This window comes from Carcharodon carcharias, chromosome 15 (assembly GCF_017639515.1).
Source record: "Carcharodon carcharias isolate sCarCar2 chromosome 15, sCarCar2.pri, whole genome shotgun sequence".
Taxonomy (NCBI): Eukaryota; Metazoa; Chordata; class Chondrichthyes; order Lamniformes; family Lamnidae; genus Carcharodon; species Carcharodon carcharias.
In genome coordinates this window covers 109553837-109675321 of record NC_054481.1, presented here as the reverse complement: position 1 = coordinate 109675321, position 121485 = coordinate 109553837, and the positions used below count along the sequence as shown (strand labels likewise).

The window sequence follows — 121485 nt, the reverse complement described above, 5'->3', positions numbered from 1 at the left end:
CATGATGCAAATCTCCATCATCTCACCAGTGTACCTGGCATGCATATTGACAGTGTGATAACTTTAATTAATGACATGTTCTGTTCCCCCTTTTAGGTTCGCCAGCAGGCATTCGGTCTCCGGACCCTGAAGGGCACCCCTGACGCCGGAGGATCATCATGCTCCCCACATACCTGCATCACATCCATTCTCTGAACCAGGCTCCAGGTCAGATACCAGCACCTTGGGGGGCATTAGATCGGCAGCTAATACTCGATGCACATTGGTGAGGGCACTTCACACTTACGAGGTGCAAGCAGAGGTAGAGAGTGCCCAGGGCGCCGGCATTCGGAGGACTGCTGATGACCAGGACGATGCTCAGTTGAAGGCTAATGGGCCTGTGGAGTCATCCCATTAGGCAGCAGATGCTGGATGTCCAGGGGGGTGTGCAGGAGGATCTGACGGAGATCCATGAGAGTATGCATGCCATGGTCTCTGTTTTGGAGGAGTCCCTGCGGAGCATGAGCACTGTGTTGACCTCATGGCTGAGTGCAATGCCTCCTCCATGGGGAGACTGGTGACTCTCATGGAGAGGCTGTTCTAGGAACAGAATCAGGGATTCCTGGGGTTGTGCTCAGATCTGCAAGCCCACACACAGGCACTGACCTTAGCTGGTCAGTGTCTCTGTGTGAGATGAATGGGGCACCCAGTATCCCAGCTAGGTGCCCATCCATCAATGGTGAGCAGGGAGGTTGACAGCGACCTCAGGTTGGTGCACGAGCTGCTTACCGTCTCTGTGGGCTCCTGTCAGGGCGCTCTGGATGATGGCAAAAACTCCTCCTGCCTTCTGCCAGTGACCGTGTCGTCTGATGAGGAAGGATGTAAATGCAATGGAGGTGGTTCAAAGGAGGTTTACTAGATTGATACCTGGAATGAGTGGGTTGTCTTATGAGGAAAAGTTGGACAGACTGGGTTTGTTTCCACTGGAGTTTAGAAGAGTGAGGGATGATCTAATTGAAGTATACAAGATCCTGAACGGCCTTGACAAGGTGGACGTCGAAATGATGTTTCCTCTTCTGGGTGAGTCCAGAACTCAGGAGCACTGTTTTAATATTAGGGGTCACCCCTTTAGGGCAGGGACGAGGAGAAAATTTTTCCCTCAGAGGGTTGCGTGACTTTGGAATTCTCTGCCTCAGAAGTCGGTAGAGGCGGGGTCATTGAATATTTTTAAAGCAGAGGTAGATAGATTCTTGTTAGGCAAGGGAATCAAAGGTTATCGCGGTTGGATGGGAATGTGGAAATCGAAACACCAGAAGATCAGCCATGACCGTATTGAATGGCAGAGCAGGCTTGAGGGGCCGAATGGTCTACTCCTGTTCATATCTCTTATGTTCTAATGTTCCTATGTGGCTAGAATTAATAAATGAATCCATGTGTTTGCACAATCCCTTATGAGTGATTGATGCCTTTATATCATTATAAAAACACGACAGCATTGAGCACGAAAACATAAAGATTATGTTAAATTTGGACAAAGCATTGGTCAGATGTGTAATAGAATATGACAACTAGTATTGTGTTCCTTTGGGATGGATGCCAAGACCACGAGGAAGGTGATAAAAGAAGTAAGCCTGCATTTGAAATACTGGACATCATGGCATGCAATTGCTAATTATTTGGCCACAATTGAAATAAATGCCACTGGCAACTAGACAGAGCCAAGAAAATCTTGAAATTAAAATAAACAAGTGTGTGCAGTGTTTAGTGACATATTCTCCAAATTCCACAGTGGTATGGTGAAACTACAAGACCATCAAGAAGGCAACTAAATACCAACAAAAGCGATTGTAGTTTTGCAAGTTTAACACCAGCTTGCTGTGGATGGATGATACTCTTCTAACACTGACAGTGTGTTGTAGACTGACAGCAAATGCACCTCTTGCTGTTGAAGATTGCAAAATACAAAGGACCTTCTCTCCATGATCCAACCTTTCGTTAAATGGGATATTGAGCAAAAGGGAAAAAAAGTTAGTAGAGGTGGGAACTATTGTTGGGTGTTGATTACAGCTCGGAAGGTCTGAAGAAGTCTTTGTAGTCATACAAAGGTTAACTCTCCTTTGTTGACTCTTACAATTATTTACAAATATACCATGAAGGATTCAAGCTAGAAGCTTTCTCCATGCTTGCTGGTACATGTAGCTCGTCCAACACTCAACTGACTCTGGGTGCAGGTCATGCGCTGTCTTACATCACTATGTGGGCGGTACTGTACTCAGTCCCACATTAACCCTATATGTGTCAGACCCTTATACTACACCACCCCAAGTCTTTATCCAATGTATTTTAAGTGATTATAGTTTACCTTATGTCTTACATTGTTATTACTGTCATACAGTTACACTGTCTTTACTACATTATCACTACCCCAATTCCCCGCTTCAAGTCCTTGAATTCAAAGGTTCAGGCAGTTTGGATGCATTAACCCTTCCACATCTTGTTTGCACTACTGTTAGAGGAGTGGTAAGCTCTGTCACTAGGTTTGGAGGTTGTTCTGGCATCTGGGTATGCTTTTGATTCTTTTCCATTCTTTTGTATTAAACTGCAGTTGGATGGTTAGGCTGTTGTGCTGTTCGGTGGTTGCTACCCTAACTCAATTTTTGTGGGGTGGGTGAACATTGTGCTCATCTACATGTTATTTCTTTTGCATCTCCCATCGTTGTGTGGATTGTCGTGATGTCTGCTGTGGCAGAGGATGAGCATTCCTGTGACTAGAATGGGATTTAGTGGTACGCTCGCCTGTGTTTTGCTGTCGGCAATGGATGGCTGCTACCAGGTTCCAGCATCTTTTGTGGCTTTGGCATGCTGGCTGGGAGTGGCAGCTTATGTTTGGTGGTCGCAGTGTTGACCTGCTGTACTGTTGTCAGAGCCAGAGTTGAAGCTCATCGGACTGCTGGTCGCTCTCTTTTACATCCTCCACTGGAGGCGTTGTTATTACCTCCTGGCTGGCTGGCTGGCTGGCTGGCTGGTCTGACCATTGTAGGTTTTCCAGCACTTGTAACAAGAATGGACAAACCTGCTCTGCAAAGAGAGAAGACAGTTCAGAGCTTAAGTTTCAGTTAGGATACTCTTTTTAGTTTGAGTCTGCATGATTAATGGCAGTGGTTGTCTTGATATCTTCTCCCATTTTGAGGAGATCCAGGGCTACACAGGTATCTCTGCGCAAGAGAGAGAGGCTGGTTACAGATGATGTACATCAGCTCGAAGATTTGTTTGCCGCTATACCTTAGTGGTTCCAGAATCATGCCTATATCCGGAAGTCACATTCCCCCGGGCCCATAGAGTGGTGTGTCTGTTGTTTGAAGCCAGAGGTCTTTTAGCCATGCCTCTTTGTCTGACAGGACTGTTATGCTGGCTCGTGTGTCTAATTTAAAATTTGTTAAGTGGCCATTGACTGAAATATCCGCATTCCAAAATGAGAAACCAAGATCTTTGAAATCACCCAAGAAGCATGGCTGTGTGTTTTCTGGGCTTGCAGCCTCCACCTCGTGGATGATCTTTGGACCTTCTGTGCATTTCAGAGTTTTCTGCCTTGCACAGATTGCCATAGTGTCCAATCCTTTTGAACTGAAATTGCAGGACATTGATCTCACCTATGGGAGTGCTTTGCTCCACAGTTTTGGCATGGTCACTCTGCTGGTCAGTTCAGCTATTGCTTTCCCCGGCCTGGAGTGTCCCTGTGTCTTTGTTGCTTAACTAGCTGAACTGTGCGTTGGTCTCTGCACCACAGTTTATTTTTTTCCCCTTAAAATGGTCCTGTGCTACTCACAGAGTTCTGACTGTCTAGCTATCTGGATTGTCTTTTCCAGGGTTAGGTCTTCCTTTGCCCAAAGGAAGTCAGAGAGTGCATCATCCTCTACTCCTACCACTATTTTGTCACTGATAAATTCTGATTTTAAATCTCCATACTTGCAACCTTCTGCCATCCTGTACAGATCATTGATGAAGGAATCAACAGGTTCTCATGGCTGTTGGACTCTCTTATTGAATTAGCTCTGTTGAGTATTTTATTGTGTCATAGATTAAAATAAATGTCAAATGATTTTAGAACCTCTTCCAATTTTGCAGATAATTCATTAATTCCTTGTCTTGCAATAGTGTCGTCCACAATCGGGCCTAAAGTGTGTTCACCTGCTCTTCTGACTTTTTGTTTAAAGTTGAAGGGATGATGTATCTTAAGAATTCTTTCCTCAAAGTCCCCAGTTTTGTGATTGATGTGGGCCTTGGATTAGACCAAATTGACTTGGAAGTGTGGAATTCTAATCCAAGTGTAAAATGTTAAAAATGTATCTTCTGCTTTAAGAGCTGCCTGAATTTCAAGATGCCATCACCATTCACTCGGAGACAAAGGGATTTCCCGCACTTGCTGCTGTTGGTGCGTTCTGCAACAATGGCAATTGCACTCAGCTCGAAAGAATTTTGCAACAATGGCTGACTGGAATGGCTGCCTGCAGAGTTCTCTTGCTCTTGTTTTACTTTAAAGTTGTGAATTTGTTGAATCCTGGCTTTTGCTTTCTCTCAGCTAAGTTTAGAAGTTGCAATTCTCCCAGATTATTTAATTTTTTTGTTTCAGAGCAAGCTAGGAGATTGGGTTTTAGTGACAGGTTTTTTTCAAACTGCACTTCTAATTCTGAATTATTTAAAGATTTCTCAGGACTTGCTGTACCCTGGAGTTTTAAAAGGTTTAGCTCACCCTGCTGACTCTGCATTCTGGGATTTGAAGCTGGACTTCCAAAGGAGATGCAATGGTGTCTTCTGCTGCAGTAATAAATTTTAAATCTTTGCCTTCAGCTTCCAGACCTTTCTTTGGAGCTCTTTCTTGGTGACTTTTCCTCTGAGCCTGTGCTTCTGAAGCTTCTTTTCAAGTCAGAATGCTTTGCTGAATTTTTTTCTCAGTCTTTCAGCATTTTAGTTTTTCTCTGTACTTTCTGTGAGGTTTTGGGATTTTCCACAAACTGCTGCCATGTTGTAGGGTGTTGGTTACAATTCGGTAGGTCTGAAGAAGTCTTCGTAATCATACATAGGTTAACTGTCAGTCTTTATTAACTCTTAGAATTATTTACAAATATACAGTGAAGGGTACAAGCTAGAAGCTGTCTCCATGTTTGCTGGTACACGTGGCTCTGTCCAACCCCCGACTGACCCTAGGCGCGGGCCATATGCTCTCTTACATCACTGTGTGGCTGGTACTGTACTCAGTCTCACATTAAAGCTATATGTGCCTGACCCTTATGCTACAGGAGTGACGCTTGGTAGCTGTGTTATTACATGGCTGTTTAGTGTTTATGCCAATTAAGATGTCATTACATGACTTCAACTGCCCTTCCCCCAGACTCCTGCCATTGGTCACCCAATATGCCAATCACACAGTTTCGCCTTCCCAAGGCTTTTCATTGTGTCCTGGTTTTGACTTTTGTAAATCTTGTCACCCTACTAGTATGTTATTGTCTTGAAGCTATTAATATATATTATTGGAAAATATTTTTCTTTTAAAATAGAGGTTTAGTCTGTGGGCGTGTCTTAATTGGATTAAAGCCAGCTAGTCTGGGTGCTTTGATGCGTACTAGTTTTGATATGTAAGAGAGATAGCGTGCATTTGCATTATTTGAATAGAGCACTCAAGAAAGTGGGTTGAAAACTACCATCTAGCTAGCAGATACCAAGCAATATCTTTATATTACTAATAAAATTGGTACTATGAAAGGAGTTTTATTGTTAAAAGGTGGAGTTCAAAGAGGGTGGTGTTACAATGAGAATTTACATTCAATGAGCGGTGCTAGGTATAACTTCAGCAGTTCCGGGTGTGCGGGGCAGAGGCAATGTAAGATCAAAGCCTGTAAACCTATCACTGTGTCTGCAAGGAACCAAAGTGAAAGGAACCTCATTTTGACTTCGTAAGGTGAAAATGCTTTGCCTGATGTCTGGTTAAGTCTATGGGTTGCTGTTGCCTTAATGGAGATTAGTTTGGGAATTTGTTAAAAGTTATGATAGTAGTAATTTGTAGCCATGTATATGTATATATTTTAACCTGCATAAATTAATATAATATTTAATGTAAAGCCCCAAGAACTGGTGGTCTGGTTCCTGAATTTAGAGTCACATCTCAAACATAACACTTAATATTATAGGTTATGACAGTTGGTTAAAATTTCCCTCTGCAATTTTTAAATAACTCAGCTGTACCAACTGCAATTGTCAGAAAAGTTATGTAATATGTATGTACTTTTCCTGATGACAGACGTCAGAATAACTGGCCAGGAGCTCCCTTTTTTCTTTCCCTCTTTTCTTGAATAATGGTATTATATTTGCTACTTTCCAATCTACTAAGACCATTTTTAATAAGGTTCTGCATAGGGGACTGATAACAAGGTAAGAGCCCATGGGATCTAAGGCAATTTGGCAAAATGGATCCAGAATTGGCTAAGTGGCAGGAAGCAGAGGGTGATGGTTGAGGGGTATTTTTGTGACTGGATGCCGATGTCCATTGGGGTTCCACAGGGATCAGTGTTGGGTCCCTTGCTGTTTGTGGTATATATAAACAGTTTAGACTTGAATGTAGGAGGGTTGATCAGTAAGTTCATGGATGACACGAAAATTGGTGGAGTGGTAAATACTGAGGAGGATAGCCTTAGATTACAGGGGGATATAGACAGGCTGGTCAGATGGGCTGATCAGTGGCAAATGGAATTTAATCAGATAAGTGTGAGGTGATGCACTTGGGCAGGAAAAACAAGGTATGGTTGATGAATGGTAGGACACTGGGAAGTACCAAGGATCAGAGGGACCTTGGTATGCATGTCCAACGGTCCCTTAAGGTAGCCAGACAAGTAGATAAGGTGGTTAAGAAGGCATATGGGATACTTGCGTTTATTAGCCGAGTCATGGAATATAAGAGCAGGGAGGTTATGCTGGAACTGTATAAAAAGCTGGTTAGGCCACAGCTAGAATATTGCGTGCAGTTCTGGAATCCGCATTATAGGAAGGATGTGATTGCACTAGAGAGAATGCAGAGGAGATTTACCAGGATGTTGCCTGGGCTGGAGAGTTTTAGTTATGAGGAGAGTTTGGATAGACTGGGGTTATTTTCCCTGGAGCAGAGGAGATTGAAGGGGGACATGATTGAGGTGTATGAAATTATGAGGGGCATGGATGGGGTAGACAGGAAGGAATTTTTCCCCTTGGTGAAGGGATCAATAACCAGGGGGCATAGATTTAAGGGGCAAGAGATTTAGAGGGGATGTGAAGAATTTTTTCACCCGGAGGGTGATGGGAATCTGGAACTCACTGCCTGAAAGGGTGGCAGAGGCAGCAACCCTCATAACATTTAAGAAGTATTTGTATGCGCACTTGTGATGCCATGGCATATAAGGCTATGGGCCTAGTGCTGGAAAATGGGATTAGAATAGTTAGGTACTTGTTTGACCAGTGCAGACTCGATGGGCCGAAGGGCCTTTTTCTGTGCTGCAGACCTCTATGACTAAATTTGGAAGATTGCAACCTGTATGCCCACACTTCTGCAACTTATTTTAGAACCCTACGATGTTACCTGTCAGGTTCAGAGAATTTGTCGGTTTTTAATCCCATTAATTCCTCCAGTATTTTTTCCTTTACTCATATTACTTACCTTAAATTCCTCACTCTCATTAGACACTTAGCTCCTCACTGTCTCTGGGGTAATTTTATGTCCTCTACTGTAAAGACAGACAGTTTAAAGTCTCTGCCATTTCCTCATTCCTCTTATTTCTCCTCTAAGGGACCAACATTTACTTTCACTATTCTCTTTTTTACATACTTGTAAAAGCCCTTATAATCTGTTTTCATATTTCTGGATAGTTTACTTTCATATTCTACTATCTTCATCAAGTTTTGGATCATCCTTTGCTGGTATCCAAAATCTTTCAATTTTCAGGCTTACTACTCTTCTATGCAACATTATAAGACTCTTTTAATTTAATTTAATTTAATTTTACTTAGCACAGATGGATCTTTTTTTTCCTGTGGAGTTTTTATTTCTCAATGGAATATAGCTTCTTATCTGGTTCATTCCATGATGCATTGTTCTAGGAAACTGTCTCCCTTGAAGATTTGGGAAACATAATTTTCAGAGAAGATGAAGCTCCCTGAGTAATGTCCAAGTTTGCTTGTGATTAAGAAAGATGTCAATTATCTGAACTGCCCAGTTAGAATGACTTAGATGAGCTCAAAGCTGAACGGTGAGACAATTGAAAGGTGGAGGCAAACCATTGCTGCATCCTTCAACAAACAGCTGAACATTGAATTTTAAATTGCAATGAAATAAATCAAGTTGCCCATTTTCAAAAATGCCTTTCCAAACTACAGCCAGTGATCACAAACTGCACTAATTCCTTGAGCAGCACAATGTGATGTAGCAGCTCCTCCTACACATTGATCATACAGCAGTCTTTCCTGACTTGAGACCTTCCTGTCACTAGTCCACATTGCCGAGGCCTGCACAATCCATTGATGACCCTAACACATGAACTGAAGTTGGGTTACTCTGCACTGTCGGTCACTACAATTGACAGTAACCAATGATAAGACTTGTACAAAGCATGGTACCAACAAAAAACACAAAAAATGTTTAATCTTTTTTTTTATTTTGACACTATATGAATCAAAAGACAAGGGACTCCACATGCTCTCGAATCTTACTTTACATCCATTTTCCCTCCCTACGTCTTCTATCGAGAACCTTCTATCTCTGACCAAGCTTTATGGGATCTCTTTAAACTGCTGAGTGCCCAATGTGCAAATTTCAGCTATCTGTTGTGGCCACACAGCCCTGCCCTCCATCAGTGCTGGCTTATCAAAAAAATGTGCCTACGTTTGTCAGCCACATCCCAAATCTGGGCTGGGACGCTATACTTTGTGAATGCTAACTAAAACACAGTAGGTAATGAAAAATAAACTTTAAGACACAGCAGCACTGAAAACTGGCCATAGGAGTTGGGAAGGGTCTTTAGCACTACTGACCCTCAGAGACTTTACAATGTTCCTACAAATTCCAAGAGTAGCCTTGGCCTGTCACCATCTCCCCACCGAATCCACTCCTACTCCCCTAAACATATCAGTTTTCTGGCAGGACCACGATTCTCCCAGCACTTCCCAACACCCATTTACTGCAGTTCCAGCACAGCTAATACTATTCACTCAGGCTCTGGGCAGAATCTTCTGTTCGGAGTGCGGGGTCGGGCCCCACATGCTGTCACGTAAAATGATGGTGGTGACGTTGGGCATGTGTCCCGACGTCATTCTGATCTTCCATTCGGTGGGCGCGCTCCAGAATTGGCTGCACACCTGCCAAACTGTCAAAGGCCTGTTAAGGCCATTAATCAAACAATTAACCCAATCGAGAAAGCTGACCGTCCAACCTTAGGGTTGGTGGGAAGGCGAAGAGCCCAGGCGGCCTTCGCATTTTTCATGAAACCTCATCCACGGTGAGATGAGGTTTCATGAAGGATTTATTAATGAAATAAAAGTTTTAATCAAAATTCTTAAACATGTCCCAGTTTATGTGACACTGTCACATGAGGGGACATGTCTGAATAATTTTTTTTCTTACAACTTTACAACTGCACTTAATCTCCCTGAGGCACGGATCTGCCTCAGGGACATTTCTGCGCACGAAAGGGCGCAGGCCCCGACTCTCCCTCCTCCCCCCACCCGCACAGGTAGAGCTAAGGCTACTGGGTGCGTGTCACACTGGGCAGGCCTTAATTGGTCCACCCATGTAAAATGGTGGCGGTAATCGGCTCTGTGCTCACCCACGCCCACTCCCAGCTGGCCCGCCCGACGGGGAGAAAATTCTCCCCCATGGGTTTATTGCATGAATATTGGAGTTGTAATATTGTAAGCACAGCAGAGATGGTGTTTGCATTTCTTTGGTACATGTGGAGTCTAACTCTATTTTTGACATTTTAATACCTTCTCTGAGAAAAAGTATTGGCTTTTATGATGGGAAATGTTGGGAACAAAACACCAAAAGGAGCAGTGACAATTAGTGAGTCTCCAACTGCAATTAATGTCACATTGGCTAGAGATCCTCTGGCAAAAACAAAGTGAAATGTGTGGCAGGATATGTGAAATGTTCAATATATTCTCAAACTGCGTTAATGCTAGTGATAGTTCGCAGGTTTGTTCTACAAATGGTGAATACCAAAAGCTTCTAGTGAGAGGACAGCTAGCAGAGGTCATAGAGACAGGAGCAGCCACTCAGTCAATTCCTTGTCTTTTCTCCACATCCCTTCTAACCTTCATTTCCCAAGAGACTCTCTCCCTTTTAGACCCTATGCATCAGTGGTTCCAAGGAGCAGTGTTACTGCATTCTCACACTCCTTGAAGAGGTATTTCCTCAATTCCATGATTACTGGCTTAGTTCAAATTCTAAAATCCCTACAACCAATCAATAGCAGGGTGAGTATGATTTGCATCCAGGTCCCCATTCTATCCCTTCCTATAAAGCTCAATATTGAACCTTGTTGTTTGTTTTCCCATCTTTTCCTTACCGCCTCTCCAAAGGACATTGACATTTCAAAGTAGTTCTGTTCCACAGGTGAGAGTGTCGGCAAATAGTTAAACCATCACAGATGAACTCAGCTTGTCCAAAACTACAGTCCATTAATGTACAAATTCAATGGGACTACCTTGACACGGGGCACATAGCCAATTGCTGTAACTTCTCTGTCACCCTGGCTACGATGGGTTGGCAGCACAGATTTGGGACTGAAACCTGGGACTTGGACAGAGCTGGAGTTTGATTTATCCTTGAAATTACTGCATTCAGCCAATTCAAACTAAAATTGAATGGGTAAACAGGTATGTCCAGCATCAAAGGGTCTGAATATTATGGAATGGGGTAGCCCTGTATTTCTGGAATCTGCAGATTACATGTGGTCTGGTTATTATGGGGTGGGGTAGCCTTGTATCTCTAAAATCTGTTGATTACATATGGTCTGGTTTAATGAAGGGTTGGGTCAGTGCTTTATCTCTAGAACCTACAGGTTACATATATTTTGTTTGGGATTTGGTTATTTTCGCACTAACTTCACAACTGACAACCACACCTGGTGTATCTATCTCTTTGTACTAAGCACTTGAAGAATTCTATGAACCATTATATACAGAGCAGGAACATGGGCCTTGCTGCAATATTCTGAGGAAGATAGGATCGCAGTATGTCACAGCTTCCACTGCATGCATTCAAATGATAAGCACTTTAGTTAAGGGTCCACAAAAGAGACGGCAATGTATCGCGTGCCGCTGGTGGTTGGAAGACCCTCGTGGTAATGGGTCAGTCGCCCCGGGTGCATGAGGGCCCAGCCCTTCCGAGGAGCCTGGATGGAGCAGTTATACCTGATGAACCTGCATCCTCCTCCCTGCAAGAGACAGAATAATCTTCATTATAACAGTGATGGCTGATAAGTCAGAATAATGGCTAAATGTGCAATGACCCAATCACAATGCGACTTAGAGCCCTTCTATTTAAAGCACACTGTTTGTAGACAAGATACAGAAACATCATGAGAAATCTACCAGTGTTTACTCCTGTTATTATACAGTCAGTGCTGGGACACACACACACACACACAATCCTGTTATGCACATAGTCAGTGCTGGGACACACACATACACATGCACACAGTACTGATGTACACATAGTCAGTGGTGGGACACACACACATGCACACACACACAGTCCTGTTATACACATAGTCAGTGCTGGAACACACAAACACACACACACACACACAGTCCTGTTATACACATAGTCAGTGTTGGAACACAGTCATTGCTGGGACACACACACAGTCCTGTTATATACACATAGCACTAACAGCTAACTCCACACAGACCTGAAAGAAAACTGGACCCTTTCCAGTCACTGTGCCTAGGCTAATGACTAGATAAAATCTCAGCTATCTTAGGAGGCTGGGGAAATGCATTTTTATTCACAGAATAAAAGATGGAGAGGTAATATTTAACATCCAACATGAACAGAGATTTGACTGTAAAAATGGCTCTGATATTACATCCTCTCCACAAGGCACAGAGGACAGAAGGACACAGGGTGGTTGGGGTGTAGCAGGGAGTAGGGAGTTGGGGCCTGGGAGGCCGTGGTGCAGGGATTGAGTTGTTTCCAATAATGCTGCCTCTCACCAGAGACACCACACTGAATCCACACCAAGAGTCACTAAAGGTGAATCAGTTGATGTCAATGAAAGCAAGTGTTCACTTGGTACCAGGACTGTCTGATGTGCGGCTATTGACTCCATTTCCCACCCACCTGTGGTGAAGACAAACTGTGGTAGGATCAAACAGACTCAAAGAGTGTGGATCCTGCTCTGTAACCACCCCTAACACAACAACCCTCAATTGTTAAACTCAAATTATTCCCTCCTCTTCACACCTGAGACATTGGAACCATTGAAAGCCATAAATTAATAATTCTCCTTTAGAAGTCACTTTCATTGAAAAAAGTCCTGATAAATATAACATCTGACCTGCTTTAAACTGGTAGAGCTATCCTAAATCTCCGAATTCCTTGTATTTCTGGTTTGCAAATTGTAAAGTGAAACTCAGGTGTTTTGCTCTTACAAATTTTTGGATCCTCTGTCTCAATCTTCATTTCCTGGTTTGTGGGGTTGGGGTGGGAGGGGTGGTGGTGGAGGTTTGGTGTAGGGGGCTGCTCCTAATATCTATCCACAATAATTCCTTCAGTGAGGGTGGTGGGATAAACAGATAGCCAAGTCCAGACAGAGACACAGACTGGCAGACAGACACTGATTGACAGACAACCCCAGACACAGAGACAGGCTGACACAGACATCGAGACAGGGTGAGGTGTTTTGCAATCTTATATGAAAAGCATAAGTTGGATCCTTAATAATCCAGAATTAAACAGCAATAATAAATATTAGAATGAAAATCAGGAATAAGTATGTAATTTGCTTTATTGCTTAGGATCCAGCTCTTCTTGGCAGGAACCATGTTGTCTTGGGAGGCCTGACTTCAGTCCATCTGGACCCTCACTGTGAATGGTGAATGAGGAAACCACAGGAGTGAGTGAAAAGTGCAGAGTTAGGACAAGGAGCTTTTTGTTTTGAGACTAATTGGGAAATCTCACAACTAAATCAAACATTGCAGGCAAATAAGTTGCAGACATTGGGACCAGTAACACTGCTTGTGCACAGCACAGGGGAACATCCTGGGATCAGCTTAATTTGACACCAAAAATCAAAACTGGTAGCAGGAGTTCTGATTCAAACTGTCCTGCCAGAGTGTGTGAGAATCTCACAAGCCTTATTTTCAATAAGATTTCATAATTTAAGATGTAAATATAGTAATATTGTAAATATAAAAATCCAACTGTGAAAATCCAGCAACATTCTGTTATCAGCAACATAGTGAAACTAACGAATTATTGGAAGAAATCCCATAGCTGAGTCTTGACACATCCTTACCTTCCTAATAATATTAAAGACCACCATTAGTTGAACTATCCAACCTCAGTCTGGACTGACTGTTAATTATTAGAATGACCATGCACCCAGAGTCTGAAACATTCCACAGCTCAAACATACCTTTAGAAACATGCAAGACCAAAACAAAGAGGAAGAATTGATTTACCAAACTCTGAGGACTTTGCGGGGGGACCACTCAGTAAATGTCAGTGTAAATATCAGAGCCATGCGTTGGTGGAACAGCCCATGAAACCCACTCTGTCCTTCAGTACAGCGTGAGCCAGACAGGCCTGTCCCAAAGCAACAGATACACAACTTACCTGGTAGTCAACTCCAACCTTGTTCAGTGCAATGTTTACAGTAAAAGTAGAAGCATCATGATGTGGCATTAAAGATGGCTGTTCATCAGGTTTATACCTAACTACAAAGGCCAGGTCAAAGAGAGCCTGCAAGAAAGAAGAGGGGTGTGAAGCAATATCATGCAGCATCCATTACAGAGCAGACCCTGAGTAGTGAGTGCCAAACCCCAGCTTACAAAGTCCTGCATCCCCAGGCATTGACTTCACCTAGACCTCAAGCTACCTCCATTGTCAAATGACAACCTAGGCCTTGTACTTTTTCTGCATATATCCAGGCTTCAGGCACCTCCTTCATCGCAGGCAAATCCTCCTGCTGTACTCCAGCAAGACTGAATCAGTTTTACCTCATAATCAACTCCTGCCCTGTTTAGAGCTACGTTAACAGTGAAGGTTGAGGCATCATGGTGGGGTTCGAGCGAGGGCTGCTCCTCAGGCTTGTATCTCACTACAAAGTTCAGAAACGAGTACGCCTGGGAGGCAGAAGTTTAACATGGAAGAAATAAAACCAGCATTAGTAACCATGGTGTTAACAGTCATCAATTGTTACAGTTTATAATCATTTTATTACAGGCTTTTAGAGTCTTTTAAACGTTCATTTTAATCCCTATTGGTTTGTATTGCTGAATCACTGGTTTATTAATGTAATGTATTTATTAATGTGGAAATGGAATGGTTTGGAAAATAGTTTTTCTTCTCTGTTACTTTTACAGTTTCTTTCTTCCCCCCCATCTTTTGTGCTCAGTTCCACAGATACTGCCGCCTCTGCTACCACTTCCAAGGGGCAAAATGTCATACTTGATCCAACTCTAGAGAATGTTGTCAGCTTGTTCAATGGTAGTAGCATCAGAGCAGAGTGTGATCCTGACCTTAGATGCTTCACACACACACCTTCCACCAGAGTGGGTGCGGGGGGTGGGAGGTGGCTGGACGGACCATGGGCATAGGTAAGGGTGGATTCCCAGTTACTATCTGGATGACTGCGTAGCCCTGAAGAATAATCCCCTGATACGCCTTGAGAAAAGCTGGGAGAAAAATCACAGGGACATTAAAAAAAAAGTATTTTTTCCCCAAATATCTCTGAATTTTTTTTTCATTAGTTATAAAGAAACTGGACATAGCAAAAGGCTGTGTGACCATTTGAGGCAGTCGGAGTCAGGGAGTCAGTGTGATGAAACCTCCAGGAATATGTCTGACCAGCGTTGGCAACTTCGATCCTGGAAAGGTGTGGAAATTAGGAACACGAGCCGGCCATTCAGTCCATCGAGCCTGCTCCGCCATTCAATGAGATCATGGCTCATTATCTACCTCAATGCCACTTTACCGTGCTATCTCCATTTCCATTGTTGCCATTATTCTCCAGAAATCTATCGATTTCTGTCTTGAACATGCTCAATGATTGAGTCTCCACAGCCCTCTGGAGTAGAGAATTCTAAAAGTTCTCACCCTCTGAGTGAAGAAATTCCTCCTCATTTCAGTCTTAAATGGCCTACCCGTTATTCCAAGATTATGTCCCCTGGTTCCAGATCCATCAGCCAGGGGGAACTTCCTGTCTCCATCCACACTGTCACACTCTGTAACAATTTTGTAAGTTTCAATGGGATCACCTCTCATTCTGCGAAACCCTAGAGAATACAGGCCCAGTTTCCTCAATCTCTCCTCATAAGACAATCCCACCATCCCAGGGATTAGTCTGGTGAACCTCCATCACACTCTCTCTATGGCAAACATATCCTTTCTTAGATAAGAGACCAAAACTATACACAATACTCCAGTTGTGGTCTCACCAAGGCTCTATACAATTGCAGCAAGACATCTTTAATTCTATACTCAAAACCCTTTGCAGTGAAGGCCAACATACTATTTGCCTTTCGTATTGATTGTTGCACCTGCATGCTAGCCTTTAGTGACTCATGAACAAGGATATCCAGGTCCCTTTGGACACCCACACTTGCCAATTTCTCATCATTTAAGAAATGCTCTGCCTTTCAGTTTTTTCTATTAAAGTGGATAACTTCACACCTATTCACATATTCTATCTGCCATGTTCTTGCCCATTCACTTAGCCTGTCCAAGTCCACTTGAAGCCTCCTTGCATCCTCCTCACAACTTACACTCCCACCTAGTTTTGTGTGTCATCAGCAAATTTGGAAATATTACAATTGGTCCACATATCGAAATCATTTATATAGATTGTGAACAGCTGTGGAGCATGCACTGATCCTTGTGGTACCCCACCAGTAACAGCCTGCCATCCTGAGAATGGCCTGTTTATTCTTACTCTCTGCTTTCTATCTATTAACCAATTCTCAATCCATGCTAGTATATTACCCCCAATCCCATGTGCTCTATTTTTGTTTACTAACCCCCTGTGAGGGACCTTATCAAAAGCATTCTGAAAATCCAAATACACTACATCACTGGCTCTCCTTTATCCATGCTACAAGTAACATTCCAAAAAACTCCAACAGATTTGTCAAACATGAGTTCCCTTTCATAAATCCATGTTGATTCTGCCCAATTTTACCATTATTTTCTAAGTGTCCAGCTATCACATCCTTTATAATAGATTCTAATATTTTCCCTACTACAAACTAATAGGTCTGTAGTTCCCCAGTCTCTTTCTCCCTCTCTTCTTAAATAGTGGGGTTACATTTGCTACTTTCCAGTCTACAGGGACCTCTCCAGAATCTATAGAATTTTGAAAGGTAACCACCAATGCATCCACTATCTCCATAGCCACCTCCTTCAACACTCTGGGATGAAGCTCATCTGGTCAAGGAGATTTAGCAACCTCAATCCAGTTAAATTTTCAAGTACCACCTCTTTATTAATATTAATTTCTTTCAGTGCCTCAGTTTCACAAGTCCCTTGGTCGCCTAGTATTTCTGGGAGATTTTCTGTACCTTCTTCCGTGAAGACAGACACAAAGTATTTGATTAGTTCCTCCGCCATTTCCTTGTTCTCCATTATAAATTCTCCTGTCTCCTCCTCTAATGGACCCACATTTGTCCTAGATAATCTTTTCCTTTTCACATACCTAAAGAAGCTTTTACAGTCTCCCTTTATGTTTCTCACTAGTTTGCATTCATATTCTCTTTTCCCTTTCTTTATCAGTTTCTGGGTAATTCTTTGCTAGCTTCTAAAGTGCTCCCAATCCTCAGGTTTACCACTTTTTTCCTGGCATCCCTATTAGCCAATTCCTTTGACCTAAAGCAATCCTTAACTTCTTTTGTTAGCCGGGTTGATTCATCTTTCCCATTGGGTGTTTCTGCCTTAGAGGAATGTATACCTGCTGCAGACCACGTAGTACATGTGCTGCGACAAGTTTTACTTCATGCTCGAACCTCAGGTTTTAAAACTTGGGTCTCTGACCTCATACATCAATGAGTCTGTGTACTCACCACCTAATGTGGAGACAGTTAAACTGAATCATTTTCACTCTGTGCAGCTCCATTAGTTACATTATTTAAACAATCATAATTAAGGAAGAGGTTAGGAGCAGCTTTAAATAGTTTAAACCTCTGACACCTTACGTCACATCAACAATTTCCAGTTCCCTGGCCCCAACCGCTTCCTCTTCACCATGGACGTCCAATCCCTCTACACCTCCATCCCCCACCAGGATGGTCTGAGGGCCCTTAGCTTCTTCCTCGAACAGAGGCCCGAACAATCCCCATCCACCACTACTCTCCTCCGTCTGGCTGAACTTGTTCTCACGCTGAACAATTTCTCCTTCAACTCCTCTCACTTCCTCCAAATAAAAGGTGTGGCTATGGGTACCCGCATGGGCTCCAGCTCTGCCTGTCTATTTATGGGGTATGTGGAACATTCCTTGTTCCAGTCCTACTCTGGCCCCCTTCCACAACTCTTTCTCTGGTACATCGATGATTACTTCGGTGCCGCTTCATGCTCTTGTCGGGACTTGGAAAAATTTATTAATTTTGCTTCCAATCTCCACCCCTCCATCATTTTCATGTGGTCCATCTCTGACACTTCCCTTCCCTTCCTTGACCTCTCTGTCTCAATCTCTGGTGATAGACTGTCCACCAATATCCATTACAAACCCACCGACTCCCACAGCTACCTCGACTACAGCTCCTCACACCCCGCTTCCTGTAAGGACTCCATCCCATTCTCTCAGTTCCTTCGCCTCCGTCGCATCTGTTCCGATGATGCTACCTTCAAAAACAGTTCCTCTGACATGTCCTCCTTCTTCCTTAACCAAGGTTTTCCAACCACGGTCGTTGACAGGGCCCTCAACCGTGTCCGGCCCATCTCCCGTGCATCCGCCCTCACGCCTTCTCCTCCCTCCCAGAAACATGATAGGGTCCCCCTTGTCCTCACTTATCACCTCACCAGCCTCCACATTCAAAGGATCATCCTCCGCCATTTCCGCCAACTCCAGCATGATGCCACCACCAAACACATCTTCCCTTCACCCCCCCTATCGGCATTCCGTAGGGATCGCTCCCTCGGGGACACCCTGGTCCACTCCTCCATCACCCCCTACTCCTCAACCCCCTCCTATGGCACCACCCCATGCCCTTGCAAAAGATGCAACACCTGCCCCTTCACTTCCTCTCTCCTCACCGTCCAAGGGCCCAAACACTCCTTTCAAGTGAAGCAGCATTTCACTTGCATTTCCCCCAATTTAGTCTACTGCATTCGTTGCTCCCAATGTGGTCTCCTCTACATTGGAGAGACAAAACGTAAACTGGGCGACCGCTTTGCAGAACACCTGCGGTCTGTCCACAAGAATGACCCAAACCTCCCTGTCGCTTGCCATTTTAACACTCCACCCTGCTCTCTTGCCCACATGTCTGTCCTTGGCTTGCTGCATTGTTCCAGTGAAGCCCAACGCAAACTGGAGGAACAACACCTCATCTTCTGACTAGGCACTTTACAGCCTTCCGGACTGAATATTGAATTCAACAACTTTAGGTCGTGAGCTCCCTCCCCCATCCCCACCCCCTTTCTGTTTCCCCCTTCCTTTTTTTTCCAATAAATTATATAGATTTTTCTTTTCCCACCTATTTCCATTATTTTTAAATATTTTAAAATCTTTTATGCTCTCCCCACCCCCACTAGAGCTATACCTTGAGTGCCCTACCATCCATTCTTAATTAGCACATTCGTTTAGATAATATCACCAACTTTAACACCTATGTGTTCTTTTGTTCTATTGTTGTTGACATCTTTTGATGATCTGCTTCAATCACTGCTTGTTTGTCCCTACAACCACACACCCCCCCTCCACTTCTCTCTCTCTCTCTCTCTCTCTCTCTCTCTGTCTCTCCGCCCCCCCCCACACACCTTAAACCAGCTTATATTTCAACTCTTTCTTGGACTCGAACTCAAGTTCTGTTGAAGGGTCATGAGGACTCGAAACGTCAACTCTTTTCTTCTCCGCCGATGCTGCCAGACCTGCTGAGTTTTTCCAGGTAATTCTGTTTTTGTTTTGGATTTCCAGCATCTGCAGTTTTTTTGTTTTTATATTTAAATAGTTTAATCACATTTTAGTCTTTTTTACTCCAATTCATTCTTTCAGTCATTAAATCCTCAGGAATAATCAACAGGAAGTTAAACTCTGGTTTGTGTAAGACTAAACTCCCTGTAATTCATTTATTCAAAGTTACATTCACCATGTTTAAAGGGGAAGCCCCTGAAGTGCAGTCACTGAAACCACGTCACCTGCATGTCAGTGTCATCTGGCAATCAGCTTTGCAAAAGTTGGTCCAGTCTTAATTCTCAACCACACGCTGCTCATTGGAGATTTCATCCGAAAGTATATCAGTTCTCATATGCATGCTGTTGACACGCGGCTCTACCTCACGCCCACCTCTCCCAACTCCTCCAGTGTCTCTGATTTTACATATTGGGCTTGTCCAACATATTGTACTAGATGGGCAGAATTTCTCTGCAACTAAACATTGGGAAGACCAAAGTCATCATCTTCAACAACCACAAACTCCGTACCCTAACTGACTCCACATCTCCCCACCCCCAATAGCTACCATGTGAGGCTGAACCAAACTGTTTGCAACCTTAGTGTCCTATCTGGCTCTGAGCTAAATTTCTGACCCCAGCTCCAATCCATCACCAAGACTGCCCATCATCCATAACATCGCTAGTCCATTCCTCCTTCAGCTCATCTGCTAATGAAACCCTCATCCATGCCTTTGTCACCTCTAGACTTGACTATTCCAACATTCTTCTGACTGGCCTCCCACCTTCCACCCTCCATAAACTTGAGCTCATCCAAAACTCTGCTGTCTATGTCCCAACTAGAATCAAGACCCATTCACCCATCACCTCGGTGCTCGCTGATCTAGATTGAGTTCTGTTTAAGCAACACATCAATTTTAAAATTCTCATCCTCATTTTCAGATCCCTCCATTTCCTCATCCATCTCTGTCTCTCTAAGCTCTTCTGAGATTTCTGTGCTTCTCCAGTTCTGGCCTCTTGGATATCCCTGACCTTAATGGCAGAGAACCACAGACTCCAGCTCAATCTATTGATTGATATTCCTGTAACACTGCCAGTCTGCGGGTGTGATTATAAAGGGCCCCATGTTCCCACTATCACTGGATTTGAGTAGATATTAATGCTGGTGGTCATGTAATCCCAGTATTGTAGGAAGAAACAATTACTCAGTCACAGAGTGGACTGAAGCATGCAGAACTGGACAGTAGGACTGACCTTGGTGTAGTAGCCTGGGTAAATCTTTTCAGTTAAAGGTGCAATGAATTCTCTTAAAAACCTCTGCCATTCTCTCTCATATCCAATCTGATTCATGTGAATGTCAATTGTTGGCACATTTTCATATCCACCCTGAATACGTATGTCCTGGGACAGAAATGGAGAAAATATTTAGAATATTTAGGAGCTGTGCTTGGATACACAGTAGTAACACCTGACCTTTGATCCCAGATGCACTTACCCGATTACCTCCAGTTGACCATTGTCCAAAATGTTCCATCTCCTCAACAATCTCATCACAGGCTCGTTCAGTGAAAATAGGGAACCAGTAAACGTCTGGACAAGGCTGTAAAACAACACCAACATAATGTAAATATATGGTCTGGAATCTGCACCATGCAGCTGGTTACCTGTCAATCAGCCTGTTTACCTGTTGAACAGCCATCTCCTGCATTATTGACTGCTGGACCATGTTGATCAGTGTTCATACAGCTGGATTGTTTCAAATCTGTCATGTGACCATACACAGCAACTCAAGACACTATGGAATGTTATAGCTCAACGGCACTTGTAGCATTACAATAATATCAATGATCAACTTCCGTCACAGGCTGGATCAGCAAGAGCTCATAGTCCTTCTGTTGGTTCTGCAGTAGCCCATGCACTCACTCACACAGAAGGTCCTTACCTCTAAAAGTATCTTGTTTTCAATGATTGAGCTATAGTTCTCATGAATGTACTTGTCCTCCCAATCCTGCAACACATTATAAAGGAGAATGAACAGGATACCATTCCTGCCTGTGGCACTGCACCTTCCTCAGGTGTTTCACTGCCTTTACTCCATGTATCAAAATGAGTAACTGGGACCTCTGGGAACTTCAACATTGTCCTGAACAATTAGTCAGAATATTACTTTTTGTTAAGATTTCAATTGGTATTTTTAAAAGGAAAGACCTAAAACATTGCAGTAATTGTGGCACAATTATTTGAACAATAAACTGGAATATACTGCTTCTTCCTCCTTACCTCTGCACTTCAAGAGGCCATGAGTCACACCAAGGATCATTCCACACGTCAGTGTCCTGCTTTGGTCAATACTGAACCAGACTAGAACCCTGGAATAACCTTAGTCTGTTGGGTTCAGTCCCACACATCATGGTGTATTACACACAACAAATCAATTCCCATTGCCTTGTTTCAGGGTTAGAGATCTTACTCCCACCGACTAACCCCCATCCCTCTATCATTAATATACCTGTGGGTTTTCAGAGATCTGCCACAGGTCGTTATGCAAGTGATCAGTATGACAGTTTGCCACGGAGAGAATGCGTCCAAACTCATGCCTGTTGGTGATGTACATGAAGACTTCCTGCAGAGACAAAGCACAGATTAATCCTGACACTCAGGGAGACCAGAACTTCTAATCCCTGTCAAGTAGACTGGATCCATCAGCACTTCCCACCCAGAATCTCTCCATCTCTACAACAGAAATGCTCTGGAAAATCGCTCAGTCCCAGGAGAAGCAGTGCTCTCACCTGTTCCCTGATATTGTGACAGAAAGCCATGTCCGGGTCCAGGTTGCTAGCATGGTAGAGATCTTTCTCAGTCAGGACTGATTGCAGCAAAGTGCCTTGGATCAGGTACACGCTGGAGATGTATGGAACATTCCAGAGACCACTGCACAGAAATAGAGCACATTAGTCTCAGAAAACAATTTAAAATGTTGGCACATTCCACAGTTCACTGCCCTTTCTGAAAGGTACATGAGTGTTAAGTCACAACATCAGCTACTATGTGGTGCCCTCCAGCCTGCCTGGAGCTTCTTTGAACGATGGTCGTGCTGCAAGCAGTATCAATATTGTCCCACTGGGAAACTGCTCCATTGTGCCAAGTAACAGTGAAACCACCATCTGTAGGCCAGTCCTTTTTTTAAAAAAGAAGTTAATTCATGGGACATGGGCAACATTGACAAGGCCAGCATTCACTTCCCATTCCTAATTACCCATAAGAATTTGGTGGTGAGCTGCCTACTTGAACCACTACAGTCTGTGTGGTGTAAGTACGCCCACAGCGTTGTAAGGGAAGGAATTTCAGAATTTTGACCCAATGACAATGAAGACATGGCCAAGTCCAAATGTCTCCATTCACCTCTGGGACATTGATTTAAATCTAACCCAGAATCATGGGAAGAAAATCTTACTCCATCAGCCTTAATGGTTCAATGAGAGTGAGTTGGGAGTGGATCTAAATCCAGTTGTAATGGTCCAATGACGAGTGAATCCAGAGTAGATTCAATCCAGCTGTAATGATCCAAGGGGAGCGAGTCTGGAGTGGATATAAATCCAGCTAGAATGGTTCAATAGGCATGAATCTGGAGTGGATCTAAATCCAGCAGTAAGCGTCTAATGAGGAGTGAGTTTGATGTGGATTTACAGCACGGGATGCCCACAGATCTACAAGTAATCGGCAGCAAAATGACAATCTTATTCGCAATAAGCCCCAAAAAAGACTGAAGCTAGAAATATTCTATAATTGAAGTCAGTTTGATAAAGGCATGTTACTCAGACAATAGATAAAAACAAAAAACTGCGGATATTGAAAATCCAAAACAAAAACAGAATTACCTGGAAAAGCTCAGCAGGTCTGGCAGCATCGGCGGAGAAGAATAAAGTTGACGTTTTGAGTCCTCATGAACTTTCAACAGAACTGAGTAAAATTAGGAGAGGGGTGAAATATAAGCTGGTTTAAGGGGGGGGTGTGGTTGTAGGGACAAGCAAGCAGTGATAGGAGCAGATAATCAAAAGATGTCACAGACAAAAGAACAAAGAAGTGTTGAAGATGGTGATATTATCTAAGAGAATGTGCTAATTAAGAATGGATGGCAGGACACACAAGGTACAGCTCTAGAGGGGGGTTGGGGTGAAATAAGACTAACGGCATAAAAGGTATAGATTTAAGAATAATGGAAATAGGTGGGAAAAGAAAAATCTACATAAATTATTGGAAAAAATAAAAGGGAGGGGGAAGAAACAGAAAGTGGGTGGGGATGGAGGAGGGAGTTCAAGATCTAAAGTTTTTGAATTCAATATTCAGTCCGGAAGGCTGTAAAGTGCCTAGTTGGAAGATGAGATGCTGTTCCTCCAGTTTGCGTTGAGCTTCACTGGAACAATGCAGCAAGCCAAGGACAGACATATGGGCAAGACAGCAGGGTGGAATGTTAAAATGGCAAGCGACAGGGAGGTTTGGGTCATTCTTGCGGACAAACTGCAGGTGTTCTGCAAAGCGTTTGCCCAGTTTGTGTTTGGTCTCTCCAATGTAGAGGAGACCGCATTGGGAGCAACGAATACAGTAGACTAAGTTGGGGGAAATGCAAGTGAAATGCTACTTCACTTGAAAGGAGTGTTTGGGCCCTTGGACGGTGAGGAGAGAGGAAGTGAAGGGGCAGGTGTTGCATCTTTTGCGTATGCATGGGGAGGTGCCGTAGGTGGGGGTTGAGGAATAGGGGTTGATGGAGGAGTGGACCAGGGTGTCCCGGAGGGAATGATCCCTACAGAATGCTGCCGGGCGGTGAAGGGAAGATGTGTTTGGTGGTGGCATCATGCTGGAGTTGGCGGAAATGGCGGAGGATGATCCTTTGAATGTGGAGGCTGTTGGGATGATAAGTGAGGACAAGGGGGACCCTATCATGTTTCTGGGAGGGAGGAGAAGGCGTGAGGGCGCATGCGCGGGAGATGGGCCGGACACGGTTGAGGGCCCTGTCAACGACCATTGACATCTTTTGATTATCTGCTCCTATCACTGCTTGTTTGTCCCTACAACCACCCCCACCCCCGCCCAACTTCTCTCCACCTCCCCCCCCCCCCCCAATGTTAAACCAGCTTATATTTCACCCCTCTCTTAATTTTACTCAGTTCTGTTGAAGGGTCATGAGAACTCGAAACGTCAACTTTATTCTTCCCCACCGATGCTGCCAGACCTGCTGAGTTTGTCCAGGTAATTCTGTTTTTGTTTTACTCATACAGTACCCTGTGTCAAGGGTCTGTGTGGCATGATGTGATTCTAGTCCTCAACATCCTTCAACTCAATGAGATCAAAATGCACCCAAAAACAAAATTACACAAAGTAAATAGTGCCGCTATCACAAAGACATGTAGGGAGAGGAGGCACAGGGCTTTTCATTGTATTGAGGTACTTTTGTCTATTCAGCGGTTGATTGACAATGTCATAATGTGTGAGAATGTAAAGTTCTGAGCGCAAGAGGTTTGAAAAGTTAATATTCACATTCTTCGTCGCTGAACAATATCCACGTAATCCTCTGACCGGGCGTAATATCCATCAACACTGAGTGCCCCCCAGAAGTTAGACCACAGCTTCTTGTGGCGACTGATCAGAGGTGCCAGTATTGATCTACAAAGACAAAGATCATTAATGACCATCAATCATATAGTTAGGGCCATTTCTGCACATGAAACAACCTTTGCAATTCTTCAGTGATTACTATAAATATACTTCCATATCTGAAGGAATGTGACCCCCAATTTCAATTCTACTCTTAAACCAAATGTGCTGTTGCTACATCAATTCTTATTCTTTTTATTATGTTTCTCTGTAGCCCAGGTTAAAGCTACAAACACCAATCCCAGTTCTGATTCAACTTGACACAATGTCAAGATTATCCACGAGTATTTTGTAAGCTTCCAGAAGGGCACTTCCCAGTAATCCATTAGTATTATAGTCCTCTATAAGGGCACATCTCATCACCTCTCATCCATGTGGAGGATAGAAATAATTAATATCGATCACCAAGGTTGTTCACAAGACTTTGGGTTACCTCAGATCAGCCTATTCTGAGGTGTGTGAAGCTGCCTGGACCAGGTATATTTAGGAACATGGACACAGGCAGAAGGCCATTTAGCCCCTGAAGCCTATCACACCATTCAATGAGACCACAGCTACTCAGTATCCTAACACCATCTATCCACTTTAGCTCCATTTTCCTAATACCTTTGTCTAGCAAATATCTATCAATTTAAAGCTTAAAAATATTAATTGAGCGAGCATCTACTGAGAGAGAGTTCCATACTTGCACCGCCCTTTAAAGATGTGATTCCTAACTTATCTCCTAGCCTGGCTCTGACCTTAAAATTATGTCCCCTTTTCCTAGACGCCCCACCAGCAGAAAAAGCTTCTCTCCATTTACCCTTTCAATTCCTATCAAAATCCAGAAACCTTAATCATCTACCCATCTACACTCCTGGGAATACAAACCCAGCATATGTAATCTCTCCTCATAACTTAACATTTAGTGCTCCGGTTAAATTCTGGTGAATCTATGCTGTACTCTTTCCAAGGCCAACATATCATTTTCAAGATGCAGTGTCCAGAATTGCATAAAGTACTACAGATATGGTCTAATCAGGGATGTGTAGAGTTATAGACAAATGTCCTTCCTTTTATATTTTAGTCCTTTCGTAATAAAGGCTAACATTCCAATAGCTTTTTGGATTTTTTTTGTACCTGAATTTACTGAAGCTTTTCATCTTATTTTTAACTCACCTGTTCTGACTATATTTCCACATAACTTTGCTGAGGAAAAATGCTGAGGAGGCAAAGGTTTGTATCGAAAGCATCCCTTTCAGGAATCAAAAAATTGCTCTGAGAATTTAAACTGCTTTGGTAGCTTGTTTCCAGAAAATGGTTTAACACATTGTTGAATATTACAATATTGTTCTTATTCTGCAGGTTTATTTTACTTCTGACTGTTATTATGAAATAATAAATGTAATTTATATTTTTGCCTGCAATACATGGTTTCCAGTTTGGAGCTTTTCCATTAATAGGGAAGTACAGGATGCATCCCATTCATCTTTCTGGCTGTAACTTGAGGAAAGGGTCATTGTTACCGTGTGGCACACTAACAATTCACTGCATGCATGGGGCTTATAGGCTTCAGTTGGTATCCTGAGAGATATCACAGACTTGTTTAATGCCTTTCCATTCAGCAGTGGCAGTGGGGAAGGGGAGGGGCAGTCTTAGAACAGAGCAGATCTCATAGATGCAGGAGGTACATGGCATAGCAATCCAGAGGAAACATTACCCTCAAATAAATTAAGAACATTTAAATATTGAGATAAGGGAAATTCCCTTCATTCATGACACCTGGTCGAGTTGATGAATTTGCTCCTGCAGATAAGATTGTAAGATTGTATACAAGGGACCAAAAACCCATCAGCTGACAGTTTGTTTTGATATGGGTTTCCTGCTTTGAACATGATAAACTGGACTCTTGATGTTTTCACACAAGGCTGTTTTTAGTTGCATCTATGGGAAGAACTGGAACCAGATTACTCAGTCAGTCCACCTAATGTTCTTGTTTTATGTAGTTTAACACATGTCTCTCACCCATCCTTTCTAACAGAAATCAACTGGGGAAAGCAACAGATAAGGAGCTGCGTGTGAAGAGCTTGTTCTGACCTGTTCTGTTCTATGAGGAGTTTCAGGATGTCACGATTCTGCAGCACGACTTCAATATCAACACTGAAGTAATAATCACATGTCACATCTTGCCGGCACAGGTCACTGAGGTTAGACAATTACACAGAATCATATTGCGGGCTTGGCAAACAGCAATTCCAATTCACAAAATCAGCTGCACTATTAACAAGGATTTGCATTTATATAGTGCTTTTAATGTAGTAAAACATTCCATAGGCGCAAAATCAGATTAAATTGGACAGCGCACCAAAGGACAAGATATTAGGACAGGTGACAAAAGTTTAGTAAAATAAGTTGCGTTTAAGGAGCATCTTAAAGGAGGAGAGGGAAATAGAGAGACAGAGAGGTGTAGGGAGGAAATTCAAGCTTAGGGCCTTGACAGCTGAAGGGATGGACATCAATGGTAGAGCAAAGGGTGTGTGGGATGCACAAGAGGTCAGATTGAACACGTAGAGCCAGTTAAGTACCTTTTTTATTATAGTCATGTTTGTAATGTAGAAAACACTGCAGCCAATTTGCACACGTGGTTACACAAACAGCAGTCAGATAATGGCCAGCTAATCTGCTTCAATGGCATTATGTGAGGGATAAATGTTGGTACAGTACACCAGGAAAAATTCACTGTTCTTCAAAGTAGTGCTGTAAGATCTTTTATGCTCACATGAGAGGGTAGATAGGGCCTATGATGAGATTAACATCTCATCTGAAACCAGGTACCCCTGACAGTGCAGCACTCCCTCAGTACACATGAAAGTGTCAATCTGGATTATTGGGTCAAGTCTCTGGAATGGAGCTTGAATCCCCAACCTTTTGACTCAGAGGGAAGAGTGCTATCCACTGAGTAACAGCAGACATTGTGTCATGTTAGTGGATGATATGAGGCTCCATTGTAATTTCCATCCTCAGTTACTCACATCCCCATATTACGAGCATCTGCATTGGCAATCTCTTCATCGGGTCCAACTACTTTCACACTCTGATACTTGTCCCCATGTTGCTCTATGAACTTCCACACATGCTGCTCATGGTGTGTTTGCTATTAACACAGAAAGATAGGGAATGTCTAAGTATAATGCAACAAATTCAAATCAAAGAGTCACACTCCACCCTCTGTATTGAATCTCCTCCATCAGTAGTACTGTCTGATACAGGAACCATTACAGAATGTTACAGAGATAATTGAGTAAAGAAAAGGGAGATTTAGAATTTTCTCCACTTTTCAGCAAGGCAAGGGCCCAAAAAACAGTATAAATAATCAGAATATGAGATAGCAGGGCTGACAATAGCTTCTTCCCCAGCACTCACCGTGTTGTGGATGAAGATTCGGAGTTGCTTCTTTGGGAAATTCAAATTCAGTAGACGCTCAAAGAAATCCTCTATAAAGGGCGTCAGCTGCTCAATAAAGATCCCAATGAGGACGGTGGGAAACTCGCTGTCCTAAACAGGAGAAAAATAAACAAATAAATAATAAAATAATCCACCAGTTTGCACAATTATCAACAAATTGGGACACAAATCCTGAGAGTGTGCAATTCATTGCCAGATATATCTCAGAGCTGGTGTATGTGGGGACAGCTCAGAAATATATCTACTCCAGGCCACTGGGCCTTGCAGCATCAATATTATAAGGCCTGGGGCCTATGAATGCCGATATTATCAGGTTCAGGCCCAGGAGTGGCTGGTTCTGACACTGTGGAGAGGAGGAAACGCTTCCTGTCCCAGCTCATGCAGCTGCATCTGTGCAACAAACAAAGAAAAGGGACCAGAATCCCTTACCTTCTTTTCTGCCAAACTTATTGTGTCTTTTTCACAGTGTGTGCAGCCAGTTTCAAAGGTCCAAACCTTCGGAATGTAGTTCCCCAAATAGTTTAGCTGCATCTTAAAAGTAAAGAATTTGAACAGTTAGAATAAACTGATTGAAACAGACAGTATCAGTGAGAGAAAGAGGTAGAGAAACACTGTGTAAGAGTGAAAGACAGGGAGTAGAAATGGAATCATGAGAGTGAGGGGTAAGTGTGTGAATGAGTGAGAGGGAGTAGAGACAAGAATAGGTGAGAGTGAGGGGAGTAGAGGCAGAGATGTGAACAAGTGAGAGAGTGACAGCATCAGAGAAAGTAGCATGGTCAGAGTGAGTGAGCAAGAAAATAAGAGAGACAAATTGAGAATGTGACACAGTGACAGAGAAAGAAAGTGCGGAGAGGTGGCAGAAACATAGAAAGTGAATAACAGAGGGTATGACTAACAGAGAAAGTGACAGACACGGTGAAAGAGTAACAGAGGATGACAGAAAGAGTGAGATAGTAAATGTCACAGAAGGAAAGGGACATTGTGAGTGAACATGACAACAAATTGAGATATAGGCAAATTAGTGGTAACATCACATACAGAATTACATAGAAGTGGGTGCAGAAGGAGACCATTCAGCCTGTCATGCCTGTGCCATTTAGTACCATGACCCTGCTCTTTTCCCAAAGCTCTACCAAACACCTTCATAATTTTGAAGACTTCTGTCAGGTCTCCCCTTAGTTTTCTTTTCTCCAGCTAAGAGTCTCAGCTCATTCAATCTTTCCCGATCATTGCATTCCCTTAATTCTGGTAATATTTGTAAATCTTTTAGACACTTTCTGCAGTGCTTCAATGGAGTCATATGGAGTCCAGAACTGCAGTCAATATTCCAAGTGGAGTCATACCAAGTTTATACAATCTAAACATTACTCCTCTGCTTTTGTATTCCGTCCTTCCAAAAATGAACACAAGTATTTTGTTTGCATTCTTTATGGTCTCAATAATTTGTGTGATTTGTATTCCCACATCTTTGCTCCACCACTCCATTTAGTTTCTTACCTTCTATAGGATAAGAAGCTTTCTTATTCCTCCTAATAAAATGAACATTCTCACACTTTGTTATAATTGAATTGCATTTGCCATTTATTCACCAACTTTGCAAGCTTATTTACATCTATCTGCATTTTGTGTTCAGCCTTCCTAAGCTTGAGTCATAGCTCCCCCGATTTGGTATAATCAAAAAATTTTGACAATATACCTCCAATTCTCAAGTCCTAATCATTTATGTATATGGTAAACAACAGTAAGACCAGCACAGATCCCTATGTGACATTACTTCCCACATTCTGCCAATTTGAGAAACTTCCTTTATCTATCTACCAAGCCTTTGTTTCTGTTCTGTAGCCATCCTTAAATCCATTCTGCTTTCAGGCCCCTGATTCCACATGCCCTGACATGAGTCTCCATGTGACATCTTATGTGAGCTTCTGAGTATCATTATATACTACATTTACTGCATTGAGGCTGTTCTTTCAATGAGTAAATAAGATAAACATAACCTTCTGATAGAAATCCACTCCAACTATAATTTATGGAATTCTCTGAGTCTAGATGTTTTGTTATTTCATCGTTTAGAAAAGATTCCAGTATATTTTCTACCACTGAAGTTAGGCGGACTGGTATATAGTTCCTTGTATTCATTCCATTTGTTTTGAAGGTTAGGATATTATTTGCTGTTCACGGTCCTCTAGCAATATTCCATTTCAACTGAATGTTTATATGTGGATATTTGTCCCTAGCTTCTCCGAGTTTCCACTGGTGCAATCTATCTGGACCAGGCCCTTTTTCTCCTTAAATTTGTCTGGTATCACCTTTCTTTCTATCTTAACTGCTGTAATATTCTTCTTGACTTTCTGGTAGAAAACTGAAGCAAACTGTTTATCCAGTATCCTTCCCATTTCAGTTTCATCTCCTGTAATTATCTCATTCAGCCTTTGGTAGCCCAGTCCCCATCTTAAATAATAATAAAAAAGCAAAATAATGTGGATGCTGGAAATCTTTAATACAAACAGAAAACGTTGGAAATGCCCAGCAGGTCTGGTAGCATTTTTGGGGAGAGATGCAAAGTTAACATTTCAGATCAATTCAGACCTTTCATCAACCTGAATGCCAGCTTTGTCTCCATTTTAAACAGTGTGAGACAGGAGATATAAATCATTAATAGAAAGAGAGCAAACCATTTAAGAATCAATTGGATGCCACATTGTGGAATATTAGAATCTCACTAGATGGGCTGAATGGCCTTCTTGCTCTGTAATGACTTTACATCATGACCGCAGTGCCATACCTACCTTTGTGGGGCCATTTCCATGGATGATGACTGGCAGCGAATTATATGCCATGTTTCGTGCCCTTACTTGATTATCCTCAAATTTCAGAACCACTTCATCTGCCAATCAGAGAGAGACCAGCAAATGAGAGAATATCTGTACACAACTAAAACCATTTGCTATGGAAGACACTTACACTCTTAATCCATAAATTCTATTTACTTCCCTTGAAGCTAAGTCATGAAAGCCACCACCTAAAGTTTAAAACATATCAAGAAATCTACAATAAAACAAAGTTCTGAAACACTCAGAAATCAGTGATTGTCTATGGGGAGAAAACATCAGACTATTTGTCTCCAGTGTTTTCTGTATTTAGCTCTCCATACACTGAGGAGAGAGAGTATGCTCAGTGACTGTTGCAATCTCAACCTTCATTAGCAGCCAGCATATAGGCAGCCAAATTCCATTAACTGCTGTAGCCTGACCTTCAGTAACTGGCACCAGGACAGCTCTGCCCAGATTGGTAACTTGGCCAACACAATGAATTTTTCTTCTAGCATCTCAGGCAGCCACAATGACATTTACTGGTGAGAGGTCACTACCTGGGCACACTCTTGGTGACATTTACTGGCTAAGGGTCACTGTCCTATGGAACTGGTCTTGAATGTTAGGTGAGATGATAATTGTACAAACATGGGGGCTATTTTTTCACAGCTATGACCCTTTGCTTGTTTATTTGGGTTCATTGACTGGAAGCCTTCTTGTGTGACTCTTGATTGTGATTCAGCAAACCCTGAAGACACAGTGACCTGGAGCAGGATCCCAACCCTTACCTACCCAGCGCTCCATTCAAATTCTGGAATATCCGGCACCTGTGGTCCAGGGTAATATTCAAACTCGCCTGAAGAAAAAGTTGAAATATGGCAAACATGAACAGGAAGATCTCACTGCATGAATGAACATAGAGTTACTGTTATAATATTACTGACTGTAACCTTACTGCAATGTTCCACTATTACGCACTGAATTCTACATTCTTTCTGTAGTATAAGGGACTGGGTACAGTACCGCCCACACTGTGATATAAGATGGCACTTTACCCAGAGCTAGGGTCAGTGTGGTGTTGGCCAGAGACGTGTTAAAACTTAGACACAGAGATAGCTCCTTGCCTGTATCCTTTACTATATATATGTATATAGTTATAAGTAGTCAATAAATACTTGCTGTTAACATACAGAATACATTGAGATTATTTAACAGAGTAACCAACGTCATTACAACATGGTGGCAGCTGTGGATCAAAAAACTTTCAACCTCACAGGAGTACTGAAAAACTAAGAAAAAGAAAATCTTCAATGGATCCTGAACTGAAAAAAGCTCCCAATTGAAGCTACAGATGCAGAGAAAATTTGCCAGAAATAGCTCCAGACAGAAGTGCCTGGAAGCCAAAGGCAGAAGTCTAACTGTAGCAGAAGGCTCCATGGAATCTCCCTTGGAAGTTCAGCTTCAGCACGCACAGTCCATAGCCTGCAAGGGTGAGCTAAGTCATTTTAATTTCTAAACTGCAGCCAGTCCTGAGAAGTCCCTTTTACTAATTTAGCCAGAAGTGTCATTTGAATGAAACCTGGGGAGGTGGTGGCATAGTGGTATTTTCACTGGACTAGTATTCCAGAGACCCAGGGTAATGTTCTGGGGACCTGGGTTCAAATCCCACCACACCAGATGGTGAAATTTGAATTCAATAAAAAAAATCTATATGATGACCATGAAACCATTGTCAATTGTTGTAAAAAAACCCATCTGGTTCATTAATGTCCTTAAGGGAAGGAAATCAGCTGTCCTTACCTGGTCTGGCCTACATGTGACTCCAGACCCACAGCAATGTGGTTGACTCTTAAAATGCTCTTTTAACAAGGGCAATTAGGGATGGTCAATAAATGCTGGCCTAGCCAGCAATGCCCACATCCAATGAGTGAATAAAAAAAACTCAATCCCTGACTCTGAGCCTCAACATTTGTCCTCCAAGTTGAAAGGAAAAAGAGAGAAAAAAATGTAATAATTACCTTACTCAGCTTGCTACTGTCCAAATCCTAAAACAGTGAGCCAGGGGTTAATTTAAATGCCTTGTTACTCACAACACTACATTGCTGAATGAATCAAGTCGCCAAACAGCTGACCCATGCAGCCATTATTTTTTTTAAAATTCAGCCAGAGCGCATTGCCACCATTTTGCAAAGCCCGCCAAAGCTGGCAAGTGCGGAAACTCCCCTTCACCTCTGAAGTGACCAGTGATGCCATCTTGAAATCCAAGGAGGCGAAACAAGCTCCAGTGAAAAAAATGTTTAAGAAAAACGGAAGGGAGAGCAAAAATCGTCTTGAAATCGATCCCCAAAGCTCAGAGGAGCAAATTACTGGCAAACACTATTAGCTTAACTGTTTTCTTTTAAGTTAAACAGTTGATAAGCTTAAGAACAGCCTACAATCACAGCGGGAACCCGCTGAACCCAACAAAGTGTGGTAAGATCCAAGAAAAAAAACGGCAGCTGCAGAGCCATTATGAAGAATAAAAACAGTTCCTTCACAGCCATTCTCAAAAGGGTAATGACATTTAAAGCCGTAATTGTTGATAAGTAGGAAGAAGAAAAGTGGTAACCCTGCAGCCGTTCTTAAATGGGCAACAACATGTAAGGCAGTGACTGCAGGGGAAATATGAAATCACCATGGATCAAAAATCCAACTTACCACATCGGTTTGGACCAACCCCGGGCCAAATCCAACAGGATATTTGGCATTCTTGAGAAGCAACATCTCATGTTACTTGAGTACACCAGGTCCCAGAAAAAATAAAATCAGAGGAAGACCAGATTATTGCCTTTTATTCCTGGTTTGATGATATTGCTAATCATGTTGTCCTGGTGCAAGGCATTGATGAATCCATAACGAGCCTTGAAGGACTATTAACAGCCTTTGATGAATATTTTAATCTTCAAGCTGAGGGGAGTTCAGAGCTAAAAACAGGCATAAAAAATCCCCAACAAAGCGAGGAAAAGGCAAATAGCAGCATCCAAACAAACCATACAAGGGCACCAGAGAGGCACAGAACTCTCCAGAAGCTCCAGTAATATATCTTTATGGGGAACCTGAGGCTGAAGTTCTAAATGATATCCTTTTTGAAGATGTTGTCACATTTCCAGAATTGTACTGGCAACAAGTAGTGGGCAACAAGGAAAAAGCCCTGCAGCAGGCAGATCAAGAAAAAGCAGAAGTACAATCAAAGAATGTTTGTCTTAAAGCTTAGTTGGAAGAACTCAACCTGAAATACAGCCAGGCATGACAGTAAACAAGGAAGGCACTTACAGAGCTCATTGCTTTGAAAGATTCTTTGGTGAACCAATACGTGCCCCTGGAAATACACGAGGAGTTGAAAAAGATGTTGAATGCTACTTCAGAAAAGCTGCACTGGAGCTATCAGCAATGACAAAGCTATACCCTGATATGCAAAGTGGGAAGAGAAGAGCTGAAGAAGAAAGAGCAGCTAATTGTCCTTCAGGATCAGACTCAAAAGCAGTCCATTACCCTTCAGCAACATGACAGAATAAAGAATACCTTGAACAGGAGAATGGCAAAACAGCAGAGCAAACTCAATGAGACTCTGGTACAATACATGAAACCTCAAGATGAAGTACTTGAGCTTCACAATGAAAAGGAAAACCTGCTGAAGGACCTTCATATGCTATTAGGATGCCTCAGGTCCAAGTTTGTCCCTTGGGAAGATTATAAAGTGAAACAAAATGAATTTATTGCCACTCTGAAAGAACTGATGAACTAGTTTTCAGAGATGGCTCAGGAATGTACACTTTTCCAGAAGTAAGCAGAGAGGTACAAAAATGAGGCTACAGCACTGAAGGAAACAGTTGCGCATTTGGAAGGAACCTTGGAAAAACATTACATTCAAAAAGAGGTACATGAAGAATCAAGAACTAATAATGGCAAGTGATGGTAGAAGTTCTCACTAAAGAGTGTGAGGTCTTTCAAAAACAATTGGAAGAAGCGCAATTACAGAATGTGGGCTTGAAAGGTTGCACAGAGGAATTATACTCTGCCAAGAAAAAGCTGATCAGTAGAGAGAATACAACATGGGGCAGCTATGAGCTGATGTACACCATCCGTAACCAGCCTTTTTCTCTCTTGAGCAGGGGTGCCTAGGTCACCCTGGATCTCCTCCAGACAGCGGAGGATGTCGAGACTACCACTGTCATTATCCAGCCAGAACAGCGCAGTCCTGAGTACTCAAGCTCTAAAGGATTCAGAGTCGTATTTCACCATCAATCTCTCTTTTTTCTTTGCGGTGCAACTTTGTTCATTGTCATTCCAGGTTCTGGAAAGCCCCCAATGGTCAGACCAACTTATTGCCCATGAAATTACCGTCACTCCTCCGGTGGAAATGGTACCATAGAATGATCAGCAGTCTGAGAAGCCTCTACTTCCAACTACGATGATGGTACGGCTGGTTGACACAGCAACCACTGTGCACATACTACAACTTCCAGCCAGCATGCCACAACCACGAGGGATGCTGGAACCTGGTACAAGTCTCTCACCATCGACAACAAAACACAGGTGAGCATACCACTAAACCACCTTCTCACCACAGGAATGCTCTTCCTCAGCCTCAGAGGATTTTAAGATGGTCTACTCAAAGAAAGAAGAAAAAGCAGTGCCAAGGAGACGAATACCATGTTAGTCCACCCCACAAGAAATGATCGAGAATAATAGCAACCATGGATCAATGCAACAGCCAAACTAACCGGGCGTGGATCAACATTAAGCAATGGAAGAAAAGATTGAAAGCATACCCAAATGCCAGTCCAACGTCAAAGCCAACGACAAGAACCAGAACAACAGAGCCTGCCACTCTCCCGACAGAATGGCAAACAAGATATGGAAGGGTTATAAGGCCTCCAGACCACCTGAACCTCTAACTTCAAGGACTTGAAGGGAGATGGGGTAGTGAGAATGTTGTTAATGCTAATGCTGTAATAGCAATAATGTTGGAATAGCATTAAGGCTGTAACAATAAGGTAAATGCAGAAGACTTATAATAATGTAAGACTTGAAGTAAACTCATGTAACTCCATATCTTTGGGTTAAAAGCTTATGTAGTATATGGTTCTGATTTTTACAGGATTAATGTGGAACTGAGTACAGTACCACCTACATAGTGATGTAAAAAGGCACATGACCCAGAGCTAGGGTCAGTGAGGTGTTGGCCAGAGACATGTTAAGACTTAGACATGGGGATAGCTCCTTGCCTGTACCCTTTATTGTGTATAGTTACAAGTAGTTAATAAAGACTTGCTGTCTTAACATACAGAAGATTATGAAGACTTCCTTAACAGACATGTTCTGTGATCAACACCATTACAACACTTTCAGCATTTCTTCCTGTTCCTTACCCTCTTCTCCGGATCCAGGTATGTTTTTGTGTAGAAGAGTTGATCATCATCTTTGTCCTGTAGATCCCAGGGTTCCACAAGCTGGTAAACATTCGGAGCAAAGCCAATAAATCCTGAAATTTCCCAAAATATTTTTGAAGTTGCACCATTCCCTTGCACTGTAATCCTGATCCTACCTCCAGCAAATATTATAGAGGGATTGGAACAAAGTAGCACAGAGCTGCTTTAAATATGCACGGATACAACCATGTGAACACGCACTTGAAGCCAGATACAAATGAATGCAGACACACATAAAAAAAAATATATATATATATACAAATATTAAATATATATATACACAAAACATACATAAGCTCATTCAAATGTAGAAACTCGAGTATGTACACAAGTTGTTTTATGGAGGCACATTCATGGCGTTAAACACAAGCTGCTTTACATAGAGATGCAAATCAAACCTTACACCATGCTGTTACACTCAAGGGGCTGAATTTTGTATAGCACAAACACTGAAACTCACCTCCAGAATTGAGGAATCGTTTGCCTTCACGGACATGAGGGTACTGGATTTCAAGGTGGCGACTGGGCCAAATAAAGGCCTCGGCACCAAAGACCAATTTGTGTTTTGCCTGATGAAACTTCTTCAGTAATTCTTCAGGCCCTGAAGCAAATATCACATCATAGCTGCAAAACATTACAAGATTGGGCAGTGAAAGAAAGGAAGAAGTGCATTTATATAGCACCTTTCAATACTTCAGGGTGTCTCTAACTGGTTTTGAAGTGCAGTCACTGTTGTAATGGAGGAAACATGGCAACTAATTTGCACACAGCAAGTTCCCACAAACAACAATGTGATGATAAGCAGATGATTTGTTCTAGTGATGTTGGTTGAAGGATAAATATGGACCAGGACACTGTGGTGGACTTTCATGCTCTTCTTCAGAATAGTACTCTGGGATCTTTTACACACTTGGGAGGACAGAAGGATCTTATCCCATAAATATATATATAAAAACAAAAAACTGCGGATGCTGGAAATCCAAAACAAAAACAGAATTACCTGGAAAAACTCAGCAGGTCTGGCAGCATCGGTGGAGAAGAAAAGAGTTGACGTTTTGAGTTCTCATGACCCTTCAACAGAACTAGGTGAATCCAAGGAAGGGGTGAAATATAAGCTGATTTAAGCTGTGTGTGTGTGTGTGTGTGTGTGTGTGTGTGTGTGGGGGGGGGGGGGGGTGCGGTGGGTGTTGAGAAGTCGAGGGGGGTGGTGTTATTGTAGGGACAAGCAAGCAGTGATAGAAGCAGATCATCAAAAGATGTCACAGACAACAGAACAATAGAACACATAGGTGTTGAAGTTGGTGATATTATCTAAACGAATGTGCTAATTAAGAATGGATGGTAGGGCACTCAAGGTATAGCTCTAGTTGGGGTGGGGGGAGCATAAAAGATTTTAAAATATTTTAAAATAATGGAAATAGGTGGGAAAAGAAAAATCTATATAATTTATTGGAAAAAACAAAAGGAAGGGGGAAGAAACAGAAAGGGGGTGGGAATGGAGGAGGGAGTTCAAGACCTAAAGTTGTTGAATTCAATATTCAGTCCGGAAGACTGTAAAGTGCCTAGTCGGAAGATGAGGTGTTGTTCCTCCAATTTGCGTTGGGCTTCACTGGAACAATGCAGCAAGCCAAGGACAGACATGTGGGCAAGAGAGCAGGTTGGAGAGACCAAACGTAAACTGGGCGGCCGCTTTGCAGAACACCTGTGGTCTGTCTGCAAGAATGACCCAAACCTCCCTGTCGCTTGCCATTTTAACATTCCACCCTGCTCTTTTGCCCTCATGTCTGTCCTTGGCTTGCTGCATTGTTCCAGTGAAGCCCAACGCAAACTGGAGGAACAACACCTCATCTTCCGACTAGGCACTTTACAGCCTTCCGGACTGAATATTGAATTCAACAACTTTAGGTCTTGAACTCCCTCCTCCATCCCCACCCCCTTTCTGTTTCTTCCCCCTTCCTTTTGTTTTTTTCCAATAAATTATATAGATTTTTCTTTTCCCACCTATTTCCATTATTTTTAAATATTTTTAAATCTTTTATGCTCCCCCCACCCCGACTAGAGCTATACCTTGAGTGCCCTACCATCCATTCTTAATTAGCGCATTCGTCTAGATAATATCACCTTCAACACCTATGTGTTCTTTTGTTCTGTTGTCTGTGACATCTTTTGATGATCTGCTTCTATCACTGCTTGCTTGTCCCTACAACCACACCACCCCCCTCCACTTCTCTCCCCCCACCCAACTGCCCCCCCCCCCCCAACACACACACACCTTAAACCAGCTTATATTTCAACCCTTCCTTGGATTCACCTAGTTCTGTTGAAGGGTCATGAGGACTCGAAATGTCAACTCTTTTCTTCTCCGCCGATGCTGCCAGACCTGCTGAGTTTTTCCAGGTAATTCTGTTTTTGTTTTGGATCTTATCCCATGTTGGAAGAACCTTGCAACTCCACCCTGTGTTGGGAGAACCTCATAGCCCCACCCTGTACTGGGAGAACCCCACACTACCAGACTGTACCTGTCCACAAACAGGATAACCAGTTCCTTTTCGGTGGCATACGATTTCAGGGCTTGCTTGAGAATCCGTACTTTCTGGCCGCCCCCTGAGGTTTTTGTCACATCTCCACCTGTCCACTCTTCACCCAGACCCAATACCTAGAAACACAAAGAGGAACAACTTCAACAGTTATAGCCCCACCCTGTGCTGAAAGAACCCGACACTACCAGACTGTACCTGTCCAGAGCTGGGACAAGGCAAAGATTAAATTGCCTTCAAATGCCAGGCCCACGAATGACCTATCCTGCTTATTAGGAGCAGGGATTCAGTGCTGAGCAGAGGTCAGCTAAGGTATTCTGACTCTGTTTTTGTTAGGCCTTTTATATATCATCTGTCAAGGCAGTGGGGTGTCTGAGCTTTCTTTTATTTGTGATCCATGGTTGGAGGGCAGAGGATGTAAGGATTGAGTTTTGAAGTATTGTATTTTGCTCCAATAGAGATGTGGCCTGTGTTCAGCACATAAGGTGATAAATTAGCTAGTGATTCCTCAGTGTGCCTGTGGTTTCTTAATAGCCTGGCTGAGATTTCCTTATTGGCAACACACATTACTGCCCTTTAAAAGTTAAATCCCTGCTCCCAGCATTTTGCACACCCCTCAGCCAGCTGAACCTAACAGATCCTGTGTTCAGAGCCAGGGTTTATCCAACATTGATGTGATAGTCTCGAAAATATTCCTTTCCCAACCTCATATCCAAGGACATTCAATGAGAGCAAACGAGCCAATCAGAACCTTAAAAACTGAGTGAGCGGCTGGGTTGGCAACAGCCTCTTGTTGTCAAAATATTGACCATCTGATTAGAAACTTTATACAAATAACACTGTTATGCTAAAAGAAATAACACCCTAAGTTAGCCAAGCAGGTGTAAATTTGACAGAGCAACATTTTGCATTATTAACCAGCTGAGTTGACCGCTGACATCAGTTGCTTATCTGTTCTCATTGGCTGTTAGTGTTTGTTGATGAATAATTGGTTACAAATCATGTCACCTTAACTGTGTAATTGAAGAAGTTTGCAGATCTCATGAATCGCTTGAAACCGTCTGTCTCTTTTGTGGCGACAGTGAAAACCAGGAGATTTTCTGCAGAAAACAACAAAAAGGTGAGTTTGTAACAGAGGGACACCAATTCACAGCCCACACCTTCCCCACTGTAATCTACACACACTGACTGACATCCCACACCTTCCCCATTGTAATCCACAGATATCAATTCACAGCCCACACCTTCCCCACTGTAATCCAAACACCAACTCACAACCCACACCCTCCCCACAACCCACACCCTCACCTCTGTAACCCACAGACACCAGCTCACAGCCCACACCACCCACCCCCTCACCCCCCACTGTAACCCACAGACACGAATTCAGGGAGGCAGTGGCATTGTGGTATTGTCACTGGACTAGCAATCCATATACCCAGGGCAGATGGTGAAATTTAAATTCAATAAAAATCTGGAATTAAAAGTCTAATGATGACCGTGAAACCATTGCCGATTGTTACATAAACCCATCTGGTTCATTAATGCCCTCTAGGGAAGGAAATCTGCTGTCCTTACCATGTCTGGCCTACATTTGATCCAGACCCACAGCAGTGTGATTGACTCTTAACTGCCCTCTGAAATGGCCTCGCAAGCCACTCGGTTGTATCAATCCGCTACAGAAAATTGGATAAGGAATGAAACCAGATGGATCACCCAGCATCAGCCTTGGCACCAGAAATGACAATGGCAAACTCTCAGATAACCCTGCAAAATCCTCCTTATTAACATCTGGGGGCTTGTGCCAAAATTGGGAGAGCTGTTGTGTGGCACTACCACCATGCTGAATGGGATAGATTTCGAAAAGATCTATCAACTCAAGACTGGTCATCCATGAGGCACTGTGGGCCTTCAGCAGCAGCAGAACTGTACTCAACCATAATCTGTAACCTCATGGCCCGGCATATCCCCCACTCTACCATTACCACCAAGCCAGGGGATGAACTTGGGTTCAATGAAGATTGCAGGAGGGCATGCCAGGAGCAGCATCAAGCATACCTAAAAATGGGGTTTCAATCTGGCGAAGCTATAACACAGGACTACTTGCATGCCAAAACAGCATAAGCAGCAAGCGATAGACAGAGCTAAGTGATTCCACAACCAACAGATCAGATTTAAGCTCTGCAGTCCTGCCACATCCAGTCATGAATGGTGATGGACAATTAAACAACTCACCAGAGGAGGAGGCTCCACAAACATCCCCACCCTCAATGATAGGGGAGCCCAGTACGTCAGTGCAAAAAATAAAGCTGAAGCAATTGTGACAATCTTCAGCCACAAGTACCAAGTGGATGATCCAACTTGGCCTCCTCCAGAGGTCCCCAGCATAGCAGATGCCAGTCTTCAGCCAATTTGATTCGCTCCACATGATATCAAGAAATGGCTGAAGGCACTGGATACAGCAAAGGCTATGGGCCCTGACAATGATCCAGCAAAAATAATGAAGACGTGCTCCAGAACTTGCTGTGCCCCTAACCAAGCTGTTCCAGTACAGTTACAACACTGGCAATGTGGAAAATTGCCCATTTATGTCCTGTACACAAAAAGCAGGACAAATCCAACCTGGCCAATTACTGCCTCATCAGTATATTCTCGACCATTAGTAAAATGATGGAAGGAGTCATCAACAGTGCTGTCAAGTGGCACTTGCTTAGCAATTACCTGCTCACTGACCAGTTTGGGTCACTCAGGTCCTGTCCTCATTACAGCCATGGTTCAAACATGGACAAAAGAGCTAAACTCCAGAGGTGAGGTGAGAGTGACTGCCCTTGACATCAAGGCAGCATTTGACTGAGTGTGGCATCAAGGAGCCCTAGCAAAACTGGAATCAATGGAAATCAGGGGGAAAACTCTCCGCTGGTTGGAGTCAAACTTAGCACAAATGATGATGGCTGTGGTTGTTGGAGGTCAATCATCTCAACTCCAGGACATCACTGCAGGAGTTCTTCAGGGTAGTGTCCTTGGCCCAACCACCTTCACCTTCATTCCATCATAAGATCATAAGTGGGGATGTTCGCTGATGATTGCACGATGTTCAGCACCATTCCTGACTCCTCAGATGCTGAAGCAGTCCATGTCTAAATGCAGCAAGACCAGGACAATATCCAGGCTTGGGCTGACAAGTGGCAAGTAACCTTCGCACCACACAAGTGCCAGGCTAACATCATCTCCAACAGGAGAGAATCTAATCATTGGCCCTTGACATTCAATGGCATTACCATCACTGAATCCCCACTATCAACATTCTGGGGGTTACCATTGACCAGAAACTGAACTGGACTAGCCATATAAATACTGTAACTACAAGAGCAGGTCAGAAGGTCAGAATCCTGTGGCGAGCAACTCATCTTGTCTCCCCAAAGTCTGTTTACCATCTACAAGGCACAAGTTAGGAGTGTGATGGAATACTCTCGACTTGCCTCGATGAGTGCAGCTCCAACAACACTCAAGAATCTTGACACCATCCAGGACAAAGCAGCCCACTTGATTGGCACCCCATCCACAAACATTCTCTTCCTCCACCACCAACGCACAGTGGCAGCAATGTGTGCCATTTACAAGATGCACTGCAGGAACTCACCAAGGCTCTTTAGACAGCTCCTTCCAAACCCACAATTCTACCATTTAGAAGGACAAGGGCAGCAGACACATGGAAACACCACCACCTGGAAGTTCCCTTCCAAGTCACTCACCATCCTGACTTGGAAATATATCACTGTTCCTTCACTGTCACTGGGTCAAAATCCTGGAATTCTCTCCCAAACAGCACTGTGGGTGTACCTACACCACATGGACTACAGCGCTTCAAGAAGGCAGTCCACTGCTGCCTTCTCAAGGGAAATTAAGGATGGGCAATAAATGCTAGCCTAGCCAGCGACGCCCACATCCCATGAACGAATAACAAAAATAATCCACGCCCTCCCCTCTGCAACCTACAGTCATCAATTCCTAACCCATACCCCCCCACTCTAACGCACAAACACCAACTCACAACCCATACCCTCCCCATTGTAACTCACAGGAAAAGAAAACTCGCATTTCTATAGTGCCTTTCACAACCTCAAAGTATTACAAAGCAGTTGACAGCCAATTAAGTAATCTTTTGAAGTGTAGTCATTGTTATCATATAGGAAACATGGCAACCAAACTGTGCACAGCAAAGTCTCAAGCAGCATTTGATAATGACCAGGTAACCTGTTCTGATGTTGGTTGAGGGATAAATATTTGCCAGGACATTGGAGACAACTCATTTGCTTTTCTTCAAATAGTGCCATAGGATCTTTAACATCCACCTGAGAATACAGGAGCCTCAGTTTCACATCTCATCCGAAACATGGCAGCAATCCCTCAGTACTGCACAGAGGTATATCAACCTGGATTTCAAGATCCATTTGCTGGGATGGATCTTGAACCCACAATTTTCCTCCTCAGAGGTCAGGGTGCTTACCCACTGAGCTGTTGCTGAGCCCAGTGTTCCCTTAAACAGAAATTATACATGTAGAGGCTGATTTGGGAAAGATTGCAGTGCAGGACTGATGAGCAGACCTGTTGATGGAGTTTGTATTTGTTCAGACAAACAGGCGTCTCTTGTATTTACATTTTTTATGTACATTAGACTTCACATTTATACTCAGTTGGCTATGATGTTGGTTTCTGCAGGAAAAGTCTAAAAGCAATGAAGATCCCCAAACATATTCATGAGGAGAGATCGGGGCCCACGCCCAGTGACTTTCTCTGTGGTAACTTGAGGTTGTCTCCCAGTCAGACCCACTTCTCCTCAAAGTCCAGCCTAGTGTAGCATGAGCTCATATACTAGGAATCCATTCATTCAGACCCAACATTTCTCTGAGCTTGTCTTTTTTCTTGTTTCTTTATTTAATGATGCACACAGGCCATTGACATTGTAGCTGAGCTAACTTTATTGATAACACATTTTCCTAACATGAACACATATTTGCAGGTGACCCATATATAGTACAGAGTACCATATAGTAAATAATACTGGAGTCCACAACCACAATCAACTATTATCTTGACATTTCCTTTTTAAAAAAAAACTTTTATACAACTCAAGTACACAAAGTCTCACTCTGTTTTGATCAGTCTGCTTTGTCTTTTACTCATTTCTGTTTTTTTTACAATTCTTCCACTAGACATTCTGAATGGTGACAGGGGTGATTTTGAAAGACATGGGGCCTTCTCCAGCTTTGTGTCACTATCGCAGCTTGGATAGTTTTCAGGGCTCTCAGGCTTTGTCTGGTTATCTGTTGTTTCACTGGTGGATTCTGGTTTTTGACCTTCAGCTACACTTTCTGTTCAGAGCAGGGTTACGTTTCATTTCTTTTCCGCAAGAATTCCAAGTTTCTCCTGTTCTGTTATCCATTTGGAGTCTGTACTATGTAAAACCTTGGTTCACCTGTGATTCCTGTGACAACAGCAGGATTCCAGATCCCTTCATGCTGAATTCCCCACTGTCACTCCCACATTCAGATCAGGCAGAGGTTGGGCGCATTGAATAAAGTGCTATTTCTGCTTCTGCTGTCTCAGTTTGAGCAGGTCCTGCACACTGTAGCTCACTGGCTGTGGGAATGCCAGTTGGAGCACAGTTGGAAGCTTTGTTCTTAGTCTTTTCCCCATCAGGAGCTGTGCTGGAGATGATCCAATGCCCTCCAATGGAATATTCCTGAAATCCAGCAGAGCCGTCCGCCTTTGCTTTCTTGAACAGTTGTTTTAAGGTCTGTATGGTACGTTCCACCATTCCACTGGATTGTGGATATTTGGGATTTGACGTAGTGTGGCAAAACTCCCAGTCCTGTGCAAATTTGCGAAACTCAGTGCCTGAGAGTTGCAGATTGTTATCTGAGATGAGCACTTCAGGTATGCCGTGGCAAGCAAAAATTGGTTATAAATGATTGATTATAAATGATGCTCTTACCTTCATTTCTCAGTAGCACAGACTCAAAAGACTTTGAGTAATAATCTACTGCTAGTAGGTACTCAAATATGAACAGGTCCACTCCAATTTTCTGCCAGGGCCTCTCTGGAACACCGTAAGGTTGATGTGGTTTGTTTTGTTGTGACTTATTATACTTTTGGCACACTGCACACACATTCACCCGATTTGTGCTCCCATTCCAGGCCAATACATTACATCTCAAGCTCTTCTCCTGCATATTTCTATGCTGAGGTGATTTTCATGTATGCGCTGCAGCATTTCTTTTCTGAATGTTGCAGGAATTACGATCATCTCTTCCTTGAAAAGTATTCTTTCTGCTACATGAAGTTCCTCGCAAAGTTCCAGTAGTCTTGAACAGCAGAAGGGGCTCCACTCCGATGTGTGAGTCAGCCAGTTTTCACAATCTGCTGCAGTTTTCTCAGGGTGGCATCATTCTTGCTCACTTCCCTGATCCCATCTAGTTTGGTTACAACCACAGGTAAGTTCTTTTTCAACATGTGAACCTGTGCTTTCGTTTCTTTATCGTCTTCCTCCGTGATGGGTAGCTTTGCATGTGACAGAGTGTCTGTGATGTACATTTCCTTGCCCAGTTTGTATTTAACTCTGACCCAGTACTTCTGCAGACACATTAGTAATCTGTGGATTCTTTCTGGTGCACAGCTCAGGAGCTTTTTAAGTATAGCTTCCAAAGGCTTATGATCAGACTCTACCTCCACATCTGTGCAATAGACAAACTGGTGGAAGCGTTCTAGGTCAAACACAATTGCTAGCATTTCTTCCTCTATTTGGGCATACTGCTGCTGTGTTTCAGTCATCGCCTTTGAAGCGTATGCCACTGGTGCCTCATATGCAAAAGAACAGCTCCCAGACCAGTCTTTGAAGCATCCACTGAGATCTTGACCACCTGACTGACAGCGTAATACTTTAACACTGGCGCCTGGGTCAGTGTTCTCTTCAGACTGATCAAAGCTTCCTGGTGACTTTGTTCCTAGTGTCATTCCACATCATTTTGTAGAAGTTCTCTGAGACATGCTGGCAGGTCTGACATGTTTGGAATGAATTTCCAAGATAGGTCACCATTCCCAAAAACCTCTCCAAGTCTTTCTTACATTCTGGAGGTGGCATGTTCATGACTGTTTTGATTTTGCTCTGGTCTGGGTTCAGTCCCTTACTTGTTAGCACATATCCCAAGTATTTAATTTCATTAAGACATAATTTGCACTTTTCCTTCTTCAACTTAAGGTTCCTTTCTCTAGCTCTGGCCAACACCTGCCTCAGTCAGTGGTTGTGTTCTTTTTGTGAGGCTCTCAGACCAGCACATCATCGATATAGGTTTCCATACCCTCTAACCCTTCAAACAGCTGCTTCACTGTTCTGTGGAACACCTCCGGAACTGTATTAATACCAAAAGGTAAGCGTAAAAATCTGTATCGCCCATGTTGTGTGTTGAAAGTACAGAGATAGGATCTGTGTTCATCCAGCTTGACCTGCCAGAAGCCTGAACTCGCATCCAAGACTGAATAGTATTTAGCATCAGCTAGCTTACATGTGATCTCTTCTACTGTGGGCAGCTGGTAATGCTCTCTTTGTACTGCCTGGTTTAGGTCTCTAGGATCCAGACAGACTCGCAGGTTCCCATCTGAATTTTCTACAACTAGAATTGGATTAACCCACTTTGTCAGTTCTTCAATTTTCTTGATGATGTGAAGTTTCTCCAATCTGTCCAACTCTGCTTTCAGTCCAACTCTCAGCATTAATGGTATTTTCCTGGGCAGGTGTATTTTTGGTGTCAAGTTTCGTCAATCGCAATTATGTGTTCTCCTTTTAGGCAGCCAATTCCCTGGAACACATCTTTACACTTGCTCAGGATGTCATCAGTGATGACAGTCATTAGTCTCTTGATTAGCTTCAGATTTTCACCAGCTTTGATTCCAAGAATAGGTTTTGCATCAGTTTTCACCACTACGAATGGAAATGCTCGAGACTGTTTTTTGTAGTTCACTTTACGTGTGCATTTGCCTTCTACAGCAGTTTTTTCACCTGTATAAGTAGACAGCTTCATTGTTGTTTTAGTTAGCTGTTTTTCTTTGCTTATCTTACGATACAGGCTTATGGGAATGACATTTGCTTGTGCATCTGTCAAGCTTGAAATTCATCATCATGTTGGCAATTTTTAAATCAACCTTCCATTCGTCTTCTTTGGAATTTGTTGTTATTGCACCAATGAAAAGTTCAGTTTCAATGTCTGTGTTATCATCTGCAATCATGTGCACTTTCTTCGATTTATACATCTTAGCAAAATGATTTAGTTTATCATAATTCTTACAATGCCTTCCATAGGCTGGACATCTACATGGTAAATGCTCTGTTCTGTATCGGCTGCGCTTAAATGTTTTAATAACAGTTTTGTTCTTTTTAACTTCAGGCTGACTATTTGTTCTTTCCCAAGGCTGTTTCTGTTTAACTGCATCTAACTGCTTGACCGTGTGTGGCTTATCATCTTCTGTCATCTGTTTAATCTGGCATTTGGTTGTCTCTGCCGCCCTGCAGATATTTATTGCTTCCTCCAGCATGAGATCACCTTCTCTTAAAAGCCATTTTCTCAGAGAGTCATTTGCGATCCCACAAAGTATTCTATCTCAGATGAGTGATTCTGCAAGCCCTCCAAATTCACACAATTTAGTTTGTTTCCTCAGCTCATTTACTTACTAATATTGTCACTGCCTTGTGTGGACGTAATAAATATCAGTATCTTTCATACATGATGTTTTTCTTAGGACTGCAGTAGGCTTCAAATTTTGCCATTTCTTTCAAGTCATTTCATTTCTCATCACTTTCAAATGTGAATGTGTTATAGACTTCTGGGGCTTCTTCCCATGCTACGTGAAGAAAGAGAGAAGACTATACCTGAGGGTCTCTTTTATCACTGTCCGTCGCTGTGAAGTACAGCTCGAATCGCTGCTGGAACCTCCTCCTGTTTTCGGTGAGATTGCTCTCCAAACTAAGCTCTGCCGGCAGTTTCAGGACCTCCATTGTCGTGTTTTTTTTTACTTCTGACACCACATCTTGCTTTTTTTTAATGATACACACAGGCCACCGACATTGTAGCTGAGCTAATTTTATTGATAACACATTTTCCTAACATGAACACATCTGCAATGCCTGAACTCAAGACAGGCTCCAACATGTGCTATCTGACCTTCAACCCCCAGGTCAGATGACCCCAGACTTGAGTTAGTCCAGGTTGAGTGGAATGCCTGAGGTGGCAGCTGCGGTTAAGAGGGTGTGTCACACAAGGCATTGAAGTAGTCACTGACTAAAGTCACCAAGAAGCTGCTCAAGAAGTGGAGGAAATCTCGCAAGCAGACCTATTCCATTTACATATACAGGGTGCTGACCCAGCTCCACCCTTTCACCAGGATCTCCACCAAGGCCATGAGTGTTATGAATTCCTTCATTGTCAACATTTTCGAGTGCATCGCCTCCGAGGCGTCACACCTCATTCAATACAACAAACACACCATCTCGGCCAGAGAGATCCAGAGCGCTTTCTGCCTCATACTGGCAGGGGAATTGGCCAAACACGACATCTCCGAAGACACCAAAGTGGTCACCAAATACACCAGCTCTGTTTAGGTCGATCACTCTAAAGATTATATAGTAGAGAACCGTATAGTATCTAATACTGGAGCCCACAACCACAAAGAGCTATTATCATGATAAAACCTACCTCAATTCTTTTAAAATGATCAATTTGTTAAATCCAATTACTTCCAAAATCATCTATCAAGGCTGGCTCAGTGGCACTGGCTCCAGTAATGTGGCCCACTCCAGAATTCTTGCCACAGCATTTGCTGAGTAATTATTTCGATAGAAAAAGCAACCACTCTGCACGACTCTTAGCAAGATTAGCCAGCCTTGGACCATTAGAACCACAGAAGTAAACTTGGTGCAGGAATGGGAATCTGCAGGGCAACAGTCAGAGGTTGCTCAGCCTGTCATCCTAACCTCTCATCAAATGAAAATAGAGGATATTATGGAAAAATTAAAAGTCTCTCAATTAATCCAAACCCCACCCCAGCAGCCCGGTGACACTCTTTGTCCAACCTTGTTCTCAAGGTCTCCCTCCATCTCAAACAACATTCCTTCTCCAAATATACATTAAAAATTAGAACTGCTGGAAGGAGGGTGTGGTTCAGGGTTTGGGGCAAATGACCTCCTGATCTCGAGTTAATCTGCTGGTGGAGGGGAGATGTCATTTTTAAATTATATGCAGAAGCAGAGTTTTAATGAATGTTCCCCCAAATATCACATCCCGTCACAGCGTGGGAGACTTGAGTAAAATTGCACTTGTCGGGGTTCGGGTCTGGAAACATCCCACTAGCTGCAGGAACATCAGGAGTCAGAGTCTCGGCGAGTTGGAAGGAAATCGATGATGGGTATCCCGGACCTACAACCTCAGGGTAAAGACAGAAGCTGATCGCTGCTTTCTACGCTGAACACCGACCCGACTCTATTACAACTCGGTCCCTCCCATTCCACACTCTCTGCCTTTTGTAAAACTGCTCCCCCCCGCTCCCCTCCCCCAGCCCTTCCACGTCAGCATCTCCACCCATCCCCCCAAAAAATTTGTAAACCAAGCAGCAGATGTAACATAAGTTCAGTGTAGATAAACATTCCGGCGCTGAACCCTACAGATTCACCCTCACTGCCGCCGCTACCCCGCCATCGCCTTAGTTGCTGCAGACCCCAGTTTATTTTCTAACGAACCGAGACACTTCTGTCTCCATTTATTGGCTTTTTTTGCATCCCCTCCTCTGGCATTTCATCCATGTGGCCCCCAAGTCTCTCCCCTTTACCCCCTCCTCGTGGATTCTCCCATTTACCTTCCTCCCGCTCTCTCCCCTTTAACCCCACCCCCGGAGGCTTCCCTCCATCCTTCTCACCTCTCCCATCCCCCTCATTTACCTGCTTCTCCTCCCTTAACCCCTCCTCCTCCTCCACCCCTACCCTCTCCACCTCTCCCCCTACCCCCTCCACCTCTCCTCCCCTACCCCTCCTCTATCTCTCCTCCCCACTCCTCCTCCCTTACCCTCTCCTCCCCTCTCCTCCCTTACCCCTCCTCCGACACCTCCTCCTCCTCTAGTCCCCTCTCCCCTTACCCCTCTCCTCCCCTCCCCTTACCCCTCTCCGCTCTTTCCCCTTCTCCCCCTCCCTTCCCCTCTCTCCTCCCTTCCTCCTCTCCCCCTCTCCCCTCCCTTCCTCACCACCCCTTCTCCCATACCCTCTCCTCCACTACCCTCCTCCCCTACCCCCCCACCACACTCCTCTCCCCTACCCCCCCACCACACCCCTCTCCCCTACCCCCCCACCACACCCCTCTCCCCTACCCCCTCCTGTCCCCTACCCCCTTCTGTCCCCATCTCCCCTACCCTCTCCTCTACACTCTCCCTTCCTCCTCCACTCTCCCCTTCCTCTATCACCTCCTTGTCTCTCCCTTCTACTCCACACCCCCCGAGTGTCTCCTTCTATCCCTCCCCAAAGTCGTGGATTACCTTTCGGGACCGGATTTTTCCGTATTTCACTTCGACAATCAGAAAATTGGGACAATGAAATCAGCGTCAGGATCGGCAGGACCAGAAACAGCGAACAAACTCTTGGAGTGCAATCCATGGCAGCCTCCGCCCTTGCTTCTGCATTCACTCCCTCAGTCCTTTCTTCCCACTTTCCTTGTCAGAACTTAAACTGGGCCCAGAGATACAGCATCGCCTTCTATAGGACGACGCGTCACTTTAAACAGACCAGCCTCTCTTCCTAGGCTCATTCCGTTACTGCTCCCAATCACGTATACACCGTGCACAGACTGAACGGCACACTCTGCACACATGTCGGAAGAGTCCTAATCCTCCGTTTAGGCAAGTGTTGTTGCTCCCGTCACTATCCAGTAATCCCTGGATCAGAGGGAAGCAAAACCAACTAGTTTTTCTGCTCCTGGTCGTTGTCCCGTGAGCCAGGGTTCTTGCTCCTGATTGCAGTCCAATGATCCCTGGACTAAAGAGAAAGTCAGACAGACTCCCTGACCCTATTGTCCAGTGACCCTGGGTTAGAGAGAGGGGAAATCGGCCAGGCTTCCTGCTCCTGATCACTGTCTAGTGACCCCTGGGTTAGAGAGAGGAGAGAAATCGGTCAGGAATCCTGCTCCTGATCACTGCAGCCCAGTGAGCAGATGTAAACTCCCTTTAACCCAGTGGTCACTGGGCAGTGATCAGAGGCCCTGGTTTCCCCTCTAACTCAGTGGTCACTGGACAATGATCAGGAGCCCTGGCTTCCCCTCCCTCAAACCCAGTGGTCACTGGACAGTGATCAGGAACCCTGTTTGGTTTCCTCTCCCTCAAACCCAGTGGTCACTAGACACTGATGGGGAGCCCTGGTTTCCCCTCCCTCTAACCCAGTGGTCACTGGACAGTGATAAGGAGCCCTGGTTAGTTTCCCCTCTGTCTAACCCAGTGGTCACTGGACAGTGATCAGGAGCCTCGGTTTCCCCTCCCTCTAACCCAGTGGTCACTGGACAGTGATCAGGAACCCTGGTTTCCCCTCCCTCTAACCCAGTGGTCACTGGACAGTGATAAGGAGCCCTGGTTAGTTTCCCCTCTGTCTAACCCAGTGGTCACTGGACAGTGATCAGGAGCCCCGGTTTCCCCTCCCTCTAACCCAGTGGTCACTGGACAGTGATCAGGAACCCTGGTTTCCCCTCCCTGTAACCTGGTGGTCACTGGACAATGATCAGGAGCCCTGGTTTCCCTTCTCTCTAACTCAGTGGTCACTGAACAGTGATCAGGATCCCTGCTTAACTTCCTCTCTCTCTAACCCTGGAGTCATTGGAAGTGGGAAATCAGCCAGGATTTGTGGTCCTGATCACTGCCCATTGAATGAGCAGAATTGCCTTTAGAAATGTACAGTGCAAGAGTCAACACCCTCAAGAAAGACAACAGCCAAAAGAACCAGTGTCAATGTGGCTCTGATTATAAAAGCAAAATACTGCGGATGCTGGAAATCTGAAACAAAAACAAAAAATGCTGGAAAAACTCAGCAGCATCTGTGGAGAAAAAGACAGAGTTAACATTTTAAATCTGTATGACTGTTCTTCAGGGCTAAAGAGAAGTAAAATGTGGTGAAATATATACTGTTTAAGGGGGAGGTCGAACAGGTGAAGTTGGTAGGTCAGCAAGGTGGAGGCAAAGGAGAGATTGCCAAAGATGTCATATAGAAAAGGTCTAGGGGTTTTAATGGTGGTGGTACTGGCTAAAGGAGATGCTAATGGTGACATTAAGAGTAGAAAGCAGAATGCAATAATAGCCAGACCAGAATAAGCACTCTGAAAAGAACAACATGAGCAAATGACAGATGGCCCTAGTGGGGGGAGGGGATGGTGGTGGGAAAAAAGATCGAAAATAGGCTTAAAGGTGGGGATAAGACAATGAATAAAAATGGAAGTAACGTTTTAAAATAATAATAAGAATTTTAAACAAGTAGAAAAAAATGAGTATTGAAGAAAAGGGGGATAAAAAAAGGGGTGCGGATGGAGGGGAGAGTTCATGATCTGAAGTTGTTGAACTCAATGTTAAGTCTGGAAGGCTGTGAGGTACCTAATTGGAAAATGAGGTGCTGTTCTTCCAGTTTGCATTGAGCTTCACAGGAACATTGCAGCAGGCCAAGGATGGATGTGTGGGCATGAGAGCAGGATGGTGTGTTGAAATGGCAAGTGACAGGAAGGCTTGGGTCATACTTGCGGACAGACCAAAGGTGTTCCGCAGAGCTGTCACCCAATCTGCGTTTGGCTCTCCATTGTAGAGGAGACCGCATTGGGAGCAGTGAATGCAGTGAGAGCAGAAAATGCATTGAGAGAGGAAACTTTGTCTCTTTCTTTCAGGTGCTGAGGAACACAAGCTCCAACAACTCATTGATACCAACGCCCATCCAGGACCCTTCCCATCTCTCTGACCCCATCCCGTTTTATAATCCCAGCCCTTGCCATGTATTCACCATACCAGCTGACCTTCCTTTCTCTGATGCTGAATGTTCAGTGCTCAGCAAAGGACTCAGTTTCATACCCTTATGCCCTCACCTCAATGAATTCTGGGCTTGGTACGATGCTGAATGCTTCTCCCACTGCCTTTGTTTCCGTGCTCACTTCTTTGGACAGGAGTGCTCCCCCTATTCAAAGGATCCTTTCACCCCCCTCCAGTATTCTCCCTCTGCCTGGACCCCTCCCTCTGTCCTCTTACCTGCCCTTGATCTTTTCATTGAGAACTGTCAGCGTGACATCGGCCATCTCAATTTCTCTGCTCCTCTCACCCACTTTAACCAGTCTCCTTCAGAACTTGCCGCACTCCTTTCTCTCAGGTCCAACTCTGAATTTGTTACCAAACCTGCCAACAAGGCTGGGGCTGTTGTTGTCTGGCGTACTGACATCTACCTCGCAGAGGCTCAGCGGCAACTCTCAGACACTTCCTCCTACCTCACCTTGGACCATGACCTCGCCACCGAACATCAAGCCATTTTTTCCAGAACTGTCACTGACCTCATCTCCTCTGCAGATCTTCCCTCCACAGCTTCCAACCTCATAGTCTCCCAAACCCGGACAGCCTGCTTCTACCTCCTCCCCAAAATCCACAAACAGGACTGTCCTGATAGACCAAATGTGTCAGCATGTTCCTGCCCCATGGAACTCTTTTCTTCCTATCTTGACTCAGTTCTCTCTCCCCTCGTCTAGTCTCTTCCCACCTACATCTGTGATTCCTCTACATCATATCAACAATTTCCAGCTCCCTGGCCCTAAACGCCTCCTCTTCACCATGGATGTGCAATCCCTCAACACCTCCATCCCTCACCAGGATAGTCTGAGGGCTCTCTGTTTCTTCCTTGAATGGAGGCCCGAACAATCCCCATCCACCACCATTCTCCTCTGTCTGGCTGAACTTGTTCTCTCACTGAACAATTTCTCCTTAAATTTGTCTCTTCCTCCAGATAAGAGGTATGGCTACGGGTACCCACATGGGCCCCAGTTATGCCTGTCTCTTTGTGGGGTATGTGGAACATTCCTTGTTCCAGTCCTACTCAGGCCTCTACCCACAACTCTTTCTTTGGTACATCAATGACTGTTTCGGTGCCGTTTCATGCTCTCATCTGGACCTGGGAAAATTTATCAATTTTGCTTAAAATTTCCACCCCTCCATCACTTTCACATGGTCCATCTCTGATACTTCCCTTCCCTTCCTTGACGTTTCTGTTTCAATTTCTGGCAGTAGACTGTCTGCCAAATTAATTACAAGCCCACCGACTCCCACAGCTACCTTGATTGCAGCTCCTCACACCCTGCTTCCTGTAAGGATTCCATCCCATTCTCTCAGTTCCTTCGCCTCCATCGTATCCATTCTGATGATGCCACTTTCTAAAACAGTGCTTTTGACGTCTTCCTTCTTCCTTATCCGAAATTTCGCATCCATGGTGGTTGACAGGGCCCTCAACCATGTCTGACCCATCTCCCCTGCCTCTGCCCTCACACCTTCCTCTCCCTCCCAGAACTATGGTAGGGTCCCCACGTATCCTCACTTTTCAGCCCACCAGCCTCCATATTCAAAAGATCATTCGCCGCCATTTCCACCAACTCCAGCATGATCCCACCACCAAACAAAGCTTCCCTTCACCCCCCCCCCCGTCGGCATTCCATAGGGACCCTTCCCTTCGGGACACCCTAGTCCACTCCTCCATCACCCCAACACCTCAAACCCTTCCCACAACACCTTCCCATGCAATCGCAGAAGGTGCAATACTTGCTCCTTTATTTCCCCCCTCCTCACCGTCCAAGGGCCCAAACACTCCAGCACTTCACTTGCATTTCCCTCAATTTGATCTATTGCATTCACTGCTCCCAATGCGGTCTCCTCTACATTGGAGAGACCAAACGCAGATTGGTTGACCGCTTTGCGGAACACCTTTGGTCTGTCTGCAAGCAAGACCCAGATCTTCCTGTCGCTTGCCATTTCAACACACCGTCCTGCTCTCATGCCCACATGTCCGCCCTTGGCCTGCTGCAATGTTCCAGTGAAGCTCAACGCAAACTGGAGGAGCAGCACCTCATCTTCCGATTGGACACCTTACAGCCTTCCAGACTTAACATTGAGTTCAACAACTTCAAACCATGAACTCTCTTCTCCATCCTTACCCATTTTTGACCCCCTTTTCTCAACATTCATTTTTTTTTTCCACTTATTATTTTAAAAATTTATTTCCATTTTTATTCATTTGTTTTATCCCCACCTTTTAGCCTATTTTCTATCTTTTTTCCCCCATCACCATCCTCCCCCCCCACCCCCACTAGGGTCATCTGTCACTTGCTCCTTGTTCTTTCCAGAGCGCTTACCCTTGACGGCTATTATCACATTCTGCTTTCTACTCTTAATGTCACCATTAGCACCTCCTTTAGCCAGTACCACCACCATTAACATCTCTTTGATCTTTTGTTTATGACACCTTTTGCGATCTCTCCTTTGCCTCCAGCTATAGATGGCCTTCACCTGTTCCACACCCCACTCCCCCACCTTAACCAGTATCAATTTCACCACACTTTCACTTCTCTCTAGCTCTGAAGAGTCATAAGGACTCGAAACGTTAACTGCGTCTTTCTCTCCACAAGTGCCATCAAGACCTGCAGAGTTTTTCCAGCATTTTTTTTGTGTTTTGGCTCTGATTATATTCCGCTGCTGCCCCAGGGCCAAGCTCCAAAGCACCAGCGCCTCACTTCAATCCCGAAACTGGCCTCATTCCGGAGTGTCCCCCGGGGGTGTGGCCATGAGGGGGACGGGCCGTGTCCAGGAAGGGAGGGGTCAGTGCCGTGGGAGGGTTGAGGGGGGCCCTGCGCTCGGCTGTTTCCGGCTACTTCGCCGATCCGATGTGTCGCAAAGTAGGCTGGAAATATAACGACACTTCCGGGTAAATCTCACTGATGACAGTAAATCCAGCAGATGGTAGTGTCTTGTGAGGGTGACAGGGGCAGAAATAATATAAGTAAAATTAGATACAGCCTGGAATAGGACTGGATTACTGAGCCAGGTCATACTAATACTGAAAACCAGAGTTAAGAAAGGGAACGTGGATATTGGAAATACTGAGCGATGAGAAAGATTGAGAGCAGATCAAGAGAGAAATGCTGGAGAAACAGATAGAAACATTGATGGCAACAGAGATGGAGATAAATTGAAAGAAAGAGACAGGGGTAAGAGAGTGAGAGAGGGACAGATAGAGAGAGGGACAGATAGAGGGGGAGAGAGAGACAGGGACAGTAAGAGGGACAGATAGGGGGAAGAGAAAGAGAGGGGCAGACAGAGGGGGACATAGAGGGGGCAAGAGTGAGGGAGGGACAGGCAGTGGGGGTGAGAGTGAGGGAGGGACAAGCAGAAGGGACAAGAGTGAGGAGGGGACAGATAGAAGGGGTGAGAGTCAGGGAGGGAGTGACAGAAGAAGAGGGAGGAAGGGACAGACAGGAGGAGGGAGGAAGGGACAGACAAGAGGAGGGAGTGAGGGACAGACAGGAGGAGAGAGGGGGTGAAGGAGGGAGAGGGTGAGTGAAGGAGGGAAGACTGAGGGAGGGACAGACAGGAGGTGGAGCAAGACAGTGAGGGACAGAGGGAACTGAGAAGAGGGAAAGAGAGGAAAACTGAGAAAGACAGGAAGGGACAGAGATAGAGGAAGGGAGAGTCACAAACAGAAGGGGGAAGAGAGTGAGAGAGGGGTGAAGAGAGTGAGAGCAGAACAGAGAATGACAGAGAAACTGCAGGTATTGGGAAGAGGGTGATAGACCAGGACTTAAAATCACTGTGTGGGTGATGGAAAGCTTGTCATCTTGTAACTACTAGTCCAGAAAAACGATTACTTTGAATTAAACAGTTTAAAAGAGAATAAAGGGGCACTGAAAGTAAAATTATAGGGTTGCCCTTGTAAATAGTACAATTGGCATATTGTGGAGAGAGGGTACAATTAGAATTTAAGATAGAAAGGCAAAGTTTTGTTGATGTGTTTTTCTCCTGTGCTGTTGCCCTCTCCCGAGAGTTGACAGAAAGGGAAGTACTAGACAGAAACTGAGAAGCACTGCAGGATCAATTGACATTTTAATTAGAAGCTGGAAGAGAAAGAACGAAGAGAAGGAGCCAGTGCCCAGAGGATGTGGCTGCAGCAGCGTTTGAAGGGGTTACCAATGCTGCTGTCCAGCAGCTGGGCCAGGCGAATGCTGGCAGGCCTGGGTATCCTGCTCATCTTTTACTGGTACCTGGCATCAGAAGGCGGGTTCAGGCTGTTCCCTGGCTCTGAGGACCCCAGGACAGTGACAGATGGTTGTCTTCAGGTAGAGACCCAACGATGGAAGCTAGCTATAGAAAACAGCAATGGCCTAATGAGTCAGATTGGTGGAGACAGCTCAGGTCAGTTATCTGGCCCAGCTGTGGTTGGCAATGGTCATCTGGTTGTGGACGCTCTCTCCAATCAGCTTTGGGTGGCATCATCTCCTGCCTCAGGTCTCGCTGCCATTCACCTGACAGACTATGTGCCACTGGTAGCTCTGAAATCACTCAGTGTTCGTTCAGTGTCTAGAGCTGCTCTTATCCACTTCCAGGAGGGTTTGGTTCGGTTGTTCCAGTGTATACAGGTCGGATTGTCCCACAAGTCCCGGGAGTGTGTCACTCTTCGTGAAGATGTGATCGTGCATCGGAGCAGGCCCCACCTCATACTGCAGAGGATTCACATCTCCAACCCCAGTGAAAGGGCGACAGTCTTCGAAGTCAACAGCAAGCCGTCCGTTGTTGGAAGCAAATTCTCCTCCAGTCTGGAGAAACACAATGACCAGGAATTTCTTCTCTTATCGGGGAGAGTTCTGACGGAGAAAAGGGAGACCATTCTAGTAGTGGTGGCTACCGAAAAAATGGCAACCAGGCTGCAGTTAGCCGCGAAGTCTGAATTCACTGAACATGTAGTGTCAGTGGTTTATACACTCGAACTAGTGGACTTAACAAAGTTGGAAGAATCTTTCAGTAAGCTGAGAGATGTGGCAAAAGCAGAAATGTCCGAACTGCTGAGGATGGGAGCAGAAGAACTGTACCGTGAACATCAGAAGGTGTGGGGTGATTTAATAGTCTCAGGTAAGCAACAAAGTGTGGATAAGATTGGGCTTCACTGTGACCTTTCTAATTCAATAACCTGCTGACAAGTGCCGTCTAGTCTTGTGTAGATCAGCTATTGTGCCCCTAGAAAAGAGGGTCAATGCTCATGAGAAAAAGGCCAGAGACATCAGTATGTGACACCAGCTTTCCTCCTCCTGTAATCTGATTTATATTTATTTTCTGCAGAAATATGGTTCATTTAAGTATTATAATAACAGAAAGGTGACCTGAAGCATTAACTCATTTTCCCTTTCTACAGATGCTGCTTGATCTGCTGAGTGTTTCCAATGTTTTCTATTTTTATTTCAGATTTCTAGCATCTATAGCATTTTGTTTTTGTTTCATATTGTTTTGTTTGAAGGCGAGTTGAAATTGGGGTTTTGCTTAACTTCTGCTGAATGTTGTATCCATCCTTCAGTAACAAGTTGGAGTAATATGCAATATTTAGTGCTCTAACATTTTGTGGTGAACTTTTGTGGGGCCTGAGCTGGGATCAGTTAAATGAGCCAGACATGTTTGGTGTAGAGGCTTGGTGCTAGTCAGGGAACTTGCTTCTGAAACTCTGGAAAAGAGTTACTCTCAACACTCCACCACCCCACAAGACAGCTTCCAACACCATCTGCAGCTGCTCCTTCCCTAAGGTGCTGTTGTGTGGTTTGTAATTGTTCCCCCTTTTTGATGTTTGACCACTTGGTAAGAGGCTGAGTCTTTCCCAGTGAGTAAATATCACTTCAGTTACATTCACGGGCTAGGGGCCTTGGCCATTCACCTCCTGCTTTGTGCTGACCCAGGCTCCCAGCTGCCATGCAGGATGTTGAGATAGTTCCACTGCTCTAAGTATGCATGTCAGTATGACTGTGGTGCCTGTGCAGTTAAATAGCCCCCTCCACTTGAGCACTGATTGTGGGGAGGGGAGAACAGGAACTGACATGAAACCTGAATAGCTGCCCAATGCCATGCAGTAGTAGAACTCGTGATCGTGGCATCTTCCAGCAACCTCCCTCCCTCCCATTCTCTTCCTCTCAGCCCACCCCCCCTCTCACTCCTGCCTTTCTCCTACCCCTTCATCCACTCCTGCCCTCCTTTTGCTTCTGCCTCCCTCTTGCTCACCACTTGCTCTTGATGCCTTCATCCCTCTGTTCAACCCCACCCTCCTGTCATACCCCACTCCCCTTCCTTTCACTTGCACTCCCCTCTGACTCCTGTATTCCTTTCTCACTTCCCTCTTCCTCTTCTCTTGCTACCTCCCTTGCTTGATCTGGGCTATACCGACCAGAGGCACTATTCCTGTGTGTTGGTTCCTCATGTGGCGTGGGGCTGGTGGGATGAGAGTGAAGTTTGCCTAATGTCCCTGTTGTGAGCTGCCTCTTTCTGTTCCAGGTGTGGAGATGAAGAAGATCACAGATTCGCACACCCCTTCCAGCGTGACAGTGAACAGAACACTCTTCTATGTTCTTTCCATATCAGCGGCTCCTCTCCTGGATCTACGGAGTGGGCCTGAAGAACGAGAGAAGCTGGAGGCCAACCTGAATTATGTGGATCATTGTTTCAGTGGTCACGCCACGATGCATGCAGAGAACCTATGGCCTGAGCAGATTTCTGATGTTGCTCACTTGCTACAGCTGTCCAATCTTTGGAGACTCACACTGCAGAAACGAGGCTGCAAAAGCTTGGTGGCAGCTGGGTCACACGGTATGCTCCAAGGGATGGTGATGAGTTTTGGTGGCCTCCAGTTTACTGAAAACCACCTACAGTTCCAGGCTGATCCCTCTGTCCTGCACAACAGCTACTTGCTGCGAGGGATTCATTACAACAAGGATCTCATCAACTTGGCAGTGTTACTGGATGAAGAAAACAAGCCTTTTCTCCATGTCTCCGTCAAACCTCAGGACAAACCGGTCACACTCTATGGCTGTGAGGCAGGTTGCATGAATGACCCGGTGGAACTGACCTCCGAACCTAAAGGTCACACGTTTCCTGTCATGGTGACACGGCCCATTACCCCCTTGCTCTATATCTCGACTGACCTGACTCACCTGCAGGCACTGCGGCACACACTCCACCTGAAGGCAATCCTTGCTCACGAGGATCACATGGCTGAACAGTACCCTGGCCTCCCCTTCCTCTTCTGGTTCAGTGTGGCATCACTCATCACCTTGTTCCATCTCTTCCTATTCAAACTCATCTACAATGAATACTGCGGTCCGGGTGCCAAGCCCATATTTAGGAGTAAGGTATAAACCTTCCGCGGGATCCCTGTCTCTGCTTGCTAGCTGGGAGCCATGCTAAGTTCTGACTCTTATTATCTTTCTCTGAGATGGGGACACATGAGTCTGTGGTGCTAAGATGGATTTGTCTTTCTTTCTGGTGAGACCTCTTAACCCTTTTGCCAGCACAAAGACCCTGATTCAAACTTGGAACAGGGTGTTTCCTGAGTGACTTAACTCAATTTCGTAGTTTGCACTACAAATTTTAGATTGAGTAAAATCAAAGCTTGTGTTTGTGCGTGTCTGGCTCAATTATAACCCACTGAAAATTGAACAACACTAGTTCCCAGTTCGTTGTTCTGAGTGTTTTTGGTGTCCACACAAAGTGTATGTGAAGGGGATACTTTCTGCTCTGTAGACTTGACATTTTGGGGGAATGTGATGTAAGGGGGGAGGTCAAATGAGATATATAATTTCCAAATGATTTGGGGAAATGCCCAAATTGACACCAGCCAGTTTCAGTGAGGCTGAGTCTGAGAATGAACAGCAGGATTTTCAGTGGGATTGGAGATAAGGGTGCGGAATGGGATCTGAGTGTGTGTAGTGTGAGTCCGTGACTGACTGACCCAGCACAGTTGCGTGTTCCTTCAGCCTGACCTGATGGGATCCTGCTTTCTGCTGAGTTGAGATTCAGTCAAATTTCTCCAAACTCGACTATTGTAAATCCCAAACAATTCCAGTCTCTTAAAGTATTTCCTGAAGCAAAACTTTGCTGGAAATTCTTTACAGAATGCAATGGAGGATCAGTTTAAGGTTTGATATAAACTGGGAAAGTAAACTCGTGCAGTTAACACGATGTCAACACAATCCCCAAGACACATTTTGGTCTGTTCTCTCTAATGTGGATGAGCAGAGATTAGGAGCAGTGGGATATTACTCCAATTATTTTCTGCAGTAGGGAGTATTATGGACGCTGCGACCAATCATGCTCTTTAAATAGAGCATTGTGGGCCATAGATTAGAGATTTTTGACTGTGTTATAGGGAGAGTGGACCTTGAGTATATCCTTATGAAAGAATCAGACATAGAAAATCTAAAACAATGCACTTTGCCTTTTATTGAAAAAAAAATTGTGCTGTGAAATGGGTCAATAATTTGACAGAGTAGAAGGACTGTGTCGATGAGTTCATCAAATGAGCTACCAAGATATACAGAGCAGCAGGCACCCAAGTTCAGGCTCCATCCCCTGGGATTCCTGTTCATGATTACCGATGCCTGTGAATAACAGAAGGTAACAGACTATGTCTCTGCATGTGATGCCCCAAAAGCTGAATAGCCCATCCTTGCTACTCCCTCTTTTGATGCATGAGTCTCATGTCATTCACAAATGAATGGGCACTTGGATGAGTACCAGAGAGCAGCTGATGTTCATGTGATGATGTGGAACTATTGTCTATCAATACCACTCCCTCCTCCCTGCCACAGCTTCACCCATATTGGAGAATCACTGTCTCTTTATACTCCTTTTGGTCAGTTTGCTGGGGGCTCTTGGGCTTGTTGTGAGTGTTTTTACCTGCTGTAGACAGCTGTGAGTGAGTTTTTACTGATTTATTTATGGTGTGTGCCTGTGTGTGAATGTTCTGTGTGTCATATTCCCTGTATTTCACAGAGGTTTTCTCTGAGTGAGAAACGCAACTTGTGGCAAGAAGTTGTAAATAATCAGACAGATGAATGTGACATCCTAAACTCTCCATTACACTAGTAAACCTTGCTCTAAAGTTGCTTTTGTTCTAGGGTGCAAATGGAGCTTTGTGGCTTTATAACCAGCCTCTTCTTTCACTTCTTAGTGAACCTTGGAATAAAAGGCAATGTGTTTGCCCAAGAGCAGCTAATGGTTTCTGCCCAGCAGGTACATAGGGAAGTGCCATTGTGTTACTGGAAGGGCACCTTGAACTCTGTGAAATACAGATACTTAATATTCACACTTCAGATTAGACTGGTTTAAACAAAATGTTTTATATTGCTGACCCTGTTTATTTAGCAGCAGCTGGTTAGATAGAAACAAACTAACCATCAAACCAGCCTTGGGAATCATTTACAGGAGGGATGTTATTTTCACTTTTATTGTCTTCCACTTTAATGCCTAAGGATTGTTTACGATCAAGAATGGTGTTGGATCTTCATTCTGCTCAGCAGTATGTGGGCCTTGGTCCTCACATTGCCCACTCCTAGAGGCTCTAGTCCCGGCCCCCTCTCTCCAGTCCCTCGACCTGTTTAGGCAGCTGCCAAGGGCAAAAAACGCATGTCCCCATCTTAAGAATCAGATGGACAATTTCTTGCTCTCCTCCCTCTGCTGTACTCACTTGCACCAGTTTACAAAGCAGCATCCATGGAACCTGGGATCAGCTTGGCTAAACAATTCCTGGTTGTGGAATTGTGTGTGTTGGAAAATAACTTCCAATTAGAGTACAAAAGCAGACTGGAAATAATTGTTCATTTTTACTCTCCTGGCTATTAATATCCAGTGTTACTTGCCTGATTATTACTGCCAAATGTTTAATCCCTTGATTGTTACCTTTTATTGTAATTTCCCTAAATATTGCTATCATATTTTGTTACTCTTCTGATTGCCCCGATTATTAGTGCTATCCACTTTTACTGCCCTGATGGTTTTTACCATTGACTGTTGCTGCGCTGAGTATTAGTACCAGCCATTATTGCTACCCTAATAATGTCATCCTTTGTTACTGCCCAGTTTTATTACTACTTTGATCATTTTTGTTGAGGGCTACAGTCAGGATAGTAAATGTTCCCTTGTCTGGTCTGATCTATTTTCTTGTTGGATCCTAGCTTGTGGCTTGGGTGAGTTGTTTTTTGCAGTCTGATAGTTTCACAAGTTTTCAAGTCTGTTGGTTACAGTTTTTTCTTTGTCAATTAAACAGGACATCATAAGAATTTGATGAAATGATTCTTGTCCCTTTTCATCATCATCTCGTGCGGCTGTTAACATCTGTAGGTTTAATGGATTAGAAGGTGATGTGGCTATCAGCATCGGGTGAGACTGCATCTACAAACAAATCCCTTTCCTTTTTTTTAATAAATAAAGGGCACTGCATTAATTTATTTGCTTTAAAAAATGTGAAATTGAATTAGACACTGGATGTTAGACAACCTGCAGCAAAGCTCTTGCTTGTAGCCTTCGTATGGCTTTAATTGATCATAGCTGACATTGAACTGGGATTCCAGACAGAAATCCACCTGAAAATCTTCAATGTTATCTCCAGTGAAAGTCGCTTCACGTTTTCCAGCATGATATGGGCTGTGCAGTTTCTTGCGATGAGTGAAAGAATCATTTTCTGAATTGGTCATTTGACCTTTTCATTGCTAGATTCAAATTTGTCCTTCTGGAGGGAAAACTGTGGGAAATAGTTCTGATCAGAAGTGAATGTTATGGGGTGAAATTGCTGGGTGATTTTCTGTTAACAGTTTGAAATAAACACCATCATTGTGACAAATGACTCCTTCAATTATAGATTCATTGAGAACTGGTAGCATAGCCTATGTTTGTGGCTTTTTGTGCAAATTTTCATGAACGGGATTACCAGCAATGGTAGCTTTTAAATATGATATCTTGTACTTTTCAATGTTAAATACATATTTCAGTGAGTGATGCTGGAGAAAGTTTCCAGTGCTATTTTCTGTTGTCACATCCCAACTGAAGCTGTGGCTCTCAGTTTAGTGTCTGTGTGAGAATTTCTCAAGCACAATGACCAAAGCTACCTGCACTATTTCTATAACCTCAAAATGTTGGTTTAAACTCACTATCCTATTTCATTTTAACCACTATTGTGGCATTGCTACCATTTATGAATATTGAAAGGGCCACTCCTGGTTCCTCAATAGCTGAAGCCATTAATCAAAGGTGCTGGGTTCAATCCCCAATCCACCCTGAGTCAGCTTACCTTGGTTAGGGTACTTGCTCAGAGGCAGCTGGAGTTGGGTTCTGTATCTTGGGTTAGGGAGGAGAGAATGAGCCAAGGTCTCTGCTCCTGATTAGTATTGAATACCTCCTGTCAGACAACATTAGTATTTGGATGTTGGGTAAGGTCAGGATCAGCTGTGAATAAACTTGTCAACACTCAGCGTAAACTCATTGTGAATAATGGCACATGGTGAGGTAACAGATGATGTCCAACTCTCATTGTCCTGTAACCCAATGATTTAGTCAGCACCCATGGATCTGCACACCAGTGAAGAGTCAGCAAGATGGGACAGAGGCAGATTTACTCAATTTATCCTGTAATAACCTGGGAGAGTTTGAGAGATATAGCACAGATTCACTGAATGATGCCTGGTGTGCATGTGTCTCGTTCTTGCATTCTGTGTTCAAAGGCAGGTCCTTGGCGATTATTCACCAAACCAGACAAAGTGCTGTGATTTTTTTTACTACGGATAGGGTGAGGAAGAAGGCCCTGAGTCTGTTTCAGCCGGAACAGGGATTGAACCCCATGATGTTGGCGTTAATCTGATCCAGACGCCAGCCATCTAGCTAACTGGCCCTCCGTATAACATATATGCATAAATCTAAACTCTCAACATCTTTCCTATAGTGTGGAGTCCAAAACATCTCTGTCTCCAACTGGTTTTACTGAGGTTTTATATGGAATCATTATTACATCCTGTCTTTTACATTCTATACCACTTACCATTAAACCTAATATTGCATTAGCTTTTCATGACCTTATCCACTTGTGCCATTTTTAATGCTATGAACCCGAATCCTCGAATCCCTCTGCGCTTCCACATCACCCAACCTTTCCCCAAAGTATAATTGTTACTTTTATTTTAACCAAAATGTGCCACCTTACATTTACTGTTATCAATTTCTGAATGCCACAGTTTTTGCCCATTTCAACATCTGACCTATTACAGATAATTTTCAAACCTGATGGGCTGTGTGAGACAGGATTAAAACTGTCACCACAAAACATTAAAAGCATTAAACACGGTGAGTTAGAAGTGGGCTAAGAATGAAGGTTATCTGAAGCTGGGTTACATGATTTTCTCTGACTCTATTATCTATCTCTTTGTAATGAAAGCTAAATCAAGTCAAATGAATAATTAAAAGTACCAGAATTGAGAGGAAGATTCGTAATGTGATGAAACACTTGGGAGAGTGGGAGATTTTATAAACACAAAATTGAATCAAAAAATCATTCTCACAAGCATGTTCCTGAGAAACTAGCTCAATGTACTGTGGTTTTGAGAGCAGACGGTACAGAATGAAAAGAATGTGTCAGAATCCAAGTGCACGGACTACAGCCTTGTTGAGACCACCAGCAGGCAGGATCACTCTGCGTTGACCAAATGACACTCTGACTCCATGCTGGCTCAACACCTGTTGCGTGCTGGTTCTGTGTCAGCTCCACATCAATTGGAACTGTCACATTTTAAACAGTCAGTTATGACCATGCCACTGCAATTTTCCCTGGACTCACAACTGAAAGAAACTCTTATACAAAGAATAAATGTTAAAAATAATCCGAACAGTCTGGACAGATAGTTTGGGGAAAACTGTTTCCTTTGCTGGAAGGATCGACAACAAGAGGGCACAGATTTAAGGCAATTGGCAAAAGAAGCAGAGACATGAGGAAAATCATTTTCACGCTGTGCGTGGTTTGCATCTGGGATGCACTGCTTGACAGTGTGCTGGAGGAAGGTTCAATTGAGGCATTTAAGAGGGAATTATATTGTTATCTGAAAAGGAAGAATGTGAGTATTACAGAGAAGGCCAGGGAGTGGCACTGGGTAAGTGGCTCCAGATAGCTGGCACAGACACGATGGGCTGAATGGCCTCCTGTGCTGTAACCATTCTGTGACACTCCCTTTTTCACATTTGAGCAGCAGGGATTTATGCTGTCCTGTTTCCATAAAATTCATACACAAAAACTCATGAGCAAGGTTAGCAGGTTTGTGCTGAGTGTGAACTGGGAACCAGGAATCGTACAAAGCACTTATGCAGAAGGAAGCAGCCCACTGTCAGCATGAGGTACAATTGTCAGGGTCAGGACGACTGTCACTGTGTGAGGGTTCACCATTGCTGTGTCACTGTCACTGTCACTGTGTCCCCATGCGACTAGCCGTAAAGGAAGCTTGGGTTGAACTGTTAGGTAATGGGCTTTTACAAATTTTATGAATAAAGTATATTTTGTGGGAAAGACAGCCAATCCAATATGAGCCTATTTCATGTTACTCGGGTAATCTATTTCATTTCCATGAATGTGACCATAAAGCAACAGTGTCTCCATTGGTTTCTTTCATATGAATCACACAGTTAATCCATTCTCCTGCTCTCTCCCTGAACCCTTTAATATTCCTTATTGTCAGGCAACAATCCTATTCCTATTTAAAGGAATTTATGAACTCTGCTTTAACAAGGATTTGTGGCAAAGAATCCCACATTCTAACCACCCTCTGTGCTTTTTAATTTCCTCTTTAATTCTTTCAATTTCTGTTCCCTCGTTATTATCTCACCAATTGATCAAAGTAATCTCTTGCTGTTCTCTTGATAGCCTTCACTCAGATCACACCTAAACAAACGTCTCAAGCTTCACTTTATTACTGTGACTCCCCATCCCTGGCAATATCCCAGTAAATCTCCACTGCTCCTTGTCTTTACATCCTGCCTCTAATGTGAGCCCAAAGTGAGTACAATATTCTAGCTGGGCTGCAACTGAGGTCATACAAATTGTAACTCTTTTGAGTACAGAAGACATTTCCATCTGTTTTTTCAGATGAAGTTACGTTGTTTGCCATTAGTGAGAATTGAACTCTTGATACTCTTTTTGAGTAAACCTGTTTCCATCTGTTTCAGATGAAGTTACATTGTTTCATAGTTTGCCATTGTGAGATTTGAACTCTTGATACTCTTTCGAGTACAAACCTGTTTCCATCTGTTTCAGATGAAGTCACATTGTTCCATAGTTTGCCATTGTGAGATTTGAACTCTTGATACTCTTTTTGAGTAAACCTGTTTCCATCTGTTTCAGATGAAGTTACATTGTTTCATAGTTTGCCATTGTGAGATTTGAACTCTTGATCTTGGGGTTACAAACCCAGTACCATAACCACTTGGCTATTTAGGCCAAGCCAAAAAAACAGAAGAGTAGACTTCCATCATCATATTGAAATTCATCATTTCAGCAGAGTCAAGACACAATGAACTTTGTGCCCAGACTAAAGCTTCAGGTACAGAGAAGAGCCGTGAGCCTGACGTGATTTGAACACACAACCTTCTGATCTGGAGTCAGACACGCTACCGTTGCGCCACAAGCCCAACTAAATTATGGCCAGTGACCCTGCAATTTCCATCTGTTTCAGATGAAGTTACATTGTTTCATAGTTTGCCATTGTGAGATTTGAACTCTTGATCTTGGGGGTTACAAACCCAGTACCATAACCACTTGGCTATTTAGGCCAAGCCTCATAGTTTGCCATTGTGAGATTTGAACTCTTGATTTTTTTTTTATATATATATATAGGCCTCAACTGTAACTCTTTCGAGTACAAACCTGTTTCCATCTGTTTCAGATGAAGTTACATTGTTTCCCATTGTGAGATTTGAACTCTTGATCTTGGGGTTATAAACCCAGTACCATAACCACTTGGCTATGTAGGCATTGTAGGGGGATTTTTGGCTGTTTCAGTGGCAGGAGAGCTGCTTAACTGAGTGCTCAGGTGTTGTGTATAAGAGCAACTGATGGAATTAGGCAATTGGACTCCATTAGATTTCCCTGTGCTGCAGCACATTGCCTAGTCTGAATATGAGTAGGTCTCAGCTGGGCTATCTCTTCCCCAACCTCTCCATTTCTGAACATCAAAAGGGCCTCTAGTAAAGTACTGCATCGTTAGAACAAACAAGCTGAGCTCCAATTGCACAGCAGTATGAATATTCAATTCCAATTACAAACAGATCGGGAATGATGCAGTGGATGGGGCACTGCACAAAACAGAATTAATTAAGTGGTCCACTTTGTGGATTTAATCAATAAGAGGACAAGTTCAGCAAAGAACCTTGCTGTGTTTAGTACACACAGCTGAAAGGACAAACTACTCCCATATTCCAAGTTTTTGCTGTAACAAGCAGCTCCTTCTCACCACTTGCTGAAAACTGGGTGCATTTGCAGTACAGAGCTAGGATTGGTGTTTCAATCCCAATTTCAAGTTTGGCTCCTATTCCAGGTTAAACACTTAACTTTAGAATAGTTGTGAATGTTCTCTCAACTGGCATCCTACCACGCACCCTCCATAAACTTGCATACGAGGTAGGCCATTTAGGATCAAGTTGAGGATGAATTTCTTCAGTCAGAGGGTGGTGAATCTTTGGAATTCTCTATCCCAGACTGTAGAGGCTCCGTCATTGAGTTATGTTCAAAGCAGAGGTTGATAAAGTTCTAGATACCAATGACATCAAGGGATACAGAAAGTGTGGGATGATGGCATGAGGTAGAAGATCAACCATAATCCAATTAAATGATACAGCAGGCTCGAGGGGTTGAATTACCTATTCCTGCTCACATGTCTTTATGTTCATCCAAAACTGCTGTCTGTATCTTATATTTTACCTAAGGTAGTTTGAGATGTTCCATGTGATAGGCACTCCGTAAAAAGAAGCATTATTTATAACATATGTATATTAAGCTAATTGTGTTACTTCCTGATAATTAGCTATTGTCAGTCCTTAAAATTGCATGAATTGTAAAACACCTGTTGAAGCTTGGCCTAAATAGCCAAGTGGTTATGGTACTGGGTTTGTAACCCCAAGAGCAGTGTACCTTCTTAGTGCATTAGGCAGTGTGTCAGTCTCATAATCTGAAGGTCCTGGGTTCAATCCTCAGAGAGAGCAAGGTGCTTTATCAAGAGTTCAGATCTCACAATGGCAAACTATGAAACAATGTAACGGCTTGGCCTAAATAGCCAAGTGGTTATGTTACTGGGCTTGTAACCCCAAGATCAAGAGTTCAAATCTCACAATAGCAAACGATGAAACAATGTAACTTCATCTGAATAGGAACAGATGGAAACGTGTTTGTACTCGAAAGAGTTACAACAGTTCTCGAAAGAGTTATCAAGAGTTCAAATCTCACAATGGCAAAACTATGAAAACAATGTAACTTCATCTGAAACAGATGGAAACAGGTTTACTCAAAAAGAGTATCAAGAGTTCAAATCTCACAATAGCAAAACTATGAAACAATGCAGCTTCCTTGCACCGTTATCGCTGTTTTGGTGCTGGTGCCCCGCAATATGAGCTGCCTCGGGGACATGCCCTCTGTGCCTTTTGGCACGGCAAAGAGGGGCTTTTTGTATGGACTGCTGCTGCACACCTTCCATTTTCTCGCCCTTGTCCGTCGCCCAGACATGCCCTGGCGTGCCTTGTTGCCGTCAGGCGGCAGAGGCCCCCGATGGGAGGCCCTTTACGGAGGTGTCCTCCCCCTTTCTATTGGGGACCTGGGTTGGAGGGTGTTGCATGCAGCAGTCCCCTATAATAAGAGGATGCATAGGTTCACGGACTCTCAGGACACGTGCCCTTTTTGCGGTCTTGTGGAGTCCTTGGACCATGTATACATAGGGTGTTGTAGGCTGCATTCCCTTTTTAGTTACTTGAAAAACCTTTTATTGATGTTTTGTTTGCACTTCAGCCCCACGCTCCTGATCTATGGGCACCTGGTGCGGAAGGGGGTCGGGAAGGAGGAGGACCTCCTCGTGAACCTGCTCCTGGGCCTGGCCAAGTTGGCCATTAACAGGTCCAGGCAGCGGGCGATCGACGGGGGAGTCCCGCCCGATTGTTTGTCCCTCTTCCGCGGCTACGTTCGTTGCCGGATGTCCCTGGAGAGGGAGAACGCGGTGTCTGCTGACACTCTCGAGGCCTTCCGTGCTCGGTGGGCACCGCGGGGACTGGGGTGTTTTGTTGACCCCTTTAATCACATTTTGATTTAAAGTTTGTAAGGTTCCTTTAAACTTTGTCCTTGGTTTTACAGCTGACCTGAATTAGGGGCTGTGTCTGATTTATCCCAATTTTGTTGATTTGGTTTTCATTTAAAAGATTATCAAGAGTTCAAATCTCACAATGGCAAACTATGAATCAATGTAACTTCATCTGAAACAGATGGAAACGTGTTTGTACTCAAAAGAGTTACTTAGTCATCAATATGCTTGGCCTAAATAGCCAAGTGGTTATGGTACTGGGTTTGTAACCCCAAGATCAAGAGTTCAAATCTCACAATGGTAAACTATAAAACAATGTAACTTCATCTAAAAAACAGATGGAAATGGGCTTGTACAAGCTTGGCCTAAATAGCCAAGTGGTTATGGTACTGGGTTTGTAACCCCAAGATTGAGAGTTCAAATCTCACAATGGTAAACAATGTAACTTCATTAGGAGTTCAAATCTCACAATGGCAAACTATGACACAAAGTAACTTCATCTGAATAGGAACAGATGGAAACGTGTTTGTACTCGCAAGAGTTACAGCTGCTGGTGGAGCTTGGCCTAAAATAGCCAAGTGGTTATGGTACTGGGCTTGTAACCCCAAGATCAAGAGTTCAAATCTCACAATGGCAAACTATGAAACAATGTAACTTCATCTGAAACAGATGGAAACGGGTTTGTACTCGAAAGAGTTACAAGTATGTAACTTATTTCTAGGATTTCGATTGCTGTGACAAGATAGTGTTTTGCCAATAGCATATTATCCTTTACCTATCTTATGGTACCTCAAGGGTTAAAAGTAAGTTCATTTTAATAAAAAAACAGAATCTGTTCAATAACCAACAGTCCAAGCAACACATCCCATGTCAGTGAGGATTATTAATCCGTAACAACTTGAACTATTTACCTGCTGGAAATTTTCACTGATTTTATTCCAAAAAGACAATTGGATGGTTTCGCTAACCATTAAATAACTTTTTGATCAGGTACAGCTAATGATATATTTTCCCAGTGGAATGTTCACTTGCAGTCTTTAGAATTTAGGCAGTGTCCTAAATTATTCAGGCTGCCAGCACCTCTGGTACCTTGTTGGCATCTGTCATTTTGACGGATTCTGTAGAAATTCATGTCAAATTTTCTTTGTCCTCTAGTTGAACATCAAAGGAGTTAGAAAGTATATCTCAAGTATGCTTGTCTTAACGTAGGTGTCATGACAGACAGCGCCACATGCCATTAATTGCCTGGATAGAGAAAATCATTCGCCATTGTGTTACTGAGGGAGAGATTAGGGAACATAGAATTTAGGAGCAGGAATAGGCCATTCAGCCCTTTGAGCCTGCTCTGCCATTTAATAAGATCATGCTGATCTTATAGTGGATCATGGCTGATCTGATAGTGGTCTCAACTCCACTTTCCTGTCGATCCCCCCATAACCCTTGACTCCTTTGTCTATAAAATATCTGTATAACTCTGCCTTGAATAAATTCAATGACCCAGCCTCCATTGCTCTCTGGGCAAGAGAATTCCACAGACTAACAACACTATGAGAGAAAAAAAATTCTCCTCATCTCCATCTTAAAAGGGGGACTACTTATTTTAAAACTGTCCCTGAGTTCTAGACTCTCCTGCAACAGGAAACGTCTTCCTCATATCCACCTTATCAAGTCCCCTCAGGATCTAATATGTTTCAATAAAATCACCTCTCATTCTTCTAAACTCCAAAGGGTACAGGCCCAACCAGCTTAACCTTTCTTCATAAGTCCCTCATCACATGAATGAGTCTGTTGAACCTTCTCTGAACTGCTTCTAAAGCAATTATATCTTTTTTCAAAGGAGACCAAACCTGTACAAGGTATTCCAGAAGTGGTCTCACCAAGATCCCGTGCAGCTGCAGTAAAACTTCCCTACTTTTGTATTCCATTCCCCTTGCAACAAACAACATTCCATCCCAGGAGTAATTTATTTATAGCATGGAGACAGGGAATACACCTTAAAGACACCCACAATTCTCGGGGCAGTGGCACAAAACAGGCGGTATCGATCGGCCGCCCGTTATACCCACCGCCTGAAATTCTGTTCCATTGCAGTCAACGGAATGAAATATCTGGTGCTGCGTTTAACAGGTGACCGAACAGATACCGCTCGTTTCGCGCCATCGCCCGAGACCAATTTCTTAGAAAACGACCAATGGATTTCTCTTGGGGTTCTCTTCCTAGACTGCTAGCAAAACCCAGAGACGGATCACCGATAAAATTAGACTGGACCGGCATACATGGGACTAAACACAAGGATATCCCGGGTAAGAGGTAACTAGTTTCAGGGCCAGTTATCATTTACTGAAAAGAACAGAAATAGTTTTCTTACCAAAACAATAGTTGAGTGAGCAAATCACGTCACGTTGCAGTTTCTAGACGAATATTGGTTTACGTTCGCTGGGATTCTCCGAAGCTGGGGAATGAGGGGGTCGAGTGGGGGGAGTAAGAGACTGGAGGTTGGTTTGTGAAAACTGCTGCACCGGAAGGGTTGCAGAATGAAGATGTTTCCATTTCTCCCTTTCTTGATGACTTCATTGGCGTTCTCTTTAATTTCTCTGCCTTGAAGATCCTTCCATTCTCACAGTCTCCACATCCTCTTCGCTGATCCGCCTTATGTAAGTATCCAGGACCCCTGGCTTTCCACCACACACCCGCCACAGAGCCAGGTTTTCCCTGTGGCTGTTCCAAGTTCCATGTTCCCGCGGCCGTCCTGCTATCAGATTCCCTCCCCAAGATTTGACAGAGCTGAAGAGAATCGGACGGGGCTGTCGGTGGATTTTGGGTTGGATAAAGCCTCATCTCTTTATGGGTTGAGTCTCCCTCTGGGCTTTGCTGATGTCTGCAGCCGGCGAGAGGAATAAGGATGGTTTCTCCTCGGGAGTTCAATCCTCCTCGAATAAAGGAAAGTTCATCACCATCCGTGGTCGGAAAGTGAAACGGCCGCAAAAGCCGAGAGAAGCGGACTGGAAGGATTCGGCCTCGGACTCGCTCTGTGACATTTACAGGTAAACAGACCCAGTTCAATAGGCTGATATAGCACCGCACTGTCCCAATTCAGGCCACGCCAGTCTATAGCCGGTGCCTATGGTCAGAACTGATGAGTTTTAACGAAAATTTTAAAAAAGAAAATGCTGGAAGTACTCAGCAGGTCGGGCTTCTGATGTAAGGTCATCGAGCTGAAAGGTTAACTTTCCTTCTCCGCAGATGATTCCTGACCTGTTGAGTGTTTGCAACATTTTCTCTTATTTCAGGTTTCCAGTTGTATTTTGATTATGTTTCAGTTTTAACTAAATCTCGATATCCACAGTTCCGAACACTAACGATCAGAGCAGAGGCAACAGTTAAACTTTAACAACATTTAATGGGATTGTATCAATTCACTGGAACACTCCAGTGCGATCACAAATCGAAATGAGTGTATAAATTTGGGAGCACCGGGTACGAACTGAGAAGCGGAGTGACATGGGGACGGCTTCGGTTACCGGCACAGAGCGAGCATCGGTGTGAAATCGGATCAACGCACAGAAACGGGCACCAAGGATCGAGGCTTCTGGTGGGGACAATGTGTGTTGTACCGAACACCCCCAGAGAATCTACCTGCACAGATTCCGTTCATTAACGGACTAAACCGACCTGGGCCTAGGGCCCGCTAGAAATAAACCCGGCAGCAACCCAGTATTGGCCAGATGACAGATTACATCTCGTCACTCAATCAAATAGAATTTAAAATATCGAAATCTGCAAATGTAAAACCAGGGATTGTAGAAATTGGCGGAAAGACTAAAGAGATGAAAGAGCTGATGGAGAGACGGTCTGTCTGAAAATCTTGGATACACCAAACCGTTCCTGGGTACTTCAATACTTCAGAGAGAATTACTTCTTTCCGGTTGAAATAAAAACAATTTGTCAGCGCCATAAAAAAACTGGTAAGGTGTAGTTTTAAACAGCACCGAGAACGATCGGGGTAATTCATTACAATTTGGTCCCAGGTCTGAGAGAGAGAGAAAAAAACAAAATATTAAATTACAGGTCATTTTTATTCGCAGGGTTCTGAAATGAACGAACGAGTCCATAATTCCCCTTGGTGAAACCTAACGGAACCGGAGTGAGTGCCACTCTCCCGCCGCATCTTCGCTTAATCCCAATCAGAAACTGCAATGGGATTCTTGTTTTGAAAAAAAATACCAGAAATCATTTAAAACGATCTCAGTTCTGTTTATATATAGACAGACACAAAGAAAGACCCACGCAGGTAGATCTTGACTTCATCCAATGGTGTAAAACGGGTCAACAGTGTGTCGGCAGCCCGCTTTACATCCCATCTATTTTTCTGTTGAAGTCGATGAGAGAGGTGAAGTGGGCTTCGAACTCGCTCTGACACCTTGTCCACTAAGCCTCAAAGTCAAAACTTCTCTGTAACAATGAGAGCGAGAGGTAGATGCACAATAATTCAGAGAAAGCAGTTAGTATGATGCATATACATTGGAACAAGAGTAGGCCATTTCGGCCCTCGGATCTGTTCCAGTATTCAACGAGATGATGGCTGATCTGGGAGCTATACCCGCCTTTGCTCCCTTGATATCTTTGGTTAACAAAAATCTATCAATCTCAGATTTAAAATGAATAATTGATTTAGCATCTATTGTTGTGAGTTGAGGAGGGTTTAAAACTTCTACCTTCCTTTGTATGTGGAAGTGTTTCCTAATTTCACTCCTGACAGGTCTGGTGTTAATGTTAGATTATGGCCAAACAACGGAATAAGCTTCTAACTATTCAGTCTTTTCACCATAATATTTTGAAAACTTTGATCATATTACCCATCAACCGTTTAAATTCGGTTGTGAATACAACCCTGATTTGTGTAATCTCTCCTTGCAATATAACCTTTAATTCCAGATATAATTTTGATAAATCTATACTGCATTCCCTCCAAGCCCAACACCTGTATATCCTTCCTGAAGCGTGGTGCCCAAAAATGCCGCAGCACTCTAGGGCTAACCAGGGTTGTGTATAGTGGAATATACTTTTTTCCCATTCCATTCCATGAAGTGTAAAAGTCAACATTCCATTAGCCCTTTTAAAATGATATTCTGTACCTGTTGATGGTATCTTAATGCTCTATGTACATGGGCCCACCGCCCCCCCCCCCAAAAAAAAAGGTTTATTTGGACCTCTGCTGATCTAGCCTTTCACCGTTTAGAAAGTACTCTGTTCTATCCTTTTTAACACAAAGTGATGGCACTGTGTGTCAGAGACACGTAGAGTGACAGAGTCACAGTGTGTAACAGGGGCCCATACAGGCAAAGGACAGAGAGAAATCGAGACAAACATAGTGATGCAGAAACTTAGAAAGATGCGCTTCCTGCGCCCATTTCAGACGAGGGGGTGGGGCGGGGGTATACCAGGGTTTCTGGAACAGGCAATGGCTTTACTCTGATTCCGACCTTTCAATCCATTCTTGCCCCCGGCATCAGATATCTCAGTAATTTTTTGAAGTTCAATTTAAGCTAGATACATGGTCTACATTTCTGTCAGTGACATTTGCAGGGTGGCCGGGTGAAGGTTCAGTGCAACCCAAAGCCCCTCTGGTTGTGCGCGGTAAGAGCGGCGAGAGCTCGGCGTAAATGGCAGCATTTGATGATCTTCTTCACTGTGTTGCAGGTGTGCAGCCCCTCCTGAAGCTCGAGGAAGCCGCACTGTCCGCCGAATTGGAGCCGCTTGTCTTCTGTCCTTGGCTGCCTTGCTGGGGTCGATCTCCCTTGACCTGAATAGCAGCCTGAAAGCGTGGAGAGAAACGGAAAATGCGCTGCAGGCTCTGACCTCCTGCAGAAACATTCTTCTCTTCCACCTGATCAACCGGCTGCAAGAAGAACGCGGCTCCATCTGGTGGGATCAGAACAAATCCTCGGTGACCACCGGCAACCTCTCCCACACTGTCCATGTTATGAAGTGGATCCACACTATCTGTAATGAGCTGGCATTCGACATTCAGAGTGGTCAGTACGGGTGTTTGAAAGGAGAATTCACTTGTCATCAGTTTGTAAATGAAAGCACGGAGAGTCTGATTGCAGAATGGCCGGTTAATGAAGATGAGGTGGACACTTTAATCTCAACTACTGTCTCCAGCCTGCTGGACGCCCTCCGGGACCCAGAAAGAGACATGAGCCCAGCCAAGTCTAACCAGGACTGGGCAGATGTGCTATCACTCAGGTTGATACTTAGGGCCAAAGAAGCCATCTTCATGATTCACAGGTCACAGGTCACAGCATCCTCTTCTAGACAAGGTGACCAGCAGAGAACTTGGCATCAGATAATAACCAGCCTGAATCATGCCCTGTTCATGTCGGAAAACATGCAGAGATGTTGCAGAAAGAACATGAATCTCTCGCTACACTTTACTCAGTACGAAGGAGTTTGTCTATTTAAACCTTCTACTTATTTTGTTTCTCAGACTGCTGACAGGGACGTGATACTTGGCGATATTCAGCAGATCAGCGTTGTCCAGGATTGCTTGCTTCAGATGAGCAACCATTCAATGAGAATGAAATCCAGGGATATTCTGTCGGCCGTGAGCTTTAGAATCACCTTGCTGAGTACCGCCTGTCTCATTTACCCAATAGTGCTCCTGTCCTTCAAACAGATGACCGAATGGATCCAGAACTATGCTCGGAGCCTGAAGGAGCGCACTGAAGACCTGAAGCGGCAGAGGCGCCTGGCTGAAGATCTCCTGCATCAGATGTTGCCCAAGTCGGTGGCGAAACAGCTCCGAAGACACAAACACGTGGAAGCGGAGAGCTACGAACAGGTAATGTCAGTGGGTGGCTCGGCGGCAATTGCTCTGAGCATTCAGTTCAAAGCTATCTTATAAACGGCTCTCAAGCAGCAGAAACATTCAGAAACTTCCCCCGGAAGTAAAGTTTCAGTTGGTAAATTGCGGGTTTCCTCACAGGGATATTCCACCTGTGGTCTTGCTTGGAATAACACGTTACTGTATACAGGTTGGATCCCAGTGAGGCAAGTTGCAATCCGATTACCACACGACCCAGGCCGGCGAGGCGCTCTGAAATTCCTCTTGAATAACGCGCGAAAGAAAATAATGCTCGCCCTCCAGACTGTCCCACACTCGGGAGCAAGGTGAGCAGCCCCGCAGCAACCCTCCGGCTCCGACATCTCCTTGGGGAGGCAGACCGCTGGCCTTCTGGGCTACAGACCGAGACAAGTTTGGCCCTAACCCTGTTCTCTGGCTGCGGGGCGGAGGTGACCCCAAGGTTCAGATTTTGGTTTAAGTTTGACCTGAACGCAGTGTCAAATGGCGATCTGATCGTAGACCCCTTGGAGTCGGTTTTGGGCTCAATCTCAGTACATGAACCCTCTCTTGCAGCCCATCTCTGGGCGTACAGAGTTCCGAGAAGAGTCCGGACCCGCTTCCACAGCCTCATTGAAATTCAGGGTGGCTTTCCTGCTTTGCCCGCTGAAATTGGGGGCTGTGTGCGTGGTTGAGATGTCGGCCTCATCCTCTGAGCGCGGGCACACACACTCTGTTAATGTTCCAATGAGCAATAGATTGAATCAGCCCAGGAATATTAGACAGCAAAACAACAGCAACGTCACTTTTCTAAAACTGCCCGAAAACAGAGGGAGGCACTGGAGACGAAACCCTGGTTAAAGAGTTGGGATTGAGAAGGTTTTTACTGATGGAGACAGAAAGGGGTTTAGGAAGCGAGTCTATGGTCCTCAGTACAAAGAGGGATAGACTGGAGTTATACCGTTTTCGCACAGCGAGTGTTGGCACTTTCGAAGCCATTGCTTGCTTCATGAATATTCATACCAGTTAGTCCTGGCTTACACACCTCACTATTTCTGCAGCAATATAGCCCAGTCGAAATCAGCTTGCTCAACCCAAACTAGTGAGAAAGATATAGGGGAATAAATTTACAGGGAAATTCCAGAGAGGTGCAAGAATTATCGGATAGTTATAATGGGAGACTTTAATTATCTTGATATAGACTATGATAATAATAGTGCAAAGGGTGGAGAGGGGGAAGAGTTTCTAAAGTGTGTTCAGGATAATTTTCTACATCTGTACTTTTCCAGTCCAATGAGAAAGGAGGCATTGCCGGATCTGGTTCTGGGGAATGAGTGAATCAAGTGTCAATCGGGGCAGTGGGCCAGTGACCATAGTACCATAACATTTAGGTTGGCTATGAAAAAGAATAACAAAGTAAAAACCTTAATTGGAGGGTCGCCAACTTCAGTGGGGTGAAAACAGATCTGGCCCATGTAAATTGGAATCAAACAGTACCAAGCACAACTGTAACAGAGCAAACAGAAATAGTTTGGATACATCAAGGTACATTCCCACAAGGGAGAAAGATATAGATAGTAAAATGAAGCAGAAAAAGGGTGCATATGACAGATGTCAAGTGGATAATAAGTCAAAAACCAGACTAAATAGAGAAGGTTCAAGGGGGAGTGAAAAAACACTGCCCGAATCCTAAAGATGGAGGATAAGAGAGTGAAGCTAACATAAAAGGGAATCCAAAAGTCTTCTATAGGCATAGAGTATATGTAGTAAAAGGTAAAATGATGAGTGGGTCCAATTAGGGACCTAAAAGGGAACTTATACATGGAGGTAGGGGCATTGCTGAGGTACTGAATGAGTATTTTGCATCTGTCTTTAGAAGAAGGTACTGCCTAAGTCAAAGTGAAAGAAGAGGTAATTGATACAATGGATGGGCTAAAAATTGATAAAGAGGAAGTATTAGACCACTGGCTGTACTTAAAGTTGCAAATGTTCAAGTAAAGGTATAAGTATAAGCCCAGCAATTACAGCACAGTCAGTTTAATTTTGGTGGTGGGAAAGCTTTTAGAAATGACAATTCACAGTCATTTGGACAAATCTGGATTAATTAAGGAATTCCAGCACAGATTTGTTAAGTGGTTAACTAATTTGACTGAGTTTTTTTGATGAGGTAACAGAGTAGATTAATGAGGGTAATGTGGTATATATGGACTTCCAAAAGACATTTGATAAAGTGCCACATAAGAAGCTTGTCAGCAAAGTTAGAGCCCATTGAATAAAAGGGACAATGGAAGCATGGATGCAAAATTGGCTAAGTGACAGGAAAGGGAGAATAATGATGAATGTTTGTTTTTTGAACTGAAGGAAGCTTTGGGGTTCCACAGTAGTTGGTGTTCAGATCCCTGCTTTTCTTGATATTTATTAATGACATAGACTTGGGTGTACAGAGCACAATTTCCAATTTGTAGATGATAGAAAACTTTAAAGTATTGTGAACTGAAAGGAGGGTAGTGTTGGACTTTAAGGGGACCAATAACAGGCTGGTGGAATGGACAGACACATGAAGACATTTAATGCAGATAAGTGCGAAGTGATTCATTCTGGTAAGAAGAACAAGAAGAGGAAATGTAAGTAAAGGGCATAATTCTAAAGGGGGTGCAGGAGCAGGGAAACCATGTGCACAAATCATTGAAGATGGCAAGGCAGGCTGAGGATTACAGGATGCTGGGCTTGAAAATAGGGACATGGAGCACAAGAGCAAGGAAGTTATGATAAACCTGTATGAAGCACTGGGTCAGATTCAACTGGAGTAGTATGTCCAGTCCACAACTAGGAAGGATGTGAAGGCATTATAGAGGCCATTAAATGGCACAGTATGCCTGCCGTATCCAGTAGAATAATTTGGTAGAATATGAATTTAACATAAGTATCTGAATTCCTTGGAGGAGACATATTCAGGAATCTTGACCCATACTGGGGTTGTTGTTTTTCAGGATCCAGCTATACTTTCATTTCTGTGTTCTTATGAAGAGGTTTCCAGTGAACCTCATGCAATTTAACTCCAACTTTGGTAATATCTGGACAATGCCTGGACATACACCTCAACCAAAACACCATTAGCATTTGCAACAAATTACATGTAAACGTTTCATGACGAGTACATAAATTTCTAAAAGTGTTTGTAAATTCTGGTTATTTTTATAAATTAAGTTGGCATTTTAAAGCCCCTCCCAGAGGCTGCAGAGTAGAACATGATTCAGCGGGACAAGAAAGGTCTCAGTTCAGGAACACGGTCCGAAACAAGCTCAGTTTTGAAGAATGCAGGATTCGTGCAAAGTAAGTGAGCTGGAGAAGCTCTTTCTAATTGCAGGCCCAAACCTTTTCAGGGCAGTAAATTACTGTCAGGTGTGGCCACACAGGCGTGTTTATTTGCATCTGAAAGCTGCTCATGGGTATCATTCTTACAAAATAATTACAAATAATTAGCCAATTATCAATCACAGTTAAAAAGAAAAAAAATATCGAGTATGGAGTGAAAAATAAGCGGCTACATCCACGTAGTCCAAAAGCAGGATGCTAGGTCATTTGAACAGACATGCATTTTGTGTCCTTAATGATGCCCCATATTTAGGCCTAATTGTATGCCAGGTGGGACACGGAGAATTTCAGGTATTTTTCTGGCGACACAACACAAAAGATGCTGCTCTTACAGCTCAGCTAGTGACATCTACATATATAAGTGCACTGGAAACACTTCAAATCTCAATCTCTAGTGCCATTGTACATCGTTGCCCTCAGATCCTAAGCTCTATCGCACAGACAGAATGCTCGAGGCAACACTGAGAGTACAGTCGAAGGAAATCAGTGCAGCCCCATAGGCTATCAGTGTAGTAGTGAACCCGCTCTTTTCACTGGATTAAGTGACTTAAAATTCAGTAATGGAAAGCCAAAGATGAACCATATTCACATACACACATCAGGACAAGTTGTTAAGGCTGTTTAAAAGAAATTGGATGCTTGGATTTATAAATAGAGGCATGGTTACAAAACAAAAGTACTACGGTAAAACTTTATAAATCACTTGTTAGGACTCACTTAGAGTAGTGTGTGCAATTCTAGGCACTGCTGTTTAGGAATACTATCAAGACCTTTGGATGGGGTGGTGAACGCAGAGATGATTTACTAGAATAGTACCACAGATGAGGGACCTCAGTTATCTGGATAGAATGGAGCAGTTGGCATTATTCTCCTTACAGCAGAGGTTAAATAGAAGATTTGAAAGAGGTGTTCAAAATTATGAAGGGTATTGAGAGTGCCCAGAGGGAAACCATTTCAGCTGGAAAGTGGGTCGGTAACCAAAGGACACAAATTTAAGAGAACTGGCAAAAGAATCGAAGGGATGATGATTTTTTTAACGTGGTGAATTGTTAAGATTTGAAATGCACTGCTGAAAAGGTGTTATAAGCAGACTCGATGTAACTTTCAAAAGGGAATTGAGTCTATACATGAAAATGAGAAAATGCAGAGCTATGGGGAAAGAGTCGGAAGTGGGACGGATTGGACAGCTCTTTCAAAGAGACAACACAGGCACGATGGCCGAATGACCTCCATTTGTGTAATGAATCTCTGATATCGGCCTTGAAATCATACCTCGGGATAACTGATCTGGGAAAGTTTAAAAAATTCGTCTAAATCTTCTCTGCATTACACGTCGAAATGTAAGGTCACTGTGTTAAAAGATTAAAAATAGATAAATCTGGTTGTATTAATGCACCGGGGACCTGAAGCTGGTATTCTGGGTAGTAAACCTAGCAGGGAATTGCACCTTTACACTTCTCACCATGCAGGTATTGCTAATCATGTAAATATAGGTCGGACTGTTACCCATGTTCAGTCTAAGCTCAAGACCATTGTTTCACAGCGTATGTACAACGTTGAACTGGGGAACAGATACAGTCTTCTTAATTTAGCATCTGTACAAATTTATATTTTGTTTTAAATTATTGGCAGGTGACAATTTATTTCTCGGACATTGTAGGATTCACCACCATCGCTGCCTCGTGTACACCTCTGCAGGTAGTGGAGATGTTGAACAATCTGTACATGTGTTTTGATACCAGGATCGAATCATACGACGTATACAAGGTACAAAGTCAACGTGAGTTGGTAACTAATCCCAAGATCATTAATACCAAGACAGTTAAGACAGTGATCTGTGGTCAGACCATTGATAGTTTTTACACTGTACAATATGTTTCATGGTAATTCATGAGGCACGACTACTATCTCCATTAACGGGGCTGACCATAACCTACTCCTGACTTTGTGCAGATGTAGGACTTAAGTCACAAGGGTGAGGTGAGATGGGGTCTGGTCTGATTTCAGGGAATTGACATCCAGGTTTCTTGACACAAACTCCCAATGTGCCACAGATATGATGAAAAGTTAGAGGAAGATCAATAAAAAATTAACGAGTCCACATGTCTTTTTTTGTTATTAGCTTAAAAACGATGACAACTGGGATTACGTATATTTACTTAAAATGAGAGGGGCTATCAGTTAACCAGTGAGTACGTGATAGCTGTATATAAATCTTAGTTGCAAATTATCAATATGTTACATGATATTATTTGTCATGTGACCATAGAATGACTAAAATGGCCAAACTTGTTCCTGGGTCAGTGCAGAGCAAGTCTGTAGCCAGGGCCAGCAGAATCACAAAATGGATCCGGCAGAGCAGGAGGCCATTCGACCCCTTGTGTCTTTGCTGGCTCACCGAAGGAACAATTCACCTAATATAGTGGTTCCTAGTGGTTCACTAGTATCACAACTTTCAGGGATATGCGGGAAAATCCCTAATGGCAGAAGCAGAAGTGTTTGCACACCAACATTACAGGAAATTTACATCTATTGGTTTGGCGCCCACCAAAAGACCTGGGTCTGGGCTCTCGTTGGCTGAGTGACCTGTCATTCAGGATGGTCACTGTCCACAGGAGCCAATCTGATATGTAGACCATCCTGATTAACAGGCTACAACAAAAACAGAAAATGCTGGAAAAACTCAGCAGATCTAGCAGCATCTGTGGAGAGAGAAACAGAGTTAACATTTCAAATCCGTATGACCCTTCTTCAGAGCTGATTAACAGGCTGATTGGCTGGTATTGCTGACAACAGCAATCATTGGCCCAGCAGAACGCGCCTTGACTCGCACTTCGAGACTGAACTTGAAGCTGAAGAGTCTTCTGCTTGGTCTCTGGAGGCATGTGCCCCGCACTTGCAAAGGCCGGTCCCCACCCCCCTCCCGACCTCATCTGTAAATCCTTGCCGCTTCGATGATATTTTCTGTGGCCCTAGCCTGGGCACTTCTCTCCCAGCCTCTCTAAATCCTGAAGGAGGACTTCAGCATTTAGAGAAAACGCCGGGAGGGGAAGGGGCCTGGGCCACAAACAGATACCATGTCTGTGGTCCATGGCCCTTCCCCTCCCAATCTCTTCCAAGTCTGGAAGTTGTCCCCCAGTCCAGTCCCTCAATGATGGGTCTGTGCCCCAGGGCCCTTGCGACTTCTCTGGGATCTTTTCTGCATCCTCCCTCAGTCCCTCCACACATTGTCGAAGGATTGGGGGAGGACTTTTGTCCATCAGAATGGTAAGGTGCTGCTTCTCTTGCTAGTAGGAAATCGAATATGCCTTTATTGCATCCCTACAGAGATGTGCCCTCACACCCAATATTAAAGGTTCCATTTAGTGGTGACTGGCAGCATAATCTGGCCAGAATGGAAATGATTGGGCCATTCCCCCATCAATCACACCTGGAGTCTAGCAATTCTGTAAGTAACTAGGTTTGATTTTATGCATCTAATTTGTATTAAGTAGCTATCCTTCATTTATTGCACTTTGCTGAATAATGATAATGTAATTACTAATAGTGTGCAATAAAGTATGTCAATAAACAAATATTATATTTCCAAGATCACTGGTTTTATAATTCTTACTCAGGTAAGGGTGAAAATTCCAGGAAAATATTTATTTTTAGGAGGGGGTTCATGAAATTTGGCATTTTCATGAAAGACGTTCGCAGGATGTTAAAGTTGGGAACCACTAACCTAGTGCCATTCCCCCACTTTCTCCCTGTAGCCCTGTATGTTCTTCCTTTTCAGATAATAATCCAATTCCCTCTTGAATGTCTCAGTTGAATCTGCCTCTACCAGTCTTAGGCAGTGCATTCCAGATCCCAACCACTCATTGCCTGAAAAAGTTTTTCTTCATTTAATCATTGATTCATTTGCCAGTTACCTTAAATTTGTGCCCTCTGGTTTTCGATCCTTCCACCAATGGAAACAGTTTCTCCCTATTTATTCTGTCAGAAGGTCCTTTTTATTTATGGGATTATTATTCTGGTGCTTTCCTGGCCAGCCTTTTCCCTTTTACTCTCTGTAGACTACAGTTCTAAAACTCTGCTGTGCGTATCTTGACTCACACCAAGTCCTGTTCACCCATCACCCCTGTGGTTGCTGACATACACTGACATCCAGCAATGCTGGATTTTAAAATTCTCATTCTTGTGTTCAAATCTTTCCATGCCCTTACCCCTCCCTATCTCTGTGACCTGCAGCCCCACAACCCTGTGCCTCCAGCTGCCTAGGCACTAAGCTCTGGAATTTCCTTCCTCTACCTCTCCATCTCTTTCTCCTTTAAAGCCTTCTTTACAATCTACCTGTTTGACTAAGCTTTCGGTCACATGTCAAAATATCTCCTTAATGGCAGAGTGTCTAAACTACTTCTGATAGTGTTCCTGTGAATACTAAAGATGCTATATGAATTTAAATTCTTGTTGGATGTATCTTAGATAGTCAACAAGAGGCCATTTGAAATACTCAGAAGTGGCATTTAAACAAAAAGAAATCAACATAATGATGGATTCACTTTCTTTCAACATGAACTGTGGCTCTCCTTGCTGTTTATCAACAGAATGTGCCTGTGCTCCTCCCTCATTGCTGACTAACCAAGAATCTGTATAACGTCAGATGTTGGCGTTGTGCATTCCCAGTTATAATCACTCCACCATTAGTGGCCAAGTCTTCAGTTGCCTAGGCCCAAGCTCCGGAATTCCTTTCCTACACCCCTCTGCCTCGCTACTTTTTCTTTCCTTCTTTAAGGCAATCTTTAAAACATATTTTTAAAATGTATTTGTTCATGGGATGTGGGCATTGCTGGCTAAGCCAGCAATTATTGCCCATCCTTAATTGCTCTTAGAAGATGGTGGTGAGTCATTATCTTGAAACGCTGTAGTGGTGTGGTAACACCCACAATGCTGTTGTGATCAATGATCATAATCATCTATGGTCAAGTTTTTGGTCATCTAACCTAATATCTCCTTACTTGGATCTATAAAACACCTGAGATGTTTATGTTAAAGTTATTATATAAATGTAAGTTGTTGTGGTTATTGTACATTGAATGGTTCTATGAATGCAACCCAATACCCTTCCTTGTGGCTACAACTTCTCTGCTTTGGCCATGAACTTTGATAAGTCCTTACAAAATAACACCCGGATCCTTTTTCTCTCACCACCAATGTCAGCATCTTCCTTGTAAATGCTGAAATTTATTGATGCCCTCTATTCGACCCCTCATCAATGTTTACCCAGATGCCCTCTCCTTATTATCATTTCCTTGCTACCTACTCTGGTGCTGTCTCCCTGGTCCATTTCCATGAACGCAACAATCATCCTTGCCATTGTCACCTCTAGACTTGATCATTCCAATGGTCACCCGACTATCCTCCCATTCTCCATCGACATTACCTCATTCAAAACTCTGCTGTCCATGTTCCATTCTGCACAAAATCCTGTTTGCTCATTATCCCCTGGTTTCATTAGCTCAAGGTCCTCCAGTAGCTCAATTTACAATTTTCATCTTCACGTTTAACACATTTTAAGGCCTTTCCCCTCCTGATCTCTATAACCTTCTCTAGTCTTATAACTCCACTCCCCGATAGTCTGTTCCCTGAATCTGGCCTCTTGTTCATAAAACCTCCTAATCAATCCGGAGCTGCTCCTTCAGTTGCCTAAACACCATAATCTGGAATTTCATTCCTAAACCCACCTACTTCTCTATCTCTACCTTTTCTCTTAAAACCTTCCTTAAAATCCAACTCCTTGACCAAGTTTTTGGTCATCCTTCCTAATATCTCCTTCTTTGGCTAGGCATCCAATTTTTGATTGCACCTCTGTGCAGTGACTTAAGATGATTTTCCAAACTTTTAAAAAAAAGGAAAGAGAGGCTTTCATTGAGATATCCAAGGTTATCAAAGGTGATATATAAAAGTGTTTTACAGCCAATAAAGTACTTTTTAAGTGTAGTCACTGTTATAATGTAGCAAATGCAGTGGCCAATTTGCACACAGCAAGGTTCCAAAAACCAAATTTGTTTTAGTTATGTTGATTGAGGAAACAAAGGAAAATTTTCTTTGAAATAGTGCCATGGGATCATTTGCATACTCGAGAAGGCAGATGGAGGCCACAGTTTAACATCTCATCTGAAAAACAGCACACTACCGGTGCAGCACTCTCTCAGTACTACAGTGGATGTGTCCGCCTGGCATATGTGCTCAAGTCTCTGGTTTGGAACTTGCAGCCACAATCTCCTGTCTCAAAGATAAGATTACTGCCATTGAGCAATAGCTGACTAGGGTATTGTGACATTATATGAAAACAAGATGTTGTGGTGTCTGGCCATATGTGCATTTCTTAGTGTTTCCCAAACTGCCCTCACTCTGCTCTCTGCCCAGGTGTTCTCCCCTTTGTGTTATCCCATGTGTTCTCTGTGGTTTCCAGCATTATACTAAAAGCTCAATTTATTTTATAACCTAATCTGCATTTACTTCATTTTTTTTCCTGATCAAGGTGGAGACAATTGGAGATGCTTACATGGTGGTAAGTGGCCTCCCTGAACGGAAAGGGACCAAACATGCTGATGAGATTGCAAAGATGGCCCTGGATCTAGTAGCAGCTGTAAGACAGGTGCCAATTCCTCATATGCCAACAGAAAGACTGCAGCTGCGGGTTGGCATTCACACAGGTCTGCAACTCTGACAGTGATCCTAGAGCAGGGATGGGGAACCTTTTTCTTATTATGGGTCATGCACACAGACAAAATCAGTCACGGACCCCACACACACCAAAATCAACTTAATTTAGTTTATTTAGAGAGAATATAGAAACTGTCAACTCACCTGCTGTTTTAATGCGATGGCTGAATTTAATATTTAACATTCATTATAGTAATTTAGATGACGCTTTTATTCAAAGCATATTTGTTACAATGATGATAAATATTATTTTGAAGGTGCTATTATCATAGGCTTACATTTTTAGAAATCTTGCTGCGGGCCGGATGAAATTGAGCAATGGACCGGATCTGGCCTGTGGGCCATAGGTTCCCTACCCCTGCCCTAGAGAATGTACCTTTGTGTCTGTTTCTCTCATTTAGTACCCAATAGATCATGTCTTGGACTCTAACCCATCATTCCCCATAGATTGTGCCTTTGGTTCTATTTCTATTATTCCCTGTAGATTGTGGCTTTGACTAATTGTTTCAAATGGATTGTAGCCCTAATACCTTCAGATGTGTGCAATGCAGTTTCTGGAGGGTAATATTAGATAGCAAATATTACCTTTTACATTGAGTATAACTGACACCTACCACATTAAAAATAATCCCAAAGCACTTCACAAATTCAATGGGCAGAATTTTGCCCTTGGTGGGTGGGTTCGGTGGGTGCGGTCGGGAAGCTGACCTCCGCCCACAATCAGCACTGCACTGCAATTTGACGCTGGCAGGCCAATTAATGTCCGCCCAATGAGAAACGCGAGTGGCAGCGGTGAGCACTGCCTGGGTGGGTGGGTGGCGGCTGCGAGCGGGCCGAGCTCGAACTTCGTGGATGAGTGCTGCATAATCTGCCTGAGGCACGGTGTTGCTCAGGGAGATGAAGAGATATTTTTAAAAATTCAGAAAATAAAAATGTAATGAAACATGTCCCCTCATGTGACTCTGTCACATGAGCAGGGACATGTTATTAATGAAAAAGTAAAGTTTTCATTTTATTTTTATTTGCTTTTGGAAACCTCATCCCACCCATGGATGAGGTTTCCAAAAAATTGCAAAGGCTGCTTGGCCTTTTGCCTGCCTGCCAACCATTAGGTTGGACGGGCGGTGAAAATTTTAAGTTAATTGATAACTTAACAGCCTTTTAATTGTCGGTGGGCATGCTGCCGGCTCCAGCTCAGCCAACATCAATGTGTATCATTTCACGCTTGAGTGGGTCAGGCGCGCGCCCACCCACCGAGCAAAAATTTCTGCCCAACATGTTAAAGTGCTTTATAAATGAAATTATCATTTTTTTTCTGCAGGAAGGGTGTTTGAGTTACTTATCTCTCAGAATACATTGCCTGATCTTCTTTTCATAGAAAACTAATGGGTGATCCATGACATTTTTTAAGGGAGGTTGCGGGCACCAATTTGTCTTTTACCTTTGACTCTCTTCCTTCGTGACAGTTGCAGGATGCTGGTTGGATTTTTACCTGGCAGGAGAGGGAAAGGATACAGCCTGGGGTTTTTATTAAGTACAGAGGCAGTTATGGTACTAGACTAGCCACCCATGAATTCAAAACCTAACATCACATTTCGTGTCACTGAATTTCATACAATTTGATGGCCTGGTAGTGGAAAAACAGATGGCGAAAGCTGTCAGAATGAAGTAAATACCCACCTGGTTCACTAAATTCCTTCAGGGAAGGAAACAGTGTGAAAGAGTCAGGGCCTAGAGCAGGCAGGCAGCGAGTGCATCATCCCTTGCAATGATGATGAGCTTAACAAGCTGGCAAGAAGGGCAGGCAGATGTTCTGGAGTTCCTGGGAGACCTGAGGCAGTAGGTCTGATGTTTCAGGAGTGCAAACTATTTGTTAGAGACAGAGAAAGGGACTGGAACCAATCTTACATCTTTTTATTGATGAAGTTGGTAAGATGTTAATTTTAATTTGTAGTGGGAGATAGGAAATAAGCAGGATGGTAAAGAATGAGACAGTGTGGAGCTGCTGCAGGTTAAATAGTGCTTTTATAGTTAATGTGGGATTGGTTAATATTAAAACAATGGGGAGAATTTTCATGTCGGCGTGCGGAGGCGGGCTCTACATGCCGATGCGTAAAATGACGCACGGTGACATCGGGCATGCGTCCCGACATCACCGCGCATCATTCCAATCTTTCGTTCGGCGGGCGTGCGCCGGAGTCGGCTGTGCGCCCACCGAACTGTCAAAGGCCTGTTAAGGCCATTAAGTAAACCAGTTAAACTAATTCTCAACGCTGCCCAGCCGACCTTAAGGTTGGCGGGCAGGCGAAGAGCCCAAATGATCTTCGTGTTTTGCACGAAACCTCATTCAGGGGCAGGATGAGGTTTCATGAAAGTTTTGTTAAACTAATAAATATTTTTCACACAATTCACAAACATGTCCCACTGTCACATGAGGGGACATGTCTAAATAATTTTATTCTTTCTTTATTTGAAACTTTCATTTTGAATTTAATGTCCCCTCTGAAGCAGCTCTGTGCCTCAGGGAGATTTCCGCATGCATGCGAAAGAGCGCAGGCTCCGACTCTCGATTCTCCCCCCGCCCGCACAGGTAGCGCTGAGCGCTACTGGCCGCGTGTCATGCTGGGTGGGTCTTAATTGGCCCGCTTGTGTAAAATGGCAGCGAGCAGCCGATCACAGGTGGTAATCGGCTCCACACCTGCTCCGACTGGCCTGCCCGACAGGGAGAAAATTCTTCCCAGTGAGCCTGATATAAGTGACTATCTGGGATAAGTAGTGGGGACTATGCTCCAGTCCAGTATTTTGTGGTTGACTCTTCATAACTTCTGAAGTAGCCTAGCCAGCCACTCAGTTCTTTATGTAGTCTGCCTTAAATGTTACAATCTGAAAACACATTTAGAACAGTATAAGTAAGTAGGCTATGTGGTGATAAAGTGTTAGGGTGAGCTGTGGACTGCAGATGACAGGAGGTATGTATGGGGAGGGACAATTAGCATAGATTAGAAATTGTCTTTTATGGTGTTGGTATAGGAAAGGGTATGGCAACAGTTGCAGTAGATTGGAGTCTTTAAGGAGAGGAATTGGTGACTGTGCAGGATGGTACCAGAGACAAAGGACAAGTGAGTGGCAGTTTAATGCCCTGTTGCACATTTGTTTCCTGAAGTATTTTTCATTTGTTCATGGGGTATAGGAATCACTGGCTAGGTCAGCGTTTATTGCCCATCCCTGGAGGCATGGCTGCTGTTGTACTGCTGCTCTTGGGTGGCAGAGAGGTGTCATAAGCCACCTTTTGAAGGGATAGCCCTTGTCACCCAGCAGCCATCCATCCAGTCGGGCTGGAGCACTGAAGAGCCTCGGCAGCTGGGAGTGTCTGAGTATGTAAGTGTCATGGAAGCTGCCAGGGTACCTTGCACAGACTTGCAGAATCTGCATCCTGTGGTCACACTCTGTCTGCATGTTCATAGAGTGGAATCCTTTCCTGTTGACAAAGGCACACAGCTCACCCGCTGGTGCCTTGATGGCCACATGTGTGCAGTCGATTGCACCCTGGACGCAGGGGAACTCCGCGATCACTGCAAAGCCTTTGACTTGCTCTGCCAGTATTAATATTCATATTCATTCAGGAGATGTGGGCATCACTGGCTAGGCTAGCATTTATTGCCCATCCCTAATTGCCCTTGTTAAAAGAGCATTTTAAGAGTCAATCACTTTGTTGTGCGTTTTGTATCACATGTAGCCTAAACCAGGTAAGGGCAGCAGATTTCCTTCCCTAAAGGGCATTAGTGAACCAGCTTTTTTTTACAACAATTGACAATGGTTTTGTGGTCATCATCCAGATTTTTATTGGGATTTGAACCCAGGTCCCCAGAGCATTACCCTGAGTCTCTGGAATACTAGTCCAGTGACAATACCATTACGCCACCACCTCCCCCTAACTATATGCCTTCCTTTTCTTTTCTATCCATTGTTCACTAGGCCTCTTTATGATCCATCCCTTCACCACTTCTGTCCTACTTTCCCCTCTATTATTCTGAATAGGACTTTGTATGGGCAAGAATACGGGTACCAGGTGATGTTTACAGAGATTGAAAGGTGAGAGTGAGTTGCTGATCCTCCAGAACTGATTTGGAGTCTCCTGGGAATTTGCAGATTAATCTCAAAGATAGTGCTGTGAGCAACCCGTGAGAAAAAAAAATCATAGGGGGATAAAATTTTAAAATTTTCTTTGAAGACTCCTGTTTATTAGTTGTAAAAATATTGGAGATGCAATCATTAACAGAAAAAAAACAGACAATGAAGTCTTTTCCCTTGCCAATTGGCTGGGATGGCAGGGCACTGTGGACGATCAATGGTAAGAATTGAAGGCATGAGTTCAGGTGTTGAAAATTCTAGAAATGTATTTAACCAGAATTGGACATCCTAGGCGGGAGACTGGTCAGTACAGCATATTTGAGAAACAGGTGAGGATTTCAGTTGCAGATGGGCTTAGGCATTGGTTGGCTGGGCGGAGGAGGGTGTGGGGGTGCAGAGAAAGGCCACATTATGGAGATAGAAGTAGGTGGTCTTTACAATGGCTGAGGGCAAAAGGTTTTGGTAGGGATGAAGACATTGGTTTTGGTCTTCCCAATGTTTGTGTGGAACAATTTGCAGCTGTTCCAGGACTTGATATCAGGAAGCAGGCTCACAACAGGGAGGCAGTGAGGGTTCGGTAGAAGTAATGGTGAGGCCATCTTGGTTGTCATCAGCATACATGTGAAAGTTAACCCCGTCTCTGTGGATAATATTGCAAGTTGACAGCATGCAGATGAGGAAGAGGAGAAACCAAGAATAGGCTGCAGGCATTGATTGGAGAATGGAAGAGAAGCCATTGTTAGAGATGTCTTGACTCCAGGTAAGCATTGAACCAAGTGAAGGTAATCCCACTGAGTTGGACAATGTAACGACAGAAAGTACAGCTTGTAGACAAGGAATGAGCGATTTCCACACGATTTTTATTATCATTAATTGTGACCCATCAGAATATAAGGAAGCATGAATTAGTTGTGTCATGTGTTATGTATCAACTTCTGCAATCTGGGCTCTGTCAGTCTAGACTCTAGGCTTAGTAAAGCCTAACTACATTTACCTCCACATGTAACTGAATATAACAACAAAAAATATTTCCCCCTTTAAATACAAGTTCTTTTAAACTTTCTTTTGACATTTCCAATATGTTTTTCGGTATTATGGTCTGCAATATTTTCACTATATATATAATTATTTTGTAATATTTATTTCTTAAAAGCAGCATAATTGCAGGCAGTATCAGTCAAACAGACAGGTACTAATATCAAAGGGATACCAGAAAGGATCAAGGCACAACCATGAAAAGGAAAGACTTACATGTATATAGCATCTGGCTATCCCTGGAGTAGCTGAATGAATAACACTGAAGTTGAGATGTGGGTATTACTGTGTATTCTAGGTCCCTGTGTGGCTGGAGTTGTGGGACATAAGATGCCTCGTTATTGTCTATTTGGAGATACGGTGAATACTGCATCTCGTATGGAATCCACCAGTCTGCGTAAGTCACCACTGCTTGTGGGCAGCCTTGCACACATTAGTCATAGTGTTACCCAAACCAGTAACATTTACGAACATACACACGTACGAATTAAGAGCAGGAGTAGGCCATTCGGCCTCTTGAGCCTGTTCAGCCATTCAATAAGGTCATAGCTGCCCTGATTGTAGCTTCAACTCCACGTTTTGCCTACCTCTGATAATCTTTGATTCCTTGTTAGTCAACAATCTACTTCTGCCTTAAAAATGTTCATTAACTCTGCCTGCATTGCTCTCCTAGGAAGAGAGTTCTAAAGATTCACAACTCTCTGAGAGAAAAAATTTCTTCTCATGTCCATCTTAAATGGGAGACCCCTTATTTTTAAACTCTGATTTCCAAGATAGTTTTTTATCTTTTAGTTGGGTTCCTGGGCTCCATTGAGGATTTGAAGTGGAGAATAGCTGTAAGCAAACCTTACATTGTGCCCCACTGTCCCCCAGCCCCACCGCATCCCTCCCACCCTGAGTAAAGCTCTTCACTGAGACCTGGTTTCATCTGTTATTGTCCAATGAACTGCTATCTGTACCCAGTGGTTTATGCGGCTGTATGGTGCATCATGTAATGTGCTGTTTCCTCTCTTGCAGCTCAGAAAATTCACATTAGTTCAGTTACATTTGCTGCCCTGGCACAGGATGATGCCTATGAAATTGAACTGCGAGGTGAAACTGAACTTAAGGTAAAATCCAACAGCTTTGCTTCAAGTGAAAAGATCTGGGGGTTTGTTGTCACATTTACTCCAACTGTTCCTTTTTCAGTCATGTTATTTTAATTTGCTGAAACAACCAATGCATTCCACATACCAATTCTCAAAGGACTGAGGATAAATATCATACAATGGCACAGTGGGATTGCATGGTCACTCAAAGCTCACAGTACAGTGAGCATAGCAACTCACACATACTGACTCAAGCTGTCAGTATGAGAGAGTAAAAATATGACAGGCTGTACTGGTGACAGATATGCTGTAGCTTTAGTTGGTTTTTAAATGATAATTAGGAAGTGTATTAAGCCATGTAAAAGAAAGAGGTAATGTTCTTTCCTCATCTTTATTTGATCTTGAAGCCCAGGATTGTCCCCATAGTATTATGAAATCCAGGACTGTACCAGAGGAGCTTAACTCCATTTCCTTAACCCTTGTTAACAGCATTAGACCAGGTTAAGTAATTACTATGTAGAGTCTGCTGCTGGAAAAAGGACAAGAATGGGAAGTCCCTTGGTTATGATGCTTTCCACATTCAAATAGACCAACATTCAGTGGCAAGTTTTGAAGAAGAAAAATGTCCACTTGGATGAGACAAAATACTGAGTGATAGTGAGATTTTCAGACTAAGCTATCAACAAAATTGCCAGAGAAGAGAATTCTGCCATAAAAACAGAAGTATATAAAATATCCTCCAGTATCTCACACTGGAATAGGAGTAGAATATTGGTAAGGTTATTCATATGAGCTTCAAATTGTTTTCTTGCAGTTTTTTTTTGATAAACTTCAGTCTGCTTTTCTGACAGGGAAAGGGAAAAATGAAAACCTATTGGCTGATTGGGAACAAGAATTACAGTGTTCAGAATGACAGCCTTGTCTGTCACTGGAATCCGCGTATCAAGAAGAAAAATGAGAATGGAGACAGTATGTCATCAGTACAACAGGTGAGAGCTAGTAAAGGTAAATCCAACAGTGGTGGACAACTATAAAAACAATTCATTTATCTCCCTATATCAGATAATATTTCAATATTGGATTCACCATCTGCAAAAATTAAACAGCAAGCATTTCATTCAGTTGGTGGCATAATTACAACACCGTGAACATTACCAAAATAAAAACAGAGAAGACTGGAAATACTCAGCAGGTCAGTGAACTATCAAGTGACAAGTTAATGTTTCAGGTGTGGAGTCTCCTAATGAAACATTCTGAAATGTTAACTTGTCTCTTCTCTCCACAGGTGTTGACCGACATGTTCAGTGAGTCCAGCATTTTCTAAGAACATAAGAAATAGGAACACAATTAGGCCATATGGCCCAATAAGCCAGTTTTGCCATTCAATATGATTGTGATTGAGCTTCTACATTCACTGTTACTTCTCACCCTAACCCCATTTTCATTGATTCCCTTAATGATAAAGAACAATCAATCTCAGTCTTGAATATAGGCATTGACTGAACCTTCACAGTGTCTAGGGAGAGAATTCCAAAAGATTCCCAACACTCTGAGTGAAGAAATTCTTCCTAATTTCAGCCTTAAATGATTAACCCCTTATCCTGACATTATGGTCGCCGAGTTCTAAATTTCTCAGCCAGGGGAAACAGCTTCACAGCATTCACTCTATAAAGCTAAGAATTTTATATATTTCAATAAAATCACCTCTTATTTTTCTAAACTCCATTAAATTTAGGCCCATTCTACTTAATCTGTTTTTATTTCAGATTCCTGGCATTTGCCATTTTTTGCTACCCTCACATTACCAGTTTAGCCAGAGTCTGATGATACCTGGAGTCCTCCAAAAGCAAGGCAGGAGTAAGTGCAAAAGACAACTTGTAAAAATGACTTATCTCCAGCCGCCAGTGAAAGAAACCCCTCTAAATTGTTCCAGATAATTCCAGCAGATGGCAGTGCTGGCCCATATTAGAACTCCTGTCATGGTGTGATACATGAGATACAGGCTCAGATTTCTTGCTATCAGAATTGGGGCTCATCATCTAGTACACTTTCAACTGCCACAGATATGGGTCCTTGAACTTGACTCATTTCCATCCCAGGATCAGTACCATATTTGATGCAGACCACCTCCCCCCTCCCTGTTTGTGGAGCAGTCCTGCTGAAATGAGGAAGAGGAAGCTTAGAAGGAACTGGCCTTGGAGATTGCCTCTGCCTCTGTTTAGGTGCATTCTGTGACCCCCTTCAACCTGTGTGAGGCCAGGGTCTGTGAATGCTTGCTCGGGCCCCAGGAGATTCAAGCCCCCACTGCCTCCTGGAGCTAAACAACAAAAAAAGTATATTTATCTAACACTTTTCACAGCCAAAAGATATTCCAAATTGCTTTCTAGCCAATGAAGTGTTTCTAAAGTGTAATCATTGTAGCAAATTTGTATATAGCAAGCTTCCACAAACAGCAATGAATAATAACCAGATAATCTTGGCCAGGGCACCAAGAATAATTCCCCTGTTCCTCTTCAAACTTGTGCCATGGCATCTTTTACATCTACCTGATGGAGGCAGATTGGGCCCAGGTTTAATATCACATCTGAAACTCATTCATTCCAACAATACAGCACTCCCTCAATACTGCACTGAAGCATTAGTTTTGATTTATGTGCTTAAGTCTTGGACTGGGAGTTAAACCCACAATCTACTGACTGAAAGATGGGAATGCTACCAGCTGAGCCACAGCTGAAACTACAGGACATAAAGCCTGGGAAACTGCGAGAGGCGGCCTAAAGATCTAATTATAGCGGATGAAGGGACCCCAGAATTTGAGTCTTTTTGTACTATGTTGAATATATATTTTCAGTATCCATCTTATGTTCCTTAAACAAATGAGTAAATATTTTTAGTGTTAGAATAAATAACCTGATTCCTGCTAAGAATGTTACCAAAATCCAGTTGAGGTCTTAGAAAGAAGATTTAAAAGATGTCTCTGACAAATCTACAAATACTCCCCTCCAATGTCTAAAACTTCCCATTTCCAAATCTGAGCTAAGATAGACCGTAATGGTTACACTGGGCCTAAAGAAAATACAGGAAGGTGATGGGAACCTGAAAAGAAATGGGGAACTACAGTTCTCGGTGCTTTAATCGTAATTTCTTTTACAGTCAGGTGCAAGTTCCTTTGTGCAGACACCAAGCAACAGAACCACACCACTTTCCATTATGGAGGTCAGTGCCAATGGGCATGCAGGAGCTAAGAGTGACTGTCTGCAGAAAGCTGACAGCCAGTTAGCTTTATCATCACTACAATCCAGTGAACATTCACAACCTTACAGTCCGAATTCTGAGAATGGACTTGTGCTGCATGGCAGAAACTCAGACCAGGAACAAGAACTCTACCTCAAAAATACATCTTTGATTGAACCAAAACTTTCCACCACCAAACATGATGTGACACAAACTGAGCATGAAAACAGACACCTGGAGAAATCAGAACTCCTCCCTGGGTTTGTAAACTTAAGTTAATGAAGGAAAACAGCCACAATTACAAACTCTGCCATAGCGTTTTTAGATTTTATTGACACTAAATTGTACTTGGAATGTGGATGAAGTGGTATCTATTGACTGGCTGTAGTTGCCCTGAGGGAATTAATATTCACCTTGGGTTGGGGGAGTTTTTAGGTTGAAATCGGGAATAATGAGGAAACATAGTCGGTGGGGGAGTTTTTATTTTCCACATTAGAATAAAGTGAATAGCCAATCAAGTGCCTGTTATATAGCACTGACTTCATTGGAGATTAAAAACAGGAGGATGCATAACATGCGGCTGAATCAATTTCACTCGTTTCATACTATTTCCCAGAGTCAAAATGACCCCAGTAAAATGGGACTGGTGTTACATGTAGGCTAGACTGAGTAGAGGCTGTAGGTTCCATTTCTTGAAGAACATCAATTAATCAGTTGGGTTTTTATAACAATTTGGCAGCTTCAGAGGTCACTTTTCTGATTTATTGAATTCAATTTCACAACATATCACAGTGGGATTTGAACTCATGGTGTCTGGGTTGACAGTCCAGTACCAGGTTATCAAATACTACCATGCTATTACCTGTGTCAACACACACCTTCCACCATCAGTACACTTTGTTGATACTTGTATTATATATAATTGATAGATTTTACCATCTCACATGGACCATGTTATAAGTACATGTTACTAACATACCATGTAGCTGACTGTTTCCTACATTGGGCTAACTCATTTTTTTGCAAGAACAAATTTAATCTGGTGCAATAACATTTTATTCCTGATCTATTAAGCTCATTTTGCAATGTGAGAGGTGGAAGGGATTTGAACTGATGTTGATGTGAAGAAAGCTGTGGAATAGTGTACAGGTATAGCAGGATACATTTACTCACAGTGGATTATGTTTGTCTTTTAGCCTAACTTTGTTTATATTGCACCTTCAGTTTTGCTATGAATACCTGCAGGAGTTCTCACTCAGTCTGTGTCTGATTCCTCATGGAGTATTACCCCAATGCAGTGACACCCAAGCATGTTTCTGTAAATCTGTGTGGAACTAGATTAAATGTTCAGACAGAGGTTGGGGGCCATCCATGGTGTTTAATCATTTAGGAGAGAATGTTTGTGTGAGACTCTCACTTCACCATCCCACAACTACAACTGAAGAGATACAGAAACCCTGGAACAACAATGTAAATTATGTTTAATCTAGGGTATTCACAGCTCTTCTGCTGAATTTAAGGCAGATGAGGGAGAGAACCTGGTGGACATTCATTGCTTAGTGCAAGTGTAGCTATAGGACAATAATTCAAGACATATATTAATAGAGTAAGGCTAGGGTCAAACCTATCCTGGACTAAATGTTGAAGGCTCACACCCAAACTGGAGCAAGCCTTCACTATAACTACTTTAAAACCATGGGCTACATAATAAACACAGTGTGGCTATTTTCAGATCAACATTTTTCCCACATAAATGTCAATTAGCAATGCACCTTCATCATAGAATTAACGAATCATTTAGCACAGAAAGAGGCCATTTGATCCATCATGCCTGTGCCAGGTCTTTGAAAGAGCTATCCAATTACTCTTTTCCCCTGCTCTTTCCCAATAGACTTGCAAATTTCTCCTTTTCAAGAATTTATCTAGTTCCCTTTTGAAAGTTACAATTGAATCTGCTTCCTCCATCATTTCAGGCAATGGATTCCAGATTATAATTTATGCACAAAGATATTCTCGTCTTCCCTCTGGTTCTTTTCCAATTATCATAAACCTGTGTCCTCTGGTTACTGAACCTTCTGCTGGTAGAAAATAACCTGTCCTTATTTAGCAGTTTCTTGCTTTGGTACTCTATGTTTATTGAAGTCAGGGATCCCATGTGCTTTTTAATTGACTTTGGCTGGAATTTTCCACCCCCCCCCCCAACCACCACCACCACCACCACCACCCACCAGCGCCAGCGAGCCATTGACATCTCCGCTCACATTGGCAGGACCAAAAGATCCCTCTGGCATGAGGGGCTAGAAAGTTCTGGCCTTTATCGATTTGACCTGCCAACTTTTAAAGATTTTGTGTGCATAAGTACCCACCTCTCTCTCTTCCTAGATCTCCTTTAAAATTGTAGCATTTAAGTATATTGTCCGTCTCATTTAATATTGAGTTAATCACTGAGTGAAAAGCAAAACATAACACATCAGGTGTGAACCGGACTGTAGGTGGCAGTGCTAATTTCTGCCGTCTGGAATGAGTATAATAGGCTGCAGATTTAAGCAAAACAAATAACAAAGTTGCTAAGCGGATTGTTTATTCAAAGTACTTCTCCATTTGATGGAACAAAATTTGAGTTGAGAAATCTTCAGTAAACTATAGTCAAATGACCAGATATGGTTTCTATGAATTAAAAAATCCTACACTTGGATTGCTTTCTCCTAATTTCTTGACACCAATAACTAAGCAGGGAAGATAAGAATTGAACATCTCAAAGGTTAAGATTTAACTTTAGTCACTAATTTATAATTTGTCCCATTCTATAATCTGTCTAACACCAGCAAAGTCTGCATTAGAATTCTTTATAGTTCACTTGTGCTTTCAATTAGAAAAGGGATTATAAAGGCAATTTTCTTTGTAAGTGAACAGCTGATTATAGTTATTTGATATGAAACCACATATTTTGTGAAGCTGAACTAAATTCTGTTCTATCTGTTCTGTGTTCAGTAAGTCTCTTGTATTTACACTCGCCCTTTTACTTGGAGATATTTGATACTCAGCATGTGCCATGATTATATTATTCAGATTTATTGTGTTTCATTTTCAAAACTAATTTTTTTCCTTTTCTATAAACCCTCTGGTTATGTGTGTGGTATCTCACTGAGTACTGAGTAATGTGAAATTCACACTCAGTACTGCTTTTGTTTGATAATTGCTGACAATCATGTTGTAACTGTGTTAATTTTTTATGTGTTCACATTGACTTTCTTCAAACGTATTTAATTTGTTTAAACAAAATAAAAGGAAGCAACTTTGCAAATAGAATTCTGGGTTATTTTGGAATTGATAGTGACTGCATACTTCTCAAGTGGCACTAAACAACATGGTCTATACAGTATGTACAAGTCGTGCCTTGAATGCTAAGTAAGTACAGCTCACAAACTGAGCAGTGAGTACCCTCAGCCATCACAGTGAAAGCTCTGTACGTACTGTCTGTAATCAGCATTAATCTAAACATTTCACAGCAAGTCTCAGCCATCTCTTTGTTCATGTTACATGATTGCAGGAATTCTAGCATAGTTTTACTCAGAAATCATCCACAGATATCATTCTCTCATGGAGAATAGCTCTGAATTCTCAATTACTGGTTCAATTATCTCTGATTTGCCCAGAACAGACTCTATTGGAAGAGACTGTGTAGTCAGATACATGGTGACCTTACAGGGAGAGAGTACTCTGCTGCAAAGAGACTCTAATGGTGGGAATGGGTTACCCATGAGCTTGATCTGTGACTGTTAAACACAGTGATGGGCTTCTAATCATTCAGACATTGACTGTCCATAAAAAAATCTGTTCGATTAGGATCAGCTGCTGCTTGAACTAGACATCCAATGGTAGAGGAAGCAGTTGTCGTGGTTACTCAGTTACATGAACTGTTAATAATAAATAATTCTGTTTGTAAATACACAGCTCTGATCTAATCTGAGATGGGTTTATTCTCTGGGCAGTAATTGCTGTAATCATGGAGATAGGACAATTTTATATAATTTTCCAAATTAAAATTTATCTTGATGCACCATGTTCTCTGAAGAGGCATACATCAGAACAGGATGAATTATCCATGCAAATAACATGTTTTCTAATCTTGTTGCTGAGGCAGCTTGCTCATTTTCATAACAATAAGAGGCTGTTAGAGGGACAAAACCATTGCACTCGATTCATTCCTCAAACCAGCGTTTTACTTTCACATCCTTCAGCCAGCTTTTGCTAAGAAGCAAGCAGAGAAATTAAAGAAACATTTGCTTTTTATTTGCACCTGGGGCACAATGACTAATTTTTGTACATTTATGTATCGAAAATAACAAGAGCAATTGGAAGAAGCTGCAACTAACGATGCTCGACTCAAAAATTAATGATTTGTTGCAGCCACTATTATCATTTCTGAAGTAATGTCATGTATGAGGATTGAGATTATCCTGTGGTATCAAATAAATATCAGGGTCAGGTATTAGAGAAGCAGCCCCATTCATACTGAACCATTGAATCAGTCCTTTAGTGAAACCATATTATTTTGATGTCTATGATTGTAAGGGGAGTGTAGTTACACTGGAGATTGCATAGCAATCAATCTTAGATCTAATTCAAACTGCTTTGAAATGAGAGCATAAATTTGTTCCAATCTAATTTCTCCTGAAAACAAATTAACTCTTTTGATCTCATGTTACATTTATGCATGGGAAATCCACTGAAAACTTAAGTGGAGCAGACAGTTTTGTGTTACTCTGGTTTATTGAGGATTAATGATTTAGGTGCTCCCTCCCAATTGGACCCTGAAGAAGAAAGGATGAAATTCAGTGGTATTCCATGTGAAACCAATCACTGGCATATCCTGACCTCATATTATCAAAGTAAACTTTGAAACAAGAAAGGGAAAAAATGTCAACATTGTCTTCTATGAATCAGAATTGCATAGATCATGAATGTTTTACACTTGATAATGTTTCCATCTCCTACATTTACTTTTCTTCAATAAGCCTAATTGAAGGACCATAGAATTTTACAGTGCCAAAGGAGGCATCGTGTGTTGGGTCTTAAGAGCTATCTAATTAATCCCATACCCCTGTTCTTTCTCAATAGACCTATAAATCTTTCTTTTTCAACTATTTATGCAATGTTCTTTTGAAAGTTAGAACTGAAATGCTTCCATCATCCTTCAGGCAGTGCATTCCAGATCACAACAACTTACTGTTTAGAAAAAAAATCTCATTTCCCCTCTGGTTCTTTTGCCAATTATCTTAAATGTGTGTCTTCTGGTTGTCAACCTATCTGCTGGCGGAAACAGTTTCTCTCCTTAACCTTCTTTGCTCTGAGGAGAACAATCCCAGTTTTTCTAACCTCTGCATATGACTGAAGCCTTTAATTCCTGGTACCATTCTAGTAAATCTCTACTGCACCCTGTACAAGGGGTGGTGTGGTGTATTGCTCAAAATTAGACACAATACTTCAGCAGGGGCCTAACCAGTGTTTTATAGAGATTTAACGTAAATTCCTTGCTTTTGTACTCTGTGCCTCTATAAAGCCATGCATGCCTTTTTAAGAGCCCTCTCAACTTGATCTGCTACCTTCAAAGACTTGTGTACATAAACCCCGAGAGGTCTCTGTTTCTGTATCTTCTGAAAACTTGTACCATTTAGTTTATATTGCCTCTCCTTATTCTTCCTACTGAAAATAATCACTTTACACAGCTCTGCATTAAATTTTGTCTGTCCATTTCAGCAGTCCTCCTATATCTTTCTGGAATCTGGCACTATCCCCCTCAACTGTTTACTAAGTTTAGTGCCATTGCAAACTTTGAAATTATGCCTCGTATATCCAAGTCCAGGTCATAAGTATAAATTAAAAAGAGCAGTCGTCCCAACAACGACTTGGAGGATGCCACTGTATTGAAAAACAGTCATCCAACGGTACTCTTTGCTTTCTGTCCACTGGTCAATTACATATCCATGCAGCTACTGCTCCTTTAAATCTGTGAACTTCAATTTTGCTAGCAAGTATATTATGTGGCACTTTATCAAATGTCTTTTTAAAGTCCATAACAGAACACCAACCCTACTACCTCATAAACACTCTCCAAACTTCTTCAAATAACTCAAATCAAGTTAGTCAACCATGTTTTGCCTTTTACAAATCATTGTATCTTTCATTTCTAAGTGCTGGTGTTATCCTAGATTATTGTCTGTAAAAGTTTCCCCCATTGACCTTAGGCTAACTTGCCTGTAGTTTTTTAAAAATTCATTTACAAGACATGGATGTCACTGGCATGTTTATTGTACATCTCCAATTGCCCTTGAAAAGGTGGTGGTGAACTGCTGCAAACCGTGTAGTGGAGGCCCTCCAACATTGCTGTTAGATAGGGAGTCCAGGATTTTGACCCAGAGATGATGAAGGAATGTCAATATATTCCAAAGGAAGGATCATACGTAACTTTGAAGGGAACTTGAAGGTGGTGCTGTTCCAATGCGCCTCTTGGCCCTTAACCTTTGAGGTGGTAGAGGTCATGAATTTGGAAGGTACTATTGAAGAAGTCCTGGCAAGTTGCTACAGAGCATTTTGTAGATTGTACACACTGCAGCCATGGTTTTTAAAAATAATTTCACAGGATGTGGGCATGGCTGGATAGGCCAGCATTTATTGCCCATCCCTAATTGCCCTTGCGAGGATGATGGTGAACTGCCTTCTTGAACTGCTGCAGTCCATGTGATGTGGGTATATCCACAGTGTTGTTAGGGAGGGAGTTCCAGGATTTTGACCCAGCAACAGAATGGCAATATAGTTCCAAGTTAGGATGGTGTGTGGCTTGGAGGGGAATTTGCAGGTAGTGGTGTTCCCATGCATCTGCTGCTCTTGTCCTTCTAGGTGACAGAGGTCAAGGGTTTGGAAGGTGCTGTTGAAGGAGCCTTTGTGAGTTCCTGCAGTGCATCTTGTAGACGATACACACTGCTGCTATTGTGCTTTGGTGGTGGAGGGAGTGAACGTTGAAGCTGGTGGAAGGGGTGCCAATCAAACAGGCTGCTTTGTCCTGGCTGGTGTTGAGCTTCTTGAGTGCTGTTGGAGCTATACTCACCCAGGCAAGTGACAGTATTCAATCATGTGTAGATGATGGACAGGCTTTTGAGTGTCAGGAGGTGAGTTACTCACCACAGAATTCTCAGCCTCTGACCTATTCTTGTAGTCACAGTATTTATATGGCTGACCCAGTTCAGTTTTTGGTCAATGGTAATGCCAGGATGTTGATAGTGGGGGATTCAGCGATAGTAATGTCATTGAATGTCAAGGGGAGATGGTTGGATTCTCTATTGTTGGAGATGGTCATTGCCTGGCACTGGTGTGGCACAAATGTTACTTGCCACTTATCAGCCCAAGCCTGAATGTTGTCCAGTCCTTGCTGCCTATGGGCACGGGCTGCTTCAATATCTGAGGAGTCACGAAACGTGCTGAACATTGTGCAAACAGGTAGATTAATGAGGACAGGGTCAAGTGGGTTTTTTGTCCTTGTTGGTTACCTCACCACCTGCCACAGATCCAGTCCAGCAACTATTTCCTTTAGGACTCAGCCAGCCCAGTCAGCAGTGGTGCTACCGAGCCACTCTTGGTGATGGGCATTGAAATCCCCCACTGAAACTACATTCTGTGCCCTTGCCACCCTCAGTTCTTCCTCCAAGTGGTATTCAAAATGGAGGAGTACTGATTTGCCAGCTGAGAAGGAGTTGGTAGGTGGTAGTCAGCAGGAGGTTTCCTTGCCCATGAAACTTCGTGGGGTCCATAGTCGAACTCCCAGGGCAACTCCCTCCCAACTGTATATCACTGTGCTGCCACCTCTGGTGGGTCTGTCCTGTCGGTGGGACAGGACATACTGTTCACACTCCTGGCCTACCAAAATCCCACTTTAGTGGAGGCAGCTGGTGATTTAAATGCCTCTGTAAACCATGCATGCATGAACCCTGACTTAACTCCAGTCCCACCCCGCAAAAATAGGAAGTGCCGTGTTCAGGGCAGTACTTAGGATTTCCAGGCTCGTCTGCCATTTTTGCCATGAGGACCATGGTCCTCCATTTAGAGTCCCCAAGCTCCTCCCAGCTTTAACAGGATCTATTCTCCTTGCCCCAGTAGGGTGAATTTTCCAGTGACTTTGTAAACAAAGTCCCCTTCACTTAATCTTCTGAACATACTTGAATGGACTTCCTGTAGCAAGGCACCAACCGATGACTCCTTGAAATTTTGTTTCTTTGAACAGGGAATCTATCCTCACCTGCACTCTGCTTGGATGTTAACCTGAAAACAGTTATTTTCTTCTGCCTGGCTTAGCAGCACCTGTTGAGGGTTTTCCTCCCCAAATCTCCCTGGATGATTCTGAGAGTCTGAGTCTGTATACAGCAAGAACAGCTGCCTCCTTTTTTGTGTCCAGGTGTTAAAACTTCCAATCAGTTTTGACCTGGGTCCCTGTCCCTATGACAACCAGGTCAATTGGGCTTGTCCCTAGGCAGATTTAGTATGAGATCACATGGATTTTTCTCCAGGCAAATTTCATTGGCGAACCCACCCTCCTCACCAAACTACTTTATTTCATATTGAATTAAAGCAGACTGTTTAAAACTTAACCATCATATGAAGTCCAACAGTCGTAACAATGGAATACTTCAGTATCTGAGGAGTTGCAAATGGAGCTAAACACTGTGCAGCCATCAGTGAACAGCCCATTTTTGATGTTCTGATGGAGGGAAGATCATTAATGAAACAGTTAAAGATGATGGGACCTATTTCCCTTTGGTATTCCTGCATCAATGTCCTGGTGCTGAAATGATGGGCCCCTCACAATATTTTTGACTTGAACTGGCTGGGGTGTGTGTCATTGCCACTCTGCCCAGTATCAAAAGGTCATCCTATTGAAGAGGATCACTAAGGTACACTCCCCTTTTATTGGTGGTGGCAGGAGAAGTAATCCAAATGCCTCTAGACTCTGCAAATCCACTGCCATCTCAAAAAACACTGAGGGGCCCCCTACAATAGTACTATGTTCTCCAGCCCAAGGCTGGTCTCCGGGTACTCCGACTCAGGCTGCAGCACTCAAAATGAACCGGGCCTCTCCCATGACGATGAGGTGGTGGCCGCCAACTTGCCTAAAGTCTGCTCGCCCATCACTACCAGAATTCTTTCATAGTATCAAAAATAAAAAGTATTAAGTGCAGAGGCCCAAGAAATAGACATTTGCATTCAACTGTTGGAATCAGTAAACGTCACTTAAAGTCATTAATATAATTCTACACACACAGGGTAGCCATATGCTGTGAGAACAATGAAAATATCATCACATAAATCCTACATACTGGAGGGAATGATCATGCTACATACTACAGAAAACACTGGCTGGGAAAATTATCCACCTTCCCACTGTAAGTTTGTCAGGATCCCACTAATAGAGCTGAAAACCAGATCAGCACATGGATATCCTGGGCCCCTGCCTTGGGCTGCAGATTTGCTAGTGGCTTATTGGGACTTCTTACCACCAGAAACATGAGCATGATGTTGGAAAAAGATGGCCCCCTACACCAGGAGCTCCCATGCACTCATTCTTCAGTGGGACCCGCCAAATAATCCCCAATCCCACCTTTTCACAACCTGGGCGAAGTGGGATCTGTATTGTGGCCTGAGCCCATTATCATTATATGGGGGAATCCTTACAAGGAGAGCTGCTACAACGGTTGTGGTGGGGGAATATGGAATTGAAATTTCATTTTACAACTTCTTTAAATGGGGGCAGGGGCATCCCAGGTGTACCATGAGGATGCCAACAGCATTTAAGTGGGGGGACCTCGCTGCAGCCTTGACAGAGTCAAAGGATGTGGACTGACACATCTCAGCATTTAGGCTGAGGTTCGCTAACTCCTGCCACAGCAGATTTTCAGGACCACTGTTTGTGCCATGATCCCATCCTGGGCTCCTGAAGATTCCAGGTCAATTTTAAATTATTTATTAAGAGTCCACTTACAAGATGACCATCCTATGGGACAAGGTAAGACTGAAGATGTAGCCCCAGTGATGTGGGTGCTTGCTGACTCTATGCTAATTAGGGTCTCCCCTCCCCTCCCCAAGTACTCTGGCAGGGTCAGGTCTGGAGATCTCAGGCAGGCGTGATTCCCAGCATTGGGACCCATGGAATCTTTGGACCATCAGGTTCATTTGTACCACTCACCAGAAAGAACATTTAAGCTAAAACACTTTAAGAAATTAAAGCATTTGAAATTGGTCTAAAATAAAAAAATGAGAACCTAGGAGCAAGAGCTGGAGTAAAGAGCTCTTACAGCTCTGCACAATATCTCAAATACAGCTGAATGGTCTCCAGCATTGCCTGAACTGATCCTGCCACCCGGTGTCCAATTTCTCAACCTGCACACATTGAAATGCTAACACAGTACGAAATAGATTTTAATTCCAACAAATGTGTGGAATGGGCTGGTGATAAACACTCTTTCTTTAGTAATCCACCAGCAGTAGATTTAAATTTATGAAGAAATAAAAATAGAAATACAAACTGAGATTAAAGATCCAAAAGAGTACCTGATCTCTCAAAAGGGGGTTCAATTTTATTTCTGCTAGACTGTAAATGTAAAAGCACTAAACAAATAAAGACTTTGGAAACATAGCAGATCTTCTGAAGCACAAAATGTCACACAATGAAACATCAGGATTTTCCCTCCGGGAGCTGGAAACAGAGATTGGGGCTGTTTCCAGGTCCTGAAGCCACCCTGGGGGAAAGTCACTCGTTGTGATTTTCACAGGGGTGACCAATTAATGGCCAAAGCTCGGGCTCACCGTCCACTTGGTGGGCTGATTTCCAAAGCTGGAGGGCCAATCAGAGACCTTACAACTTGAAAAGAGCAACAGGCTGCAATGGAGGGTAAGTGAGGGATAGGGGTTACAAGATGAAGCTTTGCTTGTAAGAGATAAAAGACTGGATTTTCATCACCGAGGCAGGTAGAAGGAGTCGGGAAAATTTCCGGCTTGGCCAGCCTGCCTTGGGACAAAGTTCCAACAGAGGCAGGAACTGCGTTGCTGGGCGGAGGGTGTGGGCTGCAGTCTGGTCAGCTGACCAGGGAAAGAGGTTGGCGACAGCCTCAGTGCTGTGGGAGTTTGTTCCAGTTATACTAAAAACAGAAAGGTCCTCCAGTCCTCAGCTCCCACACAAAATCCCCATGCCTCATTCATGCCACTTCATGCCCCCCAGCCCCCAATACCCCACATGGCCCCTCATACCCCTATGCCACCCTTTGCCCCTCCACCCTCCATGCTACCTCATGCCCCCTATGCCAAGCTATGGCACTTCCATGCTCATTGACACACTATACACTGTATAGAACCAATGAGCCATATGACAGTAGGATGTGAAATTAAGCTTTAAAAAAAGTCATTCATTCATTACTTATCATTATGTTAAAAAAATAATTTCACTGCAGGGCAATAAAAGTGTCAATCATCCAGACCCTTAAAAGTATCAATAATAGAAACCACAAAACCTTGGAACCATTTAACCTTGTGTAAATAACCATTATGAAATTGACCACAGTGATCAGAGAGCCAGAGCTGTCAATCAAGCAATGTTTTCCCTGGGGCGCAGCTGCTTCAATAGAAATAATGGATATCTGGGTTCTCAGCCAAGCTCTGTGGTTTGAACTATTCATTTCAAGATGCATTAAGTCTCCTTTATTGCTGCCACACACTGTCATGTTGGTTTCAATAAGCTATCAACCAATACCTCAGGGACCTTTCCTGTCCAGTCCTTTAGTGTGGAGCTAGTTAGTTTCTGTTCTCACCTAGGACCAGGAGTAAGCCATTCAGCCCCTTGAGCCTGCGCCACTATTTAACTAGATCATGGTTGATCTTCTACCTCAATGCCATTTTCCTGCACTATCCCCATATCCCTTACTGTGGTTGGTATCTAGAAATCTATTGACTTCTGCTTTGAACATTCTAAATGACTGAGCCTCCAAGGCCTTCTCGGGTAGGGAATTCCAAAGATTTACCACCCTCTGACTGAAGAAATTCCTCATTTTCTCGGTCTTAAATGGCCTACCTCTTATTCTGAGACCATGTCCCCTTGGTTGTAGACCACATCGGCCCCCTGCCACCGCACCCCCCAGCCCCCCCACCCCCCCCACAACCCCCACCACACCCCAAGCAGAGGAAACATCCTTCCTGTATCTATCCTGTCAAGCCCTGAAAGAATCTTGTACACTTCTATTAAATCACCCATCATTCTTCTTCTAAACTCTGAAAATACAGGCCTAGTCTCCTCAATCTTTCCTCATAGGACAATCCTGCCATCTCCAGGATTAGTCTGGTGAACCTCACATTCCTACCTAGTTTTGCGTCATCAGCAAACTTGGAAACATTACATTTGGTCCCCATATCCAAATCATTGATATAGATTGTGAATAGCTGGGGCCCAAGCACTGATCCTTACGGTACCCCTCTGCCAACCTGAGAATGATCTTCTTTATCCCAGCTGTATGGTTTCGGTCTGGTAAACAATCCTCAATCCATGCCAGTACATTTCCCCAGTCCCATGAGCTCTAATTTTGCTTACTTACCTCCTGTGTGGCACGTTATTGAAAGCCTTCTGAAAATTCAAATAAACGACATCACTGTTTTTCCCTTAACTATTCTGCTAGTTACATCCTCAAAAAACTCCAACAGGTTTGCTAAACATGATTTTCCTTTCATAAATACATGTTGACTCTGCTGAATCTCACCATTATTTTCTAAATGGCCAGCTATCAAATCCTTTAGAATAGATTCTAGCATTTTCCCTACTACTGATGTCAGGCTAACAAGTCTGAAGTTCCCTGTTTTCTCTCTCAATCATTTTTACATAATGGGGTCACATTTCCTACCTTCCAATTTGCAGACGCTGTTCCAGAATCTATAGAATTTTGAAAGATGATCAACAATCGATCCACTATCTTTACAGCCACTTCATTCAACACTCTGGGATGTAGATCATCAGGTCCAGGAGATTTATTGACTTTCAGCCCATTAATTTCTTCAGCACTACTCTTTTACTAATATTAATTTCTTTCAGATTCTCAATCTCACTAGACCCTTGCTCCCCAATATTTCAGGGAGGTTTCTTGTATCTTCCTCTGTGAAGACAGATACAAAGCAATTGTTTAGTTTCTCTGCCATTTCTTTATTACCCATTATAAATTCTCCTGTCTCTGCCTGTAATGGGTCCACATTTTTCCTTAATAGCCTTTTCCCTTTTTACAAACTTTTCCCCTTAGTGGAGGGGTCAGCAACCAAGGGGCATAGATTTAAGGTAAGGGGCAGGAGGTTTAGAGCAGATCTGAGGAAAAATATTTTCACCCAGGGAGGGGTATCTGGAACTCACTGTCTGAAAGGGTAGTAGAGTCGGGAACTCTCACAACATTAAAGAGTTATGTAGATGAACACTTGAAACACCATAGCATCCAAGGCTATGGGCCAAACGCTGGAAAATGGGATTAGAATAGATAGGGGCTTGATAGGGGTGTGGACATGATGGGCCGAAAGGCCTCTTTCCATGCTGTAAGACTCTATGATTCTTTGACTCTACACCTATAGAAGCTTTAACAGTCTGTTTTGATGTTCCTTGCTAGTTTAATTTCATATTCTATTCTCTCTATCAATTTCTTTGTTCTCTTTTGCTGAATTTTAAAAAGCTCCCAATCCCCAGACTTACTACCTTTTTGGCAACTTTATGTGCTTCTTCCTTTGATTTGATATAATTCTCAAATTCTCTTGTCAGGCATTGTTGGATCTCTTTTCCTATAGGCAGGATCTTCTGGTTGGCGGGGCCCGCTCACTGACACGTAAAATGACACGAGTTGGCATCAGCTGGAACTCCCAACGTCACCCCACGTCATTTCCGTTTTCAGGTCAGCAGGGGTGCAGCCGAGTCAGCTGCACACCCGCTGACCTGTCAATGGCCTTTTGAGGCTATTGAAAAACTAATTAAGGTCATTAATCGACCTGCCCATCCAACCTTAAAGTTGGCAGGCAGGCCGGGAGCCCTGGCAGGCTTCAGAAAAAGCATTAAACCCCATCCATGGGCGGAATGAGGTTTCATGAGGGTATTTAAATTTTTATCCAAGCTTTCAGTAAAAGTTATGGACATGTCCCAACTCACGTGACAGTGTCACATGGGGGGACATGTCAGGGAAATTTTTTTATCATTTATATTAAAAAATTTAATTCTAAGTTGATCTCCCTGACGCAGCACTTAGCCTCAGGGAGGTCTGTGTGCTCTTTTGCGTGCAAGCGCAAAAGAGCGTACTCCCAGCTGAGGGAATCCCCTCACCCCCCCACCCCCACACAGGGAGTGCATAGCGCTTGAGCGGATGTCACACTGGCTGGGCCTTAATTGGCCCGCCCACGTAAAATGGCAGCGTGCCCCCGATTGGCAGCGCCAATTGGAGTCGTGCCCACTTCTGCACTTCCCCCCAATGGGGGGAAAATTTTTCCCTGTGGGTTTTTTGAATCTTAAAGGAATGCAAATCTGTTGTAAACCATGTATTAATTCTTTAAATGCTAGCCATTGTTGACCATCATACCTTTTAATGTAGTTCCCCAATCTACCTCAGCCAAATTGCCCCTCATACATTCATAGTTTCCTTTGTTTACATTAAAGACCCAAGTTTCAGATTGAATCACATCACTTTAAAACTTCAAGTAAAATTCTTTCGTATTATGGTCACTCATTCCTAAAGGCTCCTTTACAATGAGATTATTAATAGGCTCTTTCACATTGCAAGATAATAGATCTAAAATAGCCTGTTCTCTAGTTCTTTCCTCAACATACTGTTCTAGAAAACCATCGTGTATACATTCCAGGAATTCGTCCTCCTCAGCATTAGTGCTAATTCGGTTTACCCAGTCTATATGTGGAATGGAGTCCCCAATGTTCACTGTATTATCCTTGTTAGATGCACCTATAATTTCTTGATTTATGCCATGCCCTACATTACCACAACTATTTTGTGGCCTATTAACAACTCCTACCAAAGTTTTCTCCCCCTTGCCGCTTTTCAGCTCCACCCAAACTGATTTTACATCTTGGCTGTCCGATCTAAGATCCTCTCTCATTGATGTACTGATAACATCCTTTATTAACAGTGCAACTCCACCTCCTTTGCCTTTTTGCCTATCCTTCCTAAATGCTGAATACACTTGAACTTTCAGTTCCCAGCCTTGGTCACCCTGCAGCAAATCCCATAATGGGAATGACAGCATACCTTTTTACTTATTTTTGTGCTCAATTCATCTACCTTGATGCAAACGCTATGTGCATTCAGGTAGGGTGCCTTTAATTCTGACTTATTATTTTTGCAATCTCTAGCTTAACTGCTGCTGCACTGTTATGTTTGTTTCTTTGTCCCTTTCTGATGCACTTTGATAACCATTTCCCTTATTGCCATCTTGCTCTATTACCTTTCTCTCTCTTTTTAGTTTAACACATCTTCTCTCACCCCCCGCTATTTAGATTAAAGCCCTCTCTACTTCCCTATCCGACTTGCCAGAACACTGGGCACAGCACAGTTGAGGTGAAGACTGTACCAACGATACAGTTCCCATTTCCTCCAATGATGCCAGTGCCTCAGGTATCAAAACCCTTTTCTCCCACACCAATCTTTAAGCCATGCATTGAACTCTCTCACTGCTTATTTCTTTTTCCAGTTTTGTTGTCTTGCATTTCTCCATATTAAATGCTTTTTCTACTCATCAGCTTACTATTCAAATTATCCAGAAACACCCCCTGCCCACTGCCAACCCCCATCTAGCACCAAAGTTGGTGTTATCCTCAAATTTAGAGAACTTAGATCTGTCCTCAGCTACACACCATTTCCAAACGCTGTAAAGAGCAATGGCCCCAGCATTGATCCTTGGTCACTAATGACACAGGCCCTGTTAAAAGAGTTTAATCCACAACCGCCCTTTGCATTCTCTGCTTTGGTCAATTTCTCAACCACTTTAGAAACTTGTCTTGTAGTCTATGTCATCCTACCTTAATCCTTAATGCAAAACAGTTTCAAAAGCCTGGCAGAAAACAAATTGGATTGAATCCACAGGCTAGTGGTTGTCCACATGGTCCCTCATTTCTTCCAGTAAATTTATTTAGCAAGAACACTTTTCATGATGATTCCATCTCACCATTCCATACCCACCAGGGTTTTTCCCTCGGCCCTGTTTTGTGACAACTCCTAATATCAAATTGACAACAGACGTAAGGCTCACTATTCTGATGTTCCTTACATTGTCCCCTGCCCTTTTAAAGATTGGCATTTATGTTACCTTTTTTTAATTCATTCATGGGATGTGGGCTTCGCTGGCTGGGCCAGCATTTATTGCTCAACTCTAGTTGCTGTTGAGAACGTGGTGGTGAGTCGTCTTCTTGAACCGCTGCAGTCCATGTGGAGTAGGTGCATACCACAGTGCTGTTAGGAAGGGAGTTCCAGGATTTTGACCCAGTGACAGTGAAGAAACGGTGACATATTTTCAAGTCAGGATGGTGAGTGACTTGGAAGGGAACTTCCAGGTGGTGGTGTTCCAATCTATCTGCTGCCCTTGTCCTTCTAGATGGTAGTGGTTGTGGGTTTGGAAGATGCTGTCTAAGAAGTGTTGGTGAATTCCTGCAGTGCATCTTCTAGATGGTACACACTGCTACTACTGTGCATTGGTGGTGGAGGGAGTGAATGTTTGTGGATGGGGTGCCAATCAAGAGGGCTGCATTGTCCTGGATGGTGCCAAGCTTCTTGAGAGTTTTGGGAGCTGCACTCATCCAGGCAAGTGGGGATTATTCCATCTCACTCCTGACTTGTGCCTTGTAGATGGTGGACAGGCTTTGCGGAGTCAGGAGGTGATTTACTTGTTGCAGGATTCCTAGTCTCTGACCTGCTTTTGTAGCCACAGTATTTATAGGGCTAGTCCAGTTTAGTTTCTGTCATTGGTAACCTCCAGGATGTTAATAGTGGGGGATTCAGTGATGGTAATGCCATTGAATGTCAAGGGGCGATGGTTAGATTCTCTCTTGTTGGAGATGGTCATTGCCTGGCACTTGTGTGGCGCAAATGTTACTTGCCACTTGTCAGCTTAAGCCTGGATATTGTTCAGGTCTTGCTGCATTTGGACATCGACTGCTTCAGTATATGAGAGTCGTAAATGGTGCTGATCATTGTGCAATCATCAGCGAACATCCCCACTTCTGACCTTATGATAGAAGGAAGGTCATTGATGAAGAAGCTGAAGATGGCTGGGCCTAGGACACTACCCTGAGGAACTCCTGCAGTGATGTCCTGGAGCTGAGATGACTGGCCTCCAACAACCATTTTCCTTTGTGCTGGGTAAAACACCAACCAGTGGAGAGTTTTCCCCCTGATACTCACTGACTCCAGTTTTGCTAGGGCTCCTTGATGTCACACTCAGTCAAATGCTGCCTTGATGTCAAGGGCAGTCACTCTCACTTCACCTCGTGGGTTCAGCTCTTTTGACCATGTTTGAACCAAGGCTGTAATGAGGTCAGGAGCTGAGTAACCCTGGTGAAACCCAAACTGGGCGTCAGTGAGCAAGTTATTGTTAAGTAACTGTCACTTGATAGCACTGTTGATAATAACCCCTTCCATTACTTTACTGATGATCAAGAGTAGGCTGATGGGGCAATAATTGGCCGGGTTGGATTTGTCCTGCTTTTTGTGTACAGGACATGGCTGGGCAATTTTCCACATAGCCAGGTAGATGTCAGTGTTGTAGCTGTACTGGAACAGCTTGGCTAAGGGCACGGCAAGTTCTGGAGCACAAGTCTTGAGTACTATTGCTGGAATATTGTCAGGACCCATAGCCTTTGCACTATCCAGTGCCTTCAGTCATTTCTTGATATCACATGGAGTGAATTGAATTGGCTGAAGACTAGCATCTATGATGCTGGGGACCTCTGGAGGAGGCCGAGATGGATCAAACATTCTGCACTTCTAGGTGAAGATTTTAGCAAAATGCTTCAGCCTTATCTTTTGCACTGATGTGCTGGACTCCTCCATCATTGAGGATGGGGATATTTGTGGAGCCTCCTTCCCCAGTGAGTTGTTTTATTGTCCAACATCATTCACAACTGGATGTGGCAGGACTGCAAAGCTTAGATCTGATCCATTGGTTGTGGAATCACATAGCTCTGTCTATCACTTGCTGCTTAGGCTGTTTGGCACGCAAGTTGTCCTGTGTTATAGCTTCACCAGGTTGACATCTCATTTTTAAGTATGCCTGGTGCTGCTCCTGGCATGCCCTCCTGTGCTCTTCATTGAACCAGGGTTGATCCCCTTGCTTGATGGTAATGGTAGAGTGGGGGATATGCCAGGCCATGAAGTTACAAGTTGTGTTCGAGTACAATTCTGCTGTTGCTGAAGGCCCACAGTGCTTCATAGATACCCAGTCTTGAGTTGTCCGAAATCGATCCCATTTAGCACAGTGGTAGTGCCACACAACACGATGGAGGGTATCTTAGTGTGAAGATGGGACTTCGTCTCCTCAATGACTGTGCAGTGGTCACTCCTACATCAATGGCAGGCAGGTTGGTGAGGATGAGGTCAAGTATGTTTTTCCATCTTGTTGGTTCCCTCCCATTTGCCACAGACATAGTCTAGCAGTTTTGTCCTTTAGAACTCGGCCAGTTCAGTCAGTAGTGGTGCTACCGAGCCACTCTTGGTGATGGACATTGAAGTCCCTCACCCAGAGAATATTCTGCACTCTTGCCACCCTCAGTGCTTAATACCACCCTCAATACCACCTGGATGAGCACTGATTCATTAGCCGAGGGAGGGCGGTATGTAGTAATCAGCAGGAGGTTTCCTTGCCCATGTTTGACCTGATGCCATAAAACTACATGGGGCCCAGAGTTGATTTTGAGGACTCCCAGGGCAACTTCCTCCTGACTGTATACCACTCTGCCACTATCTCTTCTGGGTCTGCCCTGCCAATGGGTCAGGGCATACCCAGGGATGGCGAAGGTGGTTTCTGGGACATTATCTATAAGGTATGTAAGGGTGACTATGTCAGGCTGTTGCTTGACTAGCCTGTGAGACAGGTCTCCCAATTTTGGCACTAGCCCACAGATATTAGCAAAGAGGACTTTGCAGGGTCGACAGGGCTGAGTTTGCTGTTGTCATTTCCAGCGCTCAGGTCGATGCCAGGTGATCCATCTGATTTCATTCCTTTGTAGTGTTTTGGTACAAATGAGTGGCTTTGGACAGTTAAGAGTTAACCACATTGCTGCAGATCTGGAGTCACATGTAAGCCAGACCAGGTAAGAATGGCAGATTTCCTTCCCTAAAGGTGAATGAGATGAATTTTTACAACAATCGACAATGGTTTCATTGTCATCATTAAGACTTTAATTCCAGATTTTTATTGAACTCAAATTCCACCATCTGCTGTCACGGCTTTGATCCCTAGGTGTCTGGATTACTAGGCCAGTGTCAATACCACTACGCTATCACGTCCCCCTCCTTTCCAATCCTTAGACAGCACTCTGATTTCTCATAAACCACTAAGATTTTTGTCAAAAATGTGACTAATTTGCTTAGTTATCAGTTTAATTCTAAATAATGCCCATCTGGAACTGGTGTCTTCACTTTCTTTAACTTCCTCAGTATATCAGCCTTATCTGAAATTCATAATTATTTCAGTAACTCCTCATTGCCCCCAGAAATTCAATCTATGTGCTGGGGAGTCCCAGTGCCTCCTTCATGAACACAACACAGAAGTAATTAGTCAGTGTTGACCTGGAGAACTACAGGCCTGCCTGATTCAGACATCAAGTGTGGAATTTCATCACCTTAGTTTTGGACAATGGTGGCACGATTTTCAGGTGGGCCTTCTAGTTGCTTTTTACCAGAGCAAGCCAATTAAGTCTTCAGGCTCCCCCATCAATTAAGGAGAGTGGATGTGATGGGATGGCTGTTATGTCAGTTGAAGGGTTTCTGTTGAAAGGGAACATGGTGTGTTTCATAAAAGCTCATAACTACTTGGATTTTACAGGCTGCAGCATCCACAGGAATGGAGAGGAGACTTGGAAAGGCTGCTCCCCTCGGGTCTCTCACACTTACCTGGAGATCCAGCTGTGAGGCCGAATGAGGAGCAACCACACACATATCCGGTGTTCAATGCATAATGTCTGGGCATGATAAGAGACAAGCAATTCCTATTGAAGATTTGTAAATCTAATTGGTGGCTTTTAAGAGTGTGACACATCAAAATAACTCATTCTTAAAGCAACTTTATAGGCTTATAGGCCTCAATGCTTCCTATAATTCACAGTAACATGAAGGGTCATGTTACAGAGCAGGCCTTTCTATGTTTTATTTCAAGACCATTCCAAAGTTGGATTGAAATATTGGGCAAAATGTTATGCCGGTGGGATTTTACGGCCCTGCCAAAGTCAACTGACTTTTGAACGGCTTGCCACATTTTACAGCCCTGCTCCCATTGCAATGTGGCATAAAATTCCGCAGATTGAGTGTTTCTTATAAGACTTACATATTTGTTAAAAGAATTGGCAGGTGATTCAACACCATTATTGCAATTTGTTCTAACTGGGTGCTCAGGTCTCCATTAGTTATGATGGACAGAATTTTGCCCTTGGCGTATGGGATCAGCAGGGGGGGTGCAGGACGGTTAGGAAGCCAACTGCCGCTCGTGATCGGCAGCACACTGCAATTTTATGCAGGTGGGCCAATTAAGGCCTGCCCAGCATAAGACGTGGCTGTGGAATGAGCATGAAGGGGCAGGCGGGTGCTCAATGTCGGCTGAGTCCAATGGAGACCTGTTGGCCGATTCAAATGTGGCCTCAGCAGCCCTTGGAAGGCTGCCACCGAAGGACGTGGAAGTCATGAAGGAGAGCGTTGCAGGTGGACATGGCAGGTAGGATGGCAGGCATGCCTCTATCTTCATCGAGCGCCCGCCTACCAAAGTATCGTGAGTGCTTGTTGGGATCAGCACACTTGGCCTACATTAATTCACTTTATTTCATGCTCAGGTGTGTCGGGCGCGTGCCAGCATGCCGAGCTAAAAATTCTGGCCAATGTGTAACATGTTGGGTTTGCTTCCCTTTTATGCTGCTTATTAAATGGAGAAAGTACTCTTCATTTAATGGAGAACCAATGTACCAAGAGTACAAAATAAATTGGACATGTTCTTTATAAGATCACTTAATTCAGGTGGCTACTAGCACATTTTATTGCCTCTTAAACCTTCTGTAGCCTACAAACTATTTACATGCACAGTAGCCTCTTCAGAAAACTTCCTTTGTCAGCTTCACTCAGTTGTTATTACTTTTCTCTGAATCACAAAGTTGTAGGTTCACACATATAATTAAGACTGGCACTTTACCGAAGTGCTGTGTGAATGTTGCATTGTTGGAGATGCAGTCACTTGGATGAGATGTTAAACTGAAGCCACATCTGCCTGCTCAGATGGCTATAAAAGATCCTGTGGCACTATTCAAAGAAATGCAGGGAGTGCTGGTATTTTGGCCAAGTTCCTTAAATGTTCATTCATTTGTGGGGCCTTGCTGCCTTTTCTTCCATTTGCTGGGTAACTTTGGAAATGCCATATTTATTGTCCATCCTCAATTGCCCTAAAATAATGGTACTTGGCTTTTTCTTTAAATTGCTGCAGTCACATTGTGACAGTACTCCCACAACATTATTATGTAAGGATTTCAAGGATTTTGACCCAGCGACAAAGAAGGAATAGCAATACATGATTTAAATCAGATTGCTATTTGACTTGGAGGAGAACTCAGAGATGATAATGTTCCCATGACATTGCTGCCCTTGTTCCTCTTTATAGTCGAGGCCAGAGGGGAGAGAGTGCAATTGAAGTAACCTTGCTGGATTACTGCAATTACATAGGATTATAAATGATATATGGTACAGAAGCAGGTCATTCTGCAGAACCAGAACCAGAGCGCTTATGCTCCCCTTGAGCCTCCTCCCATCTTTTCTCATCAAAGTCTATCATTATAATTCTCTATTCCCTTCTCCCTCATATTCTTAAATAAAAACAGAAAATGCTGGAAAAACTCAGCAGCTTTGGCAGCATCTGTGGAGAGAGAAACAGAGTTAAAAGTTTCGAGTCCAATATGAATCTTCTTCAGAGTTGGAGAGAGGTAGAAATGTGATGGGTTTTACACTGTTGAAAGACAGTTGGGGAGGAGGTGTGGTGCAGATGGAGCAAAATAGAAGGTCAGGGATAGATTGGAGTGCAGGAGAGATTAAATTACAAGGATGTCATGGAACACAAGACAAAAGGAGTGGTAATAATAGTATTAAAGACAAAAGCTTTGACCCAGAGTAGGTGATAATAGCAGAATAAAGATCAGCACTGTCTGAAAGCAAAAACATGAGAACAAAGTGCAGACTGGCACTGAGAGGAAAAATATTTTTGGTGGACAGAGTTCATGGTCTGAAGTTGTTGAACTCAATTTTGAGTCCAGAAGGCTGTAAAGTGCCTAATCAGAAGATGAGGTGTTGTTCCTCCAGCTTGCATTGGGTTTCACTGGAACATTGTAGCAGGCCAAAGACAGAAATGTGAGCATGAGAGCAAGATTGTGAATTGAAACGGCAAGCGACGGAAAGGTCAGGGTCATGCTTGTGGACTGAGTGAATGTTCTATAGTTCTGCAAAGCGGTCACCCAGTCTCAGTTAGTCTCCCCAGTATAGAGGAGACCCCATTGTGAGCAGCGAATACAGTAGACTAACTTGAAAGAAGTGCAAGTAAATCGCTGCTTCACCTGGAAGGAGTGTTTGGAGCCTTTGACGATAAGAAGGAAGGAGGTAAAGGGGCAGGTGTTACACCTTCTGCCCTCACCCTCTTATTCTAAAATGCATCCATACTATTCACTTCAACCACTCACTATAGTAGCAAGTTCAACATTCTCACACTCTTGGGTAAAGAAGTTTCTTTTGAATTCTCTTTTGGATTTCTTGGTGACTATCCTGTATTGATGGACTCTAGTTATGCTCTTCCCCACAGGAGAAAACATTCTGTATTCACTCAATCAACACCTTTCATCTTTTTAAAAACCTCTATTAGGTTAGCCTTCAGCCTTTTTTTTCAGGAGAAAAAGAGTGCCAGCTTGTCAATCATTTCCTGATATGTATACCCACATATTTCTGGTATCCTTGTAAATCTTTTCTGCACCCTCTCCAGTGCCTATATATATTTTTTTGTAATATGGTGACCAGAACTGCATGCAGTACTCTAAGTGTGGTCTAACGAAGGTTCGATATAACTTCCCTACTTTTCAAAATTCTATCCATCTAGGAATAAAGCCTAGTGCTTGGATTGCTATTTTTTGGCTTTCCGAGCCTCTGGTGCAACTTCTAGTGATTGGTATATTTGTACTGCACGAACCCTTTGTTCCTCTACCTCACCAAGATTTTTACCTTTTAAGTAATGTGACCTCCTTATTCTTCCTACCAAAATGTGCTACCTCACATTTATCTGTGTTGAATCCTGTAGGTGACACATATAGCAGCCGCAGTGCATTGGTGATGGAGAAGGTGAACTTTGAGTGCAGTGCCTACAAAATAACAGTGGCTGCATTTCAAAATTAATCTATTCATTTTACAATGATTGGGACATCCTGAGGGGCTGATAAGGTGTGACATAAATTGAAGTATTTTTCTTTCATTGGAAATTATAAGGAAAATGCATTGTAGAGAAGGTTTAGTGGTATAGAAAGGAAGTATCATAGAGAAAGTAACATTTTATAAACCAGCACATGTGTTATAAGGAAGGGCTTATTACTAACAGGAATCAGTGTATTTCTATCCAACAACATTTACACAATGCTAAATTTTTTAAAATTATAGAAATATAAGTATAATAAAAGAGACTGTAGTGAATATTTGCAGCAATATTTGCTGCAATTTCTATTTGTGTAGATGAGTGAGCCCAACTTCATGGACATTAAAATGAGTCATTTGTAGTAATAGCAAAGAGATCTCCATGATCCTAAACTTGCAGGTTATGATGTAGGCTGACTTTCAGAAGAACGGTGCCTTTAGTAGCATTTTCCTATGAATACTAATAATAGAAAATATAGCAATGAGGCTAACAGTGTTATTTTTCTGAGTGTCTTTCAGTCATCAGTGCTGTTAAGTGTCTTTCACTCTCTCTCTTCTCTCCCACACCATCATCACTGACTGAATCATTAATGGAAATTGCATTTCTAACATTCTGTTAGATAATAAAACTGTCACTAATCCTATCTGATTAGTGTCTCTAATGTTTAATTCTCCCCCAGTTTTACAGTCTCGATCCTCTTGCTGCAGTGTTAAT

General features: G+C 43.3%; 2 protein-coding genes and 1 non-coding gene across 5 annotated transcripts; 1 reads left to right on the top strand and 2 right to left on the bottom strand.

Moving 5' to 3' along the window:
* Positions 1-11137: 11137 nt before the first annotated feature.
* plod1a (procollagen-lysine, 2-oxoglutarate 5-dioxygenase 1a) lies at positions 11138-51196 on the bottom strand. Of its 3 annotated transcripts, XM_041206423.1 has the most exons (20): positions 50810-51195; positions 40247-40338; positions 39221-39357; positions 37162-37325; positions 36642-36754; positions 32023-32086; positions 31207-31304; positions 28847-28948; positions 28376-28507; positions 27985-28106; positions 27050-27154; positions 24857-24982; positions 22111-22252; positions 21831-21944; positions 21264-21329; positions 20817-20921; positions 20576-20722; positions 14221-14346; positions 13838-13963; positions 11138-11432 (listed from the first exon to the last, which is right to left on the bottom strand). In XM_041206423.1, the coding sequence occupies exons 1-20, from the start codon at positions 50925-50927 to the stop codon at positions 11277-11279; spliced, it is 2355 nt and encodes a 784-aa protein (XP_041062357.1). In that variant the 5' UTR covers positions 50928-51195; the 3' UTR covers positions 11138-11276. The 3 variants fall into 3 exon arrangements, with proteins under 3 accessions (XP_041062357.1, XP_041062359.1, XP_041062358.1); XM_041206425.1 differs by lacking the exon at positions 14221-14346 and having other exon boundaries at positions 50810-51196; XM_041206424.1 differs by lacking the exon at positions 13838-13963 and having other exon boundaries at positions 50810-51145.
* Positions 51197-56956: 5760 nt separating this feature from the next.
* kiaa2013 (KIAA2013 ortholog) lies at positions 56957-64183 on the top strand. Its single transcript, XM_041206615.1, has 3 exons — positions 56957-58444; positions 59846-60699; positions 63615-64183. Exons 1-3 carry the CDS (start codon positions 57475-57477, stop codon positions 63630-63632), a joined length of 1842 nt encoding a protein of 613 aa, XP_041062549.1. The 5' UTR covers positions 56957-57474; the 3' UTR covers positions 63633-64183.
* A 3753-nt stretch (positions 64184-67936) lies between these two features.
* On the bottom strand, positions 67937-68008 carry trnaw-cca. Its single transcript has one exon. It is a non-coding gene; the product is annotated as a tRNA-Trp (tRNA).
* Positions 68009-121485: the final 53477 nt, after the last annotated feature.

Coding starts and splice junctions, on each gene's coding strand:
- kiaa2013 (XM_041206615.1), top strand. CDS start 57,475: ATGTGGCTGCAGCAGCGTTTGAAGGGGTTACCAATGCTGCTGTCCAGC. Junction 58,445..59,845: donor GGGTGATTTAATAGTCTCAG/GTAAGCAACAAA, acceptor TTTCTGTTCCAG/GTGTGGAGATGAAGAAGATC.
- plod1a (XM_041206423.1), bottom strand. CDS start 50,927: ATGGATTGCACTCCAAGAGTTTGTTCGCTGTTTCTGGTCCTGCCGATC. Junction 28,107..28,375: donor GAATCTTCATCCACAACACG/GTGAGTGCTGGG, acceptor CTGTGTTAATAG/CAAACACACCATGAGCAGCA. Junction 13,964..14,220: donor GGGCAGGAGTTGATTATGAG/GTAAAACTGATT, acceptor TCTTTCTTGCAG/GCTCTCTTTGACCTGGCCTT.